At 46.7% G+C, this 130,973-nt stretch overlaps 4 protein-coding genes and 1 long non-coding RNA gene across 7 annotated transcripts in view; all 5 read right to left on the bottom strand.

Moving 5' to 3' along the window:
• Positions 1-14,410: 14,410 nt before the first annotated feature.
• On the bottom strand, positions 14,411-78,404 carry AMOTL1 (angiomotin like 1). 3 transcript variants are annotated; one of them, XM_065729999.1, is made up of 15 exons: positions 78,320-78,404; positions 69,779-69,914; positions 68,804-68,854; positions 55,498-55,644; positions 52,327-53,221; positions 41,786-42,068; positions 35,014-35,158; positions 33,863-33,952; positions 27,083-27,228; positions 21,287-21,436; positions 19,236-19,426; positions 18,252-18,377; positions 16,363-16,589; positions 15,663-15,920; positions 14,411-15,076 (listed from the first exon to the last, which is right to left on the bottom strand). In XM_065729999.1, exons 2-15 carry the CDS (start codon positions 69,861-69,863, stop codon positions 14,973-14,975), a joined length of 2,898 nt encoding a protein of 965 aa, XP_065586071.1. In that variant the 5' UTR covers positions 69,864-69,914; positions 78,320-78,404; the 3' UTR covers positions 14,411-14,972. The 3 variants fall into 3 exon arrangements, with proteins under 3 accessions (XP_065586071.1, XP_065586072.1, XP_065586074.1); XM_065730000.1 differs by lacking the exons at positions 68,804-68,854; positions 69,779-69,914; positions 78,320-78,404 and adding an exon at positions 58,381-58,447; XM_065730002.1 differs by lacking the exons at positions 55,498-55,644; positions 68,804-68,854; positions 69,779-69,914; positions 78,320-78,404 and having other exon boundaries at positions 52,327-52,993; positions 53,098-53,180.
• A 3,729-nt stretch (positions 78,405-82,133) lies between these two features.
• LOC136044809 (uncharacterized) lies at positions 82,134-83,646 on the bottom strand. The gene is made up of 3 exons (XR_010621853.1): positions 83,496-83,646; positions 82,802-82,931; positions 82,134-82,336 (listed from the first exon to the last, which is right to left on the bottom strand). It is a non-coding gene; the product is annotated as an uncharacterized LOC136044809 (long non-coding RNA).
• Positions 83,647-115,168: 31,522 nt separating this feature from the next.
• Positions 115,169-117,631, bottom strand: FUT4 (fucosyltransferase 4). The gene is made up of 2 exons (XM_065730368.1): positions 117,523-117,631; positions 115,169-116,550 (listed from the first exon to the last, which is right to left on the bottom strand). Exons 1-2 carry the CDS (start codon positions 117,629-117,631, stop codon positions 115,316-115,318), a joined length of 1,344 nt encoding a protein of 447 aa, XP_065586440.1. The 3' UTR covers positions 115,169-115,315.
• Positions 117,632-125,370: 7,739 nt separating this feature from the next.
• On the bottom strand, positions 125,371-127,672 carry CUNH11orf97 (chromosome unknown C11orf97 homolog). Its single transcript, XM_065730367.1, has 3 exons — positions 127,582-127,672; positions 127,069-127,173; positions 125,371-125,513 (listed from the first exon to the last, which is right to left on the bottom strand). The coding sequence occupies exons 1-3, from the start codon at positions 127,670-127,672 to the stop codon at positions 125,371-125,373; spliced, it is 339 nt and encodes a 112-aa protein (XP_065586439.1).
• Positions 127,673-128,661: 989 nt separating this feature from the next.
• Positions 128,662-130,973, bottom strand: part of ANKRD49 (ankyrin repeat domain 49) — a 2,423-nt gene continuing 111 nt past the window's right edge. Inside the window, exons 2-3 of the mRNA XM_065730010.1 lie at positions 130,479-130,764; positions 128,662-129,606 (exon numbers count right to left, since the gene is read on the bottom strand). Coding sequence (XP_065586082.1) covers positions 129,148-129,606; positions 130,479-130,751 — 732 coding nt within the window. The 5' untranslated portion in view covers positions 130,752-130,764 and the 3' untranslated portion in view covers positions 128,662-129,147. The remainder of the gene's footprint in view (positions 129,607-130,478; positions 130,765-130,973) is intronic.

Below are 130,973 nucleotides of genomic sequence, written 5' to 3'. Positions count from 1 at the left end.
GTGTGGATTTTTCCAGGAGCTTCTGTTTGGTGTGACAGATAACTTCCACAAAAAATAAGCTGGCAGTGCTGCTACAGGCAGTGTTCTTCACTTGAAGGAGTAATATTTCTACAGTTCTTAGCAGTCAGGACTGCTTAACTGTGCAGGTTTACAAGCACTGCCTCAACTCACTGCAATTGGTGGCTTGAAACAAAGCCATGTGCTTTATCAGCTGTTTCCTTTTTGCTGATACTTCCCTTCAGCATTAATTATCTTCATAGCACTGGAACTGAAACACAGCACCCTCTTTCCTCAGAGGTGTAATAGGAAGACTTCTAAGTATGTGGTCTTTTGTTGTTATTTTTTTTGTTGTTTTATTTTGTTTTCTAAAGCATTGTCTTCAAAAACTTGAAGTACGTGGAGGGGTCGTTGGCACAAGGAATGAAATGTCATAGTCCTGCAGCGGGGTCAGCCGTGCTGTGTATGAACAGAATCCATGATGTTTAGCATCTCTTCTGCTCCTTCAGCAGATGACTGAATGTGAAAGGCTCCATCCTGCACCCAGCAACATGGGGGTGTGCATTTCTCACAGTGTTGCCTCATCAGTGGCACTGTTGAAGCATAAGCATCCTACACACTGAAGCCCTGAGCATTCCTAGCTGTGGCTGCTGGACCTGGAGCTTCTGAGGAAGGTCAGAGCTGAGTGTTGCAGGGGCTCTTGTGTTGTATTTCTTTCTCAGCACTGAGTGCTGTCACTGCAGACTCAGAGTGGTGAGGAAGTACCCACAGAAATGTTCTCGTGAAGTTCTCACCACTGTGACCCTCAGAGTGGGGTTCAGGTAGCTGCTGGACACATATAGACCTTCCTGATGAGTTTTGTTGTGCTCATTTGGGAAAAAGAAATTGGGATGCTTTTCCTGAAGAATGGCTGTCCTTTGTTGTAGGTCAACTGCTTTTTCTCTAGTCAAACTGATGTTTCAAAGCCCTTCTCTCTTCAGCCAATACGGCCTCATTGCCGTTCTTAATGTCCCCCGAGGTACGGTTTAAATGTAAAGAGGCACTTGAAATGTTGCACTGCCATGGGAAAGGCACCTCAGAGCTCTTTGTCTGATCTGGGGATGAGCAGAAGGTACCCAAATCACTTATTTAAAAAAATCAATAACAAACACTAAATGTGATCGTTGGATGAGATCTTGGCGTTGTGTTGAGATCACACAGATTGGCTTGTAAGAATTTCAGAGTGCTTCAAGAAGGGCATTTCACTGCTGCTTCCTGGAGAAGAGAAGGCTCTGGGGAGAGCTCACTGCAGCCTTCCTGTACTCAGGGGTGGCTTAACAAGCAGGAGGGAGAGCAACTTCTTACATGGTCTGATAGGGATAGGACAGGGAATCATTATAAACTGAAAGAGGGGGGATGTGGGTTAGGTTTTAGGGAGAAGTTCTTTACTCAGAGAGCAGTGAGACCTTGGTGCAGGCTGCCCAGACTGGACTTGGGTGATTTAAAGCAAAACTGCCTGAAAATTCTAGTGTCTATTGGAAGGGAGATTGAGCCTAAATCTAAGTGAATTGAATTTTGTAACCCCAATGTCAGCTTTGCACCAAACCTTCTGAAGTGGAGGGAAGCTGGCAGCGTGTGCAAGGTGGAGAAAAGGAGCAGCATGCATGGGGTTCATCTGTGTCCCCTGGAGTGTCCCACGTGGACTTGGGGACACGCTAGAGATTGGGATTGGTGAAGCCTGTGGGTGCTGCAGTTTGCAATGCCACTGAGTCTTGTTGAGGTAACTTTCCCCAGCAAAACCTACTGCTAGCAATGTTCATCGTGTGTCTAACTGCACGGCTTACTTTGTGCTGCACAGTGGAGGTGGTTAACACTGGGATTTGTTCTGTGGGATGCTGCTGCACCAAACATCTTGGTTTCTAACTTCCAGGGCTGGGTATGTGCCAGATTAAGGCACACCTAAGCTGGTGGTGATGACAGCGTGGTTCTCTCAGAGCTTTAGCAAGTATTCCATGTTGAACTTTAGCTCTTTTATGTGCAGATCCTTGACTTTGTTTGCCATTCAAATGTGGGCTTTGTATAAAACATCTATTTTCAACGCAGTGGCAGAAGGAAATGTTTTAGAGAACCAAGGATCAATAAATAAATAAAGCAGATTAAAGCCCTTCTTTATGTAATACCCTTTCTGCCATTTGCTCCAATAACAAATAAGAACTAACTGGTGTTAGATGGAGGCGTTAGAGCAGCAGATGGTGATCAGGGCTCCTGCTGTCTATTTTCAGCCACCAGCCCAGGATGGTGGCCTGGTTTTCATTCCCTTGGTCTGACTCACGCTGCAAAGCTGTGTAATTTGTGGAGCTGGGGATCTTCCCTTCTCCAGGGCCTCTGCTGAGCTACAAAGGGAGATGAATCCTGCCCTGTGTGGGGTGCTGGGTATTGTACTATGCTGCTGCACCGTGCCACGATGACACCCCCTTTGAGACACGAGGATGCAGGAGGTCTGAGCTAACCCTGCAGGGAATGGAAACACTTGGCTCCAGTCTGTTGTATGAGGGGCTGGTGCACTCCTGGGCCCTCACCCCTGCTTTCCAGGTCTGGTTCCCAGAGGAGGGCAGAGCTTGGGAGGTTCAGTGCAGGGGAGCACTGAACCAAGCACTGAACCAACCATCCAAAGTTCAGCTTTAAGAAGCAGAGCCTGGGTGCAGGACAGGGCCTCACAAGTGGGAGCTACCACCTTTGGCACAAGGTTATAGTAACATCACACACTGCCTAAAGCAAATTGGTTTGCTCCATTAGCAGTGATCTGTCCTGGGAACATATTTTAAATTGTGTTCTTCCTTCATATAGAAAATGATTAACAACTGCTGATTGCAGATGGGAGTATGTATGGATAATGCCTTTCCTTTTTGTACTGCTGTGGGCTTGGCTGGCTGCTCTTTGGCTTTTTGTGGTGTGGAGCAGCTTTTCACTTTCTTTGGTCCATTTCTGTCCCAGCAGTCTCACCAAACCTAGGCTCTGTTTCTCAGCCCTGCTTAATTTGCACGCTGTGTTTCTGACTGCTCTCTGACCAGCAGTGTTTGTCTGCAGGGCACAACTCAGTGGCAACGAAGAGCAGCACTGGGTTATTCTGTTTAAACATCAGAGGTGTGTGTTGTTCTTAACAAAACATCTCAAAAGCAACGGAGGGGAGGGTAGATATTCTGCAGCACACGCTCATCCATGTGCCCCAGGCTGCCTGTCCCCAGGGTTCCTCCTTCCCCACTGCCCTGCTCAGCAGCCCCTGCACTCCTTAAGGATTTATCATTTTAGAAGTTAGCTGAGCATACATCTCAACTTGCTGCTTTAGAAGGGTCAAAGAAAACCCATCTCCAAGAATGGAAAAGTGAGCGTTCAGCTTCCATTGAAGCTGCTGGCATCTGGGGAGGCAGTTGGGTCATGGCAACGTGGACAGATATTCTGAGTGTAATAATATTTAGAATAACACATGCTTACCCAGCCATCGTGTTGTGTATGAAGTCCATTTCTAGTGAGTGAAGATTTTTTCCAGGAATAGAACTCTTTTTCTTTGGAAATCCAGAACTGCAGTTCCTTTGATGGAGAGGGCAAACATGCAGATAATTTTGCACCTTGGGCAGAACAGAGCTCACCACCATCTCCTCCTGTTTGGAGGTGGGAATGTCGGAGTGGGGGCTCTTCTGGCACTCATATTTCAGCATGGAGGTGTTGGTGGGACTGCAGCAGGCCAGTGCTGGCAGGATCCCAAAGCTAGCACTTCTCTGGGTCCTCTCCCTCTCCCCCAAGCATTACTTTGATAGCTCTGTGGATTAAAGAAATGGTTTGTGCTTTCCCCACAGCAGGGAGCCAGCTCAGGAGCTGCACCAGCACTGCCGGCCCTTCCAGGAGGGCGATTGAACCCATGGAGTCGTGGGCCTGCTTCCAACCTCGAGGCATTGCTGGCTGCTCCAAGGTGTGCTGCCAGGAGCCACAGCTGATTCTGCACCTCTGGGGACAGTGTGGATTTAGCAGTCTGGCTCTAAGCATCTCCCTGCCCTCATTGCAGGGGCTTGGTGCTGCAGAGGTGGGTCCCTCTGCCTTGGGAAGTGCTGAGGCTGTTTTTTCTGAGGCTGTTTTTGCTGTGGCTGCATGACATACAGTGGTGCATTCTCAACTCCCTTTTCAAGTCTGCTCTGCTGGACAGCCTTGTCTTGTTGCCTATAGCAACATCTGCTTGAAAATAAGAGCTGTTACAAACAGATGGGTTTGCTGGTGGCCATGTGAGAGTGGTTGACATTATTAATTATAGCTGTTACTACTACCACTACTATTTATAGCTGCTGGGGCCTTGCAGCAGCTATTTTTGCTGGGGATGTGGCAGTGTGTGACTCAAAGCAGGGTCACCCAGATGGCACCTCTGTGAGCACAGCAGTGGTCTGGGGCAAAGGTACAGCAATCACAGTGGGTCTGATTTCTCTCCTATTGCCTCAACGACTGCTTTTCTTAGCATGGAGCTGGTGGGAAGAAGCCTGCAACATCAATAAGGGATCCTTTTTTTCCTGGAAAGAAGCAGCATATATATGTCGGTGTGTCCAGGGCAGCCAGATAGGGTGCCACATCATCAGGGCTCAGGCTGGGACTGTAAAGGGACACAGTGCACAAGTCAGAGGTTTTTGGCAGAAACACCTTTGGATGGGCTGAGCTGTGCAGAAGTGACTCCGTTTTGGACTCCTCAGTTTCTGGGTGACCCTGGTTGAGTTGTTGAAGACTGCTCTGTGCAGATAGCCTGCCTGCTCCAGCCCCACAGCTTCAGGTCACTGGGCATGTTTGCACATCGTGGCCTTTTCAGTCCCTTTTCACAAGTTACATTTGGGTTGTGGCATCCATCAATCCTTACTCAGAGGGCAGTGAGGCCCTGGCACAGCTGCCCAGAGAGCTGTGGTGCCCCATCCCTGCAGGTGCTCAAGGCCAGGCTGGATGGGCCCCGGGCAGCCTGAGCTGGTGGGGGGCAGCAGCCCATGGCAGGGGTTGGGACTGGGTGGGCTTTGAGGTCCCTTCCAATCCAAACCATTCTGTGGTTCTGTGATTGCAGCCAGATACATGGGCACAGATACACAGCAAGTGCTGCACAAGCAGGTTGGGTCCAGCTGAGGCTCTGGATTCCCAGTTTAACCCATTTGCTCAGGGCTACCCAGTTAGAGAAGGAGCACAGCAGGAGCTGGCTTGCAGCCTTCTCCTGGAGAGCTTTTTTTCAGAAGGCATGTGGTGAAAAAGACTAGTTACTGTTGACAGCGATGAGGTTACAAATTATAATCAACAAATGATAGTTTGTTTCAGAATAAATCATTTTTTGAGGAAATGTGCTCAAATGGGGAGATGGACTTTGGCCTCACCAGCTTTCAGTTGCAATCATTTTCTTTTTGACTGTTCACCCTTAAGCAATTTTGTCTCTGAAGCTGAGGTTACTCATCCTGAAATGAAGATGCTCATGCTCACATGTGGCTCTTCCTCTCCCCTCCAGGATACTCAGCAGACATAAGCTGTCAGAAGGCATCACAGCAATCCACAGCTTCCTTAGATGTTCTATTTTTCATCACATTTTGCCCAAATCTCCTTCACATCCTTCTGGAGGAGTGCAGAACAGCCCCCAAGTCTCCATGGCACCATCTCCTGCTCCACTCCCATGAGATGCACCAACTGCTTGGTGTGCAAGAGAGAGGACTGCAGTGGTGTCCACCTGTCCCCAGGTGGGATTAAGGCAATAATCCCATTCAAATGTTCTTTTGGGGGTTTCCATCCTGCTGGAGTTACTCATCGTGTTGGCTCCCCGTCATGGGTTTGAGCTCTGTTCATCCTGCACTTGCTCTGGAGGACCCCAGTTGGGAACTGAACTATTTACGAATGGAAAAACTGCAGAGAAGAAAGAGCATCCTAGAATCACTCAGGTTGGAAAAGACCTTAAAGAGTCCAACCCAGCCTAACCATACTACCCTAACTCTAACCACCCTCCACTATGTCACGTCCCTGAGTGCCACATTTGGATGGTTTTTAAACACACCCAGGGATGATGACTCAACCACCACCCTGGGGATCCTATTCCAGTGTTTAACAGCCCTTTCTGTAAAGAAGTGTTTCCTGATATCCAACCTAAACTTACCCTGGCACAACTTAAGGCCATTTCCCCTCATCCTGTCACCAGTGAGAAGAGACCAACCCCGCTTGTGCTGTGTGCACCTTTCAGATATTGGAAGGGAGCAATAAGGTCTCCCCTCAACCTCCTCTTCCCCAGACTACACAGCTCCAGATCCTTCAGTCTCTCCTCGCAGGGCATATTCTCCAAGCCCTTCACAAGCCTTGTTGTGTTATTTTGGTGTTTTCTCTCTTCAGCATTTGAAACGGATATATATGTTTGCCAGTCTTTCAGTGGACATTGCCATTATCTATGAATTCAAGACTTCTGTCCTGATAAATCCATCCTGTTTCTATTATTCCACTTTACAGGGTTGTTCCATTTCCTCCAAAATGAAACACTTGTTGGTTGCTTGCTTTTTTTGCTTTTATTTTTTTAAGCTATTTCATGTTTATGTTACCACAAATTCCATTAGCATGTTATTTATTGCATCAGCAGCATTGCCAGAAATATTAAACATAACCTAAAATTCTTCTTTGAGGATCTCCAGTGGGTATCTCCCTTCAGGCTGAGCAAAACTTTCTGAAATAGAACAGTGATTTCCCCTTAGTCCCACTGCTACCCATTTCACTTTCTTTCCACTAGGTACTGTGTTCTTCATTTTAACTACCCATTCCTCATGGGACACCATAACAAGAATTTGGTCAAGTCTGGAGTGATTTGACTGACTGCCTCTCCTTTGTCCAGAAAATCCATTATTCAGGAAAGTTCCCAGAGTTCTTGGGCAAGAATTTCATTTGGCAGATGCTGTAGACAAGTGGAGAAGTAGTTGCCCAAGGCATCTCTCTTGCTTTCTTAAATAACTATTTTCCAGTACCGCCTCTGAAACATCATAGATTAATTTCAAATACTTGCTGTTGGACTTGAAACTTGATGGCCTGACTCTTCCCTGTCTCTGGGATGGAGCTGGTCCAGTTCTTTCAGTTTGTGTGCACTTAGCTCTTGCAGATTTTCATTCTCTTCAGATGTGGTCATTTCTATATCCTGATATCCCTCATCCGTCTTCACTCTGTCCTGGGATTCAGGATCCTTTTTCTTCCCAAAGCCTGACACGAAAAGCCACCTCATTTGAGGGATGGAGTTCAGTGCCTTTGAGCTTCACCACATCCTGGGCACGCAGAAACCACATTTCTTTGTTCTCTTCTCACTTGTGACTCATGACCGTTTTACTACTTGTTTTAATTTCCTTTGCAAGATCGAACGCAGCTTGACTTTGGCAATTCTCATGTTACCCCTACATTTCCTGACCTTTAACATAAAATTCTCTTTACTGGTTAATCCATTTTTCCATCTACTGTAGGCTTGTGGTTATTCCTAGTTTTCTTTTTGTGGTAATTCTTCATCCAATTAAGGCGTTACCCTTTCCCCTGAGAGCTTTCCTCTCTTGCTTGGATATGCAATCCATATCGTTGTAAGTTCAGTTGATATCTCTGAATAATTCCCTTGATTTCTCTCAATTCCCCCCTTGAAATGTTAATGTCAAGCTAACCTCTTTTTGATTTAAAGGGAGATACCTTGAGGGCACTTGGCCCAAGGTATTTTCTATGACAGATTCCTCTATGAAGTCCTTACCTCTCTGCAAAGCCAAGCTCAAGGTGTTGTGCTTTGTTTGGGGCAATCCCAGATATGAGTACAGGTTGGGAGAAGAACTCACTGAGAGCAGCCCTGCAGAGGAGGACTTGGGAATCCTGATGGACAAAAAGCTGGACACGGGCCAGCAAGTGTGTGCCTGCAGCCAACAGTAGCCTGGGCTGCATCAGCACACGAGAGGCAGCTGGGGGAGGGAAGGGGTTGTCCTGCTCTGCTCTGCCTTCATGAGGCCCCATCTGGAGTACTGTGCCCAGGCCTGCGGTCCTCATCACAAGGCATCGAGCTGTTGGAATGAGGAGAGCCATGAAAATGCTCAGAGGGCTGGTGGGCCTTTCTGTGAAGAAAGGTTGGGCTTGATCAGCTTGGAAGGCTGCGAGGAGACTTGATAGCAGCTCCCAGTACGTGAAGGGAGACTGTAAACAGGAGGGAGAACAGCTTTTTACACACTTTGATAGAGATACGACAAGGAATCGCTTTAAAAAAGGGTAAATTTAGGTTAGGTGTTAGGGAGAAATTCTTTACTCAGAGGGCAGTGAGGCCCTGGCACAGCTGCCCAGAGAGCTGTGGTGCCCCATCCCTGCAGGTGCTCAAGGCCAGGCTGGATGGGCCCCGGGCAGCCTGAGCTGGTGGGGGGCAACAGCCCATGGCAGGGGTTGGGACTGGGTGGGCTTTGATGCTCCTTCCAACCCAAGCCATTCTATGATAAACCCAAGCAAGAAAGTCATTTCTCTTGTTGGATACTTCAGGGAAGAATCCAGACTGCTGTGTCCAGGAGTTGCTGTATCTCATCATGGCCCGCAACAAGATGAGACATTAAGGTCTTCATTAGAGACTTCCATGCTTGATAGCATCAGCTGTGTGACAACAGCACAGCAGTTCCTGTCCTTATCTGCATCTGACCGGAATTATAGAGATAAAAGTGCCACCACAACTCTCATGCCACCTTTTTGTGCTCCCATTTCCTTCCTGTCACTGCTGATCCCACCTAGATACCTCCTAGACAAGGCTTGCAGAATGTTGTCCCTCACACAGACTAATGCTCTCGTTAGGCAATGTTTCTGCATAGCCACATGGTCCACATGCTCTTCTCTACCTCTGCTGCTGAGTTTGTGTCCCAGCCATCATTTCCCACACACTTTCCCAGCCCGAACCTTGCTATTTACTTGCTATGACAAGTACCTGGTTTGCTTGATGAAACCTACCTCTTTGGAAATGGTTCTATTGGCTTTCCCTTTCCTTCACCAGAACTAAACTCCTTCAATCATGCTTTGCTCTTAATTAAGGTGTCACTTTGAAGTACCTGTAGGTAGTTGGTTGGAGTCTGGGCCCTGTCTCCAAGCTCAAGGCTACAGATGGTTCCAGTCCAGCTTCCATCTCCACTGTTGCCTCCTGGCCCCCTCCTTGCCTCTCCTATGCTGTGAAGCTCTGGAGCTCCCTCAGTCTGCAGCAGTCGGAGAGTTTAAGGGGCTCTGAGGCTTAAGGGAAGGCTAAACGCTTCCTTCTTGGGGCCTAGGTTCCAAGGCACTATCAAAGATCTGCCCCATTGCTGCCACAAGTTGGTCTCTGCTGGTGAGCTGGGAGGAACTCTGCATGTTCCCAACCTGAGACCAGCTCAGTCCTGTGGCCTAAGACCTCCAGGGTCTTTGCACATGGGTGACTCCCCAGTTCTTGCCGATGGCATGGTTCTTATTGCAGTGTGACTGCTGCTAGCATGGGGCCCAAACACAGGTCTGGAAGGAGCAGCTTGGAAGAGACAGGAGGATCTGACAGGGACGTTTTGTTAGAAGTGATTGCTCACACCACCGTGCCCTGTGCTGCCCACCACGTGACACATGGCCCTATTTGCCCACTCAGCTCATCCCCTTTTCTACAAAGAACTGCCAAGAGAAAACTTCAATGCAGAGATCACCCAAAGGGACAGTCCTCAAAACTGCATTTTTTGTGCTCACTCACTGCTCCTTATCCTCTGATGAGCTGCTTCCAAACAACAACAACAACAAAAGTGGTAAGAAAAGGAAAGATAATGAAAAATATCAGATTTGGACTCCTCAAGAAAGCAACTGCTGCTGCTGCTGGGATGGCTCTCCCTCCCTGGGCCCCCACCAGTGAGCTGGGGTGGAGCTGTGCATCCCAAACATCTCCTCTGCTTAGGGCTTCAAGTGCATTTTTCACATGGGAAAAAATCTTGTAATGTAGTGTCCAGAGGGAAAGCTGACGTGCTTCGGGTCAACACTGCCAACTGCGAGCAAATGTTTGCGTTAAGGAGGTGTGTGACATTCCTTTCCAAAACCAAAGGGAACCTGGGCTTCAGGAGCTCTCTTGTATTTTAACTAGTTGAGTGGATGAGGAGGCAAAGAGGACTTCTAAGACTCTGTAGTTAAATAAAGTTTTAAATACCAGCCAATTCCAGCAAACCTATGTGTCCTCTGCTTGAAGAACACAACCCCTGTGCTCAGGGCCAGCTATTCTACCTGGAAAGGCCCAAATGGCACTGATCTGGCCACAGCCTGTGGTCACAGAAAGGTGACAGCTTGTCCCAATCCTGGACAGGCAAAAAATGAAACTCTTCACCTTCAAACACTTTATTTTTATTTTTTTTTTTGCCATTTGCAATGAATTGAATTTTTTATTCTCCTCTCCTCTCCTCTCCTCTCCTCTCCTCTCCTCTCCTCTCCTCTCCTCTCCTCTCCTCTCCTCTCCTCTCCTCTCCTCTCCTCTCCTCTCCTCTCCTCTCCTCTCCTCTCCTCTCCTCTCCTCTCCTCTCCTCTCCTCTCCTCTCCTCTCCTCTCCTCTCCTCTCCTCTCCTCTCCTCTCCTCTCCTCTCCTCTCCTCTCTCCCCTTCTATTCCCCTCTTCCCTTCTCTTCCCTTCTCCATTCTTTCTCCCTTCTCTCTTATTTTTATCATTTCTCTGAAGTATTAAGGATGGGGATTAGGGAGGTCAGTGGGGTTGGGTGAGGCTGCGGGGCCCCGTGTAGCAGAGCCTGGGTACATGTGGGTAACATAAGGAGCTCAGGGTGTCCAGAAGCAGAGGCTCACCCAGCGATAAGAAGCCGTGTTGTGGCACAGAGGAGCACTGTGCAGCCCCTAATGATGAACAGGCTGATGGAGCAAGCCCCAGCTTCACTCACCCCTTTTCCTCTCACCACTTCATCCCAGAGGGATTTTGCCTGTGTTCATGTGTTAGATGCCCAGCTGTCCCACAGGAAGTCTGGCATTCCTGCGGGGTCGCAGGTTCAGCCGTAGATGGGGACTGGGGAGAGCTGGAGTGGCCAGTGCAAAAGTACAATAAAACAGATGTGCATTAGAGCAGTTTGTGCGTTGATGTGCTGCTCTCCATGCTCCTCACTGAGGAGGTTCTCCCCCTGACATCCACAGCCCTACACACTCTGTCCCTGTGCAGAGACCAGTGCTGAAAAATGCCAAGATTTTGTAATTTTCTTCATATTTCATCTCTTGGCAACTCTTATTTGCTTTAGTGGGCAATGGTAGATCCCCGTGCCAGGTTCTCAGACTCAGCTGCTGCTTTTCACTCCACCTCTTCAGCTAAGGCAGCGGTGCTCCCTGTGCATGCCCCCGGCACGAAGGCACACGCGTGGATATTCCTCTGCCTCTGCTTCCAACCAGCGCTGGCCGAGGACCACCAAGGGCCACGCAGGGTTGCTCCGGAAAATATGCACGCTGCTATTTTATTCATCTGGAGCTGAAGTGGTTGGTATGAAAAACACCCCGTGGGGCTTCATGCCTCGAGTCAATGGATTCCTGCTCCTTTTATAGCTCAGGAATGCGGGCGTGCTCGCTCGGTGTTGGGTCTGATAACCATTAATCACAGCAGCACGGTGACAGCTGTGCTGTTGTAAGAGCTACAGAGCTGCAAGCAGATGGGCTTCAGAGTCCGTGGGCAAAGGGAGGAGAAAGCCTCTATCCCAGTAACCACCAGGAACGGGAGAGACGCTGCAGCTGCACAGCATGCTGAATGCAAGCAGATCCTGGAAAGGTCTCCTCTCTGAGGGTCGGATCGCTCTTGATTTTTGAATGCTCCTCATCGGTGATTTTACTGATGGTGTTAGCTCATCTGAGCTCTCTCCCTGTCCGTGCTAAGATGACACTGACCAGGTTGGATGGGGCCCTGGGCAACCTGGTCTAGTAGATCTGGAGGTTGGTGGCCCTGCCTGTGGCAGGGGTTGGAGCTTGATGATCCTTGGGGTCCCTTCCTACCCAAGCGGGATGAACCATGACAGCTATGTACCCGAGCACAGCTGGTGCTGAGGCTTCTCCCACCCCAATTCTGCTTTTGCCTCGGTTGTTTCTATTTTCTTTTTTTTTTTTTCAATGAGAAAACAAAGAAAAGAAAGAAGCCCTGAAGAAAACAAGCTAACCCTCAGTCTGACTTCTCAATCCTAACAGGGAATATAGGCCCAAAGTATACTCTGACACTCACCAAAGCTCCTTGTCTTTCCACCTTGACTTCCTTCAGGTAAAGCTGATCTATTAAAACCCATCTCAGGCTTGGCAAAGCTCTCCTCTTTACAGAGCTGCTAGCTTGGTGTACACACACTGGTGGTGCCCTCTAACAGCCATGGAAAACAGAGGAGGTGCAGCCTACGGTCAGCGAGATCTGACTGCTTTGCTTAGCACACTGGGTGAGTTGTTCACAGATTCCCTTCTTCTCAGGGACCAAACACACTCACACTGGCAAAGTGAAGAAAGAAACGTGTTTATACATTTATTATATACAATATTAAGGCACAAGTTTAAACAGCAAAGAGTTGGAAATCTTTGGCTGACCAAAAGTATCAGTATTTGCTGTGGGTGACACGTAACGCTGCTCATTCATCCACCTATGTACAGACAACCCTCTGGCTGTACAGCACTGTACACCAACTCCTCTATACAACCAACAATAAAAGAATGACAGTATTTTACAACGAGTTACTGTTCAGTCCCAGGAGCTGTAAACCCAGCAGGAAGGCAGCTGTGCTCTGTGCAAACCGTTCCTGGTTGTCCTGTGGGCAGCACCGGCGGTGAACACCTTTGGATGGCACGCCGAGCTGCCTCTACAGAAGACATTAAGCAGCTCCATCAGAAGAAATAACACAGACATGCTTTGGGACTGACAAGCAGCTGCGTATCCTTATTTCTTGGAGAAAGATGATGGCATATTTACTGTCATTTTACTGCTATCCCCTTGCTTTGCCATCCTCCTGGCCCAGTCCCAGCCGGGCAGCGTGGGCACGCATTGGGGTCGGGAGGTGCCCACCTGCAGCCAGCCACTGCCACGTGCAGGCCTGGCCTCTCCTTACCACACTTAAATTAACTTCAGAGGGAAAAATAAAATTAATTTACAAGGCATATATTAAGCGGCACAGCATTTTCAAAGGGGTTTACACACTTGGTTTTGCAAAGCTGCTAATACTCGAAACACACAGCTCTCCTGGTGGCACAACCTACTGTGCTTAACAAGTGCTAAAACCAGAACGGGGGGGACACTGACACATCTGACTACACACACACACAGATAAGTGCACGGACTCAGCACAGCAATTTGGTTTGACACTGAAGGTATCTCTCAGCCACAGCACAGAGCACGGGGCTCCAGCACCTGCAGCCTTTGGGGTTGCAAGGTGCAAAAGTGGAGGGTGCGGTGCCCAGTGTTTTCCCAGCACGTTTCCCCTCCTGCTGATGCCTACAGCAGGGCATGGCCTCGAGCCAGTCCTGCACACATATATTTCCAGCCACAGGAGCACCCATCACTTCACTCTACCTGACCTGGCATAAAATCCCACCACCCTTTTCCCAAAGCTAAATTCTTCCCGATGTCATCAGGGCACGCCAGAAGATTTGGGAAGGGAACAGAAAAATACTCTGGAGAGGAAAACTTCCCTACCAGCGTTTGCAATACAGCAAGCAGAAGGTATGTTGTGAGTCACACTGCTGTGAGCTGGCTGTGCTACAGACACAGACAGGTGCCACCTCCTGCAGAAACCAAGGGCTTAGCTGAAAATGAGAAACGTTTTGTCTTGGGTGAAGCAGGCTGGCAGGAGCCTGCAGCTCTGCACACAGAACAGGTGATGCTCGTGCACTGCTTTGCAGTTAAACCTTCCAGGCTCGGTCCTACTTCATGCAGAGTCCCACGTCAACCCAAACAGCAGCTCTGTTTGCTCAGGGAATGTGGGACTGAAAATAAGGAACTGTCCTGTCCTGCCTGCACACACACTGCACAGTAAGAAGTATCTTCTGACTTCACATGCAAGCTTGGCTTAGTCCACCAAAATAACTGCAGAAGGCATCAGTGGTTCCTGTTTTCTTCCCATCTCTCCCATGAAAACAGCCCCAAAGAGTTCCTTGGGCCACACTCTTGCAGTTCTGTGCTCAGATTCTCACTTGCCGAAACCTATGTGCTGCATCTGGCCCTGAGATGGGGCAGCAGAAGGTGCACCGATGCATCTCACCTCCTCCCATCTCTGCCTGCACAGCCCTGTGGTGGAGCTGCCTGGATCCTCCCCTGACTTCCCTTCCTGAAACCTTCCCAACGTTACAGAAGGGGTTGCTTCAGCACGGTGATCTCTGCTTTCAAAAAACAGAAGACTCAGCAAGCTTGGAGTTTGCAAGATGTGAATATTTGCACTGCAATCTGGCTCCAGGAGTAACGCTCGTCCGGCCAGGCAGAGGCACCCGACCTGTGTGTCAGGAAAACCACACCGCACCACTTCAAATGAATACTTACAAGAACCTGCCACGTACATCCACACACCGACAGTTCACTAAAACCCAGCAGTGAGCACTTTTGAGAAAGGAATCAACACTGAGGAAGATGCAAGTTTCTCCAGTTTTTGTCAGAAGCTCTGCTGGCCTCAGAAGAGCCAGGGTTTGGCTCCTGTCCTGGCTGCAGAGGCAGCAAAACAGAAGTGTCCTGTGCACCCAGCCTGCAACCCAGCTACCTTCCTTCTCCTCGATGACCACCTTCTCGAGACACCTTTGGTTTCCAAAGTCCCTTTCTGCTCAGAAAGTCCCAGACATTCACCTCATCTCTCTCTCTCTTCTTGGGTCCTCTTTCTCTCTCGCCTGGTCCCAAGTCTCTGCATAGCAGACTCAAGCTTCAATTCAGGCACAAACCTTCTCCTTCCTTCTTCAAGTTCTCAGAGTCAGTTTTTAAGGTTGGCACACCAGCAATGTCCTCGGATGTGGATGTATGCCCACAAAAGCCCGGACACCATCCTCTGCTCAGATGAGGACTTCCATCATGTCTGTGTCTGGAAATTCAGGCTTGTGGAGCAAGCTGCTCACTCTGCCTTTGCTCTCGGGTGGTTTTCCATGGCTGGAGTTCTCTGCAATGGGAAAAAGGCAAAGTCAGTCTTCAGCTCAAATCCAATGACAAGTTGTTTCAAGTAAATACAAAACCTTCTTTTGATTTGCAAGGGAGAGGCACAACTGCATGTCCTGACTGAAAGCCAACTCTGATCTGGAGGACAAGAGTCCATGAACCTGAATTCCCTGCACCCTTACCAGTGACACACAGGATGTTTCTAGGGGGAGGTTTACTTTTGAGAAGAGAAAAACGTGTAGGAAACTGACTTGTTCAAAATTGCATTTGTAAAACACGTCTCTCCTAGATAAGGTTGCAAGCCAGCACTTTCCATATTCCAAGAATAATTGAAGCCACATTTCTTCACAAAAAAAACCAAACCCATAACAAAACATTCTCCATTTTACTTTTTCGCCATGGGTTTCTTTTACAAACCAGGTGGTGCTTTCACTAACCGTGGTTTAACCATTAGGTTTTTACCTTCAGCAGCAGGAATGATGACATTTGTCATCCTGGGGCATCTAGGGGAACAAGCCAACAGCTCGTGGGGAGCTGGCACTTCCCCACACGGCCCTGCTGCCCCGATGTGTGCTCCTCCCAGCACTCACCCGGCTTCTCCCCCGCTGGCCGTGCCCCCGGGGGCCGTGGTACCGGGCTGTGTGTCGGGGCAGTGCCCAGCCGGCCGCGGCCGGGGAAGGAGGCGGTGGCAGGCCAGAAGAGCTCGCTGCTTTTGTCCGTCTGGGTGCTGTTGTCCTTGCTGCCCGTCTTCGCATGGGAGGCTGCTGGTGCACACGACAAGGAGGGCAGAGGAGGAGGCAGCGTGGAAGCCGGTGGGTGCTCGTGGTGCTCCTTCCCCAGAAGCAGCCCTGAAAACACACCGAGCTCAGCCACACCCAGCTCAGTTAGAGGTGCTGCCCCATGCTCACCCCAGAGCTACATCCCCACCTCTGCATACCCGTCCTGGTGGTACCTTGGGGAAGGTGCGCACACCTTGGCACTCCTGATCCATGTGGCACCAAATCTGTGATAGGATGAGAGGTAACGCCCTACAGTTGTGCTAGGGGAAGTTCAGGTTGGGTATGAGGAAACATTTCTCCTCAGAAGAGCAGTGAGGCAGAGGCGCAGGCTGCCAGGGAGGCGGTGCAGTCACCGTCCCTTCAAGAACTGCAGAGATGTGGCACTGAGGGACGTAGTGTGTGGGCACGGCGCGGGAGGGCTGGGGTTGCACCAGGTGAGCTCAGAGCTCTTTTCCAACCTTAACAATTCCTGACACTGGACTAGCCAAAGCTTAACCAAACCACAGCTCACCTATGCTTCCCTTCCAGATCTTCTCCTCTTTCTTCTCCTCGGTGATCTGGTTGCTGGTGAGCGAGGTCTGGCGCGAGTGTGTGCCCGCAGCAGCGGCAATGGAGGGGACGGAGCGAGCGGGACGCAGGCTGGCACTGTCGGTTTTGCCGGGGTCCTTCCGTGACCGCTGCTGGAGGACCTTGATCATGGCATCCTTCTCTATTATTTTTGCATGGAGATTCTTTATTCTGCCAAAACACAAATGTTCTGCTTACAGGGATGGAAATCTGAACCCGAAGTTAGCAGGACCGGTCCCCAGGTACGTGCCCTGCTGCTCTGCCATCTCTGCTTTTACGTGAGCCGGGTGAGGAAGCTCTCTGCAGGGTTCTAAGGGATAACTATGCAACCTGAAACAGGGAGCACTGCTGGCTATTAACCCCAAACGGTTTCTTTTGTGAGGTTAGGTGAACTCACCTACTGCTGTGGCTTTACCAACACGGGGAGCAATGAGAGCGATGTCCTGACTACAGACTGCTTCCTTCACTGAAATAACACAAAAATACAAGCAACATTCCCCCGCTGCTGCCAAATCCAGAATCCCTCGCTTGGCAGACTGCCACAGGGAGGGGTTTGCCTCAGCATTATCTGAATGAAAATCCTGAGTTAACCTCACAATTGAGGTCTGCTGGTGGCTGCAGGAAAGATCTGCTGCTGCTGAAGTGATGGAAGGAGTTCCCTTCAGTGCCTGTAGCAGCTGGGCTGGGCTCCTGGATCCCACTTAGCCCTGCAGATACCATCTGTCCATGGTGTGAGGAGCCAGGACCCCAAAGACCATAAAAAAAGTTATCTGAGATTTCTCTCCAGAAATTAACAGCAAATCGCACTGTATCTGTGCTGATGTATAATGTATGGTTGAATCAGCTACATTCTGCAGAGCGGTGTAAATTAAAATGCCACATCTGAAAAACTGACACATACCAGGGAGACAGAGAGTAAAGATGCCTTTAGTTTTGACAGTCAGATGTCTAATGCGCTGTGAAAACCAAGATCCTAATCTATCCTTCTTGAAGCCAACGGCAAAATCCCACTGCTTCACTAGAAGCAGGGTTAGACTGCACGTGTGAGAGGAAAACAAAAACCAAACAGGCAACACATACACTGTTTTATAACACTATCTGCAGACTTGTCATTTTGTGGGAAAGCCAAAAATGAAGGACAGATTTCAACTAATTTTTCATTCAAAACCTGGAGACGTCCACAAGCATTCCCAAGGAATCTTTACTTATCAGCAGATCACTTTCCTCCACAGAAGAGCCTGGACGACAAGCTCAGCCCCATGCCCTAGCAACCATCTGTCTACACAGGCACATCTCCACCAGTGTGCTGAAAATGGAGAAGCACCCTTAAACATTACCTGTGTCCAAAAAAGTGTGTATTATACCTTCTAGTGCTGGTAAATACATATTTTTGGGGGTGTTTGGGGGGTAAATTTTGCAGGCTTATTGCTAAATGCCACGTGAACGCCACCCAACACACAATGTAGTGTATCCAGAAAGAGCAACAAGCAGGCAACTAAGGAGAGCTGATGCTCGCCTTGCTGATTATGTAGCAGTGAGATTACAACTTCAGCTTTTACAACGAGATGCCCTTGTTTCCAGAGGGGGATTTTCACAGAGACTAAGCAAGCATTTAGCCTCCTCGCATGCCAACCTACTTTTAATATTAGAACAACCTCGTTTTTATACGAAGGTCAGTTTTGGCACAAGGCTTTGGTGCAAGTAGGGAGGAGTCATCTAATGGCAGCACCCCGAAGGGCATCCTGATCCTGATCCCAACACCCCACCCCAGCCAAGGGGAGGAGCCCTGTGGGGTGACCCCATTCCCAGCCCCACAGCACGGCGGCCCCTTACGTGTACTCCATGTCCTGGCAGCGCCGGTTGGCCTGCACGATCTCCTCCTCCTCCTGCCAGCCCCGCGCCTCCAACGCGCTCTCGCTGTAGCTGCCATTGCGTGAGTGGCTGGGGGCCGAGGCATCCCTGGCAAAGTGAGAGATGTGTGCAGCCACAGTTAACAATGCAAACCTCATCCTGAGATGTATTCAGTAGATTTGGCTCTAAAGAAACTGGAGTGAGACATAAATTATCCCAGCCCATCATTGCTGGAGACTTTGCTGGAGCACATTGTGAGCTTTGGGGCACCACCCTTTGACACAGACAAACTGGAGACTACCCAAACAAAAGCACTGGGAATGGGAAGGGGCTCCTACAGGAGGAATGAAGGATGGCTGGAGGAAGCTGCTTTAGTTCAGGCCAGGAAGATACACCAAGGGATGTGTGCCTTCCAACATTTAAAAGGATGTTATAACGTTGCCAGTGACCTGTTACTCATCATGCACACCTGAGAAGAACAAGAATAAATTGAAGCAATCTGCAGCCAAGAGGTTTAGTTTAGATGTTAGGACAATCTTCTTAATTTGAAGCTTAATGGAGCGGTGAAACAGGGGACTTAGGCCACAACATTTCCCTTGTTACAGGTTTTAAAATGAGGTTACAGGCAGCAGAATGTGGGCTGGGTGCAGCTGATACCAGCAGGTCCAGCTGTGCAATGTGCAGAACCCATGAATAACCTTATCTGTGCTGAGTAATTTGTCATTCTGAGACCTGGCTTGAGCTCAGTGCCTGAGTCTGGTCAACAGGGTAAATTCTATCTCTAATTGAATGCTGTATTTTACAGGTGTCACCATGTCAGAGAGGTATTAACTCTGCTGCAGAAACTCAGCACGGGACAGCAAAGCAAAATCCAGCCTTGAGGAAATACCCATTCCTTGTTCCTTATTCCTCCCCCATGCTTTCTGCTGCAAACAGAGCTGCCTGCTCACAGCAACACCACCTCACCTCTCCGTTGCAGCCGTGGCCGCAGCATTCATGGCAAAGTGCCTAATGGTGCTCTCCTCCAGGTATTTCTGCTCCCACTTGGTCATGTCAGCTTCCAGGGCCAGGATGCGCTCCTCCTTCTCCCGCACCAGCTCCATCAGCGCCGGCGCGTTGTGCTCAGGGAGGCTGCTGGGCTGGAAGCTGCCCTGCCTCTGCCGGAGCAAACAGCCACAGGTCAGGGAATCACAGAACATCCCAAGTTGGAAGGGACCCGTAAGGATCATCAGCAGGTGACTTTCCACCAGGATGGGCAGAAGACCCCCAGACGCTGCGAGGTGGTTCCCAGAGGAGGCAGACATGCAGCCACAGATGTGGAAGAGTAGTGACCCTTCGGATTTACAATGACCTATGCAGGGTTTATTCTGCTCTGTTACATAGGCACTTAATTACAGCACCCAAGCTGCAAATAAAGCTGCCCTGAGCTCCTCTCCTTGCTGGTGGAGATAGAGAATAGAAAGCTCTAGGGAGAACTCACTGTGGCCTTCCAGTACTTGAGGGAAGCTTATAAATGGGAATGGGACTGACTTTTTACATGGTCTGATAGTGGTAGGACAAGGGGCTTGAAACTAAAAGAGACGAAATCTTTATTCAGAGATTGGTGAGCCAGTGGTGCCCCATCCCTGGAGGTGCTCAAGGCCAAGCTGGATGGGGCCCAGGGCTGCCTGAGATGGTGGGGCAACCAACCCATGGCAGGGGGTTGGAATTGGATGAGCTTTAAGTTCCCTTCCAACCCAAACCATCCTATTATTTGATGATAAGATCCAGCCCTTGGCTCAGAGGTTGGGTGGGATGAGGTTCTGGTCTGTAAAAGAGCCCAGTGGTGCTTCACTCCCTGTCAAAACATCTGCCAGCCCTGCCCAGCACGTTCAGCCTGCAACACTAAGTCAAAAGGATCACTGTTGTTTTGTTTGTCCCAACATCAATGACAATGACAAGACGCTGCTTGGACTTGCTTGGGTCAAGGAGCAGAAGAGACTCTGGCTCACTGTCTCCTTGTGTTCCACATCTCCTCTGCTGGCTGCTGAAAAGGAGAGAAAAGCCCTCTTCCTCTGTGATGAGAAGCAATTTCAGCTGATGTAATTCTGCTCAGAGAGACAGCTCTGAATGAAAACACTGGGGCACCACATCAAGCACTGTGATTTGTTGCAGTGCTGTGTCTCATAAAGCAAAAAGTATAAAAATGAACAATGAAAAATATCTCAACGTCTCCCCTTCAATACTGATGAGAGATGTGAAATCAAATAATCTTTCTTCCTCAAATTCCTCAAAGAGAACTGGGGCAGGCATGCAGGAGCTATGGCAACCTAAAATGCAGTTGCTAATCGCAGTTCCAAAAAAAACCAAAAAACCATGAAGAAATCAAATTACAGAGGATTTTTTCTGGCACAGCAAGGACTTGGGTGGGAGTCCATCCCTGTTACCTCATCTATCCACTTGTCCTTCTGTCCCAGCCTGGAGAACAAAGCCTTTTCTAGTTCCAGTTTTACCTCCACAAATGATCTTTCCACCAGCATCAGCACATTATATCCCTGAGTGATTTATTTTTTTCAGTCAGAGAAGAGCAGGCTGAGAAGGAATCAAGAAGAGCTACTGTAATATGGCATACAATTCCATGATGCTGTGAAAACCCAGAGGATGTTTGTATGATCTGCTTGCAAACTCCCTGAGAAAGGTTGTGCGTCTCTTGACAGATATAGGAGTGAGCCCTTCAGGAGTTGCAGCAGCATCACCCTTGCTTATGTTGCTGCCTTTTTCCCCAGGCAGAGGTTTGATAAATGTCATACATCTGCTCTCTCTACACTAAAGCCAGTACCCATGTATTGGGCACTTGGTGATGGCTGTGACTTCACCACCTTCAGCACCCTCACAGCAGAGCTCAGAAATCACCCACTGGAGACCAGGGGCTCACAGGGAAAGCCTAGTGGGCAATCCCAGCCCCTAAGCATGGTGACTCCCAGAAGGGCTGCAAGAAGGCTCCGCGCTGGGTCCCACACAGACCATCCCCACCTCACCTGCTGCATACGCAGCGAGTCCAGCTCCCGCTCCAGCCGTGTGCGCAGCCGCCGCTCCATCTGCTCCCTCTTCTCGCAGGCAGCCTGAAGCTGTGTCAGCGCCTGCTGCAGCTTCTCCACCTTCTCCACATAGGCCTGCTTCCTCCGCAGCTGCAGGGACAGCAGGACACAGAGCAGAACAGTAGAATCATTAAGGTTGGAAAAATCCTAGGATCACCTAGTCCAACCATCAACCCATCCCCACCATGCCCACCTGTGTCCCTCAGTGCCACATCTCCACGTTTCTTCAACATCTCCAGGGATGGTGACTCCACCACCTCCCCAGATAGGTAAGTTTTTCTTAATATCCAGCCTGACCCCAGACAGGAGGAACCATAGGTTGGTTTGGGTTGGAGGGGACCTTCAAAGATCACCTAGCCCAAGCTCCTGCCATGGGCAGAGACAGCTGTCACTAGATCGGGCTGCTCAAAGCCTCATCCAACGCAGCTTTGATCACCATGATATTCTGGAGGCAACCTCTTTTTTAAATACTTAAATTGCTAATGAAATTAACTGCAGTGTGGGTTGCAATAGGCATTTCTTTCCTTGTGTGATGCTGGATTCGCCTAGGTCTCCTCCCACCAATTATAGTGATAATAAAATTGATTCTTCTTAAAATTCTTCTTTCACCATCCAAAATCCATCCAGTTCACAGATGGAGTAAATTGCTCACAGCGAAAGCAAAGTTGGTCGAAGCGAAGTTCTGGCTTCCCATCCACAACCAGCAACCTGCAGCGTGACCTCTCAAGCCCTGCTGTAATCTGGGCTAATGCTCACAGCTCCCACCAACTGCAGAAAAGTAATGAGATTATAATCCCCACTGGTGTTTGGCAGCAGTAGGGAGACTGCCTTCCTTGGGAGCTAATGACTTTGCAGGACAGACACAACATTGGCTTCTTAGTGAATATGATATTTTGCAAGTAGAGAAGTGCCTATGCCACCTCCTAGCTGTGTGTGCATGGATCCGAGAGGTGATGTGGGCTCCCAATCCTCATCCATGCCCTCACATCCTGCTGGGGGCTGAGGAGTCCTTCTGTACCACAGCAGCCAGAATCTGGCCTTGCAGCAGCCCTTTAAGGCTCAGGGTTCACACACACATGCACGAGTGTTGCTCTGTGTATGTCAGTGAGGCCAAGCACATGTTTACTGCCTCAGCAATCAATTTTGCTAGAGATATGCAACAAGACAGTTCCCACATTCATAAAATTATAGGAAGGTTCTTGAGCCAAATCTGACTTTTTTTCATCCTATCTGCAGATTTGTAAGAAATATTTCACCGACGTGCACATAAGAATCAAAGTACACCGTGTTGTCATTGAAATTAATGGGCTTGCTAGTTGAGTACACATCTGTGAGGGAGGAAGGTTGTAATCAGAAACACACGATTCTAAGCTTCACTGCCTTGCAGAGTCACAGACTCGAAGAAAAAATGGCTGGAAGTCACCTCAGCAGCTACCAGTCCATCCTCCTGCTGCCACATAGAAGCAACTCTACCTAAGTCTCAGGCTGGAGAGCTGGGCAGAGGGGAACCTGATGAGCTTCAACAAGGGCAAGCATGCAGTCCTACACCCGGGGAGGAATAACTGCATACATCAACGCAGGTTAGAGGATGAGCTGCTCGAGAGGAGCTCTGCAAAAAAGGATCTGGGTGTCCTGGTGGAGCATGGGTTGGCCATGAGCCAGCACTGTGCACTGGTGGCCAAGAAGGCCAATGGGATCCTGGGCCTCATTAAAAGAAGCATGGCTGGCAGGTTGAGGGAGGTGATATTCCCCTCTACTCCTCCCTGGTAAGGCCACACTAGGGGCCCTGTGTTCAGTTCTGGGTTCCCCAGTTCAAGAAAGACAGAGAACTGTCCACTGGTCACAGAGATAAAGAGGGGTCTGGAAAATCATCCTCCTGAGGATGAGAGGCCTATAACATACTGCAGGAATCAAATGGATGGCATTGAGCTCCTTTCAGTGGGGCCAGGCTCTTCTCAGTGGTGCTCTGTGACAGGACAAGGAGCAATGGGCAGAAACTGGAACACAGAAGTTCCATACAAACATGGGAAAGAACTCCTTTACTGTGAGGATGACAGAGCACTGGCACAGGCTGCCCAGAGACACTGCAGTCTCCTTCTCAGCAGATATTCAAGACCTGCCTGGACGCCTACCTGTGCAGCCTGCTGTAGGAGCTGCTTTGGCAGGGGGGTTGGACTCAATGACCTCCAGAGGTCCCTTCCAACCCCTACAAGTCTGTGATTCTGTGACACCCTGCTGGACGTCTGTATAATCTGTTTGCAAACCCCCCAGGAACAAGGACACCACAACCTTCCCCTGCAAACTACTTAATGACCTATTTTTCTTAAAAAAAATTACCCTAATGCCTAATCTGGCTTTCTCTTCTGCAATTTAACCAAATTGCTTCTTGTTCTGCTTCCAAAGTGTGATCTACTACAGCAAGAAGCATTTAATGAAACAATTCACATATTCACAAGGGCAGCAAACTTGTCTGAATGCTGCCCTTGTACCACTGGTTCGGAAAATAAAGACGAAGAAGAGCTAAGGCCAAAAGAGCCTGAACCAAAGCTCATCTCAATGAAGCAAAGAAGTCTGAGTAGAGACCAGTGGGTCTCATGGAAAAATATCTGCACCAGGAACTAAACTCTGGTTTTAGTTACAGAATAATGATTGGGAAAAATCTACGGATTTGAGTTAAAGATTGTAAGAGATGGAGGATCCACTGTCCTGCTACATAGGTTGTTTCCATGTTAATTACTCTGACACTTTCCTTCTGTCCTGATTTGCTCAGCTTTAGCTCCCGAACACTGCATCTTATTATTTCATCTTATATGAAAAAGCAAAGTTTAATCTGGCTGACAGCAATCTCTTCTTAATCTTCATGTGTATGGACTCAAGCTCAGCCATCTCCTAACTTTAATTGTTCACAGCAAAGAACATCTTCTGGGCTTCAAATAAATTCTACAGCTGCTTCCTGACCCCTTTCCAATTATTCAGTCGCTTCTCTGACACTATTCCAGCAGCAGTGTCTAAATGACATGTGGTTAGAATACCACCTACATACTTTTGAATTAAATCCTTCAACTAGCAAGCACTCAGGATAATGTAGATTTACATAGCATGTTACGTTAATTCAACTTAGTAGCTGCTGCTTATTTCTCAAGCCTTGATTTGAAAAGCTTTTAAACTTAATTACATTTTGGCGCTGGAAGAAATCTGTGTGGATTTACAAAGCAGTGCACAAGGTAGAACTCTGTTAGTAATAATAACCCTTTTCATGTGAGTGATTTTTTTATTTCTTTCAATACATCTCAAATTATAATGAGAATATCTGGTTTGAGAAGAAGATTCAAAGCTTGAACATTATCTGGTTGCTTATGTGTCAAACTGAGCTCCAAAAAGTGTAAAAAGATGGTATCATTTAGTGATGGAACAGGACAAAAGAAAGGGAAAGTGAGATGAGGAGCTTGGGCACATGCTAACAGTCATGGCTTAACCATGCATTGCCCAAGGTGCTCAACACCCAATGCACTGAAACCACAGCAGATGGGAGAAAGTTCATTAAACTCCTAGAATGAAAACCACTTAAGCACTACTGGGTTAATGTGGGTTTGCTGAGGCCGAGGGCTCTGACAAACTCTGGAGAATGTGCCTGCATCACCTTCATACACTGTCAGTTGGATCAAACGTGTCCTGGGGCACATAGGTTACCACCTCTGTAACATCTAACATGCCCCAGGCTTGAGGTTATCACCTCAATAACATCTAACACGCCCTGGGCAGAAGGTTACCACCTCTGCAATACCTAGCCTGCCTCGAGAAGGTCATCTCTTCAGGAACACCTAAAATGCAGGAGTTTACCAGATCTCTAGATGGCAACATTTGTTCTCTCTCAGTTTAACCTGTAATTCCTACCCAGCAAAGGCATATTTTTCTTGGATGACTAGGATAGGGACTGGCAACTGCAAAGCTCTTAGACACAGAGCCTTAAGACTGCAAATATATTAACAGGTTCAGAATAGCTTCTTATACCACCTGCCTGGAAATCTGTGTTTATGCTTCTGCTGCCTTCAGCAGTGTGTGATCAGCAAGTTGGTATTACCTGCCAGTATCACAATGACAGTTTGTGGAGCAGCCAGGAGCTAAGCATACTTCTTCCCATTCCCTGTGTGATGCTGTGATTGCAGGAGCAGGTGCTGCTACGGAAAGCATTTCTTTATTCATCCACTTAATAAGAAAATGTAAATAGAAAAACTCTGGTTACCTTTTAAGGCAAACAGTATCAAGTAAATAAGGGACTGATTAAAGCTACACTAGCTCCTGCAGCTATCCCAAAGGGACTACCCTAAATACACAAGGACAATGAGCATTTAACAAAGGAGCACTTAACCTTAATAGGATCCTCTTCTTGCAGGTGAGTGTATCTGCTATAGAGGCAACAGAGTTTTAATGATTCCAAATAAGAAGTCAGAATGAACTGGTGGTCAGGAATGGTACAGCATTCACCTTCAGTAGTTTAAAACCACCAGGTTGTGAGTAACCACTGATTAGCCTAAATGAGGGTCTGCCTTGAACTGCATCTAGTTACCTGCAGGTATTTGAAAACAAACCTTGCCCACTCCTCACAAGACACCCAGCAGGCTCCTCGGGATCACCCCTAGGGATGTGACCCCTAGCTCACTCGGGACCACCCCAGCCCAGGGAGAGTGCAGCTGGGCAATGAGGCACCAAAGGGCTCCAGACGATGCCAACAGTCTGTGCTAGGTAAGTATCCTTCCCCTTACTGACCATCTGCCTGCCCAGACAGTAAAGACTTTTTATTTTACTCCCCATAAATCATCTTCCCTCTTTGTCAGTCGCAGGGCCAGAGATTTCAGGGTCAAAACATCCTGTTACAACAGTCTTGTCTTATCTGCCAGAGCATATAGGCTTTCAGCTAACTATTATTCACAACTTCTCATTGAAGGTCCATAAGGAATACAACAGATTTATTGATCTCCAGAGAACTGACATCAGTCTTGGTTGCAGCTAAAACTGAGCATTATTTCCATTTTGAACTTGTCTTATCTTCAGATTCCAGATACTAGATGTTGTTCTGTACTTGCCAGGTTGAAGAGCCCTCTGTTCTTGGGATTTCTTCTGTCTGAATACTGATTTTCACTATCAGGCTTACAGGATCATTCTAAAGAATGTCTTGAGGGTTTTGCATAGATGACACTTCCTGAGCCTTGTGGTACAACAGTTTTTTTCAGCTCTTAGATGAATTCTGAAGCTCTAAATCCCAGAGGTTTTGCCTCGAGACAGATCAGCTCATTCTTCTAAGACCACAATTCACATGCAAAGTCACCAAGCCCTACACTGCTGTGCTGCAGTGCACTCCTGGAACACTCTGAGGAGATATGGGATGTACCAACATCACATGTTTATATCGCAGTTCTGAATCAGTGAGTCAGCTTTCTGTCTGATATTTCTACTAAGTCCTACCAATAGCTGAGCCATCGACTAGTCCAGTTTAGAGATGCTCCTGGTTACACACTGAAAGCTCTGCCCTGAAAACATCTATGGTTGTGGCCTCCTTTAATTGCTTTCCTGTCTTAGTGTTGTTCAGTTATGTATTTTCTCTGCTGGATGGACAGCACATGGGATTAGGAAGATGTGCCACACCATGGCCAGAATAGATTCAGGACTGGGATGGAGCAAGCCTTATTTTCAAGCTACCATTAGCATCAGAGCAGAAGAATGATGCCCGTGCCTCACCTCCTCTTCCAGTTTGATGACCTTGGCTTGAGCGTTGTTTAGGGCCTGGTCGAGGATTTCGATGTGCCTCCGCTGATCCTCGTTGGCAGAGCGCATGGCTGCCAGCTCCATCTCCAGCTTCTCTTTCTCCTTCAAGTGCTCCTTGTCTGGAAGAAAGACAAGAACATTGTGGATAAGATCTAAAATTACACTAAAAAGTAAAGCTAAGTTCAGTCAGCTCCGCTCCCAATTTTCCCTCAACTTCAAAACCCACCATCAACTTTGCTGACAAGCTATGTGTTGGAAGGCTCAACTCCATCTATAGGAAAAAATTCCTTACTCAGAGAGCAGTGAGGCCCTGGCACAAGTTGTCCAGAGAGCTGTGGTGCCCCATCCCTGGAGGTGCTCCAGGCCAGGTTGGATGGGGCACTGGGCAGCCTGGTGTGGAGGGCCACAGCAGGGTGTTGGAGCTGGGTGACCTTCAAGATCCCCTCCAACCTAAGCTATTCTATGATTCTGTGATCTCTCTCTGCTCTGGCAGCACTGAGAAATCCTTTCACAGAAAACGAATGTCACAGTCTGACTGCTGGATCTCCAGTGCCAGACTGCAAACAGTTAACGATGAGAGGGAGCAGGGGATGGAAGTTTCATTCACTGAAATCTGAGATTTCAAAATCTGGCCTTCGTTCTGAATCATAGCAAAAATAGAGCACTTGGAAAGCCTCCAAGAAGGAATATTTCCTCCAAAAATTAATTTGGCACCAATTAAACTTTGTTTTGACTTTAGACTTTTTAAACACAGCATTACAAAATGCACTGTTTTTTAACTGAAGCAAAAAGCTGCTCTGAAAACATTAAACTGTGGAAGATTGGACCCAAACATCCAGTCCCACCCCAGCAGGGACACTCAAGCCATGAAGGCCTTCCAACCACCTCCCCTCCTACTCACCGAGGAGGGACACGACACCTCACATAGCACACTTCTCCTTATTCTTTCTTAATTATAAGCAGGATATGAACAGCATTAATTTACTAGCTCCTCGTAGGTGTCTGCAGTGAGGGGGGATGAATATGAGCTGAGCCATGTGGAGGAAGGCACAAATGGCTGAGGTGAGCCCAATGCCACCTGGCCACCTCTCTGTTTGTCCTAAAAGGAGAAATACAGCACTCAATAAAAACAGACCCTGAAGCAACACTACCACATCAGCCTCTGCAGAGCCCGTGAGCATAGAGCTGAGCGTGCTGGGCACCCCACACTGCTGACCAGCACCAGGAGACACCTGAGCATGACACGGATTTTTGCTTTCCATGCTGGTCAGGAATTTTAAATCTGACATGCAGGCCTCATCATTCAACACATTTACTTCAGTCTGAGTCACCAGAAGAAACATTAATATCTATTGTATGAAAGTGCAAATCTGGGAAAATTATCAAGTGGCTCATTTCATTAGAGGGCGAGGAAGCCAGAAAACAAATGCTATTTCAAACTTGTGGTGTTCAAGTTTCTCATGCTAGGACTATGCCTGCTGTGCTCTGAGCTTGAAATCTATTACATGAGGACAGTGTGCACAAAACCAGGACCTAAGACCTACACTTAACTCTCATCCAAAGCACTCCAAGTAAATTTTCTATTGCCTCCCCTAAAATGAGGATAAGACCATGCTGTACACAGCATGACTGCTGAACACACTGGAAAGCTAGCAAGAAAAATGTACTTAACAGCACTTTCCTATACTGTGTTAGTTTTTAGTTTGAAAGGACTTTGCTGAATGTACATCAAATTCTCACATATATACAAGGCATTGGAAGTAAAAAAATTAGTTCTACTGTACTGCACTGTGCATATCCCTTCTGTTTTGCAATTTTTACCCAACAGACTCCTGCTGAAAACTATTTCTATTTTCTAATGGGTCACTGCCACATCCTGTTAATAGTGGCCTTCTACAGTGGTGTAACTGTGTTACTGGGCAAAGAAGAGCCATGGTTCTGCATACAGACCTTTAACAAAACTTTTGGATCACATCACTGCCCTCAAAGCTACCCATACCTAAACACTATATTAATTCTAAATATCAACTTATCTGCCCAATTCAGCAACCACATCATACGTCTCAAGCTGTTTTCCTCCTTGCTGTGATACTGCAAAGCAGTGACACTGACATCCTTTAAGGACACTGCTTGTTCCTGTGGAATGACTGCTGCTGGAGGAAGAAATTATATCAAATGGCAGCAGTGAGAACAGAATTTGCCTGTGAGAGGTCTGCTGAAAACAGGAATCGTTCTCATACCACATTCCTTGAGGTGTTTCCAGCAATCTCTCGTGCACAGGTTTGTATTTCTCGATGATCCCTCTTTGCTTGCAGCTGTTAATTCCAAAGACGCTCTAGAGACCATGACTTTCTGAAGCAAAACCTGTGAGACTTCTTAAGCCTCCTATCACTCTCGCAGCTCCCAACATGGCAAGTGTGAGGAGGAGCTCCGCTGCCTGACATCCACAGGTACGGGCCTATATCACAGCAGCAGTTGTACCCCTCTGTGTGGCTGATTCACCAGGAGGGGCTGGGACACCAGAGCTGCCTCTTCTGCTCATCCACTTCCACCAAGCCTTGGCCAGCCCTGGTGGCCCCGTGACTCCACAGCAGAAGGGCAGACAAAATCTGAAATGAGGACAGGACCTTCTTGCCCACTCCGAAGACATTAGTAATTATCATCCCAAAAATAGGTAGAATGAATGAATGAATGGATCCCATTCACTAAGTTTGGCTGCTCAGAAGGAGGCTTTTCATAGCTTCAGTAGATTATTCACACATTAACCAGGGCCGGGTTGCCAGGTCCAGACTTTGACCAGGTTTGCCAGGTGTAGAGAAGCAGCACAGCCAACGTGCATCTGTCCCTCTGCCCTCTGCAGCTTGGCAGTGATAGGTTGAGCCAAGCTGAGCATGAAGCAACAAAGCAGAACTGGGAAATGAAGCATTTCTTTCTGTTCTCACCATCAAGTCCCAGCGTGAGAAAACTGAAAAAAAATCCCACGCAAAATAAAAATAAAATGAAGATACGAATGGCTTTCCAAGATTTATCAGGCAATGTACTGAATGGGAAGGATAACCAAAGGTTTGCTCTCAAAAGAACATTTTTGAAAAGCAGTAGCACAGATGGGTCATCATCTCTTTTCAGCTCATCCAGCATCCAGGATGGGGAGGATGAAGCCTCTCTGTACATTCACCCCAAGCACCTCTGCAAAGAGCAGCTCCCTGTGGATCAGGCTGAGCCCTGGCTGTTGTGTGCAGCTGCATTTGTACAGCCTGGGCTCCTGTGCTGCAGAATATGAGACAGCACAGGTCCCCCATGCACTTCTCAAAGCTGCATTAAGCCCTGCATCCTGGCCAAATGCCAGAGGAGCTTGCGACAAGATACTTCTGCAGTTTTACTCATAAACGGCATGTTCCTGGCAGCTCTTGCAAATTTCAGCCATGTCAAGATCGAGGAAAGGCTGAAAAGCTGTAGGAATTCATGCCCTGAATGTCCTGGGTTAGTTTTCTCATATAGTGATTAACAGGGATTTTTTGCTGCAATTAATGATTACAATGAATTTTAATGTACTTAACAAGCAGTTCAGTATGTGCTTATTCACGGTCACTGACCTGATGGACACAGGAAAGTTTAAGCACTGCCCTCCATCATCAGAGAAGTCACTGCATCATCATCAGTGTATGGTGGCTTTCCTTACCCTACAGAAGTAACCCCAGCAGCTCAAATGTGCTCTGATCTGCAGCTTGGGCAGTGCCACTTGCATGTGGCAGTGAAGCTGTGGTGCCCCACCCCTGGAGGTGCTCAAGGCCAGGTTGGATGTGGCCCTGGGCAGCCTGAGCTGCTGGGGGGCAACAGCCCACAGCAGGGGCTTGGAAATGGGTGGGCTTAAAGGTTCCTTCCAACCTAAGGCTTTCTATATGTCTATGATTCTATGTCATGAAGTGGAAGCCAGGGGAGAATTTGATCTTCACAAGTTGAAAACTGTCACTGGTCTTCCCTTCCACTTCCTTTTGGAGGGCAGGGGAAGTGATGTGGAACAGATGCATTTTTTTGATACAGCACACTCTCTTCAGGCTCCTGCTCCCTGTGCACATGCCCTTGCTCTGGGGGCACAAGGGCAGTTTTCCCATCTCCCACATGTGCCCTTCAGGGCTGTGAAAACATCAGAGTGAGGGCCTCCCTTTTTCTCGCCCCCAGAATATGCACTGATTATTTCCTATCTTAATAACACCACTCTGAAAAACATCTACTGAGCATTTTCTTTGGCTAGGTTCATTTGATGGGAATGTTTCTTTATCTGGGATTTTTGGGATGGAGACACGTGCACCAGCACTGCACAGCACATCCCCAGCACAGTCCCATGAAGAACAAGGCTTTACCACGACACCATGAAAACTGTCTGCACATCCCCACGAATGGGCCCAGAGCCATGCAGGGTAAACTCAGACGGATGCAGACTCAGACACCTGAGAAAACAGTCCCTTGGAGGAACCACTGCTCTGACAGAGGAGCTCTAAGTCCAGAAATCCCAGAAAAATACACAAAATTCTCAGACTCCACCAAAACAAACTTTTTCCTGTGACAGGCGTGTCCTAAGCTTTCTCTTTGTCCTGTGCCTTCGAAACCATCCTCAGTCTCTCACTTTTCAAAGCACCTGTGTCCTTCTGCCTGGCTCTTCTGATGCCTGCACGGGCCCAGACACCCTCATCAGTCACCGCTGCATGTCTTTCCTTAAAGGAACCCTTTTAACTGACAAAAAAAAATCACATAATTACCAAAAACTAACAGGTTACGAGTTCTCTACTGCACCCCATACAACAATAGCATTTTTGTGTTCCACTCAAATGCTGAGCACTTAATTCTTTGAGGCATGCAGCCTGGCTTATGACATAGAATAGGAGCTGTTGTCACCTTCTGTCCCCATCTCAGAGTGCACGACTGCTCTGCATTGCTGCACTGGAAACAGAGAGTGCTGCAAAGAACTGAGAAATTATGCCTGCAAGGGATCTTTCAGGATGTTTTTCCCATTACCAGAGTTCTCCACAATATTAATTCTGTGGTTAAAAAAACAAAGCAAGCACAAGACCTGCTTAAAAATGGTAACATTTAGGAAGGTGCTACTGTCTGAGTCTTTCTATGTAGCCCTCAGTTTGGGGATGTAAAGGGTCATGTTCTCAAGTTGTTTTCCATAAACCTCCTGAGCCCCCAGAGGAATGTTTGAGGCTGATACCCTGCTATCAAGCTCATCGCTGTGTGCCATAGCAGCCCAGGGAACACGACTGAAGAGGAACCTGCTTTACATGTGCCCACTTTTCTATTCTTGGAAGCACTCTGCATCACATTGGTAACATTTAGCACTCTGCCCTAGACAGGAGAACTCCAAGCATCCAGCCTGTCTTACGTGATAGGATCCAAAAAGCTATATTTGCTCATAAGCTGTGGATTGATGGCAGCAATACGTCGAGTGCACAGCACAAAGTTTTATTGCTCAATATTTAACATCAGAAGCACAGAGCATGTTTATATGCTGGAAAGCAACTCAACTCAGTGCGTTCTGGGGATTTAACTCCCCTCTGCTGTTACCATCATATGTAAATGCTTTCAGGCTGTCTCTATAGAAGACAGCAGACCTCAGTCTGCAATCTGCTCTGTGCAACAAACCCTGTTTTGAACTCCAAAGAAGACAAGACTGACATAGCAATGCCACTTTCTTAACAGAACAACCACTTAGATTCACAGCAGTATCTACACGCTTTGCAGCATCTGCTAATAGAGCTAAGCTAACACAGGCATAGAAAAGGTAACTAGATGCTCTTCTGTTAGAGCAAATATGCACCAAACTACCAGCAATGGCACTGTGCTGGTGTCACTGGTGCAGGTGGGAGCTAAGAGTAGGCCCTCCTGCACTTGGAGCAGCCTGTGGACACTGCAGGGCTGGCAGTGAGGTACACTGAGTGTTGATAATAACTCACAGTTAGAGGAGATGGCTGGCTCTCAGCTAACAATTTGCAGTTGCAGCTCATCTTCCAAGAAAGCTCTTGGTGCAATAAATAAAACAGAAGGCTGAGCTGTACACAGGGTTTTGCTTTAATAGGATTTAAGCTCACAAGGTACTGCACAGCTTGCCCAAGCCAAGCCCTTCTGAAAGCATACTTCAGGTGCATAAGAAGTGATGTGTGTCACACAGCATCCAACTGCTCAGGTTTTGGTTTGCTTGGTCACACAGAGCCATCAGCACATGGTGGGACAAGCTGCAGTACTGTGCTCAGTAATTAAGGAAGCCTAAAATTTGATGAGAAGGGGCAGCAAAAACCATGCAATCTTTGTTTCAGCAGTCCTTTGAGAAAATGAAGGCCCAGATCTGCTTTTCCACCTGCTAGTCAACCCATTGCACTGACAACAAGTCAGAAGAGGCTGCTCTGGGCTTTTCTGAGCTAAGAGAAGAATTAGGCATTTCTAAAAATTATGTCCTTTGAGAGATTATTCCTGCAAGCAACACTCAGCAATTTCAGATAAATATTTATCAAAAATAAGCTAAGTTGTGATATCATTAACTCCCACCTCCTGTTTCCAGTGCTCAGACAAAAAAACACTCTAAGTAATCCAGTCTGAAGCTTAAATAAAAGTATATGATTAATGAACTGAGTGGAACCAAGCTGTAAGGATAATAGCAATTAACAGCAAAGCATTCACCTTCAGTGTTTCACTTCAGTGCGTATACATGGCTGTGTATACACATGCACCTTGAAAACAGATTAACACAGTACTCACTCTGAGTGACATAAAGGCCCTCTGTTGACTTATCCTCATGCCCATCGAAGTCTCTGCTGGCAAGCTGCCTGTTGGCTGTCTCCAATCGTTCTGCAAAAAACAGGAAATAATTTAAGCATAAATATATGTATATAAAATCATAGGCCAACCAAGAAAATAAGATGCATGCCAGCAGCACAGTATAAATAGACTCTCTGAAGGAGAGTGTTTAAATGCAGGCTGACACATACATAAAAGATGAGACCTTTGACCTCTTCCATGAAGCTGTGTTGTTCAGGCTTACAGAAGCTGGAGGGGGGGGGGGGGGGGATAATATCTGCAAGCAGTTCATTTCTCATGCTGTCCAAAATGTGCAATGCACTTGCAATCTGACTTCACCCAGCTCTGCAGGGAGTTGGGTACCTTTCTATGGTGAAATGCAGCCCCTGGTGCTGCTAGATGCTCTGGGAGAAGGCAGCTGCCATCCTGGTGACACCAATCCTTGGGATCCTGCTCCTTTCCCACGATAGGGATTCTGCAGCCAGGGATGACTTCCCATTGGAAGGGCAGCTAGAAGAAGGATGGGACTTTGCTGTCCCAGTGCCACCTGCCTTTCGGCATGCTTCTCCACAAAGAAGACCAGTCAGACTCCTTGCAGGAGCCTTCTTACACAGAACATCTCACTGCATGAAGAGGTATCCATGTAACCCACCAGGCACCTGGTCAGGTAACAGCTACTCGTCCATTTTCCTTCTATAAAGGATATTCTCTCAATTTCAGTTGTATTCAATAATAGGAAAAGATAACCTTTGATATTTGCTACTTGTTTGTGAAGGTGCTGAACTTTGAGATTTATGGGTTGCAGTGTTGGTCTACACTGGAACTTGCTGTTCAGCTCACAAAGGTTGGACAAGACTTTGGGACTGGCAGTCAAACTGACAATTGCAATGCAAAGACATCATTCAAAGCTGTCTTTCATATTTTGCCTGAAGGTTTGTCTACAATCAGCAGAGTGACAGTGATTTTGTCTTATGCCAAAAAGCAGGGCCTGACTTCTCAAGGTTATCTAAAAAGTGTGAAAATACTTCTCAAAAGCCTGCTACTCTGGAGCTCATGGGAAGTGAAGCACCATGTCAGCTGTGGAAAAAAGCAAATGCACAAACTCAACATACCACGGAGATCCCTGTTGAAATCATGAAGTCTCCTAATTTCTCCTTCCAGTTTGTTTCTCATCGCTTTGTCCAGAGACTCCCTCTTAGTGGTGGTCTTGACCAGGCCCTCATAAGCTTCTGAAATCCTCTGAATCTCTATTTCAAACTGAAAGGAGAGAGAGCTTCCATGAAAGTCCAGCAGGAAAACATCCCATTCGGGCATTCATAGAACCATAGAATGGCTTGGGTTGTAAAGGACCTTAAAGATCATCCAGTTCCAACACCCTGCCATGGACAGGATTGTCACCCAATAAACCAGGCTGCCCTGGTTCTGACACTCTCCCAGAGCACTCTGATGGGGCACAGGTGCTGGGGCAATACCTGTGCCAATTGTCACATCAACTGCTGGCTCTAAAATGACAAATCCCATGCGCTGCCAGAAATGTCATAGGCTTGACTCTGACCTAATTTCAGCATTAAACTACTGTAGTCCAATGTTTTATTTCCTTGGCTGAAGACTGTTCTGCAGAAGAAGAAACTCGTACTACAATAGACCAAAACAACCTTTTTGGCTTTTCAATCTTTTAAACACAATCTCCTTGAATTCTGGAAAACTTGCATCTTAAAACCTAAACCTAAAAGACTGACAGGAGGACAGCTCCAGGCAAGCTTTTGTTGCTCTGGTTAAACAGATTCAGCTCTTTTATTCAGCTAAATAAATGTAAGGTATTACAGCTTGGCTGAACTCATTGCTGAAGAAATGATTAACACCAAGGTGGGAATCTGCTCCTGCATGCCTGGCTCTTGTGTTTGTGGAGAAAAGCTCGATAATGTGCATGGGCTGGAAAACCAAGAGATATATATAGCCTCCCACATACCTTTCTAAATCTGGTGCTTTTTTAGCCTCTTCAGCTGTGGGCAGGACGGATTGGTGCTTTGTGAAGCCAGAATGTGAGCCCACCTCCACTTGCTGTGGAGGCAGGTCCTTCTCCAGAGCTCATTAAACTTCAGCTTTAATTTGCCAGTTGCAGCACTAGCAGAATACAGGCTCCAGCACCACGGATGCAGTCACACCTCAGGAACCTACAGGCAGGCTGCAGCAGCCTGAACCCACACTTCCTGTGGTGCCAGGGCCAAACACAGCCTCTAGGCACCTCTGATCCATACACAGAGCAAAGCCTGTAGAGCTTGCACCTAAGGGAGGCTGGGAAAGACCAGTTCCCTTCTTTGATTTCTGCTGTCAGCTCGCTTTGGCATGAAGACTGAAACAAATGACAAGATGCAAAGCCAAAGACACCAGCACTGGCTTCACCCAATGATCCTAGAACCTTTGGATTAGCCTCTGACCTTGCTCATACCACATCACCTATCTCACACAGGTGGTGATTTACCAGCTTGCAGGTATTTCACACACACACACACACACACACACACACACACACACGATCTGCTTTCCTAAATGCGTGGCAATATTGGAACCATAGGCACAATAGGCACAATAATTTCAGCTAACAATTTCCACAGCTTCACAGGGAGGTTGAAGTGGTTTTATCCCATGCTGAGACACTTTCTTAAGTGAACTACAAACCATTATTCTGACTTGCCATTTTTGTTTCTCAAAGCAGGACCACCAAGAAGTCCTGTTACATTCCAAATGATCAAATCTAGAAAAGCAGGTCCCTCCTTTCCACTCTGATGGGACAAGGTCAGACTACAAGTCTGTTCCCAATGCAGGGACAGCACACTCAGAGGAATGCTGCATAAAACCTACCTGCATTGCTGTAAAGCACATGCAGAGATTCCTTTTATCCTTTCCTGCTTTCAGAATGATTGGCAACGAACTTATTTTACATCAACAAGAAATCAGTACTAAAAATATCATGCACTAGAGAATCTTCATTTGAAACTCAGCCTGAATCTGACCGTGGTTCAAATATAGACAAGGAGTTCTCTTTCGTGGAATCATAAACTGATTTGGGTTGGAAGGGACCTTATAGATCTCTGAGTTCCACCCTTCCTGCCATGGGTAGGGATACCTCCTACTAGGCCAGGCTGCCCATCTGACCTGTCCCTTTTGAGGGATGGGGTATCCAAAGTTTCTCTGGGCACCTTTTCCAGTGCCTTACCACCCTCTAAGTAAATAATTTATTCCTAAAGTCTTGTTGACATCTCCCCCCTTTTAGCTTAAAGCTATTATCCTTTGCCCTGTCACCACACTTATGGATGAAGAGCCCCCCTCCAGTCCCCTTCTTGTGTCATTATATGTATATTTCCTCACATACGTAATAACTTAAGCTTATACAAGTATGAACTTTCATGAGAAAATCTATTTTGTGTGAATTTTGCAGAATCAGAGCATATCAATTAGTTACTAAAAAAACCAGCACAGTTGCAGCTACTTGATCCTGTTATGGCTTTTCCTTTACATCAGTGTGACCTCTGCTAGCTTTACTCCTGTAACTAGTTAGAGGCTATACTCAAGCTAACTTGCACCATTCTCCTTGTCAATTTACACAAAACAAGTTCCTCTACTTCTCCCCTTGGAAGGAGGGTTTGGCTCAGCAAAAATAATTTTCAAGGCACATCCCTACATTCATAACATGATCCATTGTGCTCAGCCAGGTGCCCCAGCACCTTCTGTGCCTCCCATCTCACACTGAGTCATTATCTGAAGCAAAAGATGCCTACTCTAGAGAGTTCCGATGGCAGCAGAGCAGATTTTCAACACAGCAGGGATTTCCCCAGCCCAACAGCCCTGCCTCACACTGCTGGGTAATGCAGGGGCTCTGCTCTGCTTGGTCTCTGCTGTGATACCCATGTTTCCCAAAGGACATTACCACACAAGCCTCCTCCATCCCCAGAGGCAAAGACTTGCTGCAGGAAAATTAAGATCCTCCATCAGCAATGAATTAAAGGAGAGTAGAAGAGTAATAAGTTATGCTGATGTTTCTCAGCAGCTCTGGGAACTCCTTTCCTTTCTTCTGCTGAGGCAGCATCTAGAACTGACTTATTCAAACAACCCCCAGAAAACAGCATGGGAAAGCACCAGCCCAGCAATTAAACTTCACAAAGGTTTGTCCACCAAAATGCAGCAGAAAAAGCAATGCTCTGCTTTAATGAAAAAGCTAAAAATAATGTGTGCCCTTTCCCTCCAGCTCCTTTTAGATAAGAAAACCAGACACCACGTCAAACAGCACAGGGAGTAATCGCTGCCTTGTACCTCTCTGCAGAATGTCTGTTCAGACATGACTTAGAATCTGACAACCCTCCAGGTTGATCCGCTCATGTGAACGCTCAGGGAGCTCTACGTCAAGCTGATTTTCTCTCTCTGATTTCTTCTCCTAATTCTGTTAAGAGAATAGAAATGCAGGGAGGGTTGCCCTACCTAGAATAACTTCATCACACACAGACCAAAAAGAAGTACTTCTCATATCATTTCAACTTCCATCAACAGAGAAGAGCTTCCACACCCAATGTACAGAATTCAACTCATTTAGCTTTTTAGATGTGGCATTTAGCTGTGGGAACATAGGAGGACCTGCCCTGGCTGTGTGCTCAATCACAGAAACAAAAAAAAAAACAACACAGAAAGCATAATGTGTGTGAAGGTTTTGGTTCAGGAAATTTTCCTGAAGAAAGAATGCACTTGAGCATGTGTTTTGCTTTAAAAGTCTGCTTACATTCCCCCGAAGTCAATGGGATTTGAGTCCACGCTCTGTTGACCGAAGTGGGACTTCAGCCCCGTGCCTGAATACCTTTCTGTTGGTGTCTGATGCAATCGACTTGCAGGGCATCCAAAATAAAGACAGGGCCATTTCTAGGAGTGTGAAAGGAAAGCTGAATATTCTTAGGGCATCATACATACCTTCTACTCAACAACGCAGCTTTTGTGAAATTAATAACTGGAATATTTACTTTTGCCCACAAAGGCCACAGGGAAGCCTTTACAGCCATACTCACAAATAACGCTGCTGCAAAAAAGTCTTGACTAAGTTTAGGAAATCCTGTGAATACAGCACAGAGAAGGAGGCTGCAAAGCCAGCAGCAGCTACAAAATAACACCTCTCTTTTTGAACTTTTCTGGACTTTCTAGTCAGATTTTCCCAAAGCTGAGTCTTGGGACACGGTGCCTCAGAGCTGTCTCTCCTGTAGAAATGCATCTCCTTCTGTGCTGATGTAACATAGGACAGGAAAATGGAACTCCTAAATTCAGAGAGGGAAAATCAAAAGCCTAATCTCATTTGTGTGCAAGTGGTGGGAAGTCATAAATGAAAGAGTAGCACAGGATCCTAAATTAGAACTGGAATTAGAATTAGAATAGTTCAATTGGAAGAGACCTACAAACACCATCTAGCTCAACTGCCTGACCACTCCAGGACTAACCAGAAGTAAAGGTGTATTACTGAGAGCATTACCCAAATGCCTTTTGAACACTGACAGTCATGGGGCATCAACCACCGCCCTATTCACTTGGACCCTTTGAGCTCTGCCCTCCAGCCAGTTCCTCTCCCAGTGTAGTGTGAACCTGTCCATCTCACAGCTGGACAATCTGTGTAGAAGGATATTCTGCTAGGAGGGACTCTTATCAAAAATCCAGAAAGATCACTCCCTTCCCTTCATTCACCAAGCTTACCTTATCACAGAAGGAGATCAAATTACTAGAGGAGGACTTTCCCTTCATGAATCCATGCTGACATTGTCTGACAATAGCATTGTTCTGTGCCTTTCAGTAGCACCCAGGATAACTTTCTCAACCCAGGATGGCTTTTCCAGGTTCCTGGCATCATACTAACAGGTCCGTAGTTTCCTGGGTCTTTTTTCATGCCTTTCTTGTAGGCAGATGGCTAGCTTTCAGTCAGCAGGAACCTTCCTGGACTCTCAGGACCTTTGGTAAATTGTTGAGAGGGATCCAGCTGTAACATCTGCTAACTCTCTCAGTACTCTGGGATGAATGCCATCTGACTCCATGAATTTACAATCAGCTGATACAACTGGCCCCAGACAATTTCCATGACCATGGAAGTCATTGCTCCCCTTAGTCACAGTCCTCCAACTCAGAGGTCTGGGCAACTCAAGATCTACTGAGGCAAAAAAAAGCATGAAGTGCCTCTGCTTTTTCTTCATCCTTACATGTTAGGTGTCCATTAAGTATCAGTTCAATGTTTTTCTTAGTCTTCCCTTCGTGATTGATGTACTATTGTTGTCTGACACCATACTGGCCAGTATAAATCCAAACTGAACTTTGTTTTTTCTTGTTTTCTCCCCACACATGTGAAATGCAGCTCTATGATCTCACTCTGAAGCCAGATCTTGCTTCCAGAGATCATATTCTTTCTTTTTCTTACTAATTTCCAGGAGTTCCCTGTTCAGCCAGGCCAGTCATATGTCCCACCTGCTTGACTGGTGGCACAGTGATGAGTGCCCACTCATAGGCTTTTAAGAGGAGGATCTCCAAAACTGATCAGCTCTCACAGACCCCTAGACCCTCTAAAGCAGATGCTAATGAGTTCCCTGAGAAGCTTAAAGTTTGCTTTCTTAAAATCCGGAGTGACAACTCTGGAGACCATTATTTCTCATTACACCAAAGATTTTGAACTCAATTAATTAATGATTACTGCGGCTAACAGAACTAACCAACTGCCACATCTCCTACAAGGCCTTCCCTGTTCTCAACCAACAGATCCCGGAGGACACCCTTCCTAGTTGGCTTACTAAATACTTGTGACAGGAAGTTATCTTCAGTGTGCTGTAGAAATTTCCCAGACTTGCCTGTCACAGCAGCGTTGTTTTACAGTTTATGTAAATAACTCATATGGTCTGGGCTCTTGAGACCCAAAGCCAATAGGCTTGGGAGCACCTCTGCACTGACTTCGGTGAGATTCCACTTTTAAGCACCATCTGCTTTGTCTAATTTTCACTAGTCTTTCCTTGTCAATCCAGGCAGTGCATCACCCTTTTCCACTGAAAACGTCCACTGTGCATACAGAAAAGAGGGTAAAGGACCTCTTCACAGAGAGCTTTTTGAGCAAATCTTTTCCAGATTCATTCAAATAAAGTGACAGTGCTTTTTGAACCCAAATACTCAAACATACCTATCTAAGATTAGCTTTTAGAAATCCAGAGCAATCACTGAAGACCTTTCTGACAACCACATTATCTAAACCATGCCTTTTTGTTTATTCAGCTACATCAGCCTCCAAAACACATCAGTCCAATCACTGCCTGTAAGCTTTTACAGAGAATGGAGTGCCATGCTAGCTCATTGCATGAAGCACTCAGGATGGCCATGGCCATGATCTTCAAATGCCTCTTGTATACAGCTCTGCTGCATGTGCAATTTGGCTGTCCCAGAAGACCCTGTCCACAAAAGGCACGCTCCAGTAAAGCTGTCACTCAAAGATTACAGAAACATAGTATGGTTTGGGTTACAAGGGACCTTAAAGATTATCCAGTTCCAATATCCCTGCCAAGGGCAGGGTTGTCACCCACTAGATCAGGACTTCTGGCCTTGAATACCACCGGGAATGGGGCATTCATAGACTTCTGGGCAATCAGAGAAGGATGGAAGGCAAAAGTGTCACTTGATGGGCTACCCTGCTGCAGCCTACAAGCAAAAGAGCCTGCAGGCACTGGGGCATGGTATTACCTTTATAGGACACCACCACTGAGAAGCAGCGGTGAGAAACGGCCCACAGGTACACTCCGATTGCAGTGACAGGACCATGAACGACCCCTTGAGGACCCCAAATGCCAAAGCACCGGGATTATTCCCCATCCCCACACCTCCACGTACCTTCTGCAGCTTGTCTGCCTTCTCGTAGTAGCCCTCCAGCTCCTGCCGCAGCACGTGGTTCTCCTCAGAGAGCATCTCCACCATCTGCTGCGCCCGCTCCACGATGGCGAAGGCGTCGGGTGTCAGCTGCTGGCCCGGCGGCACGGCCTGCTGGGCAGCAGTGGAGGCTGGCAGTGGAGGCAAGGAGCCCTGGAGCAGAGGCCCGGCAGCAGAGGAGGCCTGCGAGGACATGGGGCTGTGCTGCTGGGCCGGCGGTGGTGGGAAGGGCGGCTGGCATTGTCGGCTGCAGGAAAGCACAGGCGGGGATACGTTAGAGCCGCGCACCCTCAAGACGCACGCAGGGACTTCCATATGCAGGGTTTATTAGTAGGGTTCTAACTGTACGGTCATGATTTACACGCTCCTAAATACCAACAATTGCAGCAGGCACCGGGTAAATTGTCTCCTCGCCTGTTCTTGACGTTGATGTATACATCTGGGGCGAAGGGATAAAGGAAGCATTGAGGCAAAAGCAGCATTTGTACCTAGGTGCACAGCTAATATTTCAGCCCTCCGCCAGGCTCTCCCTGCGCCCACTTCACCACAAACCTCACCACGGAGCAGCTTAAGCCGACGGCTGTGACTGGAGCACAAGGGATGCATTACTCACCCTTCAAAAACCACTCCCTGCCTGGAGCAAGCCGAGGGGCTGCGCGGCCAAATTTGGAGGTGAAAGGAAGTGATGTGGGCAAAGCAGTGTTCCTGCACTGCTTTAGTGAGTGTCAAAGGGAAGGGCTGCTGCGGAGCTGCTGGAAGCACAGCCCTGATCAATCACCCCGCACAACGAAAGCTGAGCGAGAGACCTCATTGTGTCACTCCACGACAAATGGCATCCATCACACACCAACCTTAGACCAGGGTCACAGCCCTTGCAAGACGCTTGTGGGCTGCACTTCCTGGTGGTAGCCTGCGCTTTAATCCTCCACAGCCAGTTGGCAGTGGCTGGAGGATAACCCAGGAGCACATTTTGGCAAGGAGGGTAATCCTGAGGCTGGTGCTCAGGTTGGGACAACAGTCATGGAATGGCTTGCATTGGAAGGGAGCTCAAAGATCAGCTAGTTGGGCAGGGCTGCCACCCACTAAATTAGGCACTTGACCAGACCGCTCAGGGCCCCATCCAACCTGACTATGAACTCTTCCAACAATACGGCAATACCTCTAAGGGATGGGGCAAGTAATTCCCTGACTTCCTTTCCTTTCACCTCTGCAACATCAACAAGCAATACAATCCCTCTTTACGAAGGGAGAACACGGGCAGAGAGGAGCTCAAAGCTTCTCCCATCCCTCCAGACCCACCCAGCCAGGCCAGTTCAGACCTCGGGGACCGGGCCAGGGTAGGCAGCCCCATGCAAAGCCCCTCAGCCAAGACAACAAAGCCAGAACATAGGCTCCAAAATCTGCATCACTTCCGGTTAAGTGGCTCAGCGTAGGCCCCATTTTCTCTTCTCCACCTCAAGACCTGCAAGGTGTATTTTTAGCTTAACCTGAAGTTCAGCAATTAAGCACTCTGTAAGAGGTGTATTTCAGCTTAACCATGAGCTGTTGGTCTTGCACAGCCCTCACTGCCTTTATCTCCACACTCTGCAGGAGATCTAGCAAATGGATGCACTTACTCTCACAGATCTATAGAGGCGGTTTTGCAGGCAGACAGTTTTGTGCTATATAAATACATAATAAACATGATGACTGCTGTGTACACGGCATCTCAAAGTGAAGTTTTCAAAAACTCTCAGCATTGACCTAATTCTCCTGCCAATGATAATAACCTGCCACTACCTGCAATCACAGCAGAACAAGATGAAAAGCGAACACGCTTTTAAAATCCTGCCCTGAAAGCTAACCAACTGGGAAAATGAGCTCCCTCTGGCCTCAGGATGGCTTTCACCTGCCCTGAGCAGCCATGGCTTGAGGCTGGCTGTTCCCTGGTGCTGAGGGGCACATCATTTGGCCATGCCACAGGCAGCTCATAAGGCCAGGAGGGTTTGCTGCCTTAGCACAAAGAGGGAACATGGCGAGGGGAGGGTGTCACTCAAGCACAGTGTGCCAGGCTTCTCTTCCCTGAATTCGTCATCAGCCACAGAGCCAGAAAGGAAAGGAGTGTGTGCACCCCTCCCACAGTGACTTCCTGGCTGGTGGGCCTGCAGACCGTGGCCTTCGGATGGAGCTCAGCAAATCCTGGGCTGCAAAAGGAGCCCCAGCTTCCCCTGAAATATCCTCAGAGCAATGGGTCTGAGGCAGCTCCAGAGCTATGCACACCGGGTTAAGATGCTGGTCCCTGCTCAGCTGCCTTTGCAGTTTGCTGAATAGCAGGCGATCACAAAACCATGGGATGGTTGGGGTTGGAAGGGACCACTGGAAGTCTTTGGTCCAACTCTCCTGCAGCTTTTAGGGATACCTCAAAGGAGAAGACCCAACAGCCTCTCTGGGTAAACTGTGCCAGTGCTCCATCGCCTACACAGCATAGAAGCGCATCCTGGTCGTCAGAACCTCTTCTGTTCCTGTTTGTGCTCAGTGCCTCTTGTCCTGGTTCTGGGCACCACTAACAAGATTCTGGCTCCAGCCACTCTGCACTCTCCCCTCAGATATTTATGGACACTTATGAGACCGCTGAGCCTCCTCTTCTCCAGGCTGAACAGCCCAGATGCCATCCTCACCTCATAGCAGAGGTGCTCTGCTGCCTCATCACACTGGTGCCCTACTTTGGACTCTCCCAGTATGTCTATGCCTCTCCCGTTCTGAGGAATGCAGAACTGGAGACAGGATTCCAGGTGTGGCCTCACCAATGCTGAGGAGAAGGATCGCCTCCTCTGCCCTGCTAGCAATGCTCTGCCTGATGCAGTACAGGATACTGCCAAAATTCTGAGCAGCAAGAGCACACTGCCAACTCATGTTGGTGTCTCCCAGGTCCTTTCCTGCCAGGCTGCTTTCAGCTGGTTAGCCCCATGCATATCCTGGTGAAATAATCACAGAATTGCAGGGGCTGGAAGAGACCTCTGGAAATCACCAGATCCAACCCTCTGCTAAGGTAGGTTCCCTATAGCAGGCTGCAAAAGAAAGCATCCAGATGCTCTCCAGAGGAGACTCCACAAGCTCTCTGGGCAGCCTGTGCCAGTGCTCTGCCACAAATGAACCATGCTGGCAGAAGCACTGGCATGGATTTTGACGCTGCCATGGCCACAGGACATGGGAACAGTGCCTAACCAAGACAGACAGTAATTTTTCCTCCAAATGGGCTGGATCTACAGAAGAATATCCGCTACCAGCTGAAATACTTGTGCAGAATCAGACCCACAGATGGACAACAGATTCTGTTGCACAGAAGGGCAATGAATCTGTGAAAGGTCTGGAGCACAAGTCTAGGGAGCTCAGGGAACTGCAATTGTTCAGTTTGGAGAAGAGGAGGCTCAGGGAAGACCTTACAGCTCTCTACAACTGACAGGAGATTATAGTGAGGTGGAGGTCAGCCTCTTCTCACAGTTAACAGCAATAAGACAAGAGGTAATGGCCTTAAGTTGTGCTAGGAGAGGTTCAGGTTGGGTGTTGGGTCTTAGGAAAAATTTCTTCTCAGAAAAAGTGGAGAAGCACTGGCATATACTGCCCAGGGAGGTGAGGGAATCACCACCCCTGGAGGTGTTCAAGAACCATGGAGATGTGGCACTGAGGGACATGGTGTGTGGGCACGGTGGGGATGGGGTGATAGCTGGATCTTAGAGATCTTTTTCAACCCTAATGGTTCTATGATTTGATTCAGGCACTAGCTGCTGAGAGCATTCTAATCCAGGGAAATCTACAAACTGCTCAGAGCACAGGAGGTGGAGGCAGCACTGAGACCACCAGGAAGACTGGGTGCAGCATGGAAGCCGTAAGGACTGTGTTAGTGTAGCTGCTTGGCTCTGCTCCCTCTGGATAAATAGGTCTGCAACAGGGAAACTTGAAGCATTCATCTCCCCTTCACAAAGATGTCTTGTGAAAAGTCTGTGAGGTTTTCTCAGAGTCTGTAAGCATGCTGAAACCAGGTGTGCATGCTGTGAGCAGCCTCATGCATCCCACAGGATGCTAATGGAGAGAGCAAGGATAGCATGAACGCAACCACCTGCAATGGTTGAATCCTCTCCATCCTCACTGCTTCTGCCTGCAGAGTCTGGGCCTCACAGCAGCTGCTCCAGGGGTCACAGTGAGCTGAGGGCTCGTTTTACCTCCCTGTGACCAACCAACATCACATGGCACAACTGTCACAGCATCTTTACAGCGCCCTTTTCTTTTGGGAGTTTAAAACCCCAGAAGGGATCTTGCACTCACTGCAGGACTGGGATATTGTTTGCTTGAAGAATCGCACAATAAACAATGCCATAAGTGGTGAAACAAGGGATGTTGCTTGTGATGCAAAAGGTGCTCCACAAACTTGTGCAAATGCAGCTGACAGCCAGTCTGCACTCAGCTGCGTTACTGCCATTAATTAGCTAAGTGTGAGTTAGCTCTGTCTTTACCAAAACAAAAGACAGCTGGTTTAAAGCATGTAAAAGCCCTTCTGTCTGGGCACAGTTATACTGCTACAAAGGACACATTTGTTACAGATAACTTCTGTATGAGAATAGCTTTGAGCAACATAACACATTTTTCAATTGATCTCTGAGCCTAAACCAGGTGAGAGATACAGGTTATGTTTTTCATGATAAAGTAGCATGACCTCCTGTCATAGATACACCCTCTGAACACCTGACATGGTTCTTGTGTGAAATCTCAATTTTCTGTCAGTTCAACCTTTTCAGACACACTTCAGTCTGCTTGGCTTTATACCAAAGAGTGAGGAGAGCTGCTCAGGACTTCCATTCTCTTGAACTGCGAATCACACACTGAGCTATTAAAGGTGTGCACACAGCAGCAGCAGCCAGACCCCAGCATCCTTACAGCTGGGGCTGCAGAAGAGGTTCTCCAAAGCATTCTCCAAATTGGGAAATAGAACCAGCACACACACAGCTCCTTTTGAAGCATGGCTGTTCAACATACTGGGCATTAACCAGTTCCAGCTTCCCTTTTACTTGTTGAATCTGTCCTAATTTAATTATGACTTAGTCAATGGTAATGTGCCTCAGTTGCATATGCCATAAAATCAACACAGTGAGTCGTATTAAAACATCAGTATCTGTAGGAATAGGAGCTTTGCTCACATTCAACCTCTTTAAAACTCCAAAGAAACAAAGCATCGGGATTATCCTGATCTCCTGTGGACTTAGTAAAGAATGACATTCTCAAAATGTTTTTGCTGTACTTTAAATGTTGATCTTGCTCTGCATTAGAGCAGGCTAAAATCTTCCAGCCAAGCACAATTCCATCAAAATGCTGTGACATCGTGTTGAGGGACATGGTTTAGACAGAACTGTTGGTGACAGGTGGATGGTTGGACTGGATGACCTTGTAGGTCTTTTCCAACCTTGGTGATTCTATGGAAAATTGACTGTCTTAAAAGCATAAAACTGGGGGATATCCCAAGGTTTGGATAGTGCTGAACACAAGAGCAGCATTTATATTGAAAACATATAAATTTGTTGACATTATTCTAGAAATAGGGCTTCTATCAACTTCTACTAGGCAATACAGAAAATAGAAGAGGAAGGAAACCAGGTTTTCAAATAGAGAGAGACAAGAAGACAGACAGTGGGCCTTCCAAGGGCTGCCATGCTAAGATCACGATGCTGCACTCTCTCACATAATATACAGCTTCCAGTGTGTGTAACAGCTTGCAATACAGACTCTTCAGCAAAACTTCACCACGGACCTCAGTGCCGTAAGAAATCCCACAGAATTCAGCAGGACCATCCACAACCCTAAATTCAGTCACAGCCTTAATACACCTGCTGGAACCCCTGGGGGAGAGAGATATCAAAACAGGACTACTGAGGGCAATTTGTAGCTGTATGCAGAAATCAGAAAACAGCTAATGATAAAGTCTACTCACTGACTCTCAGGCAATCACAAATACAGAAGAGCTACTGCTCAATAAAGCAAGGCAGAATTCAGAAGTAATGAAACTAAAATCCCTGGAAACGCTTTGAGAGGGAAAGTCTACTTTTGTAGGTACAATTGTTGTAGGTACAACTCAGCTCACCTCTGTGCAGGGATAGAAAGCAGCCAGCTGAGTAAGGATGTGGGCTGCAACACACTGTAATGCCCTGGAGGCATTCAAAGCCAGGCTGGACGGGGCTGTAAGCAACCTAGTCTAGTGGGGGGTGCCCCTGCCTACAGGGGGGGGTTGGAACTAGATGATCTTAAAGGTCCCTTCCAATCCAAACCATTTTATGATTCTAAAATTTTCATTCAAAATGCTCTCCTAAAATCTCTTTAACTTATCTTTCTCTGAATGCCTTGTCTTCCCTTGCCTCCAAGGCAGACTGGCTCATTCAGTTTTCACAGGACTTCACCTCACATCCATTCCTGCTGTGGATGCTGTACCTAAAAACAGTGACACCTACACGTGGGAAAAAGGCACGACACCAGAGAAGTCAGTAAGCCCAGTCTGAAGGTCATGGTGCAAGGAGACAATCAGATGCCCATCACTAAATGCTTATGCAGCCAGAAATGGGAGAAGATTTTCAGTAGCCAAAATACAGTCTTTATACTACCCTGTTTTACAGGAAAAACAACAGTTCAAGCACTCTGTCTAGCTGCTTTCCAGCAAAGGCAAAAGTGTGTTCCTCATCCCCATTTTTTCTGTGTCCTTGTAGAGGACACAACTGGAATAACAGCAGAGAAGAAAGAGAAATGATATTGTCTTACTGAAGCTGTTGAAACAGCTTAGTTTCTTCTTCATTTTACTGAAAGACAGACTGGACCAGGAGATGATAGAAAACTCTTCCACAGGGACTCAGTCAGCCTCCAGGACATGATGCAAACCTTCAGCCTTCCATACAGCTGCCAGCACCCATGCCAGCTGGCAGTGCTGCCTCAAACCATGCTTACACCAACGCTGACCTCAACGAGACACATCAGCCCAAGTCAGCATGGGTGCCCAGTGCTGGTGCCAGCCCCAGTAACATCCCTCAGCTCCACCAACCATCGCATTCCTGGGCACCTCAGGGAGTGAAAGGACCACACTGAATCGCCTCAGTGGGTGCAGACGTGCGGTTGAATGAGTAACTATAAACAGGTTGTCTGAAGGCAGCGGTGACACGTAGGGCAGGTTAAATGCACACATACCCGGAGGAGCAGCAGACTGTCCCAGCAGTTAACTATAGGCTTCTATATCTAGGCCAGGTGGAATTTTATTGAGCACATAGAACAGCGTCAGAGCTTTAAAATAGCCCCGGTCTATCATTCGGTTTCATACTGTCTTTTAAACACATGGATTAAATCAATTAAAAAATGACTGCATGAAAGACTTCTGCACATGACCATGAATAAACACCCCTCAGCATGGAGCAGAGTTTCAGTTTAAGGCCTCATTCAAATCAATTGCATGAAGAAATCACGCAGGATCGGACTGGTGCCATGGGAAGCAACAGAAAGGATTCACCACTCACATTAAGTGATCTGGATCACTGCTTAAGCAGAGCATGAAGAAACAATATGTACTTGAGCAAGCCCAAATATAAGCTCATCCACTCAGGAATAAATACAGCAGGTAGCAGTCAAAAGGTGGGAAACACTGTCCTGGGCTCCCACTACCCTCACATGTCAGAGTGGTCTGACAATTCAAGAGTTCGTGAGATACATAAACAAGGAATATTGAGTCATGTTGCAGAGGTGATGTTACGTCTTATTTGCTTTGTGTCTGGTTCAGCTTTCCACAAGGAAAAAAAAACAAACAGGTTTTGGGTTGGGTTGTTGGATTTACTTTTTTTTTTTCTTTACAGCAGTAAAATAATTAAGGAGCTGCAGGTTCCACTTGTTTAGTGCATTAAAGAAATGACAGCACTGGGCTGCTCACTGTATATGACAAAGACATTGCAAAATCCAGACTAGTAAGCAGAATATACAGGCTGGAACTAAGACACATATCTGTGCCAGACAGGGTAATTAGCAAGTGGAACAAGTCTGAGGCTGTGATGGATTCTCCAGCTGGAGAATGTTACAGTCATCAGGACCAACTGTTTTGAAAACTGAAATTAATTTGTGGTTTTGTGTGATCAAATTAGATTATTTCAAAGCCCTTTTACCTGGCAAGCTGTGAACTCCCTGAGCATGCACCCCAGGAAAGTTAGCACAGATATTATTCAGGAAAGGATGTGCTAGAAGCTAGCATCTACAAAAGGAGACGTTTTTTCAAGGCTACTACACTTGGTCAACTTAAAGCATTCAGCAGTTGTGAGTCAGGGCACAAGGCACTGAAAAAAGACTCATATTTTAAAATAAGAATAAATAGTGGTTCCTCCCTATTTGCCTTATGGAATTTGGCCTTTTAAGCTACAGGCTTTAAGTTCCGCTCTACGATCATAGTGTCCACAAAGGACAGGTCACCAAGTGTAATTTATGTAAATACTGTGACTCCTGCAGAAGTGCATGAATAATAGGTCTTCAGAAAACACTGAGTATCCTGATTTAGAATAGAATAGTTGAGTTAGAAGGAACCTTCCAAGGCCATCTACTCCAACCACACTACTGGTATCTGTAGTATCAAATCCTACATCCTGTATCAGTCCTACTGCTATTTACAGACAAGTTATGAGATTTCACCACTGTGACTATAAAGGCAGTGTTCCCTTTGACAGCCAGCCACGTGAGAGCAAACATCAAATTAGGCAGCAGCTGCAGTTACTCCATCTCCTTCAGCATTTATCTGCCAACATCTGTAGGTTCCTAGCCACACTTCCCTCTTCACATGAGGACCTGTGGGGTGAGAGGGTGAAATCTATGGCCCTACAGGTCTTCTCCAATCCTGATATCTGTGGGTTTTTCCTCCAGATCAATGCATCTTTGTCCCTTTGTCCTCTCTTTTCTGGCATGCAAAGCTGCATTCTATCAAAGGATTCCTCAGTATCATTCTCACTAACCAGGTCCCTGGGAAAAGTTTTGATGCTAGCCCAAAAGAACTTCTTACTTGGACACCAATACCATTCCCAGTTAGCCACTGAAATCAGCAAAGTGCCCAGGTTGGCTTGGTTATAAGGACTTGGCAGAATGAGCTAACCAGAACTGGTTATTGAATCAGCATCTTCCAAGAGTGATAACAAAACCTCAAACCAACTGCTTTTGTGTAAGGATGAGTCCAGCACTGAAGATATTTGTTAGCACAATGAACAGCTGCTGGAGCCCTGTTAGGGCTTCTGGAGAGCGTAGCCTCAACTTGACCCTGTTGTGCTCAAGTCCCTATAGCTGTTTCTTAGCATAAACAGATTTTCACTTACCTCTTTAAAATATCATTTGCACTGAAAAATTGCACAGGCTCTGCACATGGAGCACTGGTAAGCAAAACATGATTGCTGGGAGAAGACAAGCAGCACTGCCCACTCAGAGGTACAGCACAGGTCCTTCCCGTGTTACAACCATTTTGCAGCATTTACCAAAGCAATTTCACACCTGGCTCAAAGCAAAAGCTTAACTTTCCCAAATATGGCAAGGTAGAGTATTTACTCCCTCATTTCTCTGTAGCAAAACAAGAGCTCCAAGTCAGTGCTGGCAAGCCCTCTGGGGATTTTGTGTCAATGAAGACATAATTAAGCAGCCCCTAAAATGAAAACCACAGTTGCACAATATAGTTTCTGAACCCAGTGAGGCTGCAGAATGAAACGGAGAATCATTTATGGTTAGGAAGAGCGAGAAAAACAGCTTTGGATGGACAGATGATAAAGGAAGCTGTGATACAGCATGGACCAGCCCCCACCTTCAGAGCTGGGCAGCGCGGTGCTGGCAGGAGCCGTGTGGCTCTCAGCAATCAGCTCACAGGAAATAAACACTGTGGATTATTTGTAATGCGCTTGGAATAAAACCATCCTCATGCAGAGGCCCAGCACAAGGGGCCAAGCACCATAAAAGTCTCATGTAAGCTTTGTTTGGAGGATTTAAGTAGAGCCTAAGTGATGTATACACTTCATCTAGCCCTCTCTGTAAAGGGAACAATTTTGCCCCATCATCAAGCAAAAAGGAAGGTCTGAAATAAAGAGATGTCGCCATCTCACAATTAAGCTTCATGCAGGGTTTTTTTCCACTTTTTCTTGCCTCTTAATTTGAGGTTGGTGAAGCAGATCTCAGGGATACACAGCTTAGGTTATAAGCTTCCATATCCTTAGAGAGCACTGTGTAAACAGTTATAGGTGAATCTCATCTCCAAACTTCTGCTCTTCCACATGAACCACAGCAGTTAATAACCCAGCTGCCACCTGTGCACAGTCCCACATTTCAGCACCTCGATACAGAGTCACAGCAAGAGCTGGACACAACCTTGGCTGGGTAACAATGAATTTTCCCAGCTTTTCATACCAAGAACTAAAAGGGAGGTGAAAGAGGAAGTCCCTAAGGCAACCAGGCCCCTATGGCCACAAACCGCCAGGCCCGCACCCCGGTATTACCTGGTCACCCCGTACTCTGGGGGCGGCTGGTAACGGACAACGGCCACCTCAGTCCGGGAGGGCTGTGGGGTCACATAGGAAGCCTTGAGGACATCCTGTGGCCCAGCTGAGTGCTGCTCGCCATAGAAGAGCCCATGATCGGGCGCCTTGCTGCTGGGGGATACCGCTGCCGCCACCTTGGCCTTGTAGGGGTACTCGGGCGGCGGGCCCCGTGGGTCCATGACCTTGTTGGGTGCTGGAGTGGCCTTCAGCCCCTTGCTGCCTGCCGGGGCAGGTGGGTGCTGCTTGGCCCCGTTCCTCTCCAGTGAGAGCTGCATGATCCTCTCGCTCAGTGAGCGCACATGGCCCTGCTTCAGCTCTTTCAGTGCGTCGTCCTTATGCGCCTGCCCGCTGCCAGCCCGGCTCACCGTCGGCCTCCCTTCCGTCCTGGACTTCTGGCCAGAGGTGCCGGTAACATAAAATCCCGGCCCTGCCGGCGGCTGCCCCCGGAAATATTGCGACTGGGCCTTGGCCTCCTCGTAGGTGGGGAGCTCCTCGCTGCTGTGTGGGGGCTGCGCGGCCCGGGGCTGCTTCTCCATTGCAGCACTGTCCCCCTGGTGCTCCTGCCCCTGCGGTTCCTGGCGCGCCGATGGCTGGACCATTTGTGGGTCCTCTGGCGCGAGGTTTTCTGTGGAAGAGAGAGTGCTGGCAGTGCTGTTGGAGGGGCCGGCGCTGCCCGTCGCCTGGTGCTGAATGGCCAGCAGGTTCATGTTCTCGCTGGGGTTGCCATACCTCAGCTGCTCCTGGATCAGGCGCTGCAGGACCGTGCCGGCTGCCACCTCCTCCGAGCCTCGCATCTCCACCTCTGAGCTCCGGAGGAAGGCTGGAGGGTGCAAGGTGCAGAGGGCTTCCTCGGCTAGGTGGGAGAGAAAGCAGCGGTAAGGAGTACGCCTTGTTTCAGTTTGCCTAAGGAAAGCACCATGGAGGCCTCACCCCCTCTGCTCCTCTTTAACCCCCATCACTGTACCATTCTCTTACACCATTCTCATCTCCTTGCAGAAGCTCACCCCTAATTCTGATTAAGTGAAGTGACCCCACCCCTTCCCCAGCTCTCCTCTCAACATTCCCCACAGCTCCGACCTCCCTCCCCAGTCAATGTCGGGAATGGGAAATGTGATCTCCTGTAAGACAGGAATTGGGTAAATCCCTCCCTGGAGACGCCTGGCACAGATTACAGAGGCAGCCTCCACAGCAATACCAAATCAGACAGCATATTTTTGACAGCTGAAGTTGGAGAGATGAATCCCCTCACAAGTGCACTGCATGCCACAGTAAGATACAACACAGGATGCATCACAAAAAAAGCCTGAAATCCTACTGAAAATAAAGGAGTTCTGGGAGCGTAATTAAAGAGGAATCAGTGCTCCAGCCTTTTCTCTTAAAGCTGCAATTTCCCTTCTGGCCAATAACACTATTTGTGTGCAAGTCAATACTAACTTCTATAATTTTGCTGGGTGAATACAAGGAAGAAGTTATGGCTGCAGTGCAGCGCCAGAACTTTGAGCATCACAGATCAGACAGAGAACCATAACATAGACTGAAGTAATGCAGAGTCAAGGTATAACTTCTTCACCCAGCCTCCAAAGCTGCACTTGCATGGATAAGATCTTAGTGGTGCTGTAACTGGAGCGAAGCCACACAGATCAGGGATTATGTCAAATACCAAAACAGTCTGCAGATCCTTTTTTCACCTCAGTCCTGTCTATTCTGCACAGCAATGTGGGCATAAGTCATGGAAAGTGATGCACACAGTGAAGAATGCTTGAAGCACAGAACCTAATGGCATAATCCCTCCCAGCTCGATCCTCACTCACGCACCCATCCCAAAGAGGTGCGAAGCATTTGTGCCTGCAACCAAAGGAAAGCTCCTGAAAGGTCCTGGTGGAAGCAAAAGTGAAAATCAGCCCTCAGCTCTGCAGAGTCCTCCCATTTTCCAAGGCAAGGAGGAGGTGCTGTTCTGAGTTCAGTTTTTGAGGTCATTTTTGGCAACTTCCTTTCTCTATCTTGCTGTTTTCAGTTCCCAAAGCAATTCCTCAGCAGTACTTGCATTTGTTTCCTTGGCATTCAAAAGCAGTTAAAAAGCAAAACTTTCTCCTGAGGTCTGGTATTTCCCCAATGCTTCATCAGTTTCTGCACATGCTGTGGGACAACTTGTATACATTCTGGATGTCAGAGGGGAAGAAAAGCCATTGACTCTTATTCTGTGACAAATGGCCATTTCTACTAACACTGTTTTTGCCACAAAAGCTTAGCAATGACTATGAAGCTTGAGGGAGAGGGAAGATTCCCAGGCTGTTCCACTCCATGTCTGCCCTGCAGCACACATCTCCCCTCTGCTTTCCCTGGGACAACATCAGTAATTACTTGATGGCTGGGGTGGCAGCCCAGCCACCAGGGCTCAGAGGGTCTGCCAGCTCCCTGGACCAGTGTTTGAGCCAACAAGATGAATGGCGTAGGTTGGAAGGGGCCTTAAAGACCATCTAGCTCCAGTGATGCATACCCACTTAGCTGGCTGCACAACAGCCAAACATCCATCCACCCATCATCCATATATGCCCCTGAAGCTACAGTGAACTCATACTGCTGTATTTCTACTACCACAGTGCACAGGAGTCTTGCCATAAAAGACATTTTGCAGACTTGCAATAAAAAACCCTTTTACACAGCAGAAAGCTCACTGTACAAGTTTATTAGACTATAAGCAAGGAAGTTGGATAAAGCCAACGTCACATACTCAGAACATAACAAGGATTTTCACTCCTGCACTACTCATCTGTTAGATCCCTGTATTCAGGGGATGTACCCTGGTGGTCTGTTTCTGAGGAAGGACCAAGCACTGTGCCACACACAGCGTATCAGCAGTCCTGTTCTGCTGGCAAGAAGCTATGTATGCACCTCAGTACAGCTGCTCAAAGAGCAACTACATCCAAAAGGACAAGTGGAAAGAGGTGACAAATGACAGCGGGTTGTAACACTAAGGTCAAAGAAGCCTGCCTCTGCCTGCACTGGGATGTGGAGCTGACCTTCTTCTTGGCAAATATTATTTATAAATGGTGTCTGGTTAGTTTATGCTTAGGGAAAACCCAGACATAACTGTGATGGGTTCAGATGGAAGAGTGGTGGCTCACTCACCAGCTTTTTCTTTAGCACTGACTGCTTCTGTTGTCAGTGGAGAAATGTCATGCCTGCCAGCAAACAACTGGTGGTCCTGATAAAGAAAGCCAGTGTCCTCCAGTATCTGGCCTGGGCTGGTAGGCTTGTAGCATGCAGCTGAGGAGCCTGCAAGGAAGAGAAGTGGGATGTCAGTAAATAAGTTATTTGAACGATAAAATATAAAGCCCTGATTTACGACAGAAGGTCAAAGTATTTCTTGAGCATTGCTTGGTGTCTGAGAGGCCCTGCTGGGGCGAGGCTGAGGAACAAGCAGGAGGCACCAAACCATCAGTGCCATCTCATGCCCCAACCCAGCCCAGGAACACAGCCAGGCTGGCCCAGCCTGGCTTACAAGAGCCAGCAGGTTTACAGGCTGCACGCAGAGGTTGTGGAGTCTCCTTCTTGGAGATCTTCCAACGTTGTCCAGGCATGGCCCTGGGCTCCCTGCTCTGGGTATCCCTGCTGAAGCTGGTTTTGGAGCAGGTGGACCCAGAAGGCCCTTCCAACCATTCTGTGAACAGTAACAAGGTCACAAATCAAGTCATAGCCCCAGGACACAAAGGCAAAAGAGCTGGCATAAAACTGAAGGATAGCATGGGTAAAGAAGAGGAAAGAAAGTGAGGACACGGCCACACATCCAGTGGGGCTATAGTATGTGAAAGGCTTTACTGCAAAACTTGCTCATGAATAACAGCTCAGTAAGACATAAAATTACTAAGACATAAAATACAGCCAGTGCTCTCAAGTGAGTTCATAAATCCCTTTGTCCAGATGTTCTGAACACAGATGCAGCCGAGAGTCTTAGGAACATGTCCAGCAGGAGCAGAGTGACCCAGGTCACAGTGGCACCAGCGGGGTGCCCATGCATCCCAGCAGGACAGGGAGCTGACAAGCACAGGGATGAGCTTGCACAAGCAGAGAAGCACGTTTTTTCCTGGCACATTATTGCTGACTGCACGCCCTCCCCAGTGAAAGGCAGGAGGATCTAATCCATCCAGATTACAGCCACTAAGATGCATAAACTATTTTCTTCTGTGCCCAGAGGAGAGAAAATAAGCATTTGTGCAAAATGTTAACGAATTCATCACGTCACCATTCACGTTGTACACAAATCTGTATGGCAGTTATCTATATTTAGAGAGCAAGGGGGAGAAGATTGCTCACTTGAACAGACATAAGCCACCCATGTTTGTCAAAATTTGCACAAAGGCTGTTCTAGCATTTGTACTGATGCTGATAAAGCTCCAAGGAAAACCTCAGAACCCCACTTTCCAACATGATTGCTGTACTGTGGCACAGACATCTCAGACACTCCACACACTCACAGCCCTGCCCCAGGACTGGGAATTCTGCCCGAAACAAAGAGTTGCGAGCCCAAGCTTGTTTTACAAATCAAAACTGGATTGGGATGAAACATACAGGAAAGAAAAACTCTCGGGCATTACAGGTAACCCAAACAGCCATCAGCTAGGTTTCACCACACGGCAAACAAAAGCTAAAACTGCAGGTAAAATTTTACTTTCACTCATCTGCCTGCTGTATTTTGAGTCAGTAGTCACCCTTGGGCTGTATCTTCAAGTGGTCTTCAAGGGCTGTTATCTGTAGCAAAGGGCACATGAGGAGAAGCAAAGCAAGATGGTTTGCTGGGAATCACAGCTAAAGACAAGGAGTGAGATGAGATGGGGTGCACCCATAGAATACCACCCACATCTGGGCATGCCCTGAGCTCAGCTGGGCTGGGGGGGTCCAATGAAAGGCAACCCGCCTGGAGTGAACGTTACCCAAATTCTGGTAGCCAAAGGGAGCAAAGCAAAGGCTCCTCTGCTGCAATACCTATGCACAAGGTCAGTACAGAAGATATCAAAAGAACTCAGCAGTCACTTGAGAAAAAAAACAAGCAGAGCCACATTCAGTGACACCACTTTACTGAGGAAGGTGTTAAAGCCTGCAAAGAAAAAATTCATGGAGTTACAGGATTTAGAACCTGCCCAGCATATATCTGGTGTCTATTACAGCCATCTCTAAGACACAATGACATTTCCAGCCTTGGTTAGCCCTTGCTGAGCTCCTCCTTCATCACACATTTTCAGTGAGGCCCTGGCACAGCTTCCCAGAGAGCTGTGGTGCCCCATCCCTGGAGGTGCTCAAGGCCAGGCTGGATGGAGTCTGAGCAGCCTGAGCTGGTGGAGGGCAACAGCCCACAGCAGGGGTTGGGGCTGGTGGGCTTCAAGTTCCCCTCTAACACAAGCCCTTGTATGATTTCAGCCCCACAGCCAATTCTCAGCGGTTGCCCGACACCCATTCATCTGTTTCCTTTGTTGAAGATAAGCACATCATTATGCCATATCATTCTGATACAGCTATGCAATTCATTTCAAGATTCATAACCATTTCAATGAATCATTCAATCAAAATTAATGCTGGAAAAGCAGCAAGGACCCACAGATGCTCAAATATTTCCTGTTTCTGATGTGGTTTTGGTCTGGTTTTGAAAGGGATCTAACCCAAAACCTCATAGGAAGCATACTGCTGTGACATTACAGGAAAGCCACATCTTCAGAGCAATACCAGCACTTCCAGGAAGCAGATTTCCTCCTCAAAAGCTATTTGGAGTAGGCGGTGTTCTTCCAGCCAACCTACTATGACTTACATCTTTACTAAAACACCCCAAAAACACTCATTTTGCATGGCCTGCTGCTATTTTGATGCAACTCCGGGAGCTGTTTTCCATTTGGCTCCTCCACCATCATTCACCGCTCCCAAAATCCTCCATCCTGACAGATAAAAGCAGTGGGTGTCCTCCAAAAAATCCCTTACCAAGCCATACTGCAGCTCAAAAAGTGACTGGAGCACTTCAAGCACCTTCCAAAGCAGACATCTGAAATTAAGTGGGAAGTAAGGCAGCTTAGCACTTTCCTATAAACTCCTCCATGGTTTCTAAGGAAGATCCAAAAATGACAGAACAAAAATGACATCGTTTCAAAGCTCACATCTGTCCTTTTGTCTCACAGCCAAGCCAGCAAGAAATATAAATACTTCATTCCAACTTTGGAATATTTCCTCTGCTGGGTAAATTGTAGTTGGAAGGGATCCTTAAGGGACACCTAGTCCAACCCCTCCACAATGAACAGGGACACCTACAGCTCTATCAAAAGCTCAGAGTCCCGTCCAGCCTGACCTTGTGTGCCTCCACAGATGGAGCACTCATCACTCATCTCAGGTCAGTGAGAAAGGAAAAGTATTGATGAAGGACAGCAACATGAGGGAAGTCGAAGCAGCGCTGGTGCCACCCTAAGGCTGGGCTGTGATTTCCCAGAGTACGACTACACCCAGACACAAACCACCCCACTCACCTCCGTGCTGGGCAGGATGCAGCAGAACCCAGTCCCTCTGCAGCTTAGGGACAGAAACATTTGCTCAGGGCACTGTGCTGTTCCCTTGTCCTAAAAGAGCCCTGGCAGACTCTAGACTGGGTACTATCACTTCCATCTCCAAAAAGGCCACCACTCAAGAGAGCACTGAACCATAGGGGAAACTATCACAGGAGGGTCAGGCTGGATGTCAGGAAAGGGGTCTGCCCCAGAGGGCAGTGAGCATGGAAAAGGCTGCCAAGGGCAGTGGGCACATCCCCTAGTGCCAGAGCTCAAGGAGCGTTTGGAAAGCGCTCTCAGACACTGGGTTTGGATTTGGGTGCATACAAGGCTGAAGCTTTCCATGTAACTCCAGCCCAACGCGCTGATTTTCATATACGTTTCCCATCCGCAAAAACAAAGCAGCCGAACCCAGAGCTAGGAACAAAGCAAAGCAGCCACCCTTGGAAGGCAGCTCGCAGAGCTGGCAGCAGATCACATGGATGCTGTGAGAGCAGGGCCAGGCTGCCTGCCCAGCAGATGCCCACAGATCAGGTGCACAGGCGTGCGGAGGACACGGATGGCGGCAGTGCTTTCATCTCGCTGGGTTATTATTTTTAAGAAATTTTAATAATTCATGGGTTGTTTGTTTTTTTTTTCCATCTTCCCAGGTTGCCACACTGAGGAGAAGTGGGCTGCAGGTGGGATATCTGAACAGCAGTGGGACATCATCCAACCTGCGCCAGGCAGAGCAAGGAGACACGCTCTTACACAGCTTCATTATGGCTTACAGAAAAATACGTGCCCCTACTTATTATAAGGTGCAAATCTACCTCTGAGGCTATAGGACTGCGTCTACAATACAGAGCCAGTCAGGGCTGATAATAAGGATTCAAGGGATTGAATCAATAATTGAAGTCTCTGCTTTGATCAAAGCGCCATGATTACAGCTCGCTGCTCGGAGATGAAAGGTGAGGTGGTGCTCAGGAAGGAACCCTCTGACAAGGAGTGAAGCACAAAGGCAGGCACAGAGCTTGGTAATCAGCTCAGTGCTTGTACTGGAGATGTTACACCACAAATTCTCATTTCCAAGCTATAGGGAAAAAAAAAAGAACAAAAACACAAGAGAAACCTTTTATCCAAGAAGAAAAAGTCATCATGCAAATTCTTAGGGGAGGAGAACGCTTTTTGTCAGCAAAAAAACCAACAACCACTATCGTGCATCAACCAGCCATAACATAGACAAAGCATCAGCCAAGCAGCAGCTGAAGCTACAGCTCACTTCGCTGTACTTACTGCCTTTAAAAACAATCGTGTTACAGAAATGCCCTGGCATGATCAGTTTCGTTGGATATTTAAGCCTTTCCATTAATTAAACAGAAGTGAAACAGGACCCAGGACTGCAAAGACACCGGGATCGTTAAGGCCGCTTCCCGGGCACTTCCAACAACCATGTCACAGAACCCCCCTTCTTGCACCGCATGAGCTGTGCCTCAAAACGGGGACTTTGTGCCCCAGTTCCTCCCATGTGGGGGCAGTTTCAGGCTCCTGCTCCTCCAGCACACAGATGTCCCCCCAGTTCCCAGTTGCAGTCCCTGACACAGCTCTTTATCCACACAGTTTCCTGCCAGTGGTGTCCTTTAGATTAAATAGCTTTCTCCCTGAGTCATTCCCACAAACTTGCAAGCGTACAAAGGAGCCTGGGATACGGACAGAACAAAAATAGTACAAAGACCGTACAGTACTCTTTAACTGAAAATGCAGGCATTGAACTCTATCTTATGTATCTTCATTTTTCTCGAGCTTTTCCTTTTTTAAACGCAGGCGGCGGGCCGCACACCCAGCACAGCACTCCATCCACGCTGAGAACTGCTGCAATAACCCAACCCTGCACAGAGCCGCTGCGTTACTCTTATCTTAACTCTCTCATCTAAGGGGAAAAGAAATTAAGCCTTCTTCCCACCAGAATATATATTAAAATTACGCGCCTTCCATTATTAAACCATTACTCACAATTTACATCCAGCCACTTTTAAAGCTCAGAAACGCAATAAAGGTGCAACACAGAAAAGTGCTATCAAGATCACTGCCTTTAGTTCCTGCTCCCAAGTGATGGGGCAGCATCCATCCCCCTGCAGATCCCGCTGCTCCTGCCCTCACACGCAGCAAGACGGCGGTGCTGAGACCTCCTTCCCAATCCTTCACACTCAGCAAACTCAACCTGAACCCCACCTGCTGGGAAAGTCACTTCAATACACACAAAAAGAAAAAAATAAAGAAAAAAAAAAACACTCCTTAAACGCACAAAGTTTCAACAAAAAGTTATCTGAGAATGAGAGCTCGCAGCCCTCCTCCGATGGCTTCCAGCACAGGGAGCTGAAATAGGCACACCCTCCTGTTTTCCTGCCTCAGCCCCGAGCAGCATCACACTGGGCCCAGCCCACAGTGCTGGGTGCTGAACACATCACCATGTGCTTTGCTCCCACTGTGGTAGACCTGGTGCTGCGAGAGGGCTCAGCACTGAGCCACGACAAGCAGCACAGGGACTGATCCAAAAACCTCCGGGCACTGCCGCCGTGCACGGCTATTAATGAGAACCAAATGGGTGACTCCAAACGCTGCCATCCCCAGGGGCCTTGGCAGCGCTGGCAGAGCTCGATGCTGTCCTGCAACGCTTCCCAAGGGGAAAGCAAGGCTGGGGAGCCTGCCTCTATGCACCATCCCAGCACACAGTGACTCTGCCTCCTTGCCAAAGCCGTGCGAGTTACCATCATTCCTCCACAGAAGTGCCCAGAGAGCTGTGATACTCCATCCCTGCAGGTGCTCAAGGCCAGGTTGGATGGACCCCGGGGCAGGCTGAGCTGGTGGGTGCAACCAACCCACGGCAGGAGCTGGGGCCGGGTGGGCTTTATGGTCCCTCACAGCCCAATCCATCCTACGGTTCTATCTACGTGTGGAGGGCTCCGCCAGGAGCCGCGCGCAGGGAGCGCGGGCGCGTTCCCCGGCTCCAAAGCCGCCCCTCTCCCACGGAGTGTCCCGGCCGTGTTTCTCGCAGCCCCGTGCCGCCCCCGGCCCCGCAGCCGCTCCCGGTTCAGGAAAAAGGAAAACAAAACCAAACCAAACAACGCACTCCTTTCCACCGCAAGAGGAAAACAGGCGAGCGGCGACCTTCCTGTAGCCAAACGCGAACCGCAAACCCCCGGCAGGAGGGCTGCGACCGGGGAGAAGTTCACTTACTCCTCCCGCCTCAACGCGTTTTCCACACCACTCTACCTCCTCTCTCCGCGCAGGAGAAATAACGGATCTCCCACGGCCCCGGACCCGCGGGGCTCCGCGCAGCACCGCTCGGGGACAGCCCCGGAGGAAGCCCTCCTCCTCCCGCGGGACAGCACGGCCACCATCACCCGCACCGTCGCAGGTGAAGCGGAGAGCCGGCACCCCGCCCCGGTACGACCGCGTGGAACCCGGGGCCACCCGCTGCTCACCTCCGGCTCCGCGCCCCGCCGCCCCCGGCAGCACCGCGGCCATCCGCGCCGCTCCCGCCGCCCCCGGGCGCGCTCCGCTGGGGCGGGGCGGGGGCGGCACCAGCGGAGGGGCGGGGCCACGGGAAGGGGCGGGAATACATGTTGGTAGTGGGCGTGGTCATTGATGTGGGCGTGGCTAATACCGCGTTGTGGGCGTGGCGTGGCGTTGTGGGCGGGGTCTGGAGTGCGCGCAGCGGACAGCAGCATCACCGCCTGCCCCCTGTACTTATACAATCAGTGAATCGTTTCGCTTGGAACGGATCCTAAAAGGCCATCCAGTGCAACTCCCCTCCAGCCAACGAGGACACCCACAGCCAGGCCCAAATTAAAGCTTTTAAATGCCCAAATTCGCTGCAAAATCAAAGGAAACCTTGACAGTAGATGGTCGGGCACCTCAGTCCACCAGAGGAACATGGCTTTGGTATCTCAGGTTGCACCGCGTCCTCTCCTGTCCACCCTGGAGAGGAAGTGAGGTTTCATTTACGCACACAGGGAAACCATAGAATCATTAAGGTTGGAAAAGACCACTGGGATCAGCTGGTCCACCTGGATGTTAGCAGATGTGAATGAATGTATCAAGAAACAGGATTACAGAATCACAGAATCATAGGGGTTGGAAGGGACCTCTAGAGATCATCGAGTCCAATCCCCCTGCCAAAGCAGGTTCCCTACACCAGGTAGTAGTACAGCAGGTAGATTACCTGCTGCCTTGTCTCTCAGTGACATGGCAAGGACATCATGCGCCATGCTGTCACAATCCCAATGAAAACAGCCTGGTTTTTTTTCTGCCTAGAAGTGCCATTACACTATTTCCCAACACCCCTCATTTTCTGGAATGGGTTTCCAAGTGATTTTCACAGCCCTTATTTCCTGTTGGATTCCACTTTGGTCAAGACACTGCATGGCCGTGGAGGGCAGTAGGTTGGAAAGGGAGTTCTGTGACCCCTCTGTAGTTGGGTACATCCAAATGCCACCAGGAAGGCTTTGGCCACCTGCATCGTACCCACCCAGCAGCACTGTACCAGCACCACTCTGCCTTTCCCATGCTGCAGCTCCACTCTTGGTACAATGCTTCCCTAGCCATGCTTCCCCATTTGGAGCCACAGGGAAGAAAGGATCCTCTAGCACCTGGGCACTGCTGTGCCACCAGACCTGGGACCTGCTGTCCTAAACTGCAGGGACACCTGGGTATGGATGCTCATTACATTTGTACCCACCCATGCATGTAATCACTCAGATTCCTAATGCAGCAAGCAAGCAAATAATTGTCCCAGGGTGACTGCCACTGCGGCAACCGTGAATGCCTGCAGGCAGCTTCCCTTCGTGCCATTGTCCCCTCTGATAGGTGTTTCATAGGCAGTGCTGTGTTTGAAGGAATCTCTCAGCACATCTGCTTTTTCAGTTCTGCCAAAGAGCTTTCATTTCCCCCCAAAACCTGACCTGTTCGGTCACTGGCTGCTCAGCAGAGTACTGGCTCCTGGACTTGTTCCAGTGTGGGATAAGGTCAGGGCAGCAGAGAAAAAGAAACAGCTGGATGGTCACTGAGCAGTGGGAACAAACAGCACAGGGGCCAGGGCTTTTTTTCCCCTTTCCTTTCTATTCATCCAATGGGATTCCTTCCCAGTGTGTTAATTTCCCCCAGCACCCCATATCCCCAACGCAGTGTTTCCTGCAGTCCGGGGTCACCCTGCTTTGTCAGTCTCTTTTTTTCTGCCATTCAACTAGCTCATCCAGAATGGCTACAGAACCAACTCCAGTGGGGAAGGAAGGAGGTGGAAAAGTAGTGGGAGATGAGGGAATGGAAGAAGGGAAGGGAGGAGGGAATGGAGGGAGCAAGGGAGAGAGGCAGTAGAGCCATCTGTATATGTTCCTCCATGGGGAGAGTTTCTCTCTCCCTGATCTCACTTTCTCCAAGGCCAGAAGTTCCTCCTGTAGGCTGTAGGCACAAGTACCACCTTGCATTATCCCAAAGTTTAAGAGCCCCCAGTGTCTCTCTGATATGGCCACTAAGCAGACAACTGCAGAGAAAATATAAGGAAGAGTACAAACACAAATGTTGTTCTCTCCAGTATACGAGCCCATTTTCCAGCAGTTCCTGCACTGCAGGAACTTCCTGAGCTGCATCATTGGGTTTGAGGGCCCTTCATAGCCCATTTTTTTCCACGTTGTTTTCTAATTACTCTTTGAGCCCATTCATACTTTTGGCACCCTGGACATCCTGTGGCAATGGGTTGCACAATGAAATCGTGTGATGTTTGAAGGCATACTTCCTTTGGGTTGTTTCAAGCCTTTCCTTATTTATTTCTATGTCGTTCACAATTGCAGTACTTCTACCATATCCTCCCACAAAGGTTTCTTCTCCACTCCAACAAAGCACAGGCTGCCTGGGGAGGTGGTGGAGTCACCATCCCTGGAGGCATACAAGAACCGTGGAGATGTGGCACTGAGGAACGTGGTGAGTGGGCATGGTGGGCACTGGTTGGGGTCGGACTAAGTAAACTTAGTTGTCTTTTCCAGTGATGGAAAAGACATTCAACCATAATGATTCTATGATTCTAAATCATAGTTTACCCAGTGTCTGCCTTCATGGAAGCTGCACTGTCCCTTGGTCACCACTGGCTCCCTTGTCATCTGCTTAGGACTGAAAAATCACAGAATGGATTGAAGTTAGAAGGGACCTTCAAAGGCCACAGTGTTCCAAGTTTTCCTACACCACACACCAGCTCAGGCTGCCCATCCAGAGTCCCATCCAGCCTGACCTTGGGCACCTCCAAGGGATGGGGCAGCACTGCTTCTCTGGGCAGCACTGCTTCTCTGGGCAGCTGTGCCAGGGCCTCACCACCCTCATGGGAAATAATTTCTTCTTTATACCTTATGTAAATATCCACTCTATCTGTGTAATGCTGTTACCCCTTGTCTGACCACTACATGCCCTCCTTGAGTTTTCTCCATGGAGGCCCAGAAATACACTTGCTGCTCAAGGTGTAGGTGAGCCATGCCCTGGTCACAGAGCAGCAGGGCTTGGAGGGGTTTTCAAAAGTTGAGCACAGCAAGTACAGCCGTGGCCTTTAAGATGCATGAAAAATAAAGCATTAGGAAGAGATTTTCCATCCATCATTAATTCCATTCTTAGAAACACTGAAACAATCAAAGCCTTTGCAAATGTGCAGAAAAGGAGGGGTAACAGCCAGCGCAGATGCAGCAAGAACAGAGCTGGTCAGACTAAATCAATCTTCTGTGATGAGGTGATAAATCTTGTAGATGAAGGGTGTAGATATCATATATGTTGGCATATCTGTACGGCTTTTGATACTGTGTCATATGGTATTACAAAGCAAGAGGGAAAGAAAGGGAAAAGAAAGTGTGTATGTAGCTGCATGGCTGCTCAAAACCCTTCTAGTGCTCTGTTACTAATGCCATGACGTTACACAAAACCCTCTCCTAAATCTGGTGCTGCTCAGCATTTCCAGGAATGACTCAGAGCCCAAGGAGAGCTTTTTATGTTTGCAGTAGACACCAGGCTGGGACAAACTGCCAGCATGCCAGACACAGCAACAGAGCTTGAGGCAGGCTTGTCAGGTAGGAAAAAAGAATGGAAGTTGGTGATCTGTGATTAGAAGTGCAAACAGAAGTGCCAACTGAAGCAGCAGGTCTGTGGCACCTGCAGATCCTATGCACAAGTCAGGATAGTGCTCATGGGGGAAGGGCAGACCTTGTAGAGAGGGGCTGGCACTGCGCTGCTCCCAGCACGGCCATGCAGGGCCTTTCTGCAGCCCTCTGCCCACTGATGACAGCTGGAAGGGTTGTCCAGTTCAGGACGGATGCAGAGCATGGAGAAACATGAAAAAGCAGGGAAAACCACTGCAAGGCTGGAAAAGACATCCTGCTAGACAAGGGACTGAGGTTATTTAATCCAGCAAACAGATGGCTGTGTTAAAGGCAGAACCTTCAAGTACAAAAGACACAGTGAAACACGAAGAGAAAGTGAACAAACCTTTTACGCCTGCTTTTGGCAGCACAGTGCATAACTGGTTGAAATTACAGATTTAATGAGATACCAAGAAAACCTTTCCAGCACTTGGAGCAGTGCAGCTTTGGAGCCGACTTCGTGGGAAAGCCTTCTGAACATGGGCTGGTTCACCAGGCAAGGTGGTGGGTCTGTCTGTGACTCTTGCATTCAGGCAGCTGGGAGTAGCTGACCCTCAGGGGTTTTTAGGGTAATGAAACTGCATTAGGATACTGCAGTTTTGTCTTAGGGTGTTATTATTAGTAAAGCAGTGGCACAGGTTGCCCAGAGAGGTGGTGGATGTCTCATCCTTGGAGACACTCAAGAATAGGCTGCATGGGGCTCTGCGCACCTGATCGAGCTGTAGGTGTCCCTGTACATTGCAGGGGGATTGGCCGAGGTGATCTTTAAGGGTCCTTTCCAAATCAAATGATTTTATGATTCTAATAGCCTAAGTGGCCTGCTCGACTGGAGATGAGCACCAAGTTGTGTTCTCAGGCTTACAGAATCCCTTCAGCACAGGGTACATCAGAGCTGCAGCCAAGGTGGTCTTTACCCCTCTGACATGTGCTGGTTCTCACCACCTCTCGCCTGGCACTGGCATCACGCAGCTGTGCATGACTCAGGTCAGGAGCAGATCCAGCTGCAAATCTACCCACTGGGAGGGAGGCAAGGAGAGAGTTCAGTTTTCCATTACTCGCTCTGCTATCTCACACACTTTGTCTACCTCAGATGGAGCCTTGTGTTGCATTTGGAAGGCAGAGTGGAAATATAAGGTGATGTGAGCACTGGTTTCACTAATCTTTTCCAGGATTAGGGATGTCTGTGCAGAGGGAAGTGGTGTCCAAATTGTTTCTGGGAGTGGGGCTGTGTAGAGGTCATTGGAGATGTCACCAGCACAACCACACTGGCTGGTTCAGATTAGGAATAGCACAAAGAAGATGCCAGGACCCAGGTTGTCTTGTGTTCCATCCCTCATCCTGCCTCATCCAGAGTCCTGCTCCTTGTCTGGGTGTCACCAAGAAGCCAGGAATAAACCTTGTTTTGCACATCTAGAAGATCGATTGCTCAACTAAAATCAACCAAATCTGGTTATTTGGGATTGGGATCTTGTCTTTGTCATTGTGTTTGCCAGAACTTGGAAGAAATGGACACGTGTCCCTGAAGGAAGGCACCAGCCAAGGGGAGATGATGAGCTGCAGAAGATCAAGAAGGAAAAGGTCTGATAGAAGCTATGTCATAGAAAATGTGTTTTAAAGTAACTTCATTTGTTTTAAATCAGCTGGGCAGCAAATGAGGCAGCCAAAGGGAGACTGCTGGCTTTATTCCCATTCCCTGTTAGACACTCGTGGCCAAATGCATTAAAGTAGTCTCTATCCTGACACCAAGTGGAGAAGGCTCACAAGAACTTTAAAATGCTGTTGAATGTATGAAGCTGCCAGTGAGGACTGCTGCCAGCCTAGTCACCCCTTCTGGAGCCAGCAAGGCATCATGCAGTTCATGGGCATTCTGGGATTTATAGCACTTTTCCAAGATTCTGGCTCATAGCAGCTGCGGTTTATGACAGATGCAGATGACAACAATCACCATTCTGGGCTCCTGGACTTTTACTCTCCTACCTCAAGTGCCTTATGCGGTAGAAACCCAGCACATGCACACTGAGCATCCTTACTGGGGCCAAGATGGATTTCAAGAGCAGTGGGGAAATCACTGCCTGTGAATTGAAGAAGAGGAATCTTTCCCTGGGGAGGAGGGCTGGTGCTCTGCCCGTAGTGATGGGCACCATGCTGGGCATCCCCACGGCAGTCACAGATCTGAGCCCAGTGTCTCCCCAGCTGTCCTAACCTGAGAATTTCCATATGCTACATCCATAGCCTTCCCACATGGTCCCAGGAGGGACTGGTGCCTTGATGTCCCCCTGCCTATCTCACAACTCATCTCCTTGTCCCATTTCCAATTCATTCAGAGATACCCAGTGATGCTGAGCTTGAGGAGATTGCTTTCCACACCTCTACTTCTGGCTCCCAGGGTTAAAAAAAAACAAACCCTCACCCAATTTCATGGTGTCAGAGGGTCACAAAAATGCCAGCCAGGGCTTGGGCTTCCAACACAGATTTCAGAAGTGCCCCCAGGCACTGCACTGGGCAAGTGGCAACTCCTCTACCAAGAAGAATTTCTGCACTCATTTCACACAAAGATGCTGAACGCCTCTAACACTGAGCAGTCCTTCCCTCTGATGGATGGCGTTCAAAAGCAACATGGAAAAATGAGTTGGTAATGATGCATTTCAGTAGTGGAAAGCACTTGGCATCTGCCCTGAGTTTCAACTGAGTCATCTCCTAACTGCTCTGCTGAGCACAGAATTAAAAAAAAAAAAGATGAAAAAGTATTGCATGTGGACTTACCCAGCTGATCCCGAGCAAACAGGGCTGGTGCACCTTCGGAAAGCTCATTGTCTGAGGGAAGAAGAAGAAATGCTCTGAAAAGTCAGCTCAAGAGGTAGATGCACGTGCCAGGTGAAGAAACTTGCTTTAGGCTTGCCCAGTGAGTGCTTTTCTCCTGTCACTACAGGTTGTTGAGGCACAACAGGATCCAGCCCTAAGCAGCCGGGTCAAATCCCCAGGATCCCCTCCATCACCCTAAGGCCCTGTGACACTGCAGGCAGGGGCTGTGAGCTGCTTGAGTTGCATACCTTGAAACAGGCAAGGCTGGGAAATGGCTCTTCTGGAGCTGGTGAGGATTTCTTTATTTTCCAGAATTGCTTTCAATACTCAAATGCTGCTAAATTCCAGAAACTCGGTGCAATTTTCAAAAATAATAATGTTTGCAGAGGAGTGCTCAGCTGGGAGATTGCACCCAGGGCTGCAACACACATAAAGCATTAATTTCCTTGTCTAATTCAGCTGTGATGCAAAGAGAGGTGATGCTGTGGCTGGGCTGGGGGACCCCAAGCCTCTGGTAATGGGGCCTGGAGGAAGACGTGTGGCTTCTTCTGCCCAGTGTTTGAATGGGGATTGAAAAGCAAATCCCAGCTGCTGGCTGGAAATAAGGCAGAGAATTGATGCAGAAGATCAGTCAGTTTGCTATTTCCCATTGCCTCAAGCACTTCTGGGGAAATTTCTAGACAGCCTCTGGTGGTGTGCTAAGGTGGTGTGAAACCTTGGGTTGGCCAGCAGCCCTTGCCCCTGCTGTCACTGCTAGGCTGGTGTGCTCCTGAGTGCCCATCCTGGGCAGTCTCACACAAATGAGCATTCTCATGCTGGTTATAGTCCCATGTAGTCCCCATGTAGTCCCTCTGCAGGCACAGGGAAGGGCAGCAAGACATGGGAAGGCTTCCAGCATTGTTACTGAGCAGATTATAATCCTCAGTGATGTCCTACCTCCTTTCACACCGGCAAAGGGATGGATCCCGCCATGAGACAACCAGTTGGCTTCATCCAGCTCCCAGTTTTCACCAAGGTCCATCTCTGATCAGTGGCATCAAAGCTCTGCCTGCAATACCTCCTGCAACTCTCCCTGGGGAATAACCAAAAAATACATTGAATGTCTGTCCATTTCACGCCACTTCCTGCTTTTCTCAGCAGAGGAAAATGTCTCATCAGTGCTTCAGGAAGAAAGGAAAAGAAAAAAATCTCACAATTCAATAGGGAATATTGGAGCAAGGAGTAGTTGCTTCAGCCAAGCCTCAACTTATCACATGGACAAGTCTGTTGACTGGGCCAAAAGGCTACTGATCCCTGGACTTCCCCAGTTCCTGCTAGCACTGAGAAATTCCTAAACCCTTGCAATATTCATAGGGATAAATGTTTACTTTTGATCAGGGTGATGCACTATGAGGACGTCAGTCATGGCTGGGAGTCACAGCACAGGACTGTGGTGGTAGCTCATATTTTCCCTCCCTGGCCTCTTGAACCTGTGCACCCCTGATGGGGAAGGTACACGGGGGGCATTTAATTCATCCACCTTTCCCTAAAGGAAGGTTATACAAATCTGGGAGGGAACCACACAGAGCCACACAGAATTGCAGGGGGTTGAAGGAACCACTGGGGATCATCAACTCCATCCTCCCTGCTAAAGCGGGAACCCAACATGGTAACTCATCAGAGCCCTTCCAGAAGCAACAAACACTAATTTATTGAGAAATCACACAGCAAAAGGGATCTCATTACTGTTTTAAAATATCTTAAACATGGGAATCAAGTTGATGAGGGCAGAATCTTTTTGGTGGCAAGCAACAATAGAGCAAGGGGAAATGGGCAGAAACTTGAACAGAAGTTCCATACAAACATGGGGATGAACTTCTTTACTGTGAGAGTGCCAGAGCACTGGAACAGGCTGCCCAGAGGGGCTGTGAAATTTTCTTCTCTGGAGATATTCAGAACTCTCCTGGACACCTACCTGTGCGACCTGATGTAGGGAACCTGCTTTAGCAGGGGGTTGGACTCAATGATCTCCAGAGGTCCCCTCCAAACCCTATGATTCTGTGATTCTGTGATTCTGTGAGTAGTGCTGGGATGTAACAGTAAGTCACCTCAGTGCTTTTTTTTTTCATCTTGGGAAGGTGAAGAAGAGATGACCACATAGACTTTCCTTAATGTTGTCCAAGGTAAACCCAGACCCAAATGGCAGTGATGGGGCCTCAGCAGCTTTTTGGACATCCTGTTCCAGTGCCTCATCACCCTCAGAGTAAAGAATTTCCTCCTAATATCTAACCTAAATCTCTCCTCTTTTAGTTTAAGCCATTTTCCCTTGTTACTATCCCCACACTCTCTGACAAATAATTCCTTTCTAGCTTTCTTGTAGGCTTCTTCTAGCTATTGGAAGGCTACAGTGAGACTTCTTCAGGCTAAACAAGCCCAGCTCCCTCAGCTGTTCTCATAAAAGACATGTTCCCACCTTCTACTTGCCTTTGTGGTCTTCCTCTGGTTCCCACAGTTCCACATCCTTCCTGTACTGGGGGCCCCAGACTTGGACACAGTACTCCAAGATGGGGCCCCATGAGGGCAGAGCAGAGGGGGACAACCACCTCCCTCACCATGCCGGTCACCCCTTGACACAGCCCAGGACATGGTTTAATACAGCTGATAAAAAAAGAGATGTATGGGCTCTCTCCCCATGGCCAAGACCCCCCACCCCCAATATCTCCTGTGGATGTGTAAGTCCTGGCCACACACAGGACTATGCTTCAGGACAAGGCTGTAGCCCCAGGTAGACCTGTTGCCCCAGTGAGGCAGGTGGGTCCCACTGAAGTGAATCATGGCCGTGCTGGTGCTGCCCTGGCCGGACATACATGTGAGAGGTCACTTCTCCTGGCCTCTTGCTTAACTAACACCTTCATTAAGAGGAATTAAATCCTTGTGCGTACATATTTGCTGAACAGCACCTAGAGCTGGTCGCTGCTGCGTGCGGTGTGATCGGTGTTTTTGATGTTGCAATTTCACCTGAAGTGCAATTGCAAAGTACAGAGACTCTCAGCGAGTTTGGATTGAATACACAATTCGTTTTCACTTAAAGAGAAAACGTTCTGAGAGAAGTAGCAAGGCTCCATTCTGTTATTTTAAAAATAAAACATTTTTTGTTGTTCTTTCAAATGACATTTTCCATCTGAGAGTGACCCAGTTTGCTTTTTATTTTTTTTTTAAGATATGAAAAGCACTAAATAATCCCAACCACAGTGACTATGAAAAGGAATAAAAAAATCCTTTAGGGGGTGACCCAAAACAAAATATGTTTTCTGTTTTTCAGTTCAGGCACTGAAATGCAAAACCTATTATTTGCACAGCTCCACTACGCGTACTGCTGGCAATGTATTCCTTCCACCTGCCAAGGGAGAGGTTGGTCTGCAAGTTCAAGTCTGCAAGTTTTAAAAGGGAAAGAGTGTAAGGACAACTTACCAACAGCGAAGAAGATTAAATGGCTTTTCCATATTCACTCATCTCTCTAACAGAGGATAGAAGCCACCTTACAGCCTCAGCCCTTTGTCTGCTGTCCCTCTCTGCTTAGTCATACAGATACAAAAGCATGTGGGCACGAGCTCTGACCTCCCATCAAACAGAAAATTAATTGCAAATGTGCAATTTCTAACTTAACTGATGCAGAAGGTCCAGACTGCATAGGAGAAAGCAAGAATAGTTTGAGGTGGTAGACATAGACCACAGAATCATAGAATTGCCAAATCACCAAGGCTGGAAAAGACCTCTAAGAACACCCAGTCCAACCATGCACCTACCACCAATATTTCCCACTAACCCATGTCCCTCAGTACGTCTGAACCTGAACGTGACTCCACCACCTCCCTGGGCAGCCCATGCCAGCACCTGACTATTCAGAGAAGTATTTCCTAACATCCAACCTGAATCTCCCCTGGCACAACTCAAGCCATTCCCTCTAGTCCCATTGCTAGTTACATGGGACCAGAGCTCACTAGCAATGTTTGTGAAGAGGTCTTCTTAAAATGCAAAGGTAAGAAAGAGGCATCACCACTCAGCCCAGTGCCTGGCAGGGCTGTGAATGATGCTCTGGCTCCTTGAAGAGCTCAGGCTCGTTGCAGTTGATAACCAGCACTCGTTGCCTACATCTTTAAAGAAGACAAAAAAAAAAAAAAAAAAAAAGTCAGATTTAAAGAGTGCTTCCACACAAATCCTGTGCTCAGAATTCATTTAGAGCAGGGGAGCTTGTTTTGTGTACCCACAGCTCACCCCAGTTCTCTGAAAACACAAGATGAGCAAAGACGTGACATTCCTGCTGAGATTCATGATATTCTGAAACAATATAAAAAATAAAGGAAGGAGGGATGAGTTAAGACCCCATTCACTTCACAGCCTTCATTATACTTCAGCTGACACTCACATGGATCACAAATCGCTGCCCCTTTTCTGATTGACCTACAAAACTCTTCCCAAGTGCAGAATAAAATAGCATCATGCTGGAATGACCACTTTAGCAATACTTTACAACCCCTCCAACCAGCAAGAAGTGGCTGGCAGAGAACAAGCCTCATTCAGGCTCCTCATTGGGAACAATTCCAGTTTAAATCAATCTGCCACACAGCATCCCTGGGTACCCAGCAGCTGCACTGGGAATTACTTTTTTAGTTCCATGAACTGCAGAATGCACATTACCAGAGAAGAAGGAAAATAAAAGTTAATGACTTGAGAATAACCCAGATAAGACAAGAGATTACAGAATCAAACCATTGCTGCTCCAGCACATAGGGATTGAGCTGGAGGACAAGAAGAAGCTGTCAGCTCTCACCCAAGCACTGCCCAAAAAAGCTGCTCCATCCTCATGGCTCACCAAAAATGGGTCATTGCTGACCCAACATGAGATGTTGCATGAAGGATCTCCCACTTCTCTGAGTTACTGTATCTCCTTGCTTACAGTTCAGCTCCAGAGCTGTTGAAAAATCTCCAGCTGTAACCATCTCCTCGATGGGAAGGACAGAACAGTGGCCCTTTCATAGAAGCCACAGTCTACAGGTGGCTTGCATGGTCAAGCTAAACATTTCTGGTCCTTCCTTTTTGCACAAGGAATGAAGGAGGGCACAGTTCCCAGAGATGCTTAGTCCCACCTGACCTAGTGCATGGTTAAGGTTGGTGACTGCTGTACACACCCTGTAGGTCTGAACCCCAAGAAGGCTGCATACGAGGACTTGTAGTTTAGAGATTTGTTTATTTATATTAAGAACATTTTGGTTCAGTTTCAGAAGACCTCATGTGAGAAACATTCAGAGTAGGAATCCACCTGGGGTAGTAGCACAATGTGGGACACCTGGCCAGAGATGCAGCACCAAGCCAAGCTGGTACTGCCTCATGAGGCCATTTTGGAGGATGACAGAATCACAGAAAGATTGGAAGAAACTTCTGGGTCCACCTGGTTCAAGCTCTGCTCAAATAGGGACACCCAGAGCAGGGTGCCCAGGGCCACGTCTAGGCAGACTTTGGAGATCTCCAAGGAGAAGACCCCACAGCCTCTGGGCAGCCTGTGCCAGTGCTTCATCACCTGCACAGCACAGAAGTGCTTCTGGTGGACAGAGAGAACCTCCTGTGTTCCAACCTCTGCCCACTGCCTCTTATCCTGGCACTGGGCATCACTGAAAAGAGCCTGACTTCATCCTCTTTGCACCCTCCCTTCAACTATTTATGGCAATTAATGAGATCCTCCAGAGCCTCCTCTTCTCTGGACTGAACCGTCTCAGCTCTCTCAGCCTCTCCTCAAAAGAGAGGTGTTCCAGTTCCTTCATCATCTTTGTGGATTATGGCACAGGCCAAGCCAAAGCAGGTGACTGCACAGCCTCCACCAGCACACTGACTTCGGGTGTGAAGAGCAACAGAGCATCAGCAGGCAGTGGAGGTGGGGTCAGCAGGGAAGATTAGCTCTGAGGAGAGCAGGGTTGGGTATCAGGCACTGTTTTAGAACAGGAGAGGACGTGAAGGGGGCTGGAACTAGATGATCTTTAGTTGATGATCTTCCAACCAAGCCATTCTATGACTCTACGAGAAAAATCTCTTTTTCCGTTCATGTTGCAAACCCTGTAGTGGAGGCTGGGCACTTCTAGTCTGTTTTCCAGAAAGAGAGAACATCAGTCCTAGCCTGGCAATTTGTGAGACTTGGGATAGACATTGGCCATCCCCCTGTTTTGCTTTATTGCCTCTCCCCTGAATACTCCTTTAATGAGCCCAAAAGGTGACTAATGAGCTGTTTGTTAATGCCACCCTTCAAAAAGCTCTATTTGTAGCTGGACTTAAAGAAGGTTTTTTAAAAGAGGTGTGTTTCAGCCAACTGGCACAGTGCATAATCAAAAATTAATTACATGATCTCATGGTAGTTATCTTGAACTAATACATCATTAATCTGATCTTACAACGGCTACAGGAGGAGCCCAGAGCCAAGAAGGACTTGTAGGATCACCAGTCCCCGGGAGAGAAGCCTTTTTCATAAAGGCTGGGGGTTTACACACAGCAGATGTGTCAGGACAGGATCCTCCACAAGCTGCGTCGCTCTCCTCACCTCAACAAACACACCCTGTCCAGGAGCTGTGAAACACATCTTCTCCAAAGGAAGCCTTTACCAAAAGAGCTGTCACCTTTTCTCTAACCCAGTCTGCGGTGGTATCAGGGGTGTTATTTTTCAGGCAGATGGTCTTGAGTTTCTCACACTGGTGGGGGCAGCGAGAAGCTCCTCTACATCCCTTTGGGTATGCCATAAGGATGAAAAACAAATGAATAACAACATGGCTATTTACATGACTTCACTGGTGTAGCTCAAACCCAGCTAGAGACACGTCTCTACACAGATACCCAGGAACTAGAACAATAACCTGAACAGCTTTAAGAATATCCTTAATGTCAGCCAAGCCCTCAACCCAGGACCCCTCAGGAACAGCCCCAAGGCACACACATTGGGATACCCAGGGCTGCTCCAGGCACTAACTGCCCCTTGCCTGAGTTTCTGGGTCAGCCCAGGTTTGAGTGGTTTTAAGATCTGTAATGTCCTCCAAGATTCTGCAGTGAATAATAAAATTTCTCTTAGTTTTCTGTTTTCTTCCAAATTCAGCAAATTAAACTGTAACACAGTGATTCAGATGTTAAAGCACTTAAAGCAAAGACTGCATTATTTTGTATCCTCTACAGATCTGCCTGTGCTAAACTAACACTACCAAACACACCACACCTCATTTTTGCCAGTTATCTTCACAGGTGATTATCTGCCAGGTTATTTTACCCATAATAATCACTTATCTAGTTAAGAGATTATAATTTCTCCATGCTGTTCATGTACCTCTCGGGAAGCACTGGACCGCTTGCATGTTATTTTTGCTTTCCAAGTAGGAAAGCTTCCAGCTCCAGCCTCATTTTGTACACTGTCTCTCAAAAAGCAGTTAAATAAAAATGGCAAATCTTACCTCGCAAAAAAACGCCTGTGATTTCTCCAGCAACAAGAAGCCTCTGCACCTCTGTGCTACAAAACCAAAGCTTTCTTTCTCAGGGAGATGTTTGTCCCTCCGTGGGTAAGGGCTCCACAAAAACTATGCAGCCATTGCCTGGACTTGCTTTGGGTTGTGTAGCTAAGTCACGGGAATTCAGCTGCTCTTGTGTGTTCAAAGAGCTTCAAAATACTCTAACCCACCTATCGGCGTTATGGCTCCCGCAGGTATGTGAAGTATGCATTTGTCTTCCTGAGTCATATAATTATCTTTGGGAAAGTAAAGCCACGGGAGTGAAATGGAGGGGAAGAACAAGGACTGGTCACTGGAATTCCTCGAAGGTCAGCAGTGACCCGGTAAGATCACCTCCAACGGGTGACAGCAGCATGATGGAGATTTTACTAATGCCTTTATGTCAAGCATGAATCCAACGGAGAAGCTGGGCTGTCTGCTTCCATTCCTGACTTTCCCTATGCGGGCAGTGCCAGGGAGAAGCAGTGGCACCTCTTGAGCCCATGCTTGCTGGACTGCACAGGTTACAGTACAAACTCTGGCCAGGGGGAAGGGAAGCAAGACAATTCCTGCATGAATGACGCTGAATGGAGGCTGAGTCATCAGTGATATGAATTTTTGGTGTGATGCATCTGTGTCTGGGCTAGTTGCATCTTGATAGGGATGGTGGGGGACTTCCTGCATTTTCTGTTGAGTCAAAAGCACCTGGAGGAAGGTGGCACCAGCAAAGGGATTTATGCTATGATCAACCACCACCTCAGGCAATTTCAGAAAGGGAATAGATACCATAAGAGCATGGAATACCACTGAGGTGAGCTTTGCAGGAAAGTCCCTTGTGCCAAGCATAAGAGAATGGAGAGTAAACAACTCCTTGATTATGCCATCTTCTTGCAAGGAAGAATATGGCCTTACTACAGAGCTCACAGCTCCAGCAGATGTTCACACATGGCAACATTTTATCACATTTCTCACTTTTTCTGGGATTTTATACTGAGAACTTCAGAAGCAAAGCTTCAGATCTCTCCAACGCACACAGGCAAGCAGCCAGCTCACTTGGGCATAGCAAGGCCTTGCAGGTGAGGCAACTGGGAACAGATCTCAGCTTTGGCTCCATCTCCTAGATGACCAACTCTAACCATCATCTTCTTTGTCAGCTTACGAGACTTCAAAGTTATGAGCTCAGCCATGAGGAACTTCCAGCCACCAGGTTAAACAGAAAACCTCAGACCTGAGAAGGCAGCAGTTTCCTCTCCCAGGGCCAAGGCGTGCTCCAAGCAGCCATGTGTAGTGAACAACATGGAGAAATGTGCTGTGCAGGCTTCGAGCCTTTGTGACTCAGGAAGATTCCTGGTGCTAGGATGCTCCAAGGCTGTCCCCATGTCCAGGCTCACCCAGACAGTGCCAAAGCTCCCCAACCATCCCAAGAGCGCTGGTTACCCAGGACATGCCCCGAGGATGCGGATGACCCAAGGACAGAGGTGTCTCAAGGATGGAAATGACCCAAGGATGAGGATGCCACAAGATTTTGACTGTACTGGGAGACACTGGGAAAAAACTTAATACTTGGGGAGAACTAAACCATCAGATATTTAGTATTTACAGTAGAGGTTCTGGATTAAGTTTCTTTAAAAGAAAAAAAAAAAAAAAAGAAATCCTACATAGCAGACATGTAATTACAGAGACACAGTGAGTCATTAGCTCCCCAGCAGGTTTACAGCAGGATGCACCAATCTGCCTTTTGGGAAAATGAAGCAAGCCCTTGCAGACCAAATTCAGCAGTTACCAGTGGGCAGGGGTGAGGAGCTGACCCTGCATGGCATCGCACTGTGGAGCAGGGGTTGCCCACATAAGAGCATCCCTGCTTTCCTCCCACTCAGTGTTTGAGATGAGGTCATGCTGAGTGTCACCAGCCTGCCCGTCCCTTCTCCAGCTGCTTCACCTGAGCCTGGGGGGACTCAGTCAGTTGGGTATGCGTTAACTTCACCTTGTGGTCTTGATCTCATGTCTCCATCTGCTCCTGGTTGTTCAACGCACAGAGGTATTCTCTCTGTATTAATGAGGGAGGTCTTGCTCTCTTAATCCTAATTTACTCCCTGGTAAAACACAAGAGTGGGGTGAGGAAGCTTCTCTGATCCAAAACCAAAAGTGAATCATCCAGTGCTCTGCAGTGCGGCTCAGGCAGGATCTCTGCAGGCAGATGGGAAATACGAGAGCTTCTTGATGAAGCTGTGCTATTTTTCAGAAGACTGATTTAGAAATAAAATATTTACAGCACTGTCCTCAGAGGAAGCTGCTTTTGGGGATGACACAGATCTCCGCAGGGAAAAAGAAACTGGGAAACCCAAGCAGCATCTCACTGAACAGTTTCAGTGGGATCAGAAAAAAAAGGACCAAAAAGGATTTTAAAGTAGTGGTGGTGCTGGTAATTGTGGGAGAAGTTGTGGCAAAATCAGACCCCAGGGACATACTGGTCCATGTGAAGGATGCTTGTCCTTTCCCCCACCACTCGGCTGCACACATGGGCTGTGTGATCCTGAACCCATTCTGGCCCCCAGCCCATACTCCTTCAGTGAGGTTCACCCAGCACCGTTGTTCCAAGCCCTGATTCCTTTTGGCTCCTCCTGCACCACCCTGACCTTCCCAGAGCCACGTTTCACCATCCTAGGACAAGCTGGTGCTTGCTGCTGCCTTACCTCTCCCCATGGCCTCCCAGAGTCCCAGCTCTGGCTGCACAACACACCCTGATGAGCTGCCAACTCTCAGATGGATGGGGCCATGCCTGGGAGGTGCCAGTGCTAGAGACTCACTCTCACCCTGCACATGCTGCAAACTTCAGCAGGAGCAAATACCTGATGGATACACAAGTGGCTGCTGGTTGATGGTCCCACAATGGTCACGCATGGGTTTAAGGATTTGTCTTGTGTGGAGTGGGGTGGTTAAAGAGCAGACCAAGTGGGACCTCAACATGTCGGTAAAGGCAAGTTGGCTCATGTCAACCATGTAAAAGGGAGTGTGGAAAATATGGGAGACGAATATTCCTGCTCCTTTCTCCAAGAGAAATGCATGGAGTGCATAGATGCATGAGTACATGATCTGTGGCCCCTCGGAGGAGAGAGGAAAAAGCAGAAACAGAGTTAGCTGTGGTACAGTGACTTTTATCATATAATCACAGAACAGTTAAGGTTGGAAAAGACCTCTAAGATCATCTAGTTCAATTGTATCACCAATACTGCCCACTAAGCCTTGTCCCTGAGTGCCACATCTACACATTTCTTGAACACCTTCAGGGGTGGTGACTCTGACACTTCCCTGGGCAGCCTGTTCCCTGTCAAGCTGTTGTAGACAGTGATAAGGTCTCCCTGGATCCTCCTCTTCTCCAGACTGAAAAATATCAACTCCCTCAGACACTTTGCATAAGACGTGTACTCCAGATTCCCTCACTGCTTTGTTGCCCTTCTCCTGTGCCTCAATGTCTTTCCTGTAGTGAGGGGCCCAAAACTGAGCACAGTACTCGAGGTGCGGCCTCATTGGTGCTGACTACAGAGGGACGATCCCCTCCTTTCAGCCACAACTGCATTCAGTCTGACCCCATCACCCTGGTGCCAATGTCCCAGCACAAAAGGGCTTGCATGGTTCCACTGCTATCTGGGGTTTTGGTGCAGTCTAACTCAGGGAGCAGAGCTACACAACTGCACGGGCCTTGTTCGAGGAAAGGCTGTCAGATCATACAATCACATGAAGAGCTCCCTGGTCTGAAGAGAGCAAACTGTGCCTGGTTTGGCTCTTGCTGGCAGAAGGAAGACACAGATGGAAGCCCCATCACTCCTGCCACTGAGCAAGGGGCTCGCCATATATCTCAGATGCAGCATGGTGGGGTGAGCCCCTGTCACTGGGCCCCGGCCTCACTCTCTTTTCAGTTCTCAAGAAAAACTGTAGACCTTGGTTTTCCCTCCACATAATAAATAAACCATATATAATAAAACCAAACGCTGAAATTTCTAAAACCTCATAAAAGAGAAATGCTATTTTCCAGCCAGCTCTTCTTGCTGCTTAAGAAAACAAAACTATCTTCACCAGAAACATATCGGCATGGTAATCACATCTGTTCCAGCTAAAACGTGAGCCTTGCCAGCTCCGTTTCTCCTTTCACATCACTGGTTGACTGCTCTTCAGACTTACACTTTGCAGCAACCAGGGGCTGTTGATTTTTGCATGTTATTGGAGCTTTCAGCAAGGAACCAAAGTGGCAGTTATCCATCCCACGGTGATTCACAGAAGACTGTGACAAGCACAGTAATTTTGTCTAAGTGTTGTGTGAATTGATGAGGGATGGCCATAAAGAAAATATGTTCAGGTCAAATATGGAAGAGCAGTGTCTAACAGGATGTGTGCAGTTGTATCTTGGGAACTGGGGAACTGGGTAGTTTAATTGCTCCATGCACTGATCATAAAATCATAGAACCACAGAATAGTTTGAGTTGGAAGGGACCCTTAATGGTCATCTATAGTGAACGGGGACACCTACAGCTAGATCAGGTTCTCAGAGCTCCATTCAGCTTTATCTTGAATGTCTCCAGGGACAAAGCATCCACCACCTCTCTAGGCAACACAGCTGGTTATTACTTATGCATATTGCAGATAAAGTAATCAGTAATCCAACACTGATGGGTAGCAGCTTCTTGAATGGAAATGGCTCTAGCTGTACGGCAAAGAGATGGAGCAGCACCCTAATGTGAGTGTTCCCTAGGTCAGTGATGATCTGTCATTTCTGAAGCAGTGATGGACCATACCCCCAGCTGCAACAAAGTGAGGATGTGGGGGATACCTTTTTTATTCTTTGCTACACATAAATTAATAATAGCCAGACAGAACCTGCTTCAGCACTAACATGGTTCCAATAATGTCAATAATCTAAACAACTTCTCTATGGCTTTATCAGGCTGTTCACTGTAACAGGCAATCCCACCAACTCTGGTTGCTGTGATTCTCTAGTCAGAGGCATCTTGGACTCATGGACATGGACTCTTTTCAGAGGTGTTTGTTTGTTTTTGTTGTTACTGGATATTTTTTGCTACCACTCATAAATGAAGAACATTCTTTAAGTTCCATTAAAGATATGCAGCTTTGTCTGACACTCTCTCCCACAAAGGAAGCGACTGCTCTCAAGCCTTTTTCTCTTACTGCTGTGACCCACACATTGGAAGCATGCCTGAACAGACTGGAAACACCTTCTGGGCCACGGGGCAATCTCATGACTCTTCCCAAAAAGATGACACAACAGGGGCTGCCTTTCCCTTCTCCCTCCTTCCAGTAACTGCTCACCCCAAACTCCCCATCACCACAAGTGGAAAACATCTATTCTCCTGTGGGGGCTGTGAATCATATTGGATATATATCTCGGGCTAGCCTAAAAGCCAGAGTTAGGCTTTATTTTATTTTTAATTTTGTGGGTAACACATTACCTGTTTCCCCTGCATGAGAACTGAAGGAGACAGTATTTACCTCTTTTCCCCTCTTGGCAAACTACCATCCCATTGTAACCATCTGCAGCTTGGGCTGCACACTGGGGTTCCCACTGCTTTTTTTCTAGACATGTCGACCTCCACAGTTTTCCCAAAGGCTCAGGACATGTGGAGCTCTGGGGCTGTCCCCCATCCATGAAAGAGCCGTGTCCACTAACCCACCTCCTGCAGCACCCACTGCCCACAGCAGGTAGGAATGCTTTGATAAAGCATTTATTATTTTTCCTCTGGAAAATAATAATTCACCTTTTTTTTCTTTTCAACCTCATTTTGTGAATGTACCATTTTCAACACAGCCTCTGCCAGGAAAAGTTTCTCGGGCTGGAATTTCTGGTTGATGTGTGGAAAAGCCACCTGGGAGCAGCCAGCAGCCGGCGGTTCAGGCGCGCTGCGGGGACCTCAGATGGCCTGCTTCAATAAACACGTCCAAGCCAAGCCTCCCACATCATTAACACCACGGTTAAGATCCCGGGCTCCAACTCCTATTCCAACAAAATTAGTAAATCAAAAAATATAAAGATGAGGCTTGGTCCTCCTGCAAAGTAGGGGGAAAAAAAAGCATAAAAATGAAGAAACATTTCTTCCCAGCCACGGCTCGGGTTGTTTGCTTTCCAGACAGTGGTCTCCATGTGTTTCCCATGATCTCTGTGCTTCCCAAGCTGAGATCCAATCATCCACAGCATGGCTGCTCCCTGGGAGACATGAAGGGCGACAACTACAGCAAGAATGCAATGACCAGAGGCCAGAGCACAGTGCAGGGCTGAGGTTCACCCTGTGCTAAGTTGGCTGGAGCCTTCTGCCCACCCACGTCCTGCCCTGCCTTCACACATCCCCTCTCCTCCAGGACTGAAATGCCACATATGGCTGTGACCGACATTTCCCTCATCGCACAAAGCAACTCCATTCCCACAAATGGAAAAAAGAACAAAACAAACAAAAAAAACCCAACACTTAAACATCTCCGTGCCAAAATCTCATCCTTCTCAGCTTGTCTTGGTCAGCACTTCTGAAATGACGGGAAGGCCCTTCACACCAGGGCTGCTCTTCTGGGGACCATCTGTCCAGCTGCAAGCTCTCCAAAAAGAGCGGAGAGAATGAAGAGGAAGACGTACAGCAGGCAACTGGTTGAGAAGAAACATCCCATTATCATTAATAAATTCCAAAACCAGACACTTTTTCCTTGGAAAACCTTTCATGAGCTCACAGGGCAGCTCATGGAAGATGTTGGTGGGAATTTTTCTTCCACATCCCAGCGATCCCATTCACTGGTTAAGGCTGCACCACTAGTTCTTGAGGGCTGAGAAGGATCAAGAGAGCGGATTGGAGGCTGATAGTCAGGGGGCTGCCACCATTTCCAATATTTTTTGTTCTCCTTACTGGCATTCACAGTGCAAACAGTCACCTCCAGCTCTAGCCAGGGTTTTCTTTCGAACAGACTTTTTATCTTCTTCCATTTGTAGACTTCAAGACAACCCTGCCTCCCAAAAATGCAGTATTTAAATCCAAACCGAAGTGGGTTTTATTCCCCCCTCCCATTTGTCAGCCCAGCAGCCAAAGCAAACGCAGCCGTCCTCACATCCGCACTGCATGCACTGCAGGAGCAATAAATAAAAATAAAAAGTGCTGCTTCTAGCCTACCTTGGGAGGTCTCTCTTCATCCCTCTGGCTGCATCGAGCTCTTCTGATAGTGTTTTGCCCCCACCGTGTTGCTGCTCCCCAGTACAAGGATGGCTCAGAGGTTAGTATTTGTATGGTGGGAATGGGCATCCAATGGCAGTGCTTGGGATGGGATTCAGCCCTCAGGGAGTTATTCCTGGCTCCCATCAGGCTGTGTGGGAGCAGAGGGAGCTAACACAAGCCTTCAACAACAACAGTTAAGCTTAGGATTAACACAGTCCTAAAATGGTCCTAAACCTTCAGGAGGAGCAGCTCCTGGCCCGTGCCTCCCACAGCCCCCATCTCCCCATGCCAGCAGCTGCTGCAGCTCTAGGTGGCCATCACAGGGGTAGGGATGGGTTCCTCCAACCAGCCCTGACATTAAAGTGCCTCAAAATGACCACAGAAAAGACTGCAGCTCCCCAGTAGATGAGATATCCAGAGGAAACTCCAGAAGCCAAGAAGGGCCTTTTATTCTGAATCCCAGGTCGTGTGTGGTTTGTAGAGGTGGGTGGAAGCTGTGGTTATGTGAATACAGAATGGGTTGTTTTGGCACTCTGAAGATAGCTTCTCGAGTTTACACTCTCTTTCATGAATACCTTACTTTTTCCTCCTTGCTTATTCTTGCAAAGCGTCTCCAGCTCTGGGTCATCATCCTCTGCTGCTGTCACAGGGACCCACGTCAGCAGCCTCTCTCACAGCATCGGCCTCTATCTCCATCCTTCCCTCCAGAGGGATGCTCTGAAAGCTCCACTGGCTTTCTTCCAGTCTAAACATATTCATGGGCAGTTTACACCCATTCTTTTCTTAAGCCTATGTTCACTTTAATTTAAAAAGCTTACTCTCATCCCCTTTTCTGGCCTAGGAAATTATTTTTAAAAGAGCAGTCATAACCCTCATAAACAGCACTGAGCTGTGTTATACATTTCAGCTGCTATATGCTGGCTTCCTAAGGTTTTGACATGCAAAAATTCATCTGCTTAATTTTATTTTAATATGTAGGACTATTAAAATTACTGGGACTACTCAAAAATAAATGAAACATAACTTTGCTGGAAGATTGGCTGCGTAATTAACTGCATCTCTGTGTGTTCTGCATCTAAAAACATCTGTCCTAAAGAAGTCTTTCCAAAAAGATTACAGTATGCATTTTCTGTCAGTAGAAACAAATCACCTTTAATTTGCCTTCTTTCATTACAAAATTAGAGCTCTATGACAAATTGATACCATTACTTTGGTGTAAGAGCTGTTACAAGCTTATCCAAAGCTGCAGAGCTGCCTCAGTGGCTCTGCAGTAACGCAAAGCCCAGCCCAAACCCAGCAAGTGCTCTGTGCCCCCTGGGGCTCTCAGCTCTGCTCAGACAACAGCCAGTGTTCGTCTGTCTGTCTGACAGCCAGGATGGGCTTCTGGATGGGCTCTGAGTGCAGACAGAGGAGAGGGTTGTGCTGCTTCAGCAAAGGCAGTCCGTTCGTTTTCAGTCTTCAGCTCCCTGTCGTTTCTGATTGCTGTAGAGTGATTTTGCATGCAGTTTAATGATAAAAAGACAAGAAAACTTCAGCTATTGTCCACAAAAGTAGAGGACACAGAATTTTTAAAACACATGTAAGCATGCAGCATTTATCGAGTACTCCTGCAACTAACACCTCCCACCACCTGTAACATACCTGAGCACACAACTAAGTGCCTCATGCTAATGAACTTTCAATACATGAATAACCATTTCAGGTAAAACTGCTTTTCTTTTCTTTTTTTACCAACATAAATTCCTAGCTGTGAGCACACAAGGACAGACTCACCCTGGAGTAACTGGAAACAGGAACTACCTATGGCCCAGCACCATGGGTTTCTGTGCTGCCAAGGTTAGCAGATAAAGTTCTCAGTTCTTGCACACCTGCCCTGAGCAGTTTAGCTCTATCAGCCTGGATGCTGGGGCACAAAGGGAGCCTCAGAAGCTTTTTCTATGCTGTCCCATTGACTTCTCACCCTGTGTGTGAGTACAGACATACGTATATTTATTTGTGTACATCTAGCTCCCAGCTAGACATTTGGGCCCAAGTGTTGACCTGAGGTTGCACCTCCACTCCATACCAACAGCCTGGTCTAATACCTTTTGAAGTCCCATCCTCAGAGGGTACACTGGGAGATCCATTCCTTTTTATTTTCCGAAATCAGAGGCCCCATGGGTTTGTATGTGTTCAGTGTATGAGCAGTTCCCTTTGGGGTAGCTCCCACTGCTCTCAGCAGTGTGACTGCAACCACCAAATCAACCCCACGTTCTCTGTGCATTACCAACTCCTGTATTTCTAACTCAAAATATTTTCTGTATTCCCCAAATACTTTTTTTTTTAATCTTATTTGTAAGCAATACACAGTTTATGGCCAATTTTTCTTGACACTGGCTTGCCCAGGCAGAACACAGTGAGCAATTGCAGAAGATGACTCAGCAGCCTGCTGGCTTAGCGGGTGGATGAATCACCCACCCTATGGAGGTGCCCGTTCTTCTCCACTGATGACAAAGAAAGCCTAAGGCAAACCCTTCAGGCTTGGATAGCTGATTTCTGAATGCCCTACAGAGCATTTGGGTGAATCCCCCGCAAAACGGATCTACAGCTGTGGCCTACTTCCAGAGCTTTCTCATCTCACTGATGCAGTTCTGTTGCCCTGATTTGGATTTTAAAATTAATCCCAGGTGAACAGGGGTTCTTGCACTCAGGATGAGATGAATCACACCAAATTTCTGTCTTGAGATGGGCTGAATCACTCTCCAAAGCCTCTCACTCCACCACTACCAGTCACAGATGACCAATTCAGATTCTCACAGAATGGCATAGATTGGAAGAGACCTTAATGATCGAGCTCCAACCCCCTGCCATGGGATGGTTGCCACCCACCAGATCAGGCTGCCCAGTGACCCATACAAACGTTACCAACCCATGATTACCATAGCTGGGAGAAGAAGGGCACTCACTGCCACCTCTGCTATCAGTGACACACCAGACTGGAGACTCTACGGGCAACTTTGTTTTCTATTTCTTGCTTTTAGAAGCTAAGATCTTTCAAATTCCTTTGGTTTCTTACGATTTAGGTAGATTTCCCTCTTTTGCTTACTATGTATTTGCAGAGCTACATGAGACAGTGTGACTTTGCTGTGCTTGCTACATGAAGTGTGCTGATGAGCTTGGATGGCTTTTTTCCCTGCCCTTCAGACTTCCTTTTGCATTTTCTCCTGGATTTTTGGACGCTCTGTGCTTTCCTGTTGGGTGTTCCCTTGGTCTGCATTGCTGGTGCAGCCAGCCTGCAGGCAGATCCATGTGTCCATCAGTGTGACAAGAAGATCTCATACAGTAGCTGCATCTGCACAGGACAGCATCTGCTCCAGGAATGCATTACAATGGTCTGGAGTGATGGAAAAATGTTGTTCTTTTGCTTGGCATTAAGTTAAAAGAACGTGTTTCAGTTAAACTGCCTACCAACCTTCGGAGAAATGAGGAGGCTGGGGCTGTTCTCCAGACTGCGATTAGCTGAAGGTGATTGCAATGAACTTGAAGTCACCTGCTGCTGATGGATAGGGTGGACCTCAAATTGTATTGCAGGCACTTGAGAATTATGCCTGCATAGGGCTGTGCCAGTGTAAACCACAGTATAGTGTTACACATTTAGGCAGAATCAGAGTCTTCAAGTTTGGAAAAGACCACAAAGATCACCTAGTCCAATCCCAGCCCACCCCACTATGCCCATACAACACATCCCTCAGTGCCACATCTCCACAGCTGTAGAACACCTCCAGGGACGGTGACTGCCCCACCTCCCTGGGCAGCTGTGCCAGTGCCTCATCACTCTTTCTGAGGTGAATTTCTTATTAATACCCAGCGCGAACCTCCCAGGCACATCTTGAGGTCATTTTCTCCCATCCTTTCACTGTTACCTGGGAGAAGAGCCAACTCCCACCTCACCACAACCTTCTTTTAGGTAGTTATAGAGAGCAATAAAGTCTCTCCTGAGCCTTCTCTTCTCCAGGCTGAATAATCCCATTTCCCTCAGCTGCTCCCCATGAGACTTGTGCTCCACACCTATCACAGCTTCATTGCCCAACTTCAGACACTCTCCAAGGTCCTCAATGTCATTCCTGTAGTGAGGGGTCACTTTAACACAGAACATTTCATGTTGCTCAGTTAGGAACATACTACATTTAAAAGAGTCAAAACCAAAGTACTCACAAATTTGGAGCAAATACCATTGTCCTCAATCGATCCCAGCTTGCTTTGATAAATGCAGGGCAGGCACTGCTCCTCAAAGCTCAGCACAGCTGCAGTTCTGGACCTGGGGAAGGCAGGAGGACATGCAAGTTCATTGCCTTTCATCTGCCTGAAGTTACAACTGCCAACGCAAAATTGTTTTGTGTTCTGATTTCCCAGAACTCATAAAAACAAAGAGATTGGTGTGATGAGTTACACAGGCAAATCGTTTGGGCATGGAGCTGCACGTTAAGAACAGTTCCGTATTTTTGTGATAGTCATTGCTCTCTGGAGAATCTGGGACAGGAACCTGGAGAGCTCAGCCTGAATTCCTCTACCCTGCTGCTTTGCAGAGAGGGAAAAAATGCCTGCTGACCAGAAATGGGCACGGAGGAAACATTTTTGTATTGAATGTCTGTACACTTGCTGCTTTTGGAAGAAGAAAGCATTTTACCTTAAGCACTCATATGCGCAAGAAAACCACGAGCAGAAAGCCAACATGGCATGCCTAATACAAAATGAAACGTGACCTTTTAAGAAATTTTAAGCTTCCGAAGACCAAATCTTAACTCTATATAATTCCTAAGTACGTTGGTTAAATTAAATGTCGAATTCAAAGTTGTCTTGAACAATACCATCCTCAAATTCTTTTTTTTTTTCTTTATTTAATATGTGTAGTTAGAAAAATCTATAAGGGGGTTTCAATATTTACTGTTATTAACCCATTTACTGCATGGGGAAACCTGCTGTCTCTTTGAAAAGCAATCAAGCATTTATCACATTTTCACTAAGTACATATGGTTAATAGCCCTGCCATATTGATTTGGAGAACTTGTGGTCCCACTGGGTATAAAAAGATGCTGAGAATTAAAATTAATTTGGATATTGAGATGTATCTCATTGATGTGATGGACAATTCTGCAACTAGAAAAGAGACCCTGAAAAGGAACTTAGAAGCTAAATGGCAACTGGGTGCCTGTGAATTTGTTCAGGTAATGTCTTTGTGGACAAATTGCATGCCTCACGTCCCACAGCATTAGTGAAAACTTTGCTCCTGGATTCCAGAAATGTGAATTTAAAAAGCAAAAGTCCTGATGCTGTGCTGCTCCAGGCACATAAAGTGTTCAGCTGGCCTAATGTAGAGAACAGATTATTCCTTGCTTTAAATACAAAACCAAATATTTTCCCCTCTCCAGTGCAAGAGAGAGTTAGAGCAAAGCTGTGTTTGGCAGTCATGAGATTCCATCAGGATTTCTGAAAATCATATTTATGGAATGAAGTTATCCCCTTCCCTAGGCACAAAGGCTGGGTGGCAGCTCTGATCTTGGCTCCCCATGGCCACTCTGACCAGGGACATCTTGTGGAAAGTGCTCAGAAGCCAAACAGTCATAAGATTGCTCTCTCTACTGCTAGGGGACATGGAGCTCTCAGGGTCGTGCTCCATTTGTACAGCTACAGTTTTCCTTCCACTATGAAAGTGGTGTTTTGGAGGATATGATTTATATACGTGGCGAAAGGAAAGTCTTTTTTTTTTTTTTTTAACTAATTTTTGGACTAAGTCTGTATACTGCTCCTTAAAACTCAGCCAAGGAGAAGGCATAACACTGTCAGGACAACTCTTCCTCATCCCCATGACTGGACACTTCTGGAGGCTGGTGCTTCTCCTCCCAGAGCCCTTTCCTATCCCACTCAGTTCACCTGCCCTTCCTGCTTGGCCTACACCTTCCTCATCCATCTGCCCCCACCTTCACTGATGATAGTCATTCTGAGACACTTCTTCATGTTTCTACCTACATCTTTACTCTGAAAGCTTTAACATTTCTACCAGAAGCTTTCTCCGATGCCTCTGAATATGGTTCTCAGTCTACATCTAATGTGGTATTTCATTTTGGATGACCCAAGTTTCAATCTAATCAGGCCTCAAAGTGTTTGTATCTTAGGAATGCACACATTGATCTCCAGGCTCTGTTCTCATGTACAATGGCTCTGTGGCAGTACAACCGTTTGTAACAGAAGGGTCTTCTTGGGCTCTGGTTACACATGCATTACTTCTACACCAACAACAGTAGGGAGTGAAGATACATACTACATTCTGTAAGAAATTTCTGTGTAATACTGAATATAGTGTCAGGGGTCATAAGTAGGCACCGTATGTCTGCTGACTCCTTACTGCTTTATAAAAAACAATTCAGAGGTGGAAACCTGGAATCCAGTTCATTCACAAGTTCAGTTTGCTCCCTATATAGATAGCAGAGCTGCCCATCCCACCCGAAGATGAACCCTTCCTTTCACCATCTTCCAAGATGGCTTCACTCTAAGGACAGTTCCATTCAGGATAAAGCATTACATATTAAAATATTTGTAACTCTGCTTGGCATATGGGACAAGATACATTGCACAGGGCCATGGGTTGTGTAAGGCCCATGACTTAGCTCTCTGTGGGTCCCACAGTCCCATTAGGCACTGAAAAGCAACTGAAACTATGCTCAGGTGTAAGAGCTTTCCATGCACATCAGCATCAAACCCTCCCATTAATAATCTAGGAAAGAGGTTCATTGCATTCTTCCAATAATGGGAGGTTATCAACAGGAGGGAAAACTTTTTACATGGGTGGATAGTGATAGGACAAGGGGAAATGGTTTTAAACTAAAAAGAGGGAAGATTTGGATTAGATATCAGGGGGAAGTTTTTCACAGGGAGGGTGATGAGGTGCTGGCACAGCTGCCCAGATGTGGATGCCTTGTCCCTGGAGGTGCTCAAGGCCAGGTTGGATGGCACCTGGGCAGCCTGACCTGGTGGGTGGCAATCAGCCCATGGCAGCGGGTTGGAACAGGATGATCTCTGAGTTCCCTTCCAGCCCACACCATTCTATGACTCTACGACTCTAGGAGAGCCTTTCTTACCCAGTACACTCTTCAGTTCTGCTTTCAAAAGCTAAAGAAATGTTCAGTGAAGACTTCTGCCATATATGATTTCAGAGTATTTACTGCAATGCTTATTTAATGTCATTTCTTGGCCAGTGAGGTTATTACTATATTTCACTTGAACACAATGGCTCTAAAATTGTGTTGGCAGCAACACAGAACTGCTGTAAGAAATTGCGGGATCAGGTTGATGCAAATTACAATAAATCCTACAGTTAGATTTTTCTCCTCAAGGAGAGACATATATCAGGAATTATATATAGAATATAAGAGTACACTGGTGAAATTGATCTATTTGCTATATATTTTGTTTTTAATTAACAGTTTTTAATGAACTGTGATCATCCTAAAGCAATACAGATGTTAACATGGATTGTTCTGCACTCTTTGCAATGCAACTAGTCAGCAAGTTCTATATTGGATTTTTATATACATCTGTAATTTTTAAAATATGATAATTTCAATAATATGGAATGAGATAGTGAACATTTTAGTACTTGAATAAATGATTAAATATTCATAGCCTTCTTCATTCAGCCCAGGTATTGGAACTGAGTGTTTTCTCTGCACTCTGAATGCTGGCAGACACCCACTGGACATCACTATTCCCCTCTGGATAGCAGGGGCCATACTCTAAAAAGCCAGTTTCCATATAGAACTGAGAAATATTAAATACTTCAAAGGTTTTGCATTTTCAGGGAAAAAGCACACAGAGCAGGTAAGTCCTTAGATTTCTCGGGTGCAAAAAGACATCCCAGGTCATGTTTTTGAGAGCTGCCAACCTTCTTTTCAGAAGAACCTTCAACTCAGACATTGTGTTGGCAGTCATTTCACTCTTTCATGAGTCAAACTCAAGATCATTTATGCACCACTCTTGTCACATCAACTATACACTACTCACTGTTCCAAAAACTGGGTACACCACTAATACTGCACATTTAAACAGCACTTTTCTTCTGGAAGTAATTAACAATTCATAGGCAATTAATAAGCAAACTACACCTGGAAGAGTTTCATCCATCTTCAAAGTGACAGCTGTCACTTTTTTTGACACTACACATACATATCCAGAAAAAGGGCAGTGAAAAAGAACAACCATACCCAACTGGGGCAGCAGAGGTTTAGCAGTAGGAAAGTTCTGTTTCTGTTCCAGCAGTGACACTAAAAATTAACTCTCTTGCACAAATTTCCCATTTTCCATACTGAATAAGAAAACTAAAGTTTCTTTTTATCAAGACAGCACCTATGAGTGATAAAATATTATGTAACAAGATAATCAATAAATTATTGGTTACATTCCAAAAGAGAATGATACTAACATATGGCATTTAAAATGTATATCTACCATTTAACACCTTTTGTCACAGTAATTTGCGTACAGATATCACAGAAAATGTGTCAGTACATCAATACCTAAACCTACCCTAGAACTACATGTGACAAGAGCCTGGATGCATCCTTTTGTCAGGCTCTATTCAGGTATTTATGAACATGGATGAGATCACCCTGAGCCTCCTCTTCCACAGGCACAACAGTTCTCATAGCAGAGGTGCTCCAGTCCCTTCACCATCTTGGTGTCTCTCTATCAGACTCTTTCCAGTCCATCCAGATCTGTCTGGTACTGAGTTGCCCAAGGGGGACTTGGACCCCTCCATACCCCCAGGGTAACATCCCCCTAGGGATGCCATAGTCTCCTCACAGTGACACACTTCCAGGAGTTGGACTTGATGATCCCTCCAGCTCAGGATATACTATGATTCTGTGACGAATCCAGTAATTGATGAAGGTAATTTGAGCCACGCTGCATGTGCAACGCTGCATTGTTCTCCCTCCTCTTTATTCGTTTCCAAACGTTTGGGTCAGACACAAGTTTTACTGGAACGATTTTGCAGGTTTTGCAGGTTTTCAGGCTCAGGGATGGTCTGATTCATCTGAGGCGGTTGGGGTGGAATGGAAACCTCAGCCTGCCCTAATAAGGAAGGCAGAGGCAGCGATAATAGTGGCAGTGTTTGGAAAGCCTTACCTCACCGTGCAGGAATCCAGGTGGGCCACCAGCCCCGCTGCAGAGCCTCCTGCTCAGAGGGGTCTGTGCCGACAGCAACCAGCTCAAGCAATGGAAGCTGTGTGATAAGGAATTTAAATTCAGAACAATTGTGATAAAGTGCCTCTGGCGTGCTGCTAAAGCCTCATCCCAGCTTTGGCATGGTCGCTGTGCCAGGCCACCCCACCAGTGCTCAGAAGGCAGTCTCATTCTATGCAGGTGCTTCCTGCTGCTTGCACAGTCCCCACGTGCAGTTGGAGGGCTGAAGAACAGAGCTGGCTTTGCATCTGGCCCTTGTGTCCCCATAGAGAGATGTCAGAACAAATGGGTAGACTCCAGTAGTGGGGCTTCCCAGTGGTGGGTTGCTTCAAACCTAGTGATGTGCCTCAGTTACTCACATTGGTGTTTGAATTTATACAGCGATGACAGATATTTTTTAAATAAAGAAGATAGGAAAAAAAGCAGTGAGGAAAGCCAGACTTACAGTTGATGCATCAGTAGCATAGAAACAATCTTTTCCTACTACTGATGTGCTGAGAAAATGTACAATATATTATCCAAATAACTAACCACCTGTTCGTCTTTGAAGACAGAGAAACATCTCTTTGCATGGTTGATCCACCCTCGAATGGACAACACTTCCAAGTCAACACCTGCCTAAATCTCCAACGTGCCTGGCAGAGCAGCAGGTCTCTTGGACTTACATAAAGGAAAAGCTGATATGTTTCCAGTGCTCCTGTATGAAGTGTTGCTGTTCAAGCTGCATTATAACTACATCATAAAACAGAGCATTCTCAAATGTTTACAGTCATACTTGTATCTGATCAAAATGCACCTTGCATGTGTAGAGTTTCAGAGTGTACTGGGGCCAGAAATGAACAGAAATACCAAAGCAGGAACAGGAATAATGTATATGTCCTTTTGAGGCATAAAACTTCACATCTGAATTTCACTGAAGATTTTAACTGCTTGTTCTCTTTATGAGAAATGCTTATGGAAATTACCATGAACTCATGGAAATTACCACGTGTCTTCACAGACTTATTTTTTCATACTAGAAGGCAGCTGGAAGACAATATCCACACGATGGGGCTGAAGGTTTCTGTCTAAATTGACCACAGCAAATAAACTGGTGTTTCAGTTCAAGGTCAGATCCTGCCAAGGTGAAAGGAGATGAAACACGGGAGAGTGAGATCCCTGTGATGTTAACACTGCCAGGCACAGGAGGCAAATATAGAACACTTAAATTTATTGCTATTCTGGGGAAGAAAAGCAGATACATTTCAATAGGAGATGTGTGCAGCAGGGCTCAGTTCTCACTGCAGCCTCTGTGTCTGCTGCAGATCCACCAACTCCTCCACAACAGGAGGAGCCTACTCTAAAAATGAAGAACTGACTGCACACTGCACAAAAATATCTCATTTAGCTTTAAACCAGATAGTCCCAATTCAGATCAGAGCCTTGCCCCAGGCACACAGACCTCAGTGCAGGCTGCCAGGCAAAACTCAGCCCCCTCCCGCAGGATGCTGGTACCAGTACCCTGCCTTTCTGCTGAAGGGTGTCCACTCTCCAAGCTGCCAGAAAAGCACGCTTCATTCCTTCCCCATCTCCCTCCTTAAGGATCAGAAGTCAGGATGTATTTTTTTCAAAAGCAGCAGACTGGTGCCTAGAAAATGGAAGAAAGAACAGCCCAAGCCTGAATTCCCCTGCTGCTGCACTGCCCGTGGGAGCACTGCTGGCCACTCCAGCTCTTGCAGCCCAAACGACTCATGCAATGCAGCACATGCATCAAGCCAGGAACAGTCTTCTGTAAGCAAGGAAGGCACTAGTCATGAGGTTGGTTAAGAAAGCACGATACTCCTTTTATCAAATATAATACTCTTAAACTCACAATGGTTTTCTTGTTAAAATCTGACCTTTTGGGGTAACTGGTTCATGGTTACTCTGACCCTGGAAGCTTAGGCTTTGCAGGCACAAACATCTACTTCAAACACTGTCAAAAGCAGCTGAACCATCCTGCATCAATCCATCTCTAACAGGAGCTGAACCTGGAAAAGATGCTTGGTAATGTGCACCGGCAAATGAGTGACAGAGAGGAGGCTCACGTCACATGCCACCACTAGCTTCTAAGAGGATTTAGAGGAGAAAACTGACCATCATTTATTCATTTATTCATTTATTTTTATCAGTATGGCCTGGGATTGCTTCCCACCTGGGAGAAGCCCCCTGAAAGCCAGCACAGCACTTGAGAGGGATGCAGGCTGAGAGAGGCTGCTGCCTCCTTTTGACATTCATTAATGCTGTGGCCTTTTTTGGATTTTAAAAGCATATGAAAGGTCTTCATGTGCTGCTGGATGAAATGGGCAGAGGAATGCAAGTACTTAGCGTTGCCTTTGGCTGAAATAAAGCACTGAAACTGGAAAACAGCACTAAGCCACCACAGGCACCTCTGAGAAACATCACAGTGTGAGGTATTCAATATGAAATCCCACCGAATCCTTGGCTCCTTTCTGACTGCTTCGGACAGATCTCCAGTTCTGCTCTTCTGAAGAAATGTATGGTCAGGAGATGCACCCCAGTATCTACTCTTCAAATGCAGTTTCCTCCAACACAAGATTTGAGCTGTCAATTCCATGAGCTACCTCACCTTAGTCAAGAGGGAACTGAGCACAATTGGCACAGGCTGCCCAGTGACACCAGGAGTCACTGTCCCTGGAAGTGTTCAAGAACCATGGAGATGTGGCACTGAGGGACATGGTGCTTAAGCATGGTGAGGTGGGGTTGGGGTTAGTCTAGGTGATTTTAGTTGTCTTTTCCAACTTTAACAATTCTGCAGTTCTGCCTTTCCCTGAAGACTGGCAGCTCCAGCAGTTCATCTTTATTTTTCAGGGCCCTACAACCCAGCAGCCGTGGTGACCCACATCAGAGCAGGGCAGGGCCACACAGCTGCAGTCACATCTCCTGGCACTGGGAGTGGCCATGTCCAAGCAAGGTCTTCATAGCACTGCCTGGCTTCAGAAAGCATGAGCTCTACATCTGGAAAACCTTGCCTGCATGCCTGGAGTGAGGAAGAAGAGGTCGACACTTCCATGGGGTAGGAAAAATGAGATCAGTTTTCCTATAGCGTTCCATTAAGATTACTTATCTGCATGGCCAAATCCCAAGTATAAATGAACCTCTTGGTTTCTGCTGGGCATCCTGTCTGAAAACAAGTCCCAAGGATTTAAGGGCACACTAACAAAATCCAGAAAGAAGTAGTTATCAATAAGTAAAACTGAGTTTCAGAAGAATCTGGTTGTATTTAATTTCTACCTCTATAACTCAAGAAAAATAATCCTATTCCATTCAATTAAACTGAGCTGCATTCACTAAGCTTATGTGAACCCACCGAAGAGAAGACTTCCTTACGATTTTCCTATTTTGTCAGCGGGTCCCTTGAGTGTGCAGAACAGACCCCAGGAGGTAGCCAGCCCTGCAATGCTGTGGCACTGCCCTGGGCCATCTCCCAGTGCCCAGTGCCCCAGATAAGGGCACTGCTTTTGAAGAAAATATCATAGTTAGGAGCCCCAGGCACCCACTTTCTCTGTCTTTTCCATACTGCTGATTTGTTGCAAAGCTCTTAAACTCTCCTATTTTTACCTGCATTATATCTCTCTTGCTCCTTTTTTTAGTTTTCATCTCATTTTACCATGTAAGGTGCTACTCTAGTCTTTGTTTTCCCTGCCTGTTACCAACAGTAAGTACTGATTCTATATAAACCTAAGAATGCACTGTACAAAATTGAGTACTTTAAGAGGGATTAAGCTGGTTAAACACAACTGGAACAAAGATGATTTTTAAAAGCTGGTAAATCCATGAGCACGTAAAAATTTTCTACAACATGAAAAAGTAAAATGAAGCCTGAGTTTGGAAAATGAATGCTTAACTCCTTCTGTCCACATAGCATGGAGAAGCAGAAAGCATCTCCCATTGTTCCCATTCAGCTCAGACTCTGTTGACTGCTTTTGCAGCCAGAGCAACCCCTCCATTCACCTGATGCACAGGCACTCACAAAAAATGTTCGTGTCATCCATCAGTAACACGATCACAGGTGTCCGCACTTGTTGGGGCTGCCATGTGAATGTTGGGACACTGCTTAGGTCTCTGTAAGGAAGGCACCAACCCTTTCTGCTAAGGAGAATGTTCTCATTGTCCCCAGAACTACTTCAAAGCCCCAGCCCCACCATTATGTCCTTTTTTGGTCCCACTCAAGGAAAAGATGAAAAAGAAATCACAGTCATAGATTCATAGAGCCTGCAATCTGGTAAAAATAGGCTGCAAATTGTTGAGAGAGAAACAAGAGATATTCAAAATGCGTCCCTTAGCTGCAGTATTCAAACACTTTGCATTTTTCTACCGTTTTACCAGTGAGCTCTTCCTTGTCTTCACCTGTGGGAGAGGATGTTTCTCAACTCACCTGGGAATCAGGACCACATCCTTCTCTGGACAGAAACTGACAACTGTTTGGCCATCCAAACCTTGTGGTTCAGCAAGAAATAGCTCTTCATGCTTTCCTCAGAAAGAGGAAAGTCATCATTAGCACCAGCATAGAGCATTGCCATTTCTCCACACTCACCTCTTTGCCATCAGCAGTGAGCTGAAGTAGCAGTGCAAAAAAGATAAGTGAAGGGCATTAGGATGTGTGCAGACATTAATTAAAGTCATGACAACTGCTCATGTCTCAGGTACCTCGCTTTTACCTGCAAACACTCTTCCTAAAATGACCCTGATCTTCACCCACCATTTTAAGTATTTCAGGCAGCATCCAGATGCCCTGTTACCCTCAGGAAAATTGTTCAGAGCTTGAACTGATGTGCAGAAGAACTGCAGCACAACAAAGAATTTCGAGCTGCTTAAGAAGAAATTGCAACCCAAGGTGCTCTTGGCTTGTTCTGTATTGTGCAGTCAGCCTTTGACTACTGGACTATGTCAGGCTACCCAGGGAAGTGCCCACAGAAGGTGGAGTCCCCAGCACTGGAGGAATTTAAAAGACATATGAACATGGCACTAAGGGACATGGTTTAATGGTAAAACTTGGTAGGGTAGACTGATGCTTAGTTTTGGTGATATTGAAGGTCTTTGCCAACCTAATGACTCTATGAGCTGTACTCCTACATCCATGTGAGGATAGTAGGTATCACTTCTGCCCTGCTGATTGCTCCTTCCTGGAGCTGGGACAAACAAACAGAACAATAAATAAATAAGGAAGCCAGTGCCTTTCACCACAAAGGAAAAAAGACAAGGCACTTCAAAAAATAAAAGAAGGATGAAGAGCTGAGCACCTACAACCACTGCCTCCTGTAATGTAATTAAAGTACATTATCAAAGACACATAAGCTGCTCATCAGACTATCCCAAACATAAAATCATAAAATCATAGAATGACTTGGGTTGGAGGGGACCTCAAAGCCCACCCAGCCCCAACCCCTGCCATGAGCTGGTTGCCCCCCACCAGCTCAGGCTGCCCATGGCCCATCCAGCCTGGCCTTGAGCACCTCCAGGGATGGGGCACCACAGCTCTCTGGGCAGCTGTGCCAGGGCCCCACTGCTCTCTGAGTAAAGAATCCCTTTCTAACATCTAACCTAAATTTCTGCTCTTTTAGTTTAAAGAACATCTCAGTGCCACTCGAGGTAACAATAATTAAAAAACAAGTCATTTTTAGAAGAGTTTATATATAGACAGCATTCATAGAGAGCTTCATTTCCTGCAAGGAGAGTCAAAAAAGTGTCTTCTGCTTTCTGAATCCCCTAAGATAAGAGCCTGTACCTCAGTAGCATAAAGTGTGACAGCTCCCTGGTCATGGATGCTTAAGGAACAAGAGGAAACGTGACTGCTGCAACCAGCATGGTCCCCAGACATGCAGTGCTGGGAGCCCTGGCAGCACACAGCAGGAGTCCTGCAGCGACGCAGCCAGCAGCACAGGTGTGCAAACTGATGCGTTTCCACCCTTTGAATTTCACCAGAGAAGGATGACTCTTGAAATACATCAAACGGGAAACCATTTCCATTTTACATCTCTTTGGTGTTCGCATCGAAATTTGCATTTTTAGATACCACAGCACGACTTTGATCTCTCTCTGGAATGATAGCATTGGCTTCAGCTGAATTTCTTGGGATTGCAAATGTCGAAGCAAAATCAACTGTAGCAAATTTCAGTTTGATACACCTGTAGGTTTCTGACTTGATGGACATTTATGCAGAGACAACAAAGAGCAATTAAGTGGCTGTACAGAAAAATTTCATCACCTCATACACTTTGTAATGGGTCCCTGGGGTATGGCCATCACTCTGCAGTTTCCCAGTGGTCCATTCTGCCTTTAATGTCTATGAATGTCTACATGAGCGTAGAGACTCTTTCAAAGCAATAATTCCATGCTTAGACCGAAGTGCTTGCATCCTCGGGAGGATTTCATCATGTAATCTATAGTCATTGCTGCTTCTTTTTCTAGCATTTTTGTATACCTCTGTAGAAACATGGTCTTTTAGTACTCAGGAGGATAAGCCCAAACAGATCCAGGTGTTTGTGGAATTTCCTGCTTTATGTTCACTGCAGCTTGTGGCAACATGCGTGCTTGCTTTGGAAATGTGTGCAGCAGAGCCTGAGCACATGTACAACCATGGAGTGCCACCTTCTGTTTCACCTCGAACATGGAGCTGGAGGAGCACAGACACATCACTTGAAGTTTTAGATGAACAATTAACTCCTGCCTGTTAAAAGCAGTGCAGTATCACTTACCCTGTGATACTGTGTACCTGCTGTGAACTTTCCCTTTTGTCATCACCTACAGTTTCTGCCTGCTTGTCAGTAGTTTCAGCAGCAATCATCCAGCAGCTGTCAATGAGCAAGCAAAAGTCAGCAAAAAAACCATGTATTTTTTTCTATATATTGCACAACAGCATTGAAGTCAAGGCTGAGCTACCTTGGGAAAGGAGCTGGTGATTTGCAACCACTGCTTAACAGTTCCTGAGCTTAACAGTAAACAATGGAAAATGACTCATTTCCCCACACTAGAGCTGTGAGATGCTTTCTCTATCAAAGAGTTAGAGGATGATCTATGCTTTCCCTCTATTCACAGGTGCTTGATAATGTGACAGAAGTAAACTTTCAGTTCACCATTTCCTCGTCAAAGTTCATTGTACAGAGAAACTTCTCTGAAAAATCATAAAACCCAAATACAGCATGTGGTTGTGTTTCCATAACCAAATATACATACCTTAGTCGCCAGCTGTACTCCGTACCCAAGTGGGGAGCAGCAGGGGAGGGTCAGGGCTTTCATCTGCTTCATCAGTGGGATGAAAGAAGGGGAAGGATGCTTCCAAAGATCAGCTCTTATTATTTCTTATGTCTTATAGAAAGCCCTTGTTAGCCGGGGCACTCTCACTTCCACAGCAAGCACAGCTTCTCTGCTTTTGCTGATTTTCCAATTCTCCCCAAACATAATCACAGAATCACAGAACTGTAGGGATTGGAAGGGACCTCTAGAGATCATCAAGTCCAACCCTCCTGTCAATGCAGCTCCCTAGCCCAGGTTGCACAGGTAGCATCCAGGTGGGTCTTGAACGCCAGAGAAGGAGACTCCACCACCTCTCTGTGCAGCTGTGCCAGTGCTCCGTCACTGCACTGTGAAGTTCCCATGCACATTTGTGAGGAACTTTCTAAGGTTCAGTTTGTGGCCATTTCCCCTCATCCTATCACTACACACTACAGAGAAGAGTTCAGCCTCATTCCTGTGCCTCCTGCTCCTTAGATATTTATAGACATGGATCAGATCCTCTCTGCATCTTCTTTTCTCAAGGCTGAACAGACCCAGGTCTCTCAGCCTTTCCTCACAAGGGAGGTGTTCCACGCCCTTTATCATCTTCGTGGCCCTCTGCTGGGCTCTTTCAAGGAAATCTTTTGAACACAATACACCAGGTGAGACCTCCCCAGAGCAGAGTAGAGGGGAAGGATCACCTCCCTTGACCTGCTGGCCATGCACTTTTTAATGCACCCCAGGATCCCATTGGCCTTCTTGGCCACCAGGGCACACTGCTGGCTCATGGCCAGCCTGTCATTCACCAGGACACCCAGGTCCATCTCCTCAGAGCTCCTCTCCAGCAGCTCATCCCCCAGCCTGTACTGATGCACGCAGTTATTCCTCCCTAGGTGCAAGACTCTACACTTGCTCTTGTTAAACCTCATCCATTTCCTTTTTGCCCAACTCTCCAGCCTGGTCTCACGGAATGGTACCACAGCTTTCTGGTGTGTCAGACATTCCTCCCAGCTTTGTATCATCAGCAAAATTGCTGAGTGAGGACTCTATCCCCTCATCCAGGTCATTGATGAAGATGTTGAACAGGACCGGACCCAGCACCAACCCCTTAGGAACACTGCTAGTCACAGGCCTCCAACTGGACTCTGCACCACTGATCACAATCCTCTGAGCTCTGCCAGTCAGCCACTTCTCACCTCACCTCACTGTCCACTCATCTATTCCATACTTCCTCAACTTTGTTATAAGGATGCTGTGGGAGACAGTGTCAAACGCCTTGCTGAAATCAAGGTAGATGACATCCACTGCTCTCCCCTCATCCACCCAGCCAGTGATAACATCATAGAAGGCCACCAAGGTTGTAAGGGCCCAGCAGGGTGGAAAATATGGAAAGATAATGGAAATATGGATAAAAGCATTAAATTGTTCATTCTTACTGGGTCCTGTGGGACAGGTGAGGATCAGATGCAGCTTGTACTACAGTCTTATAGTTCTCCTGGTTTTGCAAAATGAATAGCAAATCTGAAGGTTCACTGAAGTTAACTGCTTTTCATTTGGCCAGCAGAGTACACAGGATCTGCAGGCAACATTAATCTTACTAAACTTGTCCCAGTTGGCCTCACATCAGACAAAAAGCAGAGAAGAAGACAGAGATCTAAAGCCATAGCCTTCCCTATGAGCTTCTTTGCAGTTTACCAGCAGTCTGTTTAAGCAAAGCCAGGAGGTACGCTCACATTTCAGAGCCAGTGTTGTCACTCCCCATGTCAGTGTTGGTGGAAGCTGCTTATTGGGTTCCAGTTTACTTTTGGCATAATAGATATGATGCCTCCTGGTTTACAGATTACTTTTTCTAACCAAGCCTAACTGAGAAATTAAATTAAGGATGAAAAGCATAACAAAAGTGATTCCCAAAGACACTTGCATCTGAGATGGTCATTTTCAGCTCCTTTTCTAGTTACTGGGAAGATACAGGCCATAGTTCATCTCATCCTAAAAATAACTTAGAGGGTCATGGATAAATTATGCTAAAGGCTGCTAAATATCCATTCTTTGTACACATGTTGGTGCAGCACAACTAAAACACAGCATTCATTGTGTTTTCACTACAATAATGTCTTTCAAGAGTTACAAGAAAAGCGATTCTCCCCCACATTAGCAGAGCTATTTTCATTTTTTTGAGTTAGAGGAATGTAGAGTGGACCTTCTCAGTAATGTCAATTGTGTCAGGATCAGGGCTCCCATTTTCACGTCTTACCACTACCACTAGCCATACTGTTCTTGTTCTTGTCTGGATCTTGTTTTCACTGTACCAGGGACTGCACAAGCAAAGAAATAAGTCTGGCTTTGCTCTTACTTTCTGCTGATAAGCACCAGCATTGACTCTGTCCACCCATCCAGACTCTCATCCTGACTAGGACAAGAGATTGCAATCTTCAATTGTGCCACGGGTCCTTGGATATTAGGAAAAATTTCTTCCCAGAAAGAGCAGTGAGGCACTGGCACAGCTGCCCAGGGAGGTGGTACAGTCATTGTCCCTGGAGGTGTTCAAGAACTGTGGAGATGTGGCACTGAGGGACGTGGTGAATGGGCACGGTGGGGGTGGATAGTTGGACTCGATGATCTTAGTGGTCTTTTCCAACCTCAATGATTCTGTTTCTATAAAGATCCAAGGCTCTAAAGAAACAATACATAACAGCACCAAAGCACAGCTCCATCTTACTCTTCACTAGAAGTTTTAACGTCCCAAAGCCAGGACAGTATAAAAGCAGTGACACGAAGGAAGCAACAAAACAGATGTTCAATACGTCTGTGCTTGATTCCACATCTTCTTTACACTAAGGCATCATGGGCTTCATTATGAGCAGCAATTTTAGCACACTGAGATACCCACAGAATATCAGGACCACAGGGATCTGCAGCACCATTGGGCAGTGCCAAAGTCCAGATCCCAGACTCCGTGCTGATGGAGTGTTGGATGGGAAGGGGGGGCTGAGTGTGAATTGCTTTGTGCTGAATTCTAAATGCCCAAAATCTGAGATTTCAGGGCCATCTTGGTGCAGTTACAGCAGGGAGAGGGAGGGATTGTCCTACTCTATGCTGCACTGTTGTGGCATCACCTTGAGCACTGTATGCAGGTTTGGGTGCCACAGCAGTAAAAGGGCATAAAAGTATTAGGAAGTGTCCAAAGGAGGGCTAAAAAGATGGGGAAGAGTCTGGAGTGCGAGGGGTTTGAGAAGCAGCTGAGATCCCCTGGTGTGCTCAGCCCAGAGCACAGCAGGCTGAGGGGAGGCCTCATGGCAGCCTGCGACCTGAGTCAAGGAGGAGAGGGGCAGCTGGGGGTTAGGGACAGGGTCTGCCCCAGAGGGCAGTGGGGATGGAACAGGATGCCCAGGGCAGTGGGTACAGCCCTGAGTGCCGGAGCTCAAGGAGCGTTTGGACAGTACTCTCAGACACTGGGTTTGATTTTGGGTGTTGCTGTGTTGAGTCAAGAGTTGGAGTCAGTAAACTTTGTGGGTCTCTTCCAAGTCAGGATATTCTATGGTTCTATGATTATTTTAGGTTTCAGGAAATATGATCCGTTTATTTTTTGATAATCATATTGCTACCAGAGGTGAGACATAGGCAGCCCTAGCCAAGTCTTAATCATTTGTAAGTGTTAATGCACAGATTCAAACTGCAAAATGGACTGCAAAATGTAAGACATCAGCTACACTTCTGGAGAACTGACAGGCAAGTAAAGCACATGTATTGATACTCGGTGGAAATGAGCCACGCTGGTGGGCTTTTAATGGGAACCCCTCAGTTTTTAAGAGCAAGCCCATCCCAGGTGTCATCATTGATGTAACAACGAAAGAACAGGCAATTCCATGGCTGGTATGAAAGCAAAATAAAATGTTCTGCAAACAAAGGAAATCAGTATTTCTGTGTATCCTTGGGCATGCATTCCATTTGGGGTAAAACACTAACATGGTCAACTGTACTCACAGTTGTTCCCATTTAGAAGCTTAGCACTTTAATTACACCAAAAATATTGGAGGCTAGATTAAGATTTGGAAGAAAAAAAAAAAAAAACCCAACAGTTTTCAGACCTTTTGATCTCAGTCTCTGTGGGCATGTTCTCCAATACCTGCTAAGGAAAACAGATTGCCACTGAACAGAGATCTAATTATTTGCTTCTTGTCTGACTTGAGGAAGTGCAGAGGAACAAAGCATCCAGTATTCAGATGAGTCCTGGCCTTGGCTGAGGGCCCTCTGGCAGCAATGCAGCATGAAAAGAACTGAGATAACGTTCCTGAATTCTGGAAAGGACCCAATATCTGTGTGCCTGACTGGTGGAACTCTGCTGCCGCTTGTAATGTAAGTGCAAAACAAAGCAGAAAGATTTCAGCATCCTGACTCGAGCAAGAGGAGTGCTCTGGGTAACCTGGTGCTGTTGCAGCTGTGCCTTCTTCAGTGTAGATATTATCTCTGTTATCTGTGCTTATCTCTATGACTGGATCACAGCTGCAATCTGCGGCCAAGCCAGAAAACTGCTGCCAAGTAAAACCTGTGGTATGAAAACCAATGCTGCTCAGGCCACATAACACTGTGGATCTAGGGTGGTCCTAAATCTTTCCCAGCAGTGACCCTGTGGAACCAAATTTCACTTCTGTAATTGCATTTCACTCGTGTCTCTTCCAGGGGATGCTGACCGCTGCAGGGTGTGGATAAAATCCAAGTGGACAATTTAAACTCTGAACACCCATGCTGCTCCTTGGGGTGTGGTATGGGTGACACAAGCACTTGTGACTCCTCTTGCTCAATGCTGTGTTTAAAACTGATAGCAACTTTTGGGCTAGAAGCCCAGCCTTCCTCTAAAGAAGAGCATTGCTAGCAGAGAGTTTCACCAGCCAATGCATGTGTTATTCTTTAGGGCTTTTTTCTCTCCAAGGCACAGCAGAGCTGGGTGGAGGATTAGGGCAAATTGATCTTAACAGGATAGGTCATGTTTCCTTCTGTTCACTCCAATCCATTGTTCTGAGGTTTTACTCTGGATACCCATGCATGGGAGAGCAAATTAATGCTCTAGTAAACTTGCAAGAGAAAAAGGAACACCATTTTCAAAAAGAAAGGAAAAAAAAATCATTTCATTTGACTCAGAACATTCATAATAACTGGGGCAATGGTGGAGAGTGATGGCTACAACCAGTACAGAGCACTCTGTGCCTCTCTGCTCTCCCACAGCCTGCTGCTCTCCACAAATGCATGCCAAGGAACAGGAACCTGTCTTCTGACACCATCAGCTTCTTTGCTTTATTAGTTTGAGGGAGAATTACCTAAAATATTAAAAACCTATGCTGATGAGTATTGCTTCTGCTCTGTCAGGTCGTGGTGTTGCAGCTGCCTTCTAAAGACAGGACAACACTTATTTAAAACATGGAATTCCACCAAATGGTGTTTGTGATGTTACACTGATTCCATTTTTGCGTCTGCTTCAGAAGTTATCAAAAATACCTCATTAACTGCATTTTGTAGGAAATTCCAATTGAAGACAGAGGAGGAGCAGAGCAAGTGGGCTGGCTATTTTTATACCCCAGTAGCTGTTTCTCTCCACAGACACAGCTCTTAGGTCCACTAGGAATGAAGTCCATGTGGCTATGCTCACTGCAAACACGGGAACACAGCACCACATTGTTTCCTGCTAATTCTGTTCTGTTTGTGCTGCAACTTGTGTGATTCCAAAGATCAAAGGGATGTAAAGCACTGGGAATATGTAAACCTATTACAAAATTAAAGCAACCTAAACACAGCACATGGAAGGAACAGCCTGACCTACGTTCACTGCTGCTGCTTTCAGAGCAAATGCTGCATCGATGCTGTGTCCCCATGCTAAGTTCTGCTCTGGCCATGTAGGCAACTACAGCACTTGGACATAGGGTGACACCCAGCACTTCCAGCTTCCGCACGCTGACTTCCTGAAGCAAAGACATATTTCTACAGCCAATTTCATAAAGTGAAGCATAATCATCCAGGTATTAATGATGCAGCATTCTGCTTTGTCTGCTGGATCTTTGATGCCAAAGCACCATGCAGCAAAATTACACATTAGTCTTTTGTAGAAATGATACACATGCTGCTCTTTCATAGCAAACTTCAAACTCAAGCCAGCAGGTAAGCCACAGAGAATCAACATATGCATCCACTCGCATTAAAGCCTATAGATAGATAAGAATTAAGTAGAAGTTCTGGCTTCACCTGAGGGGCAGAAAGACAAGCTTGCAGGCCTAGAAAGTCATAAACTCTACCTTGCTAGGGATGGAATGGGCAGTAACAGAGCAATTAGGAAATTTGCTGTTCACTCCTCACACTTATTCTGCCAAACAAGCCCTGCTTCAGCATAGGGGCTCACTTCTGATCTGTCCTGAAGCTCAAAGAGTCAAATTTAAGCTTCTAAGTGGAAGTAATACTGCAGTCATTTGAATATAAAGAAGCAGGTCCCAAAGCCACCTTGTGTTTGTGTATCTTCCTTCAGATAGATAACCCATTAGCAATTATCCTCTTCATCTAAACTGTTTCATCTGTTCAGTTCCCTCACTTGCCCAATTTCTGTGGTAGCCCCAGAGCTTCCAGACCACCATACAACCAGATAGGCAGAAGCAGCACAGTGCACTAGTGTGGTACTGGTGTTATCTCAGTGTTATTTCAAACAGCAATCCCATTCTAGGCTAAGATAGACAGCTGTAACGTAGAGAAGTGTATGTGTTTTTAAAAGTTTAGCTGAAAGTTCTGGCTTTCTAGCATACAGTGGAATCTAGACTGATAGCAAGCAAGCTTTTCCACAAGAGCTGATGACACTTGGCATAGCACCACAGCACTTGTGGGTTTTGGAATCCACAGGACACATGTGTTGGCAGAGCAGTGGAAGCAGCACATGGCTCACCAATATCCCAAACAGGCTTCTCCTGGCAGCCTGCACATACACCAGCGTTCAGCACCAGGAAAAAGGCATTCCACTTCAGACAGGATGGCACTTTGCCTTCCTAAAGAAGCTTTTGCAAAATAAATTAGGTCATGCATGAGTAAGTAAACAGGAGATGACCTACAAAGATGTAGTCTTTCTGAGGTACCTGAGGCCTCACAAAGGCTGTATCAATACAGAAACATGCTAGATCATCAGTTTTTCTTGTTTTTTTAGATGTAGGTCTAACATATGTCTGTCATTGCTTTCAGTACCTCTCTGCACAGAGGCAGCACACCACAAATCGCTGCTCAGGCATTCACCCAAGCTACGAGATGGAGGGCAGCAGGATGCCCCAGGAACCAGACCTTGCACCTTGCAGGGCTGAGCTGTATACTCAAGTCTGGCTCCTCAATCTGTCACTTAGAAACACTGGCTGTCTCAGAAGCCTTCAGCTTTTCAGATGTGGTTAAGCTGTGATTAAGGCAAGGAGACACAACATTCTGATCTCCTCGCTTCCTCTCACTTCCCAGCCAACCAACAGCTCCCTAAACTGCCAATGTGCAATCCCAAAAGACCGCCAAACTATGAAAGCCAAGCACATACCCGTTGTTCCACAACATGACTTTTTCAGCGCTGAATATCACAACAGGTCAGAGCAGACTGAGCTGCACCTGGGTGTTCCAGCAGCCCACTTCCCATTAAGGGAAATGAAAGCAAGATGCAGGAGATAGCCCACAGCAGAAGCGTAACATATAAGTGTGTGGGGAGGTTATCTGACCCCTAGAGTAACAGAAACAGAAAGCATTTAAGCCCAGAAAACAACAATCCAAGTACCTAAATACTACATCCAGTTGTCCTACAACTTGCAGACCCTGTTTAAAATGCCCATTGTTTAGCCAGCTGGAATGATCAGAGAGCTGTTAAAAGCTCACGCAGTTGGAAGAACATTAGTTATAAAAAAAGATCAATTAAAGTCACTTCTTTCCCTGAGGCAGTGAAGAAAATTGAATTTTTCTCACAATATGTCACAAGTCAGTAACTAGTCTGGGAAACTACCATATGCCTCGAAGACTCACACATTTACAGAATGGAGGAGTGAGATACTGGAGATTAACCCTGGCTTGATGTTCAGTGCCCTGATGGAAGTGCTGGAGTCACTGCCTTCTGTTTGTCTCAAGCTGCAGAAACTGTGGACAGAAGCACCAACCAGAAACTCAGCACTCCATCCCTTCCATGGTGCCACCTGGCAGAGAGCAGGCAGCAGGGTTCTGTCCCTGGAGCCCCGCACATCACTGCTGCAAGGGCTGGGTGGGATTTGTGATCCACCAATCGGGGTAAGAAGATAAAGTTTTGGGTGTGTTCTGGACTTCAGAGCAAACCAGCTGTCGGCAGTATTTCACTATTGCTTCTCAGTAACTTGCAGCCCAAGATGAAGCAGAGCCTTCCCTTCCCCTTGGTGCTTAGCAGGAGGCCACATCTCCTCTCTCCCATGCAGGTATGCACAGAGGAAAAAAGGTTAACTACTAACTCACCAGCTCCTGTAGACTGTTCCTCACTTTAGTAACTTCCTAATTAGTAGAAATAGGAATGACCAAGCAGTAGTAACACAACTAGAGGCAAAGCACCTGAAGGGAAAATTACATATCAAAACCAAAGTAGTGGCATCTGCTATACACCTAAAATTATTTCTTCAGTGTGGCTTTCTGAAGACATCAGTAATTAGCACATCATCTCCCAAGAAAGAAATGAAGCACCTTAAAAGGAAGAGGTGGGCAAGCTGGTTTCCATCAGTGGAGAGCCTGACCTCACCTTCCTGTGAACTGCAAAGCAGAAAGATACAATGTGCAGGACACACAAAGAGACTGCTAGAATCTGCAAAGGTTTGGGAAACCTCATTCCCTCTAGAATTAACAAAAAAAAAAATAGCAAATGAAACAGACTTTTTTTTTCCATTTTAACTGGGACTGTCCAAGTGAATATTTCAGCTGCCATCTCCACCCTGCATCTTCCTGTGCTGAGCACTGCTCTTTCAGTCCTTTCTGACAGTTTTTATAGTACACAATGAAGGTTTTATGGAAAATTGAATACTCACCTCTGAGGATGAGAATAAAACAAACAGTCATAACTCAGGGAAGGAGGTGACTTCAACAGCTTTACACAAACTTGGCAGAATGCTCATTTTTTGTGTTTTGGATTAAAGCAGCCTTTTTAATGACTGCTTTGATACATTCCTAAGGGCAGATGCAAAATGAGTGAAACGGAATCCAATGAGAGCAGAGTCCAAACTCCTGCTGACATGAGATGGAGTCATACACACCCAACTTTCCAACAGGCAGCCACAGCTTTGGCTGGATTCCTGCCTCTGTGCCATTCTGAAAGGCTCATCATCCACAGGGCAGTTGTGCCATCAGAGGTGACCTCAGGCTATGAGTTCTCCTACAGGATCCCAGATAATCCTGTAATTCTTCAGGTGCAAAAAGAACTGAAACAGCCTGTGCCTCCCCTTCCCTCCAAACACCTTCTATCAGAAGGTTCAAGAAGGTTGTATGTTGCAGTGTATGGTTAGGAAGAGCTCTCTCTCTGCTGCACACTCAGCTCTCTCTGGAGCTTGTACACATGCTCTCACAGATGTTTCCATCCTCACCCCTCCTCAATGCATGAAGAGCATCAACCAAAAAGAGGATGGGAAAGGGACAGAAGACGGCAGCAGAAGAACCAGAGGAGCTGGTGGTAGCTTTGGTCCTTTTTGTCTTGCAGGGGCAGAAGAAGCCTGAGATATGAGCTGCAGATATAGCCTTGTACTCCTGGAGTGTTCCTTGGAATCAACTGTGCTCCTGCAAAAGGAATGGTCTGTCCCATGGGACCTAAATCAAAGCTCACAGAAGACAGGGCCCAGTGCTCCAGCCCAGCCCTATATTCAATAATAACATGTCCACAGGCACAGTGGAATCTGATATAGGAAAAGCCTGCTGGTTCTTAGCTCAGGGCTATAAATCCTAACTTTCCTTTTCCAGTTACATCGGTGAAATGCATTTTTTTTTAATTCTTGTTATTATTTAAAGTGCTTTTGTAAAACAGTAGAATACACTTAATACCTGAACATAGGAATAAAACCTAGATTTGAGATAACAGCAGCAGTTTTCATGTTTGCAATAAAAAGCCACAATGAATGACAAAGAAGAGTAATTCAGTGCCATTCAGGATGTTATCTTCATCCCAGGACTCAGTGCAGAAAACATTCCTCATCACAGTCACTGTGAAAGACAGAACAGTGAACCTGTGATTTGTTTCATGAATATGCACAATTGGGGTGCTTAATGGGAGCTCAAGCCCAGCACAAATTCTGCTCTACTTAACTCATCTTTTCACAGCACAGACATACTGAATGCTTTTTCACACTGAGGGTGGTGAGGGACTGGCACAGGCTGCCCAGAGAGGTGATGGATGCCCCATCCCTGGAGACACTCAAGGTCAGGCTGGATGGGGTCATGAGCATCTGATCAGGCCATAGATGTCCCTGCTCACTGCAGGGCAGTTGGACTCAGTGGGCTTAAAGGGTCCCTTCTGACTCAAACAATTCTATAAATGAAGTATTTGAGTTCATAGTCCATCCTCGAGATAATGAAAGACTGAAAATCCTCAGGGCTAATTGCTAATGTTCTCTTTCTCCTGGATTCAGTGTCCCAACACTCAAAACACTTACAATGCCTTTTGCTCCAGTGGTGAATTTGAGGACATGAATGCTAAACTGTATTCCATAACATTTATAGCCAAGCCATGGGCTGATTAACTTCAAAAGATGGTTTAATAAAGGGAAAATACATATCGTGCTCCATGTTCCATACTTTGCAATCTATTGGTAGTTATTAAAAAGATACTACTAAAATCCTAAGTGTTACTAAAACAGCCTGATTTTTAACTCTATTCACAACGTTTTGACCCATACAATTATGGGCTAAATAGGACCCAGAGTCCTTGAAGGAGCTTACCAGTCCAGAGGAGCACAGGCTTCTTAGGGTAAAATTTTCCACTTAACGAGGCTCATGGCTTCAGAACACTTCCTGAATACCCCTCACCTTCCTTCCATAGGAATATACATAGATTCAGTGCACTCGAGGGTTGTTTATAAGGCACAGAAGAAAGAGGAGGATTGTACAGAGTGTAACTGCTGAACAGTTAAAAGCAATATTTGAGTTATTCAAACAGTGATTTTCTCTGATTAGAAATAGGTGTGCATACATGGATCTGGATTTATCTTTAGTTAAATACCACTTAAATCCGTGTTAAGTCACCACGCTCACTACATCAGCCAGTAGGCTGAAGCAGCTTCCTACAAAGGACTGTTTACACAGTTAAAGCAAATACGGTTTTATGTGACTGTTGGATAAAGAGTGAGTCTGAAACTAATCGGGTGTAACTCACATCTCACTTAAAAGTCAGCAAACAAGCATGAACAAATGGTACCCAATGTTTGGCAGGAAAATATTCCCACCCATTTCCACCACCCAGAGCCCAACCACGGCTGGAAAACCTGCAAATCAACATCAACCTTTGTGGGCACAGCTAAACAAGGCTTAAGCTCTTCTTGCAAAATGTGGCAGTGACACAGCATAAACTACTTGAGGGGGGGGAAAGCAAGCACTGTAGCACTTACCACACCCAGGAGGGGCTGGAAATTTCAAGAGGAAGGCTGACATTTGCCCAAAAGTCCCCATGCTTTCAGCACCCTGCTGGAGCTGTAGGTGTCCCTGTTCAGTGCAGGGGAGCTGGGCTAGGTGGCCTTTCATGGGCCCTTCCAACTGAAATGGTTCTATGATCATGTGGTACAGAATGTGGATAAAGAGAGGTCATCAATCACTTTTGCTGCCATCAGTGTTAAGAGAGCATAGGAATAAGAGGTTTGGAGCATTTGTAGCTCAGCTGAAGACATCAGCAAACAAGCACACACACACACACACAGACAAAAAACGGCTAACAGAGCACCAAATATCAGCCCCAACTCATTTCATTTGGAAATTTAAGGATAAAAGAAGAAATTGGAGCAGTTTCAAATTCTCTGTAGGTCAAGAGAGAGCTCGTTGGTTTGTTTTCTTTTTTCAGGTTTCTTCGGTGTGGGTTTTTTCTTCTTTGAAATGCCTTTTTTCCTGCACTCACCCAACTTCAATAAATGCTCCTTGTCATAGTGGAAATAACCCAGCACAGCCTCTCCTGTGGAAATGTTTTCCCCTGGCACCACCAGGTTTCGTTCCTAACCTCAGCCAGTCTGACCCATCTGTAATGAGTCACTTCTATTGATGAAGAGGTGAAAAACAAACACAAAAGGTAACGTTATTTAAAAAGCAGTTTTCTACCCTTCGTAAGGCATAGAGAAGAGGAAATACAAAAATAGGGTCATTTTATGCTTTCCTTGCTATAATTTTATTGAGTGTTAATCTACATGATTAATACAAAGTTACTCCATTCTGTGAAGATAAAGAGACTTTACAGTATAAAATTCCCTGAGATACTTCTGTGAGTTAAAGGATCACACACACTTCTATATTTCACTTATAATCAAAAAGTAATCATCCTTATGAAAAACAGAGCATGGTTTTTCTACCTCTCCCTCCTCCCCAGCATCTTAAGGCATGGAATAAAACAGCTTTTAAGAGCACATTCATAAAGAGTTCTCTGTTTAGACTGGAAGATACATTTGCTTAATTTGTACAGACTGATCACATAGTTCACCTGCAATGCCTCGTGGAGTCTGGTACCCGATCTACAATCCCTTTTGCTGTGACAAATTTCTTATTTCTCACTGAACTTGGGCTCTGCAGAGTGAGTTACAAAGGACAGTCCTCAGCTTGTAACAGCACGCAATGATTGGGTTAGTTCTGTGAGCCCGTGGAGCGGCTGAACTAAAAACCAACATGGAATGACAGAGCTGCTGTTATTTCTGGCATCAGCAGCTGCAGACCAGGTCTGAACTTCCTCCCGAATCTAACGGGAGAAGTGTGCAATGCTTATGAAAGAACGATGAAACCCTGCAGCAATTATTACAACACTGCAGATCTCGTTATACAGTTTGTGAAAATACTCAGCGTACACCTTACAAATAGAGCACAGCTGTGGTTATCTCATTCAAAAACGATGATCTGATCATTGAATGGCTGTTTGCTGAACTTTACGAAACACATTCCCACCAAGAATTTCAGTAAGAGAAGCTGAGAATAAAGGACGGGTTGAGATCTGTGGAAATTCCCATGCACCTGGAGCCTCATCTTCTGCCTGTGGCATTACTACCAATAGCACCGAGTTGTGTGTCTGAAAACCTTCAGAAAATGTTTTAAAACTCAAAAGGATTGGGGGGAAAAAGCACAATTTGGGGCAAACTGGTAGGAAGTATTGCAATCTTCACCATACCTCCTCAAAGATGGCTCACTGCTTTGTAGATCAGGTTTTGGTATGCACTCACATGTACTGTGATAAAAAGCAAATGGATAAAATGACAAATCAAAGAGACACTGATTCTGTTGTCTCAGCACTCAGCAGGGACATTGGGTTAATGCTATCCTTAGAATTGTACTTTCAGAATGATCAAAGCCAGTTTTATGTGAGCATTACCAGCTGGCAGAGAAGCAATCACACAATGAGGAGCGTGGCTGTGCTCTGAACAGCCCCTTCACAACTGCTGAAATGAAAATGCAGCATTGGGAACAGCCGACTACACCCTGCATTGCACTGAGTCCTCTGCTCTCCTGATAACATCTCTACAGGAGCTCTGGCACAAACAGCCACGCTGATGAAGTGCTTTTAACCATCTTTCTGCACAAAAGCAGGAAACAATACAGACAGGAGCTTCCAAGATCTGACCCAGCAAATCTGTGCAAAATTATTCACAAGCTTTAAAACTATTACAGATTTTTTTCCCCCAATATTCTTTAGTTCCACCCTTACCTAATCAAGGGGCACAGGTAATGCAGTGAGCTGTCAGCTGCTAAGTCTGAACAGCACCTACCTGGCATTCCTTACTGCTCAAATCAAACCTCATCCCATTCTAACCTAAATAACTCTCACATTCTAGGGAGCTCGCCACTCTCATTTGCAGCTAACTTTCTTCTTTCCCCACCTGTTTGGTGCTCAGGATTTTATTCCACTGTGGCAGCCTGAAAAGGAAGAACTGCAATGCTCTGAGCAGGCAGCACATGGGGAAGTGATAGCCTAGAATTCTAGAAACAGACTAAAAAGGATTAGGTGCCAAGAAATCCCCAAAACCAAAGCTAAAAACAGTAACTCTTTCTTCCTTCTCTTCATATACTTCCTTCATACAACCGGTGTTTTAGCAGTGCTTCAGACCTCACTCTCTACAGTATTTCTCTTTCTGGGAGGCACCTTTCGGGGACTTAACTTTGGGATCTTTGTTACTGTAACTGTTTTACTCACAGCAGAGTGGCACTTTGAGCAGCCTGGTGGAACTGGTGGAATGCATATCACAAACCTAAATGCCCTCCATACAACAGGACATCTGAACAGCATCAGAGAAATAAGCTAGCCTTCCCGTGCACAGATTGCTTACTGCAATAAAACCCCTGCCATCCTGAGCCTTTCCCTGCTTTTTCCTATATGGCAGTGATTTTGCAGAGAAAAACACGCTGTCTCCTGTAAACATTTTCTAATTCCTGAATAAAGGGCGGGTGAAAATGTCAAACTTTCTCTCTGCCTTCCGTCTTTCCCTGTAACTTGAAGCTCTTCTCTGCATTCAAACAGGACAATTGTGCTCACAGTTGGAAGAAATGCTTCCTACCATCTGAGCTGTTTGTTCCACTCAGAGCTTTCGATACACTTTTTCCTACGTGGAATATTTATTTGGCTCAAAGAATTATTATTTGGCTGCTGCAATTTAAAACACTGCTAAAAAGTGCTACCTTATCATCACATTCATAAGTTCAGCATTTGCGGCTCAGCATTTATCAGCAAATAGCTTTGATTTTCATAACAAACCACTGAAAATATTTGCTTTTGTCCTTAGAATGCAGAAAGCCAGCACTGATCGCGTAACCTTCATACGCAGAAGAAAGCTTCACGGTCCAGGAAGCTGTCATAGCTGACAAAATTGGTTCCAGCTGCACAGCTGAAGGACTTGGCATCGGTTATTCTGTGAACAACTGCGAAGGTTTCAGACCCACATGATTTCTGGAAGTTTAACTTTGATCCTGAGTGATGCTCATTTTGTACCGTTAACTAAAATCTTCTTTCTCGTTCATTTACCTCTGTAGGCTTCCGTTGCTGAGGACGGACTGCGTCCATTGGGCAGGAGGTCTCACGGGGCTCCTGTGTACCTCAGTGCATTCACTGCTGGGAGAAGCCAGCCAAGCACGCCTCGGGCACATCAGCTTTCAAACCAGCTGGCCAGATTCCGTACCGTCTTGAATTGATTCCCAGCTGTCCTCACGGCCTCGCAAACCTTGCAGTAATGCTCATCCCAGAAAGACGTGACGTGGACCTCGTACTTGTTCCGCCAGGCAAAGTACCTCCTATAGCTGAGCTTGTTTTTATCGAGGAACTTCAGGTAGGTGGCCAGCAGCCGGGGGCTGGGGAAGTCATCCACGTGGATGAAGGAGTCGGCGGGGATGAAGCGCTCGTAGTTGGCCCTGCGAGGGCCGAGGACGACGGGCACGGCGCTGGCAGCAAAGGCGTTCCTCCAGAGCTTCTCAGTGATGTAGTCGGTGTGCTGCGAGTTCTCAAAGGCCAGGTAGAACTTGTAGGCCGACACCGTCTTCACCACACTGCCGTCCAGCAGCGCCATGCCGCGCGCCCCGTACACATCGATGGGCAGGTGCTCCTTCAGCTGCCGGTAGTAGCGCACGCGGGCGTGCTCCTCGTTCCAGTTGCTGATGACCCATGCCACCAGCCTGCTCTTGCGGGGCAGCACGAAGGGCCGCGGCGACGGCGGTGCGTAGAGGTACCCGTAGGGCACGAAGACGTCCGAATCCCTCCGGTACGACATGGTCCAGTTGAAGAGCCCGGCCAAGCCCTGCAGCCCGGGGGAGTGCGAGGGCGACTCGAAGTTCATCCACACCCAGAGCTGCCGCGGGGGTCGCGGCGGGGGCTCGCGGGGCAGCCCCTGAGCGCCGTGCAGCGCCAGGTCGCGGTGGTGGAAGAGCACGGCCCGCGCCTCCCCGTACCGCCCGCGGTCGGCGCTCAGGAGGCAGCCCGTGATGTTGTAGCGTCGCCGGCAGTCGGCCGGGCGCCGGGGGCGGCCGAAGGGCTCCCACCACAGCAGCACGGTCAGCTCGCCCTCGGGCCGGTCCGCCGCCGAGCCGCGCCGCCGCAGCTCGCGCAGGCAGGCGGACAGCGCCAGCGCGGCGCCCAGCAGCGCGCCCAGCAGCGCCCAACGCCGCCGCCACCTCCGCGGGCAGCCCGGCTCCATCGAGGCCGCCCGCTGCCGCCCCGGGGGAGCCGCGGGGCCGGGGCCGCCCGGCGCATGCTGCTGCTGATGCTGCCGCCGCCGCCTCTCAGCGCCCACCCCCGGGCCGGGCCCGGCGCGCGGTAGCGGCGGCGGAAAGCCACCGGGCGGGGGCGGGGAGATGCCGCCGCAGCCCCTCCCGGCCATGCCGGCCCGTCCTGCTCAGCCCCGCGGCCGCCCGCCCCTCCGTGTCGCCCGGCGCCGCGTCAGGCAGCGAGTGCCGTTCCCTCCCATCCCGCCCCAGGCGGCCGCGGAGGATGGAGGGCGTTTGTGTGCGCCCGTCTGGGAAAGGCCCTGGGGGGCTTTGATGCCCCATCCCTGGAGGTGCTCGAGGCCAGGCTGGGTGGGCCCTGGGCAGCCTGAGCTGGTGGGAGGGAGCCAGCCCACGGCTGCGAGGTGGGACTGGGTGATATTTAAGGTCTTTTCCAACCCAGCCGTTCTGTGACTCTATGACTCCTTTAAATCTCTCGTACTTACAGGAGGGAAGTTGAGCAAAGTTTTGAATAAGCTACTTATTTAGGGGAAAAAAAATGAAAAAAGAAGAGGAAGAGACAGTGGCCGCAGGAGGTTTGACTTCCTGTCAACTGCACCAGCATCAAGCAGCTGCAAGAGGATCAACAAGTTGGAAAAGCAATAATAACTGTAAAAAACCACAGTTCAAAGAAGGGGATTTCTTAAAATAATGTTACTGTCATTTTAAGTCTTTATTGGAACCCGAATGTTTACATTTAACACACAGCTATTTAAAATGTTGATGGTTACGAAGAAATCACTTTTCACGTCTCTGCTTCACAGAAGCCTGTCAAGTAGACCACCTTTCCCAGTCACTTGGTTCAGTGAACCAGGAGGTCATTGATTCTCTCAGCTTGGATGATGAGAGGTAATAGCCTCAAGTTGAGCCGGGGAAGGTTCACATTGAGAAAATTTCTTCTCAGAAAGAGGAGCTGCCCAGAGAGATGGTGCAGTCACTGTTCCTGGAGGTGTTCAGGAACTGTGGAGATGTGGCACTGGGGGACGTGGTGTGTGGGCATGGTGGGATGGGTTGGGGTTGAACATGATGATCTCAGAGGTCTTTTCCAACCTAAATGACTCTATGATTGGAGAGTGTTTTCTGACATGGCATTTTGTACCCAACAGCTGAAGATTCAAGGACTTCTCATATGAATGTACTGAGGGCAGCGAATTTACATCAAGAATAAGCTCCCTCTGAGTGTTTGAATTGTAGCACAGCATGTGCATACCACATTGGTTTTTGTGACCCTCTTCTGTGTGTCTTAGTCCAGAGAGTGATTCAAGCTCTTTACCTCAGAAATAAAGAACAGCTACGTGTAAAGGTGATATTAGATTAGTAACTAGGTCACATGCATCCATGAACTTATTAACTGCACATAAAATAACTTAATAAAACCATAGAATGATTTGGGTTGGAAGGGACCTTAAGGTCATGCAGTTCCAGTCCCTGCCTGGTTACTCCCCCCCCCAGCTCAGGCTGCCCAGGGCCCCATCCAGCCTGGCCTGCAGGGATGGGGCACAACAGCTCTCAGACAGCTGTGCCAGGGCCTCACTGCCCTGTAAGTAAAGAACTTCAGAGGGATTCAGAGTAAAGAACTCCACTTGCAGACTTCCATTGTCCCTGGTCTAAGCACTCATAAAAAACAAATTGTGGTTATGGTCGGTACTGACTCTGCTCTGAACTAGTGTTGTCCAGAAGGGATCTCTGGAAGAAATTGAAAATATATAAGGCTTATGACTCCAGCAGATCTCTGTCAGCCTGTGCCAGTGCTGTGCCACCCTCTTAAAGTGAGAGGCTGAGAGCAGGCACAGTATACCAGGTGCCTCCTCACAAATATTGAGTACAGGGAGATGATTACTGCCCTCAATCTGCTGCACGCACACCTGATGTTGCTCAGCGTATGGCTTGCTCTACTTATAAGGAGAGCTCATGGCTGGCTCACATTCTGCTTGCTGTTCAGGGAGCCCCCAGGTCCTTTCCAGCATGGTTGTTTATCAGCCAGCCTGTTCCCTCCCTGCACCAGTGCTCAGGAGTTTTCTGCTCTACGTGCAGAATGTTTCCTCTTCACTGAGTTTCCCAAGATTTCTGTTGGCTCAGCCTAAGTTTTTCCAGGAGTCTCTGAACTGAAGTTGTTCAAACCAGCATGTCAACTCCCACTTTCTAAGGTAGCATTGTCTTCAATATAGTGTGCTAGCTAACAGCAAAACAAAACAGCATGCTATAATGATGGGACCTGCCTTGACAAACAGTATTGATTTTAGTCACAAAACAGGAATTGTGGTTCTTCAGCCATTTCTGCAGGTAATGTGAGAAATTTTGGACCCATGAAAGTCAATGGAAGAGCTCAACTGACTTCTCTTGAATCATGATTCACCCAGTACATTTGATTGTGCATACACTGAAGTCAATAAAAATATTGTCATTAATTCCGGGGTTATGATATATTGCAGGGGTTATTCATTCCGGGGTTAAGAAGCAACTCAGCATGGAGGTACTCACAAGCCAGGTAGTGACAGCTTTGAAAAAGAAAGACCATGCACCCCTTCTTTCACAAACTGCACCTCAACCAGAGCTGGGAATATGGTGGCTCATACAGCATTTGCCTTTACTAATTTTTTGCAAAGGTAGTTGCTTTTTTTTCAAGCAGTTTTGTTCCCTCTGACTTAGGAAGCACGCCCACTGACACTGATGCAAAGTACAACATGATGAAGGATGGGCAGCATTACCAGATGCCTGCAGATATTTTAAAGGAAACATATACACTTGGTTTTGTCTGCTTTTGGAGGTTAACCAGCCCAGGACCAGGGACCACACAGACTTCTTCTCCTGCATACACAAATCAGGGAAGTGTTGTTTAAGCGCTCCATGGAAATGGCAGTAGCTCCACTGTTGCTGATAGACAGGAATTTAAAACAAAATGCTATCTGTTAGTAACAAGGCTGTTGCAAAATAAAAAATATTTTGCCTGTTTGAAGACTTAATGTTCGCAGTCTATAACAGCAGTAGTTGTGTTTGCCCAGCTGCCTTCCTCTTCTGCTCTGACTCACTGTTTTGTTACACAGAAGCATTTAAGCCTAAGAAGACTCTTTGAAGTTATTTTTCAACTATGTGGAAAACACATTTAAAAAGGTACTGAAAGATGCTGTATTTTCACTCATAGCTATCAAGTCAGATGTTCTATCAACCATGGAAATCATGTGTGTTTCTTATCCTAAAAGAACATGACCAGCTTGAAAGATCAGCAGGATCTATTTAGTACCAAAATGACACTTCATAATGACTTTGAAATCTCTTCTTGATAAATAGCCCCTGTGACCAAGATGCAAGTTTTTGTCAAGTAAGGCCCCACATCCTCTCTGAAAAAGGGCACTAAAAGTTTTATTCTGTGCAAACTACATGCAGTATTTTAGTATAAAATGTATATGCCTGTAATTTGATTGACTGGTTTTTATGTTAGGGTTTATGATCTTTCTGCTTGGAAGTTTGAAATTCTAAAATATCAGCAGAGATAAAACATTCAGTTGCAAGGTGTTGCCCACCTCCTTGGCTGAATAGCTTCTGAGCAGAGCTGCCCACGTGACTGCACATGCAGCAGAGGTGATGTTACAATATTCTGCCTGACTACAGTTCCACTTGTGACTGAGCAGGGCTGTATTAGAACTGTATAAAGTTGACACTTCCAGTTTAAGGCACAGCACTGACAGATTAGCTGTGCACACTGGATGGAGGATCCTGTCCCAGCACACTTTTACCTTCTGGCGCAGCACTCTTCTTAGTTCACTGGTGTAGAACAGAGTCAAAATTGGAGCAGAAATCCTTCATGCCAAAAAAGCACGAGCCTCAGATAACCTGACAGGTGTGTATTATCAAGCTGAAATTTGGCTCAGTGGGTATTTGTTAGCAGTTAGCACGGATGCTCCAGTGGGACGACTGGACTAGATGATCTTTCAAGGTCCCTTCCAGTCCCTGACATTCTCTGATTCGGCAGTTTTCAGCCTTGTGTTCTGGAGCATCTTAAGCAGCAACAGTGGCAGCCATTTGTACACAGCAGGCGAGACCTCTGCTTCCAGGGGAATGTTCAGATGCTCTCGCTTTACCTGCTGAGCATCCCACAGGCCCATGTGCAAAGGTCTGTGATGGAGCTTTTCCTCAGGCATCTCTGAACCTCAAGCACTGCAGAGACATTTCAGTCCAGGAGACAAGACTAGCTCTAGTTTGAAGTCAATCTAACTCATAGTTATGGGGCCCTCAACACCAGTCGCTTTAATATATTGATCCCTTTCTACTGTGTCTCATCTCTTGATAGTGTAGACATAGCCTTTGAGAGATAATTAATATAATATTAACTTATTAATACTTGGAAGCATTAATAACTGTTGTCCTTCAAAACTGCAGTGTTTAGTTTGGAAATGAAATAATAGAAAACAAGGTATGAGAAAAGAGTAACTGAACAGTTAGAGTGAAAAATCATTGTGATAAAATGTGAACAGATTGACAGAAACACAATGTAATGAAATATTATAAATGTAATATTATAAATATATTATAAATATCATAGTAGTAGTAATTCAGTAGTAGAAATATTGTGTTAGTGTTATTGTGTTATTGTATTTGAACAAATTCCTTAGTTCGATTCATATGAAACATGAGATGTATAAAAAGATCTGGAACATGAACATGTTGGACTTAAGAATCTCCTGAGCCTCATAATTAAAGTGAAAAAATATTCAGTAGAAGAGATCTAAGAAACATTTCTTCATTGTACAAGGTTGCACAATAAGAAGCAAAGGAATTGGTGAGTCCCACAAGTCTTCCTTTGCTGCAGCAAAACTAGAGCTGCAGCAGAACTGGAGCTACTGCAGGATGAGCCCAGCAAGTCTTTTCATCTGGCAAGTTTTAAAAGCAGATCACGAAGGAAATAATGAGAAAGCCACAGGAAGAGGTCTGAATAAAAATGAAACGAGCAGAAGTGAGATGCAGCAAGGTTATTAAGATCCTCTGTCTGTTAAGCCAGTGAAACATCACTGTGTGCTTCGTGATCAAATTTGCATCTAGAAAGTGAGAATGTTTTCAAAAGCTGTAAATCCTCTAGTGCCTCAGGTGCAATTTTCAGTGCCAATATTTTTTTTCATTCTGAACTCAAATAAAAATGCTGAAAAAGAGTTGGCTTCAAGCCAGCTAAGTTAGATGTGTTTCCCTTCTCACTGATACAAAAAAAAAAAAAAAACTTTTTTTCAGTATTAGAGGAAACTTCCAGGCAATCAAAAAACAAATATTTCATCTGCATATAATTGTAAAAAATCAAACAAGAACACAAAGGAAAAGAAAGTTTAGTTGCACAAAGTTGTCGCTGAGACTCTTTCTTCTTAAGAATAATCAATGTGGCTTAAATAGGATCTTGGATTCCCTGAAGCAAATCCCATTCCAGCTCTTAGAACCACACCTTAGGAAAGGCATGAATTATCAGTTGATGACACTGGGAATAAGGACTCTTCAACTCTGGCTTTAAGTTATCCATCTGTTCAGTTCAAAACAGTTCCCTCCTTTAAAAATACAGTGATATTTGTTTATGTTATTGCAGGACAGATGCTTGGAAAGAATTCTGGCCTCAGCCCAGCAATCCAGCCTGTCCAGATCCCTCTGTAGGGGCTTCTTACTCTCAGGAAGATCAACGCTTCCTCCCAGCTTGGTGTCATCTGCAAACCCACAATAGATTTCCTCAGTGTCAAGTTGGGGCAGAGAACGTGGGCCTCCATGGTTTGCATCAGGAAGCCTCCAACTAGTATTATGTCCCCCTGCACGGTTCAGGCTAAGCCATTAGTTGTTTTGCCAGAGAGAGCTTCAGGTCCCTCATCTTCTTCCACAGCACTGAAGCTATTCTGTAGCTGCCAATCTCCAGCGAGGAAAGGATCCTTCCTCCTGGTGCCAGAGGTCGTGAGCTTCTCCATGGAAATCTACTTTCAAGCCTGATAAGCTCTGACTCTGCTTGCCTCCCTTTCAGTATTTCTCCTGAGCCTTCTCATCTCAGTGCTGACAACTCCTAGTTCTCCCAGTATCTCTTCAGTAACATCCCTTAATCATACTGGCTGCACTCTCTCGGGTACATCTCTTGAGCTGGACCCAGCACTCCAGATGTATCTCACCAGTGCTGAGTAGAGGAAAAGATCACTTCTCTCAGTGTGATGGCAATGATCTGCCAGTCATTGCTGACTGATGTTCAATTTGTCCAGCACGAGCCCTAGCTGTGCCAAGCTATTTTCCAGCCTGTGTTTCTCCAGCCTGTCATGGTGCAAAGGATTATTTTTCCCTAGGTGCAGAACTTGGCATTTCCCCAGACTGAACTTTGTTAAGTTCTTCTCTGCCTAATTCTGAGGCCAGCAAAGCTCCCTCTGAGTGGCAGCACACCTCCCTGCTCTATCAAGTGCTCTTTCCCATTTTCTGTTCTCTGCAAACTTGCTGAGGAAGAACTCTGCCCCATTGTCCAGGTCACTACAGAAGATGTTAAACAGACATCTCTTGGTTTTCTCAGCCAGTGACTCTCCTCCAGCTGGACTTCATGGCACTCATTACAACCTCGTTTTCCATCCACCTCACTGTACATTTATGTAACCTGTACTTCATCAGTTGTCAGTGAGGCTGTTCAGGCAGATAGAGGCTCTAGCAAGGCTTTTGACACAGTAAACAACATCAGCCGCTCTCCTGTCACCCAGCAAACAAACTATCTCATTGCAGAAGGCTTTGGGGTTTGTAAAACACAATTTCCCATTCATAAACTCTTGCTGACTACTCCCAACCACCCTCATATGTTTGGAAATGTCTTCCAGGATTATTTGCTTCGTTATCTTCCCAGTGACTGTGGGAAAGCTAACCAGCCAGCAGCTCCCTAACTCCTCCATCCAGCCCTGCTTGAAGACAGGAGTGACACTTTCTTCCAGTTCTCCAGGACAAAGCCATCTCTCATTCTGTTTTGGTACAGTATCTTGGAGGACGCATGACTGTCTCCTGAATACTGTGACAATACCATAAATACAAACTAATGCTCATTTGGTATTACCTCATGATAATAATGGTTGCAAGTGGGAGTTCAGTTTCAGGTTATTTTAGGTTCCAGGCTGTCACTACGGTAGCTCTTCCATAAACAGAGACATCACAGGCTAATTCATGTTAAACTTTTATTAAGTTGAGCTTGATATTGAATCACAGACTCTTGGCCCAGGAATTGCTGAGTATAATGCATATTAAGAAACGTTAAGGCATCTCCTCAACTACATTATGATTTTCTGCTGGAAAATAGAATCACTGTGCAACAGAGAAAACTATAAAAATGTCAAATTTGACAGTAGCACATTTTTGTCACCAGAAACATTTTGCTTTTTTTTTTTAATTGTAACATCATCACTGACTGAAATATGGATCAGATTTGAGTACCAAAACAATAGATAAAAAAGCAGCAGGAACATATGGATAAAACAACTATAACAAGAAAATAACTCCCTACGCAACCAGAACTTGCTTAAAATCTTCTAAATACAGACCTGAATTTGCACAGACAGATGGTCATTCTAAAGTTTGGTTTGACACATCAAAACAGATTCAGGTTTCAAAAAAATCAAGATCCTTGTAAGGATCAGTGAGACACCACAGAGTGAACCCCCCAAGAGCTAGCCACATTTAGGGAAAGATAGTAAAAGGGAGAGGCAAAAATAAGTGCACTAACTGCAGTAAATTCAGCAACATAGGTCTAATTTCCTTCTTTCCTTTTCTTCTCTTCTACTTATTTCTCCTACCCCATTTTTTCTTCGTTTCTTCCTTTTAATTTCTATCCCTACCTTGCTGAACTATGTTTTTCTCTTCAATTTCCTTCAAGAATTGCTAACTTTCTGTTCTCTGTCTTCTTCATTCACTGCCCCTGTCTGTGCTTCTCCTTTATCCTTAGCCTGCTGCCTCTCCTTCGGGTGCTCAACACATTAAGTTAATCTTCCCTCGGAAATCCCTTGCCTTTTTCATCTAACTTCACAGATATTCCATCTCTCAATTAGTATATTGTCACATCTTTTCCTCCTGCTCCTTACATGGAAGAAACTGCGTGAATGGAAATGGTTTGATGACTATAGGAACTGAAGTCAGATTGCTTCCAGTTTGTTCTTGTTTGTATCTTTTCTGCCATCCCTCCTCTCACGCTACCTGCCTATTCTGCTGCAAAGCAGGCAGGAAAGCTAGTGAGGAAAAGCATCACTTCTCCTTCTTGCAGCAGCCCTTAGGAACAAAGGAACATCTACATTCCCAGTGAAAACCAACAAATCCCATATGTTTCAGCACCTAAATAAATTTGAATAACCTGTTTTGTTTTAAATCTGTGCTTTTCTCACTGCTCTTAATGGGAAATAAAAGAGATGAGAATCTTTAAAGGCTGTGTGTTTTCACTGGAAGTCTCAGGCACATGACTTATAAAATTGCAGCCATCTCTGAACTCTGAGGCATTCTTCTATTGCATTTCTTTGGTGTGACTAAAATTTTAGTTTGAGTATATGCCAGAAGTGACTGCAGTTAGAACCTGTTATGGATTAGGCCATCTAATTTGTGTCAGTCAATCACTTACGGGCAACAGGGGATAGTTTTTAAGATGTCAGTATCTCTAGAGCTCACAAGATCAAGACTGAAGAAAGAGGTCCTGAAAATCATGCTGCTAGCTGTATTTTTAAACAGCTAGCTCATAAGAACATGATACAGAGCCTCTTTTAATGGCAAAATATGCTCAGTTCATGTCTTCTGCAACCTTATGGCACTAATAATATTCCTCTCATAAAGCTAATGAATTCACTGTTTCCTAAGGGTTAGATCTCACTTCCCACTACAAAGTTAACACATTCCAGCAAAAGAGATTGAGACGACTGTGCTTAAAACTACAATTACAAAAAGAAACATTAAATGCAACTTTAAAGTGAGTTGTTATAGGCAAAGATTCTTATTGTTGACTCTTACTTTTCATGAGTACATGCCTTGAGTAGAACTGAGGTTGTAAAAGTAAAACATTTCTGTTCTGTGATGCTGGTTGCAGGCCTCTGATGGAGAAATTCTTTCTCTCGCTCCAAATTCCTTCCAGAGCCACTGTTAATAATTAGTCAAAATAATACAGTTACAACTGACTATTTAAACTTGTTCTAGAACTGGTGAAACTTTTAAAAGGCAGACTCTTTGGTCAGTACTGTAATTAGAAATTGGTAGGGACAACAATATACACATCTTCCACAATTAATGAAGAAGAGTGACTGACATCTGCAGAGAGCAATTTTGTAACATCCATTCATGTGATCAAACTGAAATCTTCCAGACAATTTCATCCAGTGGCAGATGAATGCAGCACAGTGTTGGTGCACTGAGCTCTTAGTAACATCAGACACAAGGGTGGACTGAGCAGACTAATGTTAACATCCACAACTCAACCACTGGTCCAGATCCCCTTTACCATCTTCTTACAGAGAACGATGAATGCAAAGACAGTCAGAAGAACTGTGCTTTCAAAGTGCTTTTTTTCTCCATTTAGCATGAACAGAGTTTACATAAGTAGTTCATTTACCAGTGTGCACAATAATTCCATAAGGAGCACAATCACAGTCACACAGTTGCAGGTTCAAATGGTTTAAATCTGACAGGATACTGACTACATCACCCAACTTATGTACATTTTCATCTGTGAATCCAATTATTTGAAATTCATTTTGAGCAAATTTACTTTTGGGTTCCAATCCTAAACAGGAGAACACAGAAAGACCTTTTCCAAACTTGTCCAGATTTGGAAATAAAGGCAAAATTTAAGGCCTTGATGCATTTGTGGAAGATGTAATATCAAGAAAGATTATGGTGGGCCTATTCCAACAAAATACTGCTTAACATAACCAAGGAATAGCTTTACCCTTTGAGATAGAATGCAGGGCCACAGAACAAGAACCACATGGTTCTTGTGGTGGAAAAGTATTGTGGATTTAGGAGTACCAGTTGACAAACAGCTCAACACCTTAGTGCTAATGTTAGCTCCAGGTGTTAGCAGAGACGTAAGTTAAAAGAAGTAGATCATTATCTGTACGGGCTATTAACAATACAAATACTGAAATACCTTTTTTATTGTTTCTTATCTAGAGCAAACACCTTGTTCCCTCTCAGACTTACATTTCCTCATTTTCTACTGTATTTAAGTCTGTCTACAACCTTCAGGCTGCCTAAACTGACTGATTTTCTAATTGCTTTGTTTTCCTGTGTTTCTCTTTATTCATTTTTACCTCAACTTCTTCTTTTCGACACTAACTTCAATTCTGAGCAGCAGAAGCAGACAATGTATTCCAGTAACTACAACACCTCCTTCAAGGAAAGAAGTAATAAAATCTCTTCTTTGGAAGAAAGAAGTAACAAAACCTCTCTACCACTTGGTATTGGATTTAGTTATATTAAGCTGATAGATCACATGGAATTGTCTCATAATTTCATGATAAAAAACTAGACTATATACAATCCTTCTGTTTCTAAATGTTCCTTAGACTAGTACATAAGTGTTGTAGAATGAGCTTTTGTTTAGTTTGGTTTTTAGATAAACAATCTTGTTACAATTCCTCAAAACATTTTGTTTCATTTGCCCTGACACTTTCCATTTGCTCCTAGGGAGGATTACCTGCAGCTGGATGTCTAATGTGGCATTCTTCTTTCCAAAAACAGAGCTCTTCTTCAAGTATTTCTTTAACTCTCTTAGGTGGCTCAACGTACAAAAAGTTCTTCCCTGTTAGCAAAACACATCACACAAGAACCAGTTATTTTAACTTCCCTAATGCCAGCGTGCTTCGCTGGCTGTAATCTCATTCTATCCTGTTCTTTTTGCTTTACTACACATTAAGATAGATTTACAGACACCATAACGGTCAACAGCAGACTCTGCAGCGCGGGATGCCGCAGCCAAGGCAACCCCGGGCTCCGGGGAGCTGTGGCGATGGAGTCCCTCCGTGGTGAACAACCCAAGGATGCAGCTGAGGGCGGGAGGAGCAGGTCTCGCACCCCATGGCAGCGGCCACTACCCCCCACAGAAGGCAACCGAAGGGGGGATGTGACACCTCCCGTCCCCATCCCAGCGCCCGACAGCTGCGGGGACGCGAGAGCCGGGAATGTTAAGAGGAGGGAATGGGGCGCTCACGGGGCTGCCCGCCTCCCGCCGTCTCGCTGCGGCCGCCGCCGTCCGCCTCTTCGGCCGCTCCCGCCTGCTGCCGCCCGCCGCCCGCCTCCATGGCCGCCGCTCCCCGGCGGGTACGACGCGCGTGGGGCGGTTGTCAGCGGAGCGCGTGGGCTGCGCTCGGGCGGCGGTCGCGCGTCGCCATCTTGTGGCTGCCTCGAGCTGTGCTGCAGGAGTCGGCCAGGGGACGACAGAACGTCCCGACTTGGAAGGGGCCCGTAAGGTCTAAGAACCACCTAAAAATTAGAGCGTTGTCCAGATGCTGCTTGAATTCTGGCAAGCTCGGTGCCATGAGCGGTGCTGTTCCTGTGCGTGACCGCCCTCTGGTGAAAAACCTTTTCCCGATCCCCTCCTATGATGCAGCTTCGTGCCGTCCTCGCAGGTTCTGTCGTTGGTCGCCATGAAGAGCTCAGCGCTGCCCCTCTGCTCCCTGTGAGGTGATGCAGGTGCTCTCAAAGATGCTCCATCAGAGGACAAAACAGGCTAACATAAAATCCTTGAGGTCAGAAAAGACCTCCAAGGACACCTAGTCCAACCACCAGCCTACTCCCCACCATGCCCACTCACCACATTCCTCAGTGCCACATCTCCACAGTTCTTGAACTCCCTCACACCCCTGGGCAGACTGTGCCAATGCTCCTTCTGTTCAATCTTTCTAAGAACAAATTGTTCCTAATATCCATCCAGAAGAGTTTTCCTTATATTCAACCTGAGATGAAGAGTCCCAGGCCTTCACTGTAAACCACTGCATTTCTAACTTGCATTACTGAAGCAAGAAACTGCACGTAAGTGCACATTACTGGCCTTAAAGAAACCACATTCACTTTGGTTAAATCATGGCAATAAAACCTCTGTCAGACCTTCTGAAGCCCAGCTCAGGTTTGGATACCAAGAACTAGCAATCAGATACTACAGGATTTTGTCTGTTTATCCTCGCCCAGCTGAAGTTCCTATGAATAGTTTTTTTGATTAATGAACAGGCAATTTCACTGTCTATTGAGCTTTCAGTTAAAGATATGACAATAATTGATTTATGATTGTTTTATTTTATAATAGGCCTTACACCATATCACTAAGCATTTTGTAAATCACCCAAGTAAGTTATATTCATTCAGAGCTTCCATGAAGTTTAAAAAAAGTTCCTCAAAAAATAATTTTCTAGTGAGGTGTAATAAGCTCTGCATAACCAAACCTGAATTCTTTCACAAAGTAAATGGTCCAGTTTTCCCTCCTGCTTTGACATTAATGTTTTGGACCAAACATCCCTCCAAATTTGCACTAATTAAGCACAGACTCACTGAAATTATGAAATTCACTAAAGCTTTCTGAATACCCTGATAACAGTAATGGCACTTCAAAGTATGAGGGAAACCACAGTGTCGAGTTGCCAAAGGTGAGATTTTGACTGATTAAGAATATTTCAGTATGTTAAATGACAACCTTGATGCAAAGGGACAGACCAAGCACACAGAACGCTGTGTGACAAACAAGAGGCAGTAAATCTCACATTTACAAGCTGGACCACAGCTTTTAAGGGGACACAGCATTTATGCAGTCTTCTACTATTTCAAAAAGGTAGTGGTATATATCAGTCCTCCTAGCAATGTCAAGGGCGGTTTCATCCAAGTTATTTTTCAGGTCTGCTTTTATGTAGCGATTCATCAGCAGAAGTTCAAGGGTTTCCCTACTGTTTTTGTTTCCTGCAGCAATATGTAAAGGTGTCAGCAAACCATTTGTCTGAGCGTTGATGTCTGCACCTTGCTGAAGTAAGAACGCGGCCACTTTGGTATTGTTCCACTTGCACGCGCTGTGCAGGGGGGTCCAGCCATCCACGGTTTGTGCATGAATATCTGCCCCCTGGGCAACCAACTCACGGGCCATGTCCAGGTGCCCACTGTAGGAAGCTCGATGGAGAGGAGTGTATTGATCTTCATCACGAGCGTTAACTGGAGCCAGCTTTTCAGAAAGGAGCCTCCTCACTGTAGTCAGCTATTGAAGGGAAACAGGGAATTAATAGGAACCTTTGCAAAAAAGACACACCACTCCTAGTGTTCTGTTCTAAAGATGCAGGTTGGTTTTTTTTCTCCTAAAGAAAAAGCAGTTTCTGTCTGTCTCACAGAAGACTGTGCATTACAGGAAGTTTTACGATGGAACTAGTTATTATTACTTGAAATAGAGACACATCAGTCTGGCTCAAAAACACAACTGTGATCCACCTCACTTAGTTTGGTGCACCTAACCACAGTGCCTTAAGGAGTACCTTTGCCTCTGAAGAAAGGTATGCCTCCACAGAACTACAGCTGCGTTTTGTGTATGTTTATTTTCATTAGTTGCCTTTGTTATAAACACAAGGGTGTAACCAGCTGCCTAACAAGAATCTGCATCTTCTCTCTCACTCTTCCAAGAATAAAAAGCTTTTTTGTATTAACAAGATTAAAAAAAACAACAACAAAAAAAAACCATAGGATTGGACTCGATCCCTATGGGTCCCTTCCATTCTCAGAGTGTGTAGATTTGAAGAAATGAAAGCTTCAGATACACTCTCTCCACCCCAGTTACAATGCTTGCATATCACAAATAAATACCAGCACACTTTTGAGTTGATCCAAGTTTAAAAACAGTGCTGATATTTGAACTTCGATCTACAGTCAAAACTTTTCTTCTGAAAAGCTAACTGGCCAAGAAATATTTTAGTGTGTGGAATACAAAGGGAGATGCTTTCCAGAGCAGCTTGTGAAACCTCAGTCAAAATAACTGGGAGGGATGAAGACAATATAGGGAAGTATTTGTTTGCGGACAGAACTGCAGACATCAATTCAGTACAGCATTTTGTTTAGCAGTACACAGAACAGATCCCTTACCCGATTGTTTTCAGCTGCCCAGAGTAGCAATTTCTCTGGATTTTTCTCCATTTTTTTTTCTTGCATTTCATACCACTCCTCACTTCTTTCTTGCTCGTCGTCTTCATCGTCAGACTGCCCTGACCAACCGCTCTGAGTTCCTATAGGAATCAAATGCCGGTGCGTTTCCAGCAACTCGAGCTGGTTAAAGCTCTCTGTAAACTCTGCAAACTCATCGCTGTCACTGTCCCTCTCATCGGCGTCCTTCTCAGCAGCACGTTTCCCTTTACTCATTTTCAGTTGGCATCTGTAAGGTGCAGATACACACCAGTATTTGCTTTAAGAGTTATTCGCACGTTAATTGCCAGTCAAAACAGGCCCAGGGAAGCACAGGCCTCGCTCCCCACTCGGGGAGGGCCGCAGCAGCCCCAGTTCCAGCAGGAACTCATCCTAAAGCTGGTGTCGGTACCCTCCGCTTCCCCAGCCCTGCCCTACAACAAGCCTTACAGGCCTCCC

Source organism: Cyrtonyx montezumae, unplaced genomic scaffold (genome assembly GCF_038088225.1).
Source record: "Cyrtonyx montezumae isolate F1298 unplaced genomic scaffold, pur_monq_1.0 scaffold_12, whole genome shotgun sequence".
Lineage (NCBI taxonomy): Eukaryota > Metazoa > Chordata > Aves > Galliformes > Odontophoridae > Cyrtonyx > Cyrtonyx montezumae.
Note: the sequence above shows the minus strand (reverse complement) of the source record. Positions and strands in the feature narration are given on the sequence as shown.

What these genes read in the sequence shown, in the direction of transcription:
- AMOTL1 (XM_065729999.1), bottom strand. Translation starts at nt 69,863, where the DNA reads ATGGACCTTGGTGAAAACTGGGAGCTGGATGAAGCCAACTGGTTGTCT. An exon ending in GTTTGCTCGGGATCAGCTGG is followed by an intron (nt 55,645 to 68,803) that starts GTAAGTCCACAT and finishes TCTTCCTTGCAG; the next exon opens with GCTCCTCAGCTGCATGCTAC. An exon ending in GGGCCTTTATGTCACTCAGA is followed by an intron (nt 27,229 to 33,862) that starts GTGAGTACTGTG and finishes TCTTTCTTCCAG; the next exon opens with ACAAGGAGCACTTGAAGGAG.
- FUT4 (XM_065730368.1), bottom strand. Translation starts at nt 117,631, where the DNA reads ATGCACATGCTGTGCTACAATTCAAACACTCAGAGGGAGCTTATTCTT. An exon ending in CTTGAATCTTCAGCTGTTGG is followed by an intron (nt 116,551 to 117,522) that starts GTACAAAATGCC and finishes GGGGCTGAGCAG; the next exon opens with GACGGGCCGGCATGGCCGGG.
- CUNH11orf97 (XM_065730367.1), bottom strand. Translation starts at nt 127,672, where the DNA reads ATGGAGGCGGGCGGCGGGCGGCAGCAGGCGGGAGCGGCCGAAGAGGCG. An exon ending in GGCGGGAGGCGGGCAGCCCC is followed by an intron (nt 127,174 to 127,581) that starts GTGAGCGCCCCA and finishes TTTTGCTAACAG; the next exon opens with GGAAGAACTTTTTGTACGTT. An exon ending in CATTAGACATCCAGCTGCAG is followed by an intron (nt 125,514 to 127,068) that starts GTAATCCTCCCT and finishes AATTATTAACAG; the next exon opens with TGGCTCTGGAAGGAATTTGG.